Here is a 144179-nt window from a genome sequence, read left to right as displayed (position 1 = left end):
TAATGAGTGTAAAAATCCACCTACGAAACATCATGTCTCAAAATCATTCCGTTCAAAAGTTACAGCAATTTGATTTAGGGGGACTTACTTTTTTGTTGTGTATATATCTCAATTAATTATGATATCAAATTATTTGGGATAAGATTAGGTAGGCCTATCCAGCCATAATGATTATGCATTCTCCTTTGGCGACTTGCTGTTTTGAAATTGACTGCGGTATGGTTTCGAAGTGGGAGGGGGGGGGGGGAATCGGGTTAGGTAAGTTCGAAATGTTTGTGTGTGTTTGTGGGGGGGGGGGCGTTAATATTGTACTGGTTTATTGAAAAGGACGACAAGGAGAGGGATTGAGCCTCTCATGGTCCCGGTTTCCTGGGCCAGTCAGAATATCACGGAAAAGTAATATTACATTTCAAGATATTGAAGGTCAAGTCGCAAGAAAAATGTTGACTTAACGTTAAAAATTTCTTATAGATTTATTTATTTAATCATTTATTAAAACATCTTTATACAGGATAAAATGTTCAAATAAAACACTGTTTTTCAACACGGTCCTGTTACATCAAGAATATGAAATAACAATAGAAATGCATACAAACTTAATTAAGTTAAAATACTGAATATGCTTAATTTAAAATAAAAGTTGCCAAAAAATAGAGAGAGCAGGAAGAGAAATAGTGTGGTTAAGTATATGGCAGAAGTAGAGAGAGAGAGAGGGGAAAGAAAGGAGTACAACAGCATAATACAGGATTAACTAGACAGTTAAGTATACAATAACATATGGATAAAAGGTCAGTCTACTGTTAATTTAAAAATACTTGTTTTTGTACGACCTCTTGAAATGTAAGAGGTTAGAAATATTCTGGAGTTCATTTGACAAGGAGTTCCATGTCTTTATTGCACTAAATTTAAAGGATTGCTTGAAACTTTCAATATTTGGCTTATAGGTAATACAGCATTCATTGAATCAGCATTACGTGTATCCATGTCTATCAGTAAATAGTTCAATATCATTACAGAGTCTAATAGGGGCAAGTCCATATATACATTGGTAGAAGCTAAAATACATAAAAAATCCCTCATTGTATCAAAAGATTGTCATAATTTCAGTTAAATCTGTACAACTAATAGAAAATCATATTCTTTCATTACAATACGTGCCGCTCGCCTTTGCAGTCTATTAAGTTCCCTGTTTTTCAATGAACAATTACCCCAAACGGAACGAGCATGATCTATACATGACTGATTATTTTTTTCAATAAAGTATTATATAAGTCTGGTTTAAGAGTTTTACTTAAATGTCGTAAAGCATTTAACTTATTGATCTACATAGATGTTTGACATGAAAATTTCATATGAGATTATTATTAACTTCAACACCTAAATATCTTACAGAATTAACTTGTTTGAGTTGCCATTAAGCTTTATATAGAATTTCCTTTGTTTTTTGAATAACGAGTTGAAATAAGCATAATACTTATTCTAGTAACATTGATCTTTAAACAATTGTTTATATACCACTTATCAATTTCATGTAAACATACCTGTAAATCGCACTGAATTGTTATGTAGTATTTTATGTAGTATGTATTTAAGTTCCTGTTATCCTTTTAGTCATTCACATTCACTTGTTTACAAACTCCCCAATGTCATCTAAGAATCCAAAAACCCCAATGCCATTTAAATCCTAAACCTTGACCATTAATGACCAACCTCCAGTGATGTCAGCTAACTTCAAGGAAGAAGTAGGACTCACACTTCCAGCCCGAGTCACTTGCACAGAGCATCACCACACCCTTATACCACAGAAAGTTTGATAGACAGTTACCTATAGACCAATCAGAACGAGTTAACATCCCCCACCTTAAATTGTTACACCCCAAAACTAATGATATAAATAAGACTGCTTGATTATTGAAGAATAGAATACAGAAGAATACTAGACCCACGCTCATCCAGATAGAGAATCGGAAATGTACACAATTACATAATCAGCAAAAATATTACAAACATGCAGCAGCACTGGCGTAAATCCCGGGGGATGGGGATATACCCCCCCCCCCCCCATTCAAGGAGGGGAGATGGCCCGAACAAACACCCCCCCCACACACACACACACATACACACACTTTTTACGAAAGAAATGAAAAAAGAATCACAAGAGATAATTGTTCTATTGGTGAAAATTCTTCCTAAAATACCGCTAAACAAATAAAACATTATTTAATCATAAAATGCAGATAAAGAGCCAGTTCACCATTTCCAAACGAAATACTTATGTCATTGAAGAGAAACCCCGGTTTCTTCAAATTCATCAATGTTGGGTCTTTGGGAAGGGATTAAGATGGAATGTCAAAAAAATTGAAACATATAATAAATCCATTAAACCATCATCATGATGGGATAAAAAATGATAATATTGGAGGGGGTTGCCGTATGGACACACAGTGGCGTAACCAAGGGGGGCATGGGGGGCACGCCCCCCCCCCCTCCAATCGGCTGAACAAAAAAACAAACGGGGAAAATGAGAAAAGAGGGAGAATGGAAGAGAAACGTAGTGGGGAAGAGGAAAATATTATTCATTATAATGTTATATTATATGATAATTGTTACATTACATAAGAAACATTGCAATCATACCTTTATGAAACATAATTTGCCCAGGGAATACGTCTTCATTGTTCCTGGTGCTCGCATTGTCTGTTTCACGAGATATATAATCCTGTTGTACTAAAACATCCCGTTTTCAAGTCAATATAAACCAAATATGTTTCCTAGCACTTGAGTTATCACTGTTTTATTTAGTGACATAGCTTCTTTTTTAAGATTAAAAAAGTGATTGCCCCATGTTAAGGTCTTCGTATATATGAAACATTTCCTTCCATGATTACGTTCGCTTTAGTGGATTGGTGAGATATGACAGCTCTTCATGAATTTCTAAAATCTGTCTTTCAAGTATCCCTTCTTCTAATCTGAATATCAAAAAATTTCAGCTCTCGCTCGCATGATTTGGTTAATGAAATACGTATATGGTCCTAGTTGATTCCTACAAAGAAACCTTAGAATGCCCCACTTCAGGTCTATATTATTTAAATTTTCAGCTCGCGCTTCGCGCTCGCAATATTTGTCAGATGCGTATGATAATCATAATTGCAATGACTGCAAAAAGTGTTTCATGTGTTCAGATGTAATTCTAATAAAATCAGCAAGCGCTTAGCACTTGCATAAGATGACTATGGTGAGATATGCATACTCTAAGTGGATTCCTAAAATATATTTCTTAAAATCTCGCTGTTTGTGGTCTAATTGTGGTCAGTATAACCATGATAACTGTATCACTATAAGAAAAAGCAAAAAGAGACATTTTGTGGGTATTTTATAATCCATCAAAGGGAAAGTTGTTCACATGTGACATCACACATCCCTGTCGCATTGTCAATAGGAGGATCTCAATTAGCATTTGTGATTGCAATATTCAAATACTCATATTAAACCTTTTCATTATTTCTATGGTTTTTCTCAAATTTTCTTTGTTCTTATTCTTTGATTTTAAAACCTTCTTGTTCCTAAGGTTTCATTTACCTTTAAAAAACTAGAGTGCTAGTTAGAGAGAAAAAAATATTGATATATTACCTAGAAGTAGTGTAGTGTGGCCGGGTGTTCTAACATGTCTTCCTCGCAGTCATAAGCAAGCCAACTCAAAAAATAAGGATGTTGACCAAATGCAGTGTAGTAGTGTTCTAATTTATTGGTCTGCAATGCAGACCTCACTAGGCTTTGCCTTCACAAATAATACATTCAAATATATTAAAAAATAATGTCACATGATAAATTCAACCAATAGAGAAACAGAGAATGGAAGAACCCAGAAAAGTGGAAGAACCAAGGGTGAAAGGTGAACCAATGAGGATGAGATAGGATGATATGAATGAAGAAGAATGTTCTGAATGTAAATGAGAAAATAACAATAGAAACATGTGAAGCTGTATGGAGTTGGAATGGCAATGGAATGATGTGATGAGAGACTAAGGAATGAGAGAAACAGGTGTGTGACAATGGTATAGAAATAGTAGTGAAGTATGGAAAGCAAAGTGATAAATACTCATTTATATCAAATAAGGCAAAATTCAACTCTTACAGTAGTGTCACTGTGAATGGCTTCTGTGATGAAATCCAGAAACATCAAACCAGTTGATGTTGCTAATTATATCTGGATTTCATTGAAAATTACCATAGGATTGCAGTGGTACATGTACATTATTTAAAAAAAAGAAAATCCTCCTCCAATATTCAATATTTTCTCCAAAACTATTGTGTTTGCCATGTTTGCTGCCGTTTACTAAAAAATCCTTCAGCCCATCACAAGCTGAACTGAGCTGCTTTACAAGGGAGTGTGTTAAACTGGAACTTTATAGGGGGGGGGGGGGAGAGCAAATCAACAAAGACTATGGATGGTCTGTGTGTCAGTAATAGGTAGAGTCTTATAAAACTTTTGAGATAAATGTTAATGATGCATGAAATAAATTTGCCCATAAAATTTCTGATGAGTAATTGCAGAGGATAATTGTTAATTGTACTTGGTTATAATTTGTTGTATTAATGTAGAGTGAATCGGTGTGTTAATCAAATTTATCACAACAAGATTACAACATTCATAATATTGCATTATACACCTGGCCAGATGTAGTAGTATAGTTCAGGACTTGAGGTGGGGATATTAAGGCTACTGCTTTTTATGCCCTCATATGAACATTCATCATCTAATGTGCTTCATGAATTATGTCATGTTGCAGGGGTCAAACAAAGATTACCATTAAATATTTTGCTATGTGATCTACTGTACATACAGTGTTTTTTTCTTCCATACTCTTATTTCTTTCTGAATTTGTCATTTGCATTTTTGAATAGAAATTGTAAAATGAAGCATTATCAACTGGGGTTGAAAGGGATGCAGGTGTCATGGACAGAAGGCTGGGGCAATAAGGGACAAGGCATATCCAGGATTTTAGAAGGGGAGGCAAAATAAAAAGGATAAAGCTTCACCAACGAGTAGGGAACTCCCGGGGGGGGCACTCGAACAAAAAAGTGGTAGGGGTGTGCCGCAGCCCAGAAGGAAAAAAACAGGAAGACCAGTAATTGTTTTTACTGGGCCAGTTGATTTTTAACTGGTCCAGTAAAAATCAACTGGAGACCAGTTCCAACAACTGCTTTCCAGTTGAAGCAATTAGTAAAGGTCAGTTAAATTGTTTTTTCATCAAACTGATCCTCCTGGTCCAATAAATGGTTTCCAGAAGATTTTTACTGGTTTCCAGTATATGTTTACTGGTTTCCAGTATATATTTACTGGACCAGTTGATTTCTAACTGGACCAGTAAAAATCAACTGGACTCCAGTTCAATCAAAGTAGTAATACCAGTTAAATTGTTTTCATCAAACTGGTGTTGTACTGGTCCAATAAACAATGACTTTATGTCAAGTCAGATCATATGACGAATTATGTAAAATGAATCTTGCGATTATTACCGCTATCATTTATCATTGTTATCATTCTTTTTATGATTATCCTAATTATTATGATTATTATGATCATTGTTGTTATCATTCGTATAACTGTTATCATTGTTATTGATATTGTAATTAAAATTTATCAATATTATAATCATCAATTATTAACATTATCATTAAAATAATTATTTCCTTTTTTAGATGATTAAGATCAAAGCAAGATATATTCCTCTGATATAGTTAACTGGTCTAAAGTAATTCAATGTTTGAAATTAAACTGGTCAAGACCAGTAATACCAGTAATTCTGATGCTTATCACGTGGTTTACCTCATTTGCATATTTCCTGTTTTTTAAAGAAAAATCAGGATTTATAATGGAATATCCTTGCAATAGCACTCATTGTTCTTTAAAAACCTTCCAAATAAGTATGTGAACTAATTCACAATGAAAATGTTTAATTTCATACATCACATTCAAAATAACAGCAGAAAGATTAATTTACTAACCATCTTTTCCATCACATTTCACTGTCCATGATATAAAACATACCAAATGCATGTAATAAACTGATCCAGTAAGACCAGTATGAGGACCAGTTCGACCAGTTAGACCAGTATGAAGTCCAGTGAGACCAGTAACAACCATGAGAATCAAGACCAGCATACTTCAAGACCAGTTTAATTTTTAACTGGACTAGTAAAATTTAAACTGGAACAGTATGACCAGTTAGACCAGTAAACTGATGTTCCAATTTCCAGAGTTACCAGTTAAAATTATACTGGTCTAACTGGTCCAGTAGAACTGGTTTTTCCTTATGGGGGGCGAGACAAAAACGGGGGCCTTGGAGCGGGCTTATTGTAAAAAGGAGGGTCCTCAGAACGGGCTTCGGAACTACAAATGTTTGTGAAAACGGGGGTCCTTGGAACGGATCTCCAGCGTGTGAGTGCGTATGCATCCCTATGGAACGAGTATGCGTGTATGATGCAGCTAGCCGGGTGCGCTCGCGCAGACAATGGTTAGACAGTGCTCTGCGGCCGCTTTTCACCAAAATTGCAGCTCAGTGTAACAGATCAATGCGATCGGAACGGCGTAACGAAAAATATGCGATGCTTTGTGGATGCGGATTTCTTTCTTCTTTTTTCTTGATATTATAAAGAGGAAAATGCCTTGGAGCGACTTTCTTTGTTCTTTTTCTCACTAAGACAAAAATGCTATGCCTTGGAATGGAAATTTGAGTGTAAAAATGGGGGTCGATCCCCTCCACGGCACATACCCACTATGCATTATATACTGAGTGCCCCCCCCCCCCGGAAGGGAATTTAACCTCACTGAAAATACAAAAAACCCCTCCTTTAAAAGGGAGAATGATTTGCTGCTTTTGCTATCTTTTGCATTTCAGTACTTGCATTTTGCTGCAATATATCGGATTCGGTACTAAAAGTTTGAAAACAATGACTGGGCCCAATCATTGTTTTCAGACTTTTAGGTATACCTGTAGTAAGACTTCCAAGTCAGCATTCAGCAATGACTTCTGCATTAGATCCCCCTTTCTCTCTTTATTTCTCATGTACTTGGTCTGTATCTTTTAACACTAATTGCTTTCTGGTTATCTTTCCAACATCACTCTCTTTTCTCTTGGGCTTCACAATATCTGTAGTTTCCTCTCTCTATTTTCTAAGACTTACTTTGACAAGGAATTGATTCATGAAAATTGTTTTTATTGTTAAGTACCAAATTCTTCGTAATCAATGTAATTTATGAACTAAGTAGCACATATATATATATACAGTGTGTATCCAAAAAAGTTTACTCTTTGAAAAAGCCATGGGAGTTCAAAAATATACAACAGGTGGGTATTTTTCAAATATTATCTTAGGCAGGGTGACCACAAAATGAAATACGGGCCAATTGACAAAGATGAAGGATACACAGTGTTGTGAAAAAAATATAAAGAATTGGAAGGGAGGGTGAAAAGACAAAAGAAAAGAAATGAATTAAGAAAAAAAAATGAAGGGGAAAAAATAAAAGAAAGTTAGAATAAAAGAGGGATGAAAGAAAGAATGAGAGAGGAAAAAAGGTTTCCATCATTCTTTGAAATGAATATAGAAAGAAAGAAAGAAAGAAAGAAAGAAAAAAAAAGAAAGAAAGAAAGGAAGGGAAGATGAATAAAGTTGTGAAAGATAAAATAAAGGAGAGAAGGAGAAAAAAGAAAGAAAAAGTGAGGAGTAAAGAAAGAATGAAGGAAATGATTCTAAGAAAGAAAGAAAGAAACAGAAAGAATAAGAACAGGAAGGAATGGTGAAGAAAGGAAGGAAGGGAACAAAAGAATCTAAAGAAAGAATAAGGGAAAATAATTAAAAGAAAAAATAAATAAAGGATGAAAGAATTAAAGGAAAAAAGAGAGGGAGGAAAGATGAAGGGAGGAGAGACTGAAAACAGAAAATAATGGAAGGAGAGAAAGAACAAAAATTTAAAAAAAAGAGAGGAATTTAGGGAGAAGGAAGCAAAGAAAAGATTAAGGAAAGAAAGAATGAAAGATAATTTTATTAAAAAGAAATTTAATAAAGAAGTCAGAGAAAGAGGAAATAAAGAAAAATGAACACAGATAAAGAGAAAGGTTCAGGAAAGATAGATAGGAAATAAAGATAGATGGAACAAAAAAGGGCAAGCATGAAGGATAGAAGGATGAAAAAAAGGATAGAAAGAAAGAGGAGAAAAAATTCAAGCTTCAAAAAAAAAACTGTGATTTTGGCGGCCATTTTGGATTTTGGCCAGGCACACTTTTTTCTCGGACCCCGAGAAAAAATATTGTCACTTCATGTTGAGATACATTACAAGGAATTAAAAAAACTGTTGACATTTTGAAATTACCAAAAAAGTATTTGTGACCCATGTATAGCCCACTTCTATTTACATTGGATCTTGATGAAATTGTCACTGTTTCTGTGTTAATTGCTAAATGATTCAAAAGAATTTTTTTTTAATTGGATGGACCCCCTTATAATCGCGATTTCTTTTTGATAAATGTAAACTTATGATCGAGCAGTGGTTTATTAAATATTTAACATTTTTTTTTCCCAATTAGGTTTCCATAGGCGATGGAATGCACAGATAGGAAGAGCTCATCCATCCCTCTGGGCAGTAATTCGTCGCATGAAGAAGGAAGGAAAGCGGACTGAGTCATCCTTGGCCAAGGCCCTTCGTGGGGATCGCCCTCCCAGGATCAAAAGAAAATGGAGGAGGTTGGAGAGACGTATCGACATACTTAATGCAAGTCTCCGAGATGGCGGCCATACTTTGGCAGAGTACTGGGCAGCTGTTGTTTATGTAACACATGAGTTTCATTAAGCATGGATAGTTTTTGTCTCGCCCACCAGAGGTGAAGGCGAGACTTATAGGGATCCAAATGTCGTCGATCCGTCACAAACCTCTAATGACACATAACTCCACAACCATAAGTCGCTTTTCAACCATGCAAGCTTGGATGGTGGATGGACTGGGGGGACCTGCATGTTATGCTGCAGTCTGAGGTCACATGGTAAGGTCAAAGGTCATTTTCAGGTCAACATTAAAGTTTACGTGCAAGGCTCTTATGACAAGTGTTATTCCATCCCAGTCATTTCACAATGAAGTTTCGATAAAATCCTCGTGCGTGCCCTCACAAATCATGATATTTCTGGTTATTTTCATAAGTGGGCGAGACGCAAAATTGCTTTTGCCTTGTTTGTTTAGCTGTGTAAATGGCCATTTATGTCGGCACTTTTCACCTCAGGGACTCAACAGTTACCGTTATTGGTTTGATTTGAATCCTGTACTAGCTAGTAGCTATTATAACAGTAAATTTTGCTGGGTTTATTTTTGTCTCGCCCACCAGAGGTGAAGGCGAGACTTAGGGATCCAAATGTCGTCCGTCCGTCGTCCGTCACAAACCTGTAATGACACATAATTCCGCAACCATACCTTTCTTTTCAACCATCAATCTTGGATGGTAGATGGACTTGGGGGACCTGCATTATATGCTGCAGTTGGAGGTCACATGGTTAGGTCAAAGGTCATTTTCAGGTCAATGTTAAAGTTTACATGCAAGACTCTTATGGCAACTAACTTCTCAACCGTAAGTCACTTTTCAGCAAAACTTGGATAGTAAGTACTTAGGCGACCGCAATGATATGCTGCAGTCAAGGACAAAAGTCATTTTCATGTCAACGTATGTCACTTTTCAACAAAACTTGGATAGTAGATTAGGCGACCCACATGTTATGCTGCAGTCGGAGATCACATGGTAAGGTCAAGGGTTATTTTCAGGTCAGCATTAAAGTTTACGTGCAAGGCTCCTATGACAAGTGTTATTCCATCCCAGTCATTTCAAAATGAAGTTTCGATACAGCTGTTGCGTGCCCTCGCAAATCCAGATATTTCTGGTTATTTTCATAAGTGGGCAAGACACAAAATTGCTTTTGTTTTGTGTTAAATGAAACATGATGAATAAAATAATTTTCCTATAAAAAGAGATGTGACATGAGGTGTCTGATGATCTATTCCTGCTCAATTTAAAAACTTTCATTTTTGGCGGAAAAAGTGCAATGACACAGCATAATGTATGTGCTGCATGTCTGACATCACAAAAAATTGAAATATACACATTTCTTTATATTTATAAAAACTGTCTTAGTGTCAGGATGATGAACTTCCCCTTCATTGCACTAATGCGAACTATAGCAGCCCTGTGTAACACCATATTAAGTCCTGAACTATGACCTTGTCAGCGTGTGATAATCTGGATACAGTGTGTGTCTGTGTACATCTAAGTTTGTTTAATCCCAAGTCATATTTTATGGATTCTGAATCAACTTCACGGACAGATCTAGTAATCCGGGGGGGGGGGCAAATTTTCAGAGGAAATATTTAAAAAGCCACCCCCCCAAAAAAAAGGTTTTCAACCAAAACAAATTGACAAGCAAAATAAGTTCCCCACTTTTAAGTCTCTTTGTCCTCTCTAAACCATTCAACGGATCTAGAAATGCCTTCATAGGAGTGTCAACGATTTTAAATAACATACCATAGTAGTATTGGCCCTAATAAGCTAATCAGCTTTTTATAACATTAGCACTGTTTATTTTAAATACCCAGAAAACACAAGAAAATGCAAAGTTTTAAAGGATGCTGTGGTGGATCTGTCATATTTCCCATGTGAGATGTGTGAGGTTTTCTAGTCCAGAGGTTTTAATAAGATGAAAAGCATAGCAAACTTATTACCATTTGTTTCCAACATGGCTTTCATTTCGTATAAATGGCTACCATAAATTTGATATACAAGACTAAATCAGGATGACAGATATTGTCCTTTTATTTTGTTAAATAAGATTTTACATGGTTTAGCATAAGCTGTTAATAAGCATTTGTTTAATATGTTGATTCATGGTTTTCACCATTTTATATTCTTAAACCTGACAATAAGTCATGAATTATTTGTATAGAATATTTCCCCACAACAAAGCCTTGATTTTAGACACTAGTTTAAAAAGTTTTGATAATCATGATAGTCTTAATTCATCACAGTGCAATTAACCAAGTGAACACATTTTGTAAGAATGTGTGCAATATTAATTTATTAAATTATCATCCTTTAGATTAACATCGATAATCATGGAAATTTAAGACATTAAAACCTTAACATATGGGATGTTCATGACACCCAATATTGAAATAGTTATGCTTTAATTCATCATATAAAATCACTTGTTTCTTACAACATTTTGTTTGACATGTCCATATGATTTTTTTATACAGTATATGCAGGGGCCGGGGTGTAATGTATATATTAGAAAATGCAATTGGTTATGTCTTGGGGAAAAGGTGTAGATTGTGCATAATTCCAATATCAAGGAAATCTACTTTGAATATATGCAAAGTTTGGATAGTTTGGACCTAAACCTGTACCACAGTATTTTCTAAAAGCCTTCTTTTTCATTAAAGATTTTTTAAAGAGAAAAATGTCTTTACTCTATATGTACTTTTTTTAGTTAATCTTTAATATGATATAAGACGAAATTATCAGCATGAGAGCTGTGATTGAGGATGGGGTGTGTGTATGTGATCGAGGGAGAAGATATTTGTGTAGGAGTTAGGGGGGCTTTATTCAAAATTTTTGGTGGGGAAAGTTTAACAAGCTTATCCGCGGTAAAATTTTGCGCTGATTCCAAAAATATCACTCTTATTGACCGTACTCGCGCCATTTTGGCCAAATTTTGACCAAAACTTACCATTTTAACCACTCTGGCGAACCCCTTCTACTATTATGACTGGCGACCCTCATCCATTATTATGAATAGCAACCCTCATCCATTATTATGACTGGCGAACCCCTTCTACTATTATGACTGGCGACCCTCATCCAGTATTATGAATAGCAACCCTCATCCATTATTATGACTGGCGAACCCCTTCTACTATTATGACTGGCGACCCTCATCCATAATTATGACTAGCGATCCCCATCCATTATTATGAATAGCGACCCGCATCCACTATTATGACTGGCGAACCCCTTCTACTATTATGACTGGCGAACCCCTTCTACTATTATGACTGGCGATCCCCATCCATTATTATGAATAGCGACCCTCATCCATTATTATGAATAGCGACCCTCATCCACTATTATGACTGGCGACCCTCATCCATTATTATGACTGGCGACCCTCATCCACTGTTATGACTGGCGAACCCCTTCTACTTTTATGACTGGCGACCCTCATCCATTATTATGAATAGCGACCCTCATCCATTATTATGAATAGCGACCCTCATCCACTATTATGACTGGCGACCCTCATCCATTATTATGACTGGCGACCCTCATCCACTATTATGACTGGCGAACCCCTTCTACTTTTATGACTGGCGACCCTCATCCATTATTATGACTGGCGAACCCCTTCTACTATTATGACTGGCGACCCTCATCCATTATTATGACTGGCGAACCCCTTCTACTATTATGACTGGCGACCCTCATCCATTATTATGACTGGCGAACCCCTTCTAATATTATGACTGGCGAACCTCATCCATTATTATGACTGGCGAACCCCTTCTACTATTATGACTGGCGACCCTCATCCACTATTATGACTAGCGATCCCCATCCATTATTATGAATAGCGACCCTCATCCATTATTATGAATAGCGACCCTCATCCACTATTATGACTGGCGACCCTCATCCACCATTATGACTGGCGAACCCCTTCTACTTTTATGACTGGCGACCCTCATCCATTATTATGACTGGCGAACCCCTTCTACTATTATGACTGGCGACCCTCATCCATTATTATGACTGGCGAACCCCTTCTACTATTATGACTGGCGACCCTCATCCATTATTATGACTGGCGAACCCCTTCTAATATTATGACTGGCGAACCTCATCCATTATTATGACTGGCGAACCCCTTCTACTTTTATGACTGGCGACCCTCATCCACTATTATGACTAGCGATCCCCATCCAGTATTATGAATAGCGACCCTCATCCATTATTATGACTGGCGACCCTCATCCACTATTATGACTGGCGAACCCCTTCTACTATTATGACTGGCGAACCTCATCCATTATTATGACTGGCGAACCCCTTCTACTATTATGACTGGCGACCCTCATCCATTATTATGACTGGCGAACCCCTTCTACTATTATGACTGGCGACCCTCATCCATTATTATGACTGGCGAACCCCTTCTACTATTATGACTGGCGACCCTCATCCATTATTATGACTGGCGAACCCCTTCTACTATTATGACTGGCGAACCCCTTCTACTATTATGACTGGCGACCCTCATCCATTATTATGAATAGCAACCCTCATCCATTATTATGACTGGCGAACCCCTTCTACTATTATGACTGGCGACCCTCATCCATAATTATGACTAGCGATCCCCATCCATTATTATGAATAGCGACCCTCATCCACTATTATGACTGGCGAACCCCTTCTACTATTATGACTGGCGAACCCCTTCTACTATTATGACTGGCGATCCCCATCCATTATTATGAATAGCGACCCTCATCCATTATTATGAATAGCGACCCTCATCCACTATTATGACTGGCGACCCTCATCCATTATTATGACTGGCGACCCTCATCCACTATTATGACTGGCGAACCCCTTCTACTTTTATGACTGGCGACCCTCATCCATTATTATGAATAGCAACCCTCATCCATTATTATGACTGGCGAACCCCTTCTACTATTATGACTGGCGACCCTCATCCATAATTATGACTAGCGATCCCCATCCATTATTATGAATAGCGACCCTCATCCACTATTATGACTGGCGAACCCCTTCTACTATTATGACTGGCGAACCCCTTCTACTATTATGACTGGCGATCCCCATCCATTATTATGAATAGCGACCCTCATCCATTATTATGAATAGCGACCCTCATCCACTATTATGACTGGCGACCCTCATCCATTATTATGACTGGCGACCCTCATCCACTATTATGACTGGCGAACCCCTTCTACTTTTATGACTGGCGACCCTCATCCATTATTATGACTGGCGAACCCCTTCTACTATTATGACTGGCGACCCTCATCCATTATTATGACTGGCGAACCCCTTCTACTATTATGACTGGCGACCCTCATCCATTATTATGACTGGCGAACCCCTTCTAATATTATGACTGGCGAACCTCATCCATTATTATGACTGGCGAACCCCTTCTACTATTATGACTGGCGACCCTCATCCACTATTATGACTAGCGATCCCCATCCAGTATTATGAATAGCGACCCTCATCCATTATTATGACTGGCGACCCTCATCCACTATTATGACTGGCGAACCCCTTCTACTATTATGACTGGCGAACCTCATCCATTATTATGACTGGCGAACCCCTTCTACTATTATGACTGGCGACCCTCATCCATTATTATGACTGGCGAACCCCTTCTACTATTATGACTGGCGACCCTCATCCATTATTATGACTGGCGAACCCCTTCTACTATTATGACTGGCGACCCTCATCCATTATTATGACTGGCGAACCCCTTCTACTATTATGACTGGCGAACCCCTTCTACTATTATGACTGGCGACCCTCATCCATTATTATGAATAGCAACCCTCATCCATTATTATGACTGGCGAACCCCTTCTACTATTATGACTGGCGACCCTCATCCATAATTATGACTGGCGATCCCCATCCATTATTATGACTGGCGACCCTCATCCACTATTATGACTGGCGAACCCCTTCTACTTTTATGACTGGCGACCCTCATCCATTATTATGACTGGCGAACCCCTTCTACTATTATGACTGGCGAACCCCTTCTACTATTATGACTGGCGATCCCCATCCATTATTATGAATAGCGACCCTCATCCATTATTATGAATAGCGACCCTCATCCACTATTATGACTGGCGACCCTCATCCATTATTATGACTGGCGACCCTCATCCACTATTATGACTGGCGAACCCCTTCTACTATTATGACTGGCGATCCCCATCCATTATTATGAATAGCGACCCTCATCCATTATTATGAATAGCGACCCTCATCCACTATTATGACTGGCGACCCTCATCCACTATTATGACTGGCGAACCCCTTCTACTTTTATGACTGGCGACCCTCATCCATTATTATGACTGGCGAACCCCTTCTACTATTATGACTGGCGACCCTCATCCACTATTATGACTAGCGATCCCCATCCATTATTATGAATAGCGACCCTCATCCATTATTATGACTGGCGAACCCCTTCTACTTTTATGACTGGCGACCCTCATCCATTATTATGACTGGCGAACCCCTTCTACTATTATGACTGGCGACCCTCATCCATTATTATGACTGGCGAACCCCTTCTACTATTATGACTGGCGACCCTCATCCACTATTATGACTAGCGATCCCCATCCATTATTATGAATAGCGACCCTCATCCATTATTATGACTGGCGACCCTCATCCATTATTATGACTGGCGAACCCCTTCTAATATTATGACTGGCGAACCTCATCCATTATTATGACTGGCGAACCCCTTCTACTTTTATGACTGGCGACCCTCATCCACTATTATGACTAGCGATCCCCATCCATTATTATGAATAGCGACCCTCATCCATTATTATGACTGGCGAACCCCTTCTACTTTTATGACTGGCGACCCTCATCCATTATTATGACTGGCGAACCCCTTCTACTATTATGACTGGCGACCCTCATCCATAATTATGACTAGCGATCCCCATCCATTATTATGAATAGCGACCCTCATCCACTATTATGACTGGCGAACCCCTTCTACTATTATGACTGGCGAACCCCTTCTACTATTATGACTGGCGATCCCCATCCATTATTATGAATAGCGACCCTCATCCATTATTATGAATAGCGACCCTCATCCACTATTATGACTGGCGACCCTCATCCATTATTATGACTGGCGACCCTCATCCACTATTATGACTGGCGAACCCCTTCTACTTTTATGACTGGCGACCCTCATCCATTATTATGAATAGCAACCCTCATCCATTATTATGACTGGCGAACCCCTTCTACTATTATGACTGGCGACCCTCATCCATAATTATGACTAGCGATCCCCATCCATTATTATGAATAGCGACCCTCATCCACTATTATGACTGGCGAACCCCTTCTACTATTATGACTGGCGAACCCCTTCTACTATTATGACTGGCGATCCCCATCCATTATTATGAATAGCGACCCTCATCCATTATTATGAATAGCGACCCTCATCCACTATTATGACTGGCGACCCTCATCCATTATTATGACTGGCGACCCTCATCCACTATTATGACTGGCGAACCCCTTCTACTTTTATGACTGGCGACCCTCATCCATTATTATGACTGGCGAACCCCTTCTACTATTATGACTGGCGACCCTCATCCATTATTATGACTGGCGAACCCCTTCTACTATTATGACTGGCGACCCTCATCCATTATTATGACTGGCGAACCCCTTCTAATATTATGACTGGCGAACCTCATCCATTATTATGACTGGCGAACCCCTTCTACTATTATGACTGGCGACCCTCATCCACTATTATGACTAGCGATCCCCATCCAGTATTATGAATAGCGACCCTCATCCATTATTATGACTGGCGACCCTCATCCACTATTATGACTGGCGAACCCCTTCTACTATTATGACTGGCGAACCTCATCCATTATTATGACTGGCGAACCCCTTCTACTATTATGACTGGCGACCCTCATCCATTATTATGACTGGCGAACCCCTTCTACTATTATGACTGGCGACCCTCATCCATTATTATGACTGGCGAACCCCTTCTACTATTATGACTGGCGACCCTCATCCATTATTATGACTGGCGAACCCTTCTACTATTATGACTGGCGAACCCCTTCTACTATTATGACTGGCGACCCTCATCCATTATTATGAATAGCAACCCTCATCCATTATTATGACTGGCGAACCCCTTCTACTATTATGACTGGCGACCCTCATCCATAATTATGACTGGCGATCCCCATCCATTATTATGACTGGCGACCCTCATCCACTATTATGACTGGCGAACCCCTTCTACTTTTATGACTGGCGACCCTCATCCATTATTATGACTGGCGAACCCCTTCTACTATTATGACTGGCGAACCCCTTCTACTATTATGACTGGCGATCCCCATCCATTATTATGAATAGCGACCCTCATCCATTATTATGAATAGCGACCCTCATCCACTATTATGACTGGCGACCCTCATCCATTATTATGACTGGCGACCCTCATCCACTATTATGACTGGCGAACCCCTTCTACTATTATGACTGGCGATCCCCATCCATTATTATGAATAGCGACCCTCATCCATTATTATGAATAGCGACCCTCATCCACTATTATGACTGGCGACCCTCATCCACTATTATGACTGGCGAACCCCTTCTACTTTTATGACTGGCGACCCTCATCCATTATTATGACTGGCGAACCCCTTCTACTATTATGACTGGCGACCCTCATCCACTATTATGACTAGCGATCCCCATCCATTATTATGAATAGCGACCCTCATCCATTATTATGACTGGCGAACCCCTTCTACTTTTATGACTGGCGACCCTCATCCATTATTATGACTGGCGAACCCCTTCTACTATTATGACTGGCGACCCTCATCCATTATTATGACTGGCGAACCCCTTCTACTATTATGACTGGCGACCCTCATCCACTATTATGACTAGCGATCCCCATCCATTATTATGAATAGCGACCCTCATCCATTATTATGACTGGCGACCCTCATCCATTATTATGACTGGCGAACCCCTTCTAATATTATGACTGGCGAACCTCATCCATTATTATGACTGGCGAACCCCTTCTACTTTTATGACTGGCGACCCTCATCCACTATTATGACTAGCGATCCCCATCCATTATTATGAATAGCGACCCTCATCCATTATTATGACTGGCGAACCCCTTCTACTTTTATGACTGGCGACCCTCATCCATTATTATGACTGGCGAACCCCTTCTACTATTATGACTGGCGACCCTCATCCATTATTATGACTGGCGAACCCCTTCTACTATTATGACTGGCGACCCTCATCCACTATTATGACTAGCGATCCCCATCCATTATTATGAATAGCGACCCTCATCCATTATTATGACTGGCGAACCCCTTCTACTTTTATGACTGGCGACCCTCATCCATTATTATGACTGGCGAACCCCTTCTACTATTATGACTGGCGACCCTCATCCATTATTATGACTGGCGAACCCCTTCTACTATTATGACTGGCGACCCTCATCCACTATTATGACTGGCGAACCCCTTCTACTTTTATGACTGGCGACCCTCATCCATTATTATGACTGGCGAACCCCTTCTACTATTATGACTGGCGACCCTCATCCATTATTATGACTGGCGAACCCCTTCTACTATTATGACTGGCGACCCTCATCCCCTATTATGAATGGCGACCCTTATGATCAACGAACCTTTTTCCTCCTTATGACTGGCGACCCTCTTCCTTTATTATGACTAGCGACCCTCATGTTTGATTATGAATGGCGACCCCCATCGTTGATTATGACTAGCGACCTCTATGAACAAAGCCCCTTATAAATAGCGACCCTTATGACTATTATGACTAGCGGTCCTTATAACTAGCGGGTATTATGACCAGTGGTCCTTATGACTGGCGGGTGGACCCCGAAATAAAGACCAAATGTGATAATTTGGTACTTTGACTCCCTTTCTTTGGTAAACCAATGAGAAAAACCCCAAGTCATTATAATCAATTGTGTATACATGAACATTTTAATCATTTTTTTATTCATTTCGTTGTTTGATAAGGCTTTGGTGACAATATTTTAACCATTTAGAACTTCCATTATTATTTCAAACAAAAAAATGTAAGTTTTAACAATGACAAACTAGGAATAAATGACTTCGATATCAATAATTATGGAAATTAATATCTTTATTAATAAAATATCACATGCTCTATGAATTAATTCCATATCAGCTACTTCAATAAACATGAACAGCAGCAGGAGCAACATCAGCTTCAGCAGCCGAAACCACAACTGCAGTAAGAGATGCAACTACCACACCGACAACATTAAGAGCAACAGCAAAAATAACAATTGCAGCAGAAATGCAACAACCACATTGGCAACATCAGCAGGAGCTCCAACAACCATGCAGGGAACATCAGGTGCAACATAAATAACTTCATTAAGAGATGCAACAACCACAGTGGTAAACATCAACAGTAGTAGCAACAACGACAGTAGAAACAAAGCCAACGGCAAGGATTAAGCAATCACTTGATACAGGCAATAACACAAGCGGCAACATCAACAAATGCATCCGAAGATGCAACAGCCACACTCGTAAACAGCAGAAGTAGCAGCGATGACAACAGCAACCACACAGGCAACACCTTGAGCAACATTGGTTGCAACAATAACTTAACTGCACCAGGAGATTAAACGATCACACCCACAACACCAAGAGCAGCAGCAAAAACAGCAGAAATTCCAGCAACCACGATGACAACAGCAGCAGCAACACCAACGACACTAATGAATATTAAAAAACTTGTAAGAAAGTCAATGACACCACAGTTTTAAGACATTATCGGACAATATTGATTAAAAAATGCACAATGATTTATTCGGGTTAAAGAAAATTATGTTTGAAAAAAATGTGTACATTTGAAGATGTTTCCTATGTATCGATTATTATTTATGAAAATATAGTTTTAGAGATAAAAATATGATTCTTGAAATGTCTACTATTTACTTGTCATTGACTAAAAAATACATTTTCTTTGAATTTTCTTAATGAAATGAAAAATAAGCAATTTATCAAAATGTTATATAAAAAAATCAACTGAAATTGATTGATTTTAGCTGCGGAGGCCCTCAAAAGGCTGATTAGTCACTGAAAATGAGTTTTGTCGGTAGGCGAAGGCCACCGACAAAATTAGTCGGTGTTTTCCAATAATTTGTCGGAGAAAATCAGTTTATATCTACTGACTAGCTTTCATTATTTAATATTTTGTTTAATGTCGTTCTTTTCAGTTGTTAATGATGTTTATAATACAATCTGATCTATTTAATTATGTCCTGGACCCCTAGGCAGAACAGAGTGATAATAATTACCACTCTAAATGGACAATACAGCCATTCATATGGATTTATTTTGTAATTATATCTGATCTATTTTGTTTGTAGTTTGCATGTTTTTATAAATGGAAAATCAGTTCAGTTCAGTTCGTATTTATTTTATCTCTAAAAACAATGAGTACATATTTGCATCAAATATACACATCAAGTATACAGATTAATAATAGAACGAATAAATCATACAAAAATAACTTACAATACAATGATACAATGATATAATTTGGCCTGTATGGTCATAGAAGAAATGAAATAGGAAGACTTAAAATAAAGCCAGCAATGGCCTTGTGAGATAAAGTCTCCTTAACTATCAAATGCTTATGTGGAGGCTATACTTTGCATATTATAATAAAAACAAATATATATACATAAAAAACAAAGGTGACATAAAGGTTGAAGGATACATGTATATACAAAAAATGATAAGTAACACGTGTTTGAGAAAATCCATAGTGTGGATATAAAATTGTAGCAAAGCTGCTAAATTAGACATATTTTGAAGTAAAGTATTGTTTTAATCTTCTTTTAAAGAGGGATAGAGATTTGCATGACCGAACAAAATTAGGTACAGAGTTCCAGATTAAGGGGAAATTAAAACGTATAGCTTTTTGTACAAAGGTTTTTCCTACTTTCCATAAATGAAATAAACTACTCATACGTGTGTTGTGATAGTGTACAGTATTATTAATACAAAACATTTTACTAATCTTGTTTGGCAACTTTTTTGTGAAGTAGAAAAACCCTAATATTGCTACTTGATATTGATAAAGATGAAAAATATTCAAAGTATTCATTTTATGAAATAAAGGTGCAGAGGGTGAAAGATAATGACTGCTGGTACATATACGAATTGCTCTTTCTTGTAATTTATAGAGTTTATCTAACTTGGTCTTACTACAGTTACCCCCAAACAGCAATACAATATATAATATGTGATAATATCAAAGAATTATAAATATAGAATAAGGCAGATTTAGGAAGGTAACTTCTTAACTTGTACATAATTCCAGTACATTTTGATACTTTCTTATTTATGTAGTTTACATGTGAATCCCAATTCATATTTTCATCGACCTGAACCCCTAAAAAGCAAACAACTTGAGATTTAGATAGCTGATTGGAATCAATACTTAGAGCGAGATCATTACATATATTACTAGCATTAAATTTGTTATGAAAACAGATGAATGAGGATTTATTTATGTTTACCACCAGTTTGTTTGCTTTAAACCATCGGGATACATATTTTAATTCAGAATTTATGTTTTCATTTATATTTTCAAAATCAGGTTGAGTGTAAAAAAGTGTTGTATCATCTGCATACATAATGAACTTGAGTTTACTGGATGACATTACAATATCATTAGAATAAATAAGAAAAAGTAATGGACCGAGTATTGAACCTTGTGGAACTCCATGTTTAACTAAGCTATAAGTAGATGATGTATTCTGAAAATGTGTAAATTGGTAACGATTGTATAAGTAATCTTTAAACCATAAATATGGAAGCCCACGTACACCATAATATTGTAATTTGGATAATAAAATATTGTGATTTACTATATCGAATGCCTTAGAAAGGTCAATGAATATTCCTACTCCAAACTTATTAGTGTTCAATGCTGATACTACTTTATCCTGAAGATATATTAAAGCATGACATGTGGAATGGTTACTTCTAAATCCGTACTGGCTTTCAGTTAGTATGTTATTAAGCATTATGAATGAGTATAAACGATTATATATACATTTTTCTAGAATTTTTGAGAAGCTTGGTAAAATTGAAATCGGTCTATAGTTTTTGCAAAAATGGGGGTCTTCTTTCTTATAAACAGGGACGATCTTCGCAATTTTCAATTTATCTGGAACATTACCTGATGATATAGACATATTAAATATATAGCACAGAGGTTTTACAATGGAATATATGACTCTTTTTACAATGTTTATATTAATACTGTCGAATCCACATGAATAACCCTTTTTTAGTGATTTGGTTATTTCTACAATCTCCGATTCAGTAATAGGTTTTAAAAATAGTGAGTTATTAAATGAGTTATTTAAGTATACATTATAATCATTAGTTTCAGCAATATTCTCAGACGATCTTATAATATTGGTACAACAATTTACAAAATAACAATTGAATTCATTGGCGATATGCTGTGGATTATCAATTTTGTTATTATTACATGTAATATATTTTGGTAGACTATGTTTGCGCTTACAGAGTAATTTGTTTATTATAGACCATGTACCCTTGATATTGTTTTTATTTTTTGACAATTTATCACAGAAATACTTTTTTTTTAGCATGACGCAATATATCATTAGTCATATTTTTATGTTTTTTGTACTTTGTTTCATTAAAAAATGATCGATTGTTAAGGAATTTTTTATATAATGCATTTTTCTGTTTGATATGTTTTAATAATGCAGGAGTAATCCATGGTTTACGTATCAAAGTATTTTTATTCTTTTTCAAATTCATGGGAAGATGTTTATTATACAAACTACAAAAGTTACTTAAGAATATGTCATATGCACCATTAACTTCATTGCAATTATATAACGATGACCAATCAATATTATATAGTTCTCTTTGTAAGTTTTTCACACCATCATCAGTAATTTTACGTTTAAAGGTATTAGCCCTCTGTTGATTCTTTGATAGCAAATCAGTTTCATTTAATATAAAAAATACAGGTAAATGGTCGGATATGTCTATAGAGAAAATACCACTTTCCAAATTTATTGCAAAGGCATTTAAGAAAATATTATCAATGAGAGATGCTGTATTTAAAGTGATGCGGGTGGGTTGATTAATGACAGGATGTAGACCGAAAGAAGAATTTATATTTAAAAAGGACATTGTGTTTTCGTCACTTTCTTTCAGCATATCAATATTAAAATCACCTGTCATAATTATTTCTCTTTTATCATTACCAAGTTTGTTAAGAGCCTGAGAATAAAAATCAATGAATGATGCGACATCAGTACTGGGCTTTCTATAAAAAAACTCCTATTGTCAGATTGTCCTTTTCATGTCTAAATAAATCAATAAATAAATATTCACATATTGTTTCTGCATCTGCAGACAGAGAAATATCAATTCTTACAAAAAAAATTATATCGTTTTTAATGAAAAAACAAACACCGCCACCTCTGCCTGTTACTCTATCGAAGTTTACAAACTCATAACCATGTAAGTGAAATGGAATTACAGGTGTGCCGGATATCCATGTTTCTGATAAAGCTATCACTGAAAAACTATTATTTAAAGTAGATAAGAAATCTGAGATACTATCAAAGTTCTTATGAAGACTACGTGCATTAAGATGTATCAGGCTGAAATCATTATTTTGAAAATGTGCATTGAACTCTGACGGTGTATAATAATTAGAAGTATATGCATTTGATAAACAGTTTACATTAAGTTCTGGGTCAAGATCAATTAGAGGATTACTCATAAAAGTATAAAAGTGTGTTTACCTTGAAGTTATAAAACACTCCGAAAACTGTACAATACTTAAGAAAAATGTAAAAAAGAGAGATACAGCTTTGCATGATGTACAAATTAAGCTGATGTAAGGATACATCAGAATAACTACTGTATATATAAGTAAAGATAAATAGTGACATTTTGTTTAAATGTCCTTTCATCACAACTAAGTCACACAAGTGTAAAGGTTGACACATTAGAAAAAAGTACAACTACAAAAATATGAAATGAACTGGCTAAATACCAATAAGGAAAAATGTTTAAATCAATTAACAGTCAGATAAGGAATATGAATACAATACAATACAATTGGATCCTTTAGTATCGCCTTCATCAACCCTAGGGCGAATTCTCTTTACGTCATACATAAACGATTTCAATACACATGTAAAATATTGTAAACTGCATCTGTATCCAGACGACACTGTTATTCATTTTTCTGGAAAAAAAATATCAGTGAGATAGAATACTACATAAATATTGATCTACATAACATATAAGATCGGCTGTGCCACAACAAACTAAGCCTTAATGGTAATAAAACGAATTCTATGCTTTTTGGAACTAATATTATGTTATCAAAATGTGCAAATATAAATGTTAAAATATCTTATAAAACTATCAAGCAATCTAACTCTGTTATATATTCAGGCATGTATCTCGATCCAAAATTGAAGTGGGATACTCATATTGAAGAACTGTGTAAGAAAACTAATAGGCTTGTCAAATATTTAGCACGTCTATAACATTTCGTAACTGAAAGTAATCTAAATGCAGAGCTGTTACTTAATTTGAGGCTCTGCATTTCATCTTGCACTTTTGCTCCCTTTAAGCTATTGTAATGATATTTTTGACTTTTTTCTTTTTTTGTTTTTTGTTTATTCTTGGCAATGATTGTTTTTTTTCTTTTTTCTCTTTTTGGTGACCAAACTGATTTTTATGTAAATGTGAACTCATGTATAATCTTATTAGACTTCACTTGTTCTCTGCATAGTTTTCTTAGTCTAATTTGCAAGCATCTATTCAATCAAAGTTTAGAACAAAACCTAATATGTTGATCAAACTTAGCTCCTTTAATTGTCGGGGAATGCAGGATTATACAAAACGAAAGAAAATTTTCCACTACATGAGAAACCTTAACAATGATATTATATTTTTACAAGAAACACATTCTAACAAAGAGGATGAAGTTTTTTGGAAATCCCAATGGGGTGAATCTACATGGTTTACTAGTTTTTCCTCTAATAGTAGAGGTGTGGCCATTCTTATAAGGACATAAACTGTTTGAAGAACTTATTTTAGATTTTGATATTCCTGTGTCTGATAGGAGAAAATACAATTTTTTAATGAAAAATATTCCAATGGAGTGGTTTAATAGAACAGTTTTGACTAATGTACACGTTCATGATATTTTGATTACTAAACTGATTACTGCGAAAAAAGTACCATGTTATGCCTATAAAACCTTGAATGTGCAATATCGTCCAGATAGACGGTACAACTACTGGAATGAATGCCTATCAATCCCTGTACCCACTTTGTGGGAAAAGGTACATAAAGCCAATTTCTTTTGTACTATCGATACTAAACTCCGTTCCTTTTACTTTAAGATTTTTCATAACACTATAGCTCTAAATGCATTTCTGTATAAAATCAAAAGGAAAGATTTACCAAACTGTACATTTTGTGATAATGAAGAGGAATCAATAATTCATCTGTTCTGTGACTGTGATAAGGTTACCCCAATTTGGAATCTTCTATTGACTACGATAAAAAAACATATTTCAGATTTCAATCTCACTAATTTTCAAAAATTGTTTGGTGTATCAACGGATAGATTTGTTACTTACCTTTTACTATTGGCCAAATATTATATTTATATTTGTAAATTCAAGAACACCTTACCAAATGTGGATTGCTTTAAAAGTTTTGTGAAGAAACAAAAGGAAATTGAGCATCACCTAGCCAAGAAAAGAAACAAACTCACTGTACACTTTAAGAAGTGGCGATTTGATATATGATTTTTATTTTAGATACAGTAGTTCCCCCTTTTCCATTCTATTTGTTTTTGTATCTTAAATTGAGACTTGTACAATGCACAGAGTAATATGCTACAATTGATTATACATGTAAATTTATCTCGATGTGTATTCCCTTTAGAGTAACCTGTATCGTCCAATGTTTTATTTTGATTTATGTCACCCTTTTTATTTTTTTTTCCATTTATTTTTTTATTTCATCTTTGTTTTGTGATTTTACTGCTTTTGAACAGTTTCAAATCATTCCAATTACCTGTAAATATTGTGATTATATGTGATTTTGAATACCAATAAAACACATAATTAAAAAAAAAATATTGTATAGTTCAGTTATACTTCCCTTATTTGATTATGCTGATATTGGATGTTGTTAATGATGTTTATAATACAATCTGATCTATTTAATTATGTTCTGGACCCCTAGGCAGAACAGAGTGGTAATAATTACCACTCTAAATGGACAATACAGCCATTCATATGGATTTATTGTGTGACCTGCGAAGCAGAGTGAGACTATAGGCGCCGCTTTTCCGACGGCGGCGGCGGCGTCAACATCAAATCTTAACCTGAGGTTAAGTTTTTGAAATGACATCATAACTTAGAAAGTATATGGTTCTAGTTCATGAAACTTGGCCATAAGGTTAATCAAGTATTACTGAACATCCTATTAAAGTTTCATGTCACATGACCAAGGTCAAAGGTCATTTAGGGTCAATGAACTTAGACCATGTTGGAGGAATCAACATCGAAATTTTAACCTGAGGTTAAGTTTTTGAAATGTCATCATAACTTAGAAAGTATATGGACCTAGTTCATGAAACTTGGACATAAGGTTAATCAAGTATCACTGAACATCCTGCATGAGTTTCACGTCACGTGACCAAGGTCAAAGGTCATTTAGGGTCAATGAACTTTGGCCGAATTGGGGATATCTGTTGAATTCCCATCATAACTTTGAAAGTTTATGGATCTGATTCATGAAACTTGGACATAATAGTAATCAAGCATCACTGAATATTTTGTGCAAGTTTCAGGTCTCATGATTAAGGTCAAAGGTCATTTAGGGTCAATGAACTTTGGCTGAATCGGGGTATCTGTTGAATTACCATCATAACTTTGAAAGTTTATTAGTCTAGTTTATTAAACTTGGACATATGAGTAATCAAATATCACTGAACATCCTGTGCGCGTTTCAGGTCACATGACCAAGGTCAAAGGTCAATGAACTTTGGCCGAATTGGGTGTATCTGTTGAATTACCATCAAAACTTTGAAAGTTTATGGATCTGATTCATGAAACTTGTACATAAGAGTAATCAAGTATCACTGAACATCCTGTTCGAGTTTCAGGTCACATGATCAAGGTCAAAGGTCATGTAAGGTCAATGAACTTTGGCCATGTTGGGGTTTTTTGTTGAATAACCATCATATCTCTGTAAGTTTATTGGTCTCGTTCATAAAAAGTGGACATAAGAGTAACCATGTATCACTGAACATCTTGTGCGAGTTAGAGTAGTATTCAAAGTCAGCACTGCTGCTATATTGAACCGCGTGATGCAGGTGAGACGGCCAGAGGCATTCCACTTGTTTTGTAATTATATCTGATCTATTTTGTTTGTATTTTGCATGTTTTTAAGAACGGAAAATGAATACAATACAATACAATTGGATCCTTTAGTATCGCCTTCATCTCTGGTGGGCAAGACAGAAACGAATTAAACAATATTTTTCTCCTCTTTAGTGAAAATACTCTAAGAACATAGTTTCATAACATTTTAAGAACGTTTGATGGTATTGCTATAATATCATAACAACATTTAACAAATATTTTTAGATCCCATGTACAAATTCATAGGGATGATAGTAAAGCTAAAAGAATGTTAAAATTGTATTATATAAAGACACTAAAATAACGATGTAACAAATACATTTTAACATATTATTGGCAAATATAAAAAAATTTCAACAATTTGTTGTCTTGTTGATCTATTATAAAAACCCATTTTCATTGCGTTTCAATATTTTGTTGATGTTATAATAATATTCTAACAACATTTTTAAAATGTCAATTCTTCATCATATATATATATATAATATATATATATATATATATATATATACACACACACACATACCATTATAATGTAAGTAAGTTATTATTAAGTTTCTGAAAAAAAAATGTAAAAATCATATAAAAACATTGGAAAATGTTTTAATCAACTTTCAGTAATGTTTTCTTTTTAATATTAGGAAAACATTCTTCAAAAACGTTTAGTTAAGATATTATATAAACATAGTATTATAACATTTCAAGAACGCTTGATGTTATTGTCAGAACATTTCTAACAGCGTTTTAGAATGATATTTTCACGTTCTATGTATAACAGTATAAAGATGTTACTAAAAAAAAATTTTCTTTAAAAATTTTAATATTACATCACAAAAACGTTAAAATAAGAATGTTTCTAGTATTTTGGGAAAATATTTGGAAACATTTTAAAAACTTATTTGAAAAATGTTTTGTTAAAATATTATCAGACCATAGTTTCATATAATTTCAAGAACGATTATTATTACTGTCATAATATTGTAACAATGTTTTCAAAATGCTATTAAAGATGTAACTAAAATATCATCGCGTTTCTCTGAAATCTTAGAAAGATATCACAAAAACGTCCAAATTATTATTTTTCTAATACATTTTTGAAACATTTTGAGAAGCCATCAGAAAAATAAAAAAAATTTTAAACATTTTTAAAACATATTTTTCGGACTTTTCGTAACATCAGATTTTATTGCAGTAATATCTTCAGAACGTGTTAAAAATGTTACTTTTTAATCAATTATGTATCATAAGAACGTTAAAAAATACTATTTTGTTTCGTTAAGAATGCTTTTTTATGTCATTTTAACATCAGGTTTGGCCATTTTTTTTTACATTTTTGATGTCTTTAAAAAAAATTGTCAGGCCATGAAAACATTATATGCTTCATATCATAATAACCTTTATTTCAATGCAATATAATACAATTATTCTACGCTTGCAATATGTTTATTGAGATACACGGCTTGATTAATTACAGATGCAGAAACTGAGTTTGCTTTATTGTAGAAACATGTAAAACTGTTTAGTTTTTAAGTCAAATTATTCTTTTTAAATAGAGTCGCGCTTCGCGCTCGCGTTACGTTCATTGAGATACACAGCTTGTTCAATTACAAACACCCCTGACAAAATTAATGCTGAAACTGGGTTTGTTTTAATGTAGAAACATGTAAAAAATATGCAGTTTTTAACTGAAAATATAAAAAAATTAGCTCGCGCTTCGCGCTCGCATTTTGTTTATTGAGATACACAGCTTGCTCAAAACGATGTAGAAACTGACTTTATTTAGTGTTAAAACAGGTAAAATGCTTAGTTTTCAAATGAAAATATCCAGCAAAAAAATCAGCTCGCGCTCCCATCATTCAGTGATACCCTTATTTTAGTTTGGATTGATACTCATCATGTTCATGATTGCAAAAAGTGTTGAAAATTTCAAATTTTCAGGTAGTAAAATAATATATACAAAAATCAGTTCGCGCTCGTGACATTTGCTTAGTTCTATGCCAACATTCTTCATGGTTACGTTGCTTCGAATGTTCTGTTTTTATTTCTAAATCTGAAATTTACTTCAGCTCGCGCTTCGCGATTGTTTACTGTGTTCTTTCTTAAAAATGTGTTTAACCAGTCCAGTTTTCAGGTCCAATATCTAAAAAAATCAGCTCGCGCTTTGCGCTCTTTCTATATATGATTAGTGAGAAATATATAATAGTCATAAGTCACTGCAAACAGATGATAAGCATGTCTTTTTTCAGGAACGTTATTTAAATGTATCAGCTTGCGCTCACATGAATTGCTATGTATATGTGCAGATTATTCATGGAAATTACTTATAATGTCCAGTTTCTGGTCGGAAATCAAAATTTGAACTCGCGCTTCGCGCTCGTATTAGTGTTTGATTGATCGGTCCACCCTCTTCATGGTTACGATCAAGTTTTCAGGTCGGAATATGAATTCTCGTTCAGCTTGCGCTTTGCACAGGCTTTATTGGATTAGTAAGAAATTTATTCTATCAAGGGCTAACTGCAAACAGTTAATTAACATGTCCTTTTTCAGGACAGTTGATTAAATTTCAGCTCGCGCTAACATGAATTGCTTGGTTACACATGCATATTATCCATACAAAAAGTGTTTAATTAATGTCGGAAATCGCGCTTACATCAAACATTATTGGGTTAATATATCCATCCTCTTCATGATTACCATCGAGTTTTTAGGTTGAAACTTGAAATAATTAAGAACTTCGCGCTCGCAATTCTTCATGGATGACTGCGAACAGTTTTTGATAGGTCTTTTGCTGGCCAACAGGGGCGTCGATCCATTTTTCAGATTGGGGGGGCAAAATCATTAATGTTCCAAAGGCGCTGGATCGTACAAGACACCCACATATACACCCTCACACGTACACACACACACACACACATATATATATATTTATATATGACTCATGAGACACAGACACTTATTTCACCAACAAATTAATGCGAGCGCGGAGCGCGACCTGATTTTTTTTTTTTAGTATACTGGCAGGAAAAGCGTGCCTGTTTAAAACTGTTTGTAGTAACTCATGAGGAGGATACATATCTCATTACACAGATAGTACGAGTGCCGAGAGTGAGCTAAAATTTCTTTATATTCTGACCTGAAAGCTTGATATTCTAAGCATTTTTGGTACCAATGATTAAAATTGGTATCTAAAAGAAGAATAGATGCGAGCGCGAAGCGCAAGCTGAAAATTTTGATTTTTTGATCTGAAAAAATGACAGTTTAATGGACGTTTTTTTATAAAGAACAAGATATATATCCAAGAAAAGATGAATGCAAATCGAAGCAGTTCTTTTGAGGCTTTAAAGTGAAAACGGGACATTTGCATTCACCTATTTAATCATGAGAAGTATGGGTTTTTGCTACAGAAATGATGCGAGCGTGAAGCGCGAGCTGAAATTTGTTATATTCCAATAAAAAAAATCAGGCATTTTGAGCACGATTTTAAATTAAGAACAAGTTGTGTATCTCATTCTCGCTTGCTGAACATTACAATCTTGTTTTTTTTTTTGCCATATCCGGAATTATTGGGGGGGGGGGCAAAAAGATATGTTTGCCCCCCCCCCCAATATTTTCATTGGTGGGGCGATCGCCCCCCCCCCCCAGGATCGACGCCTCTGCTGGCCAATATATTAAAAATTTCTGCTCGCGCTTTGCGCTCGCATGGATCGTTTAGATAGACCCCCCTGATGATGATGATTACAAAAGCTGCTCACAAAATTCAATTATCAGGGCTAAATATATGAAATATCCAAAGACGAAAATGTGACTAAGGAGAATGTAGAACACTTCCAAAATTCATTATTGGCAGACGTCGATAATCGCTACAGATATTTGTCGATAATCAGGGCCTCCACACCCCTTTCTGGAGAAAGCCTAGCGACACCCCTGCTGCTGCTGTTACTACTACTACTGCTACTATACTACTGCTGCTGCTACTACTACTACTCACTACTGCTACTATACTACTACTACTACTACTACTACTATACTACTACTACTACCACCACCACTACTACTTCTTATCCACCACTACTACTTCTTATAACAATGATAATGCGAATAATAGTACTAATAATGACAATAGTAATAATAACAAAAGTAGTGATAATGATGATAATAATACCAATGATAAGGACATAATGATAATAAAAAAACATTACCTTGTGCTGTGACTGCTTGAACACCAACCGTTACCATCAGAAATGCTTGTACTAGGTTAATTAAAGACCCCATGCTTAAGGTTCGCCTTTCTCAACAGCCTCAACTGGATGTAATTCCTCCGACTCCTAAAAAAACCGCAAATGAAATCTGACTTACAATCAGTCTAATAATATTTACAACCATGTCTTAGCTTTGTTTTGAAAAGATCGGTCCTCACACATCGCTCTCATCATCAGGCACCAGTGCCGCAATAACCCCCGCCCCCCCAAAAAAAAAACATATATATATATATATATAACTCACCTTCACCCGACAAAGGAATATATAATTGGTATAGTGTCGAAAATCTGTCTATCTGACGGTCAATCGGATCGGGCTCGCCCTAGCTACTAACCGTCTCTGTGGTCTAGTGGTTAAGGCACCGGCGTTCAAAGCTGGGGGCCCGGGTTCGATTCCCGGCAGAGACATTTTTTCGGCATCATCAATTTTTCCAAAGGGTAGATAGCTCTGGGGAACCTTGATTTAAGCTACGCCTACCATTGTTCTCTTCATCCATTTCTTTATAATATTTAAATAAAAAAGAGTTGCCAAAAACTGTTGTACATGTATAACTTTACACATTTATATACATATATATATATATATATATATTGAGGGTCTATTGTGTATCGCGTAAAATTGATAAAAATTTGCAAGCGAGCGGGCAAAGACTTCGACATTTTTATTACGCATACAAATCCAATTCTGTGATAGATTTTGACAAAATATTCAGAAAATTATATCATATTTTACTATTCTCTTTTTCTTTTTTTTTGTCTTGGTCGTAAAAATGCAAGCGTCTCACTATTCTCTTTTTCCTTTTTTTTTGTCTTGGTCGTGAAAATGCAAGCGTCGTAAGGAAACTGTGCATTGTAATGTTCTGCTCAGGAAAGGGTTTTTCGCATTAGCAACGGGGACGTAATAGTAAATATATTTTTAATGCCCGTCAAAGTGGGACCAGGGCCCCGTCTTAAAAAGAGTTACCATTGATCCAATCAATAATTATGAATGGCACATCTAGAAGAAAATTTTTATGACAAACACTTAGATGACCTCAACTTTCTTTTGCATAAGAAACACGTTTATGGGTCTCGTGTCCGCGCATAACACTTGCATGCGTTTTCCTTTTTTTTAATCAAAAAATTATTAGAGAACATAACCACACGCAATGTGTATATTATGGAAGCTTAAAAGTGCCACCGAGATGTTGAGATAATTATCTTGGGAAGTCGATATCTTGATAGCAAAAGATCAGATGACGAGATCCTGGATCTCATCATGTCGACATCTTTTAGAAGAGATGATGAGATGACAAGATCCCGGATCTCATCATGTCAACATCTTTTAGAAGAGATGATCAGATGACAAGATCCCGGTTCTCCTCATGTCGACATCTTTTAGTAGAGATGATGAGATGACAAGATCTCGGATCTCGTCATGTCGACATCTTTTAGAAGAAATGGTCAGATGACAAGATCTTCGATCCATGATCATGTCATCTAATCATCTCTTCTTAAAGATGTAGACATGATGAGATCTGGGATCTCGTCATCTTATCTTTTGCTATCAAGATGTCGACTTCCCGAGATAATTTATATCTCAACATCTCGGTGGCACTTTTAAGCTTCCATAGTATATAATCCTAACTCTGTTAGTATGCCTTTTGAGATGCGACCGCATAGAGAATGTCGAAGAAGCAGATGTCGTGTCGGCCGGGGTTATCAATCAAGGCGTTAGCGCACGCTGCGGCCTGACTGTTCTTCTGCATGTAAGGCCAGACCGCATCTTACGATTGTTTTGCAATCGGATTTTTGGAATATTATAGGCCTACGGAGTAAAATGTGATGCGAAAATTGAGACATGAAGTATTTTGCTGTGTAAATTTCTCAATCATCGTACGAAAACATTATGTTCAAATCTATGAATATGTTCGATCCTTCTTCGTGTTAGAATAAGAGCGAATTGATCATGTAGTCGTAGTGACGGACGTCATAGCAATCGTCCGATTGGCTACGGTTTAAAACTGATTTGACTATATACTCGATTCAATTCGACTCAATTCAATTTTTTTTCTCAGCATAAAACAACAAAAACAAACATAACATACCAAAACAGTAACATAGATGAATCATTAAACTGAGAGGGTATAGCAGCAAAAAGAAATGAACTCATTCTACGGTCGACCCAGCTGTTGTAAAGCCGAAACTTGAAATGTAGAATTAAAATAAACAAATTACTAACGTTATGTCTGAGAAAGGACAAAGTCTCTAGAATTTCGAGTAAACAGGTGCGCGTGGATTATATTTGCCTATTAAAATCAGGCAATATTTTTCAGAAACATAATTTTCCGGCGCAGAGATGATCATTATCTTGCGCATTGAACTCCTAATTATTTCCTTATACGAGTAAATAATTGTAACTCACAAAATTTAGGAATGAAATGGAAGTCCTCCTCCCCTTGAACACAACTTAATGCCAAGACAACATTTGGCGTTTTGGTACAACAGCGCGACAATCCCTTGTTTTCATGCACCCACTGAGAAAAACTCAATAAATACCGCCCAGAAACAAAATTGTATTTAACGATGTTGTTATGTGAAAATAAAAATGTTTTATACTCCATGGGCCCCCCAGATGAATAGCAAATATGACAAACGCTTGTGATTGGTTACTGGTCAGTATATTTAGCCGAATGCGCACGTAACAATGATCTTGATTGGTCAGTTCATTTAGCGATTGATCGCTTATCTTTGTGTTACGCTCCCCAGGTCTATTCATGTTATGAATAACTGAAATTCTAAAGAAGCATACAGTGAGGTAAAATACCTCTTTCAATGTATTGAAAATGATATTTCCCAGGGATTATTCTGATGTGGTACCCATCCGTGTCTGGCCAACGATCACTTCAGTAAGTAATACTAACAAACAAAACCACAATTTGATACCCCAAACAATCGCATCGCCATGCAACACCAGCTAATTTCAACTACCATTCAGCCACCTAAAACCACCCACACCACACATTTTATTTTTTTTTTATTTGCCAATCTCTTAACTATGACGGCGCCAAAGGATGGAACAAGTAAACTACCCACTCATTTCCAAAATGCTTAATCCTGAATCTGTATTCAAGTTTCTGTACAAAATGTAATCATCATCCCACCCTGAAATTGTATTACAGTTTGAATTGACATTACAATATTTGTGGGTCTGTCTACCCATTGGCGTACCTAGGATTTTTCACAGGCAGGCGCGTAGCCAGGGGGGCGGTCGTCCCCCCCCTAAAAAAAAAAAAAAACGTCCCCAAAGAGAAAAAAAAAGAAGGGAAAAAAGAGAGGATAAAAGGAAAAGCGAAGGGAGGAAAGGGAAGAAAGGTAGCTTTGTGGGTGTTTCTTTTTATTTTAATTTTCTTTTTCTAAAAAGAAAAACTTATTCACTCTTGCTCTCAATTTATATATATGAATTTTACTTCCGCGCTGCGCGCGGATAAATTACAATATTGCAGTTCTCCTTTGTTTCCCTCATGCTTTCTCTAACCCTGTTTTCCACCTCAGCTATACGTGTTTCTTTCCAGTTAAAGTTCAAATGTATACATGAGGGTATGGAATTATAGAGTAAGGTTAGGCCGAAGAGTATGAAGTTTTTTTTTTTCTTTTCAAATTGATCTCGCAATTTCTGGTCGGGTCGGCTGGTCAAATTTTTATATTAGTTTTTGCCGTCACCTCCATATAGGCAACTTTTCCTGCTTTTCAGCCCATTACTAACTTAAAACAACCATAATTTGAGGGCAAACAGGTTTCTAATTTAAAAGAGGAAGATATAAAATTTGTGTCGGTACAATATTTTTTATCAAATTCTATCAAATTTCATGTCATTTTTCTGCACATTAATTTCCTGTCCTATCTTGCGCCCTCAGTTTGAAATTTTGAATTACAGTTAAGCTTCTTTATCATTCAAAATGAACCGCTTCAGGATTAATAAAAAAAAATCATATATTATCCTTTTTTCATATAATTTCAATAAATCACAGAAGTTTCAACTTCTTGAGAGGCATTTTCCTTGTAATGAAGTTCAATAATCTTAGAAAATCAATTGAGGTATTAGAGATATCTGCATTTGATGAAACGTCCGCCCTTCGAAATTTCAGGGTTTCGAATTGCTCTGCGCAGAGAGGAATATCTTCCTCCCGGCATACACCCTTCTTCTCCTCTGTTGTGCGAGTTAGATATGCACTGTGGCTAAATTGTTTGTAATCAAAATCAAACCAAAGGGAAGCATTCAATATGACTTAGAGAAGGGCCTCTTCCCGGGATTCTTTTCTTTGCAAAAAAAATGATGAAACGCTTTAGCTTCCACGCTTCGTGCGGAGTAATTATTATTATTATTTCCTCCATTTTATCCCTTTTTTGTGCGTTCACATGCTTTTTTTTTAAAAGAAGGTTCAAAATCACAATATAGTCCAAGGGCGCCGGAAGCGGGGGGGGGGGGGAGGGGAGGCACTTGCCCCCCAAATAAAATTTTTTGGGGGCAAAACGAGATTTTGCCCCCCGACCCATGTGCCCCCTGAAAGTAGAAAAAAATTATAAACTATTTAATGACAAAAGCAAACGAAGGCACCTGTCTGCCTGAAAATTGTCATTTCCATTGTCAAAAATGTACAAATTTTGCCCCTGACGGGGCCAATACATTATCATAGTAAGCCTCGCGTCTTTCGACGAACAGTTCCTCTGTGAAACATACCTTTGATAAGCCCCTTTTCCATCTTATTACAGTGTGATAATGTTTAACCTTTTAATGAATACATTTCAGACTAAAAGCAAATGGCAAATTGATAGTGGTCCACCAATAATTAGGTTAATAACTCTATGATGCTGCAGCTGGCTGTGTCGTCTAACAAACGCGCGGTCGCCCAGAAACGCTCAGACCGGACCCGATATCACTAACGCGCGTGAACACTTGTTACTCGAGCAACATATGGAATCTATGTCATAGCTGTCAAGCCCAGAAACCATAACATCTCGAGAAACTTGTTTCAATTATTTCATTTTCAACTAAATATAAATTGAGTTACTACAGTGCTAACAAGTCAGTGACCTAAAGAAAAATACCAGGGTCATTTCAACTCAATATAGACATGTTATCAGAAAATTACACGCAGAATAATCATGTGTAGAGGATTATAATTTAAAATTAAAAAAATGGTGCATCCCACTCGAAAGCAACTTGAGATAATGTTTAGACATTAAAAAAATAAAATCATCTGTGAAAGTGTCTTCTTGACCGGACTCTATTATCCGAGATATGAATAAAAATGTAAATAAAAATATAAAATAAAAAAATAAGCGTTACAGTACTGCTCTACTATAAACAAAATCTTAAGATATTTTCACAGCCCCGTATTTTCCTCTATTCCTTTTCATTGGCATGATTGGAAGGCGTTTTGTCTGATACTATTTCAGCTCATATGATATAGCACTTATGTATTTTAGATTCCGAAACTTCTTCCCATTACCCGTTACTAATCAGATCGAGATGGCAGATATGTTCTCTGGTTCATCCCAGCTTTTGTTATTCACGGACATTTGCAGAAAAAAAAATCGGAGTGGGTGGGGCTGCAAGACCTAAATATCCGATGAAACTTAAGAGCGAGAGAATTTGTGATGGGGAGCTTAAAAATTTTCTAGAATAAAATTGAAGTATTTCGTGCACACTTTTGGTGAATTTTGTGAATTTTGCCCTCTCGATCGGCGGCCCCGGCTGCGTACGGTCATGTTTGTCATCTTAAAGTCTTTAAAAGGCCTATGTTACATTGGTTTGAAACAATTTCGTTTGCAATAAGGCTCGTAATTTGCTGGAACTGCAACCCTGATCATGGAGAAACACCAGTCTGGGTCAGAAGGGAGGAAACAGAAGGAGCAAAAAGTACTCCAAGACTGCTTAATTCTCAAGAATGCTCTTAGAAACGCAACTTTTATACTCCATTTTTACACAAAGTCCTTACCGTAGGGGGGGTCCCACAGCCTCTCTCGCTCGATCGCTTCGGTATCTCACACTGTCAAAAATATTGTGCCCCCTTCTGGATTTTGCCCCCCCCCCAAAAAAAAAAAAAAAAAAAAAAAAAAACTGAAAGTGTTCCGGCGCGCCTGATATAGTCAACTGAATTTGAGCTGAGATAGGTACTTAATTTATGAATAAACGAAAGCTTCGCGCGGGAGGGGGAAACTTCCCCTCCCTGCACCCACCCCCTAGGGAGCGCGCTTCGTGCGCTCTGTAAGTGTTGGCACGCTTCGCGTGCATTTACCGCCCCCTCCAAAATGAAATCCTGGCTACGCGGTTGTTCACAGGGGGGGGGGGGGCAAATTCGTCCGCCAAAAAATTTGACAAGCAAAAAAAAATGGTCTTCAACCACAAAAAAGGTCTTTAACCCTAATATAGGATTTTGTACCAACAAAATAAGTTGACAAGCACTAAAAAAAAATGGTCGTCAAGCTCGACAGGTGGGGGGGGGGCAGGGATACGTCCCTTGCATGGGTTGTGACTCGTCAGGGGGGCAGACTGCCCCCCCCCCGTAGGTACGCTAGTGTGTCTACCATTATACACAACTTCCAAGCATTAAAAGAAAAATCGAAAGAGCAAAGGAATTTCAGCCCAAAATAACTAGGCCTATTGATGATATTCTTTCTTTCTTCCTTTTTTCCTTCCTTCCTTCCTTCCTTCCTTCTTTCTTTCTTTCTTTTTTCTTTCTTTTTCTCTCTTTCTCCCTTTTCGTTTTTTCCTCGTTTTTTTATTTTCCCGGTGAAATCCGCCAGCGGATGGGGAGGGGGGGGCAGCTTGCCACCCCACTGCCTGTTACGTCACTGTCATCGGGGTGAGTTATAACAGTAATTTTTTCTTGAACTTTAAAATTTTTCCTGGGATTGCTGTAAGATTACTGTTATTACTAAAGTTTGCAATGTTATGCAATCAAGTCATTCAACATTACCCTTATCACCCTGTTATAACTAGGTCGGTTTCATCAGGGTGATAACATGTAGATAGCAACAAGAATTATAATTTTGGTAATAGCATTTTCGAGAATATTAACTGGGTGTTACTAAAATTTCCGGGTGATAGTACCGGTAATATCTGGTAAAATTGGTAATGCGCCCCAGTGGGCATATATTTATCGACTTTTACGGACATGCCCGTACGCACAAATTTATTATAATTCAACAAAAGTATGCAGGTAATCCTTAAATCTCACTTTACAAAATGCAAATAAAGATTTTATATTTTTTTGATTAACTGTTTCCAATTCTTCGCCCCTCAGTTTAAATAGTTTAACTCGTCTTCCTTTTTTTATGTTTCGTCTTCTATTTTTCTCCTCTTTTACCTTCTTTTCCTTTTTTTTCTTTCCCCGCTTCTTTCTTTTTTGCTCCACCGATTGGGGGAGGGGGCGGGCCGAGCCCTTGGCCCCTAGATCCACTTATGAAATTAAGAAATGAATGAATATTGGAATATGCCCCTATTGACAACAAAAAAGCATCTGCTAGCGGATTTAGCGCTCTCTCAATTTCATAAATGGGACACAAAGCTTAACAATAAATAGCAAATATGAAAAAAACTATTTTGATTGGTTTCAAGTCGGCAGTTTGAACCAAATGCGCATAAAATATTGATGTTGATTGGTCTATCTATAGCAGTTGATGCCGTAACTAATCTTTGTGTAACGATCCCTAGTCCAGGAGATAGGGGCTTTATTCAGAATTTTTGGTGGGGAAGGTTTGACAGCCTTATCCGGGGTAAAATTGTGTGCTGATTCCAAAAAAGTCTTATTGACCGTACTCACGACATTTTGGCCAATTTTTGACCAAAAATGACCATTTTGACCACTCTTTGGAAAATGGTCTCTTAACAGAATGCCTTTGTACCCACATCCAATTAAAAGGGATTATTCTAAGTAGAAATTCACCCAGATTCCGGATAAAGTGGTTTCATTCGCCAAATCACAATAGAAGTGGTCATTTTGGCCACGTTTTGACCAAAAATGACCATTTTATGAATTTTTTGTCCAAAATGTGTTATAAATATTGATCAGAACTACGATTGGATGTCTTTAGAAATCCACATTTATTTTTAAAATGTGCGCTAGATCATAATAATCAACTTCATGTAATTTATTCCGTCAGTTTTGACCTATGAGTGTCATTTTGGGAACTTTAGACATAACTGACCATTCGCTCAGTTTTGCATAATAAACTGTGCAAATCGGCAGGAATTTGAGGTCTTCAGCTTGTTTTATATTCTTCCCTTATAAAATGGGAATGCATTTAAAGGTCTATCTTGTGTAGAATTTTATGCTGATTCCAAATATATCAGTCTTAATGACCCTATCCAAGAGCTTATGTCATTTTGGCCACTTATGGCCCTCAAAATGACCAATAACAGTTCAAGTTATCTAAGAAAAATATTTCAACACTACCGAGCTTTCGATTATCTGCAACTGCAGCGTAGTTCCAGTTGACCGGAAGTGGCGACACCGCTCGTTCAGTATCGCGTTCGTACATTGATGAAAACAGTTTCGATTTAAGTCGACGTGCTCGTATCAGGTCACAGTATATACCAGCGTAAAAGCGAGCGGGCCGTGGGTCCATGCTCAGCCGGAGAATCAGGCGTAGGATCACACTACGAAGCAGTGGGGCGACTGTGGGTGCAACATTTGCACTCTTTCGCAAAAGCCGAAAACACAGTTGTTTGGAAATAGAACATCAATTGCCTACCGGATGTATAATGTCTGAAAACAGGACATACGGAATGTAATGGAAAAGCTCGTAACAAGCAGTAATTTGCCGTTTACCAGCCCTGCTGAATCAATCAAGCTTGAATGTTGATGCGGCTTCATTCATTTTTGCTAAGCTTGGATGACGTCATCATGTAAGAACTGGCGCTCGTTCGAGCACTATGACACCGGACGTCAAAACCCTTAAATACGAGTCACAGATTTGGACAGTGAACGAGAATGCTCGTCACAGATTACTATGCGCATGCGCAGCGCTCCCAAAAATCCTTAATTTCGTACGTCCACATGGCTCGTTACAGAAAACGAAAGGTCTCTATTACCAGGATCGTTTCAAGGGTGATGTGCTTTGACACCGAACATTGGTGTATTAATCCTTTAAATTGAACATCTCAAAAGTATTTGCACCTCATTTTACTTATTCCATCAGTTTTGACCTATGGAGCCCATTTTGCGCACTTTAGACATTACGGACCAGTCGCGCAGTTTAACCAAGGAGATATCACATATCTTCTTGGTTATACATAATAAACTGTGCAAATAGGTAGGAATTTGAGGTCTTCAGCGTGTTTTATATTCTTCCCTTATAATGGGAATCACTCAAAGGTCCATCTTGAGTAGGATTTTATGCTGATTCTAAAAATATCACTGTAAATGACCATATTTAACAGCTTAAAGTCATTTTGGCCACTTATGGCCCTCAAAATGACCAATAACATAAGTTCAATTAATCAAAATATACTTTGAATGTTACCAGAATCGTTATAAGGGTGTGCTGTGACACCAAATATTGGTGTATTAATTTTTTAAATTGAACATCTCAAAAATATTTTGACCTCATCCATCAGTTTTGACATTTGAGTACATTTTGGGTACTTAAGACATTACTGACCATTCGCGCAGTTTTTTATACCCCTTTCATAAACCCCATTAAAATGAATTAGGCGGCTAATAGCAGCATAATTTGGTCGTAAAATTGGAGGAGGACAAGAGTTATCCGCATTACTCTGATGCTGCTATTATCCGCATAATAGCAGCATCGGGACAAGATTTTGAGTTTATGAACGCATTTCCAAATTATGCGGATAATTGCCATGGTGCGGTCACAAGGTCACCCTTTTCCAACACAACCGCATCGGAGGGGGCGTGTCCAGTTGTCATGGCGATTATCCCCCTTTTTCAGGACGGGCGCTCGTAAAAATAATGCGGCTTATTTTCGGAGTTTATGAACGCAATTTTATTGAATTATCCGCATTACTCTTAGGCGGCTAATTGGAGGATAGGTTTATGAAAAGGGTAATAGAAACTGTTCAAATAGGCAGGAATTTGAGGTCTTCGGCGTGTATTATATTCTTCTCTTATAAGATGGGAATGCATTTAAGGTTCTAACCTTTGTAAAATTTTATGCTGATTCCAAATATGTCAATACTAATTACCCTATTCAACAGCTTATGGTCATTTTGGCCACTTATTGCCCTCAAAATGACCTATGACATTAGTTAATTTTATCAAAAAATGCTTCGACTGTTACCAGAATCGTAACAAGGGTGTGCTGTAGGACCTAATATTTGTGTAAGAAACCTTGAAATTGAACATCCCCAACGTATTTTGACTACCTTGGTCATTTTGGCCACCTTAACCCCTGGGCTTGACCCCTGTCCAATGTGAATTTCAATTCAGCCTGTAGCGAGCATGGTTAGGAGACAATCAGGACTGCGTTAATATTAGCATCAATTATTGTTAAATGGGGAAAGTTTTAAAGCTTTTAGGTGAAAATCAGTACAATGATTCCACATAGTCCAGTGTTATTGGCCTAACTATTGGACCCTGTCGTCATTTTGACCACTTTATCCTCACCAGAGACCACTCATGCTTTGATGATTCAAAAAGGGCTCAAATGTTGGTCAGTATCATTATCAGCAAGAACTACCAATAATCAGTGAAGAGTGTTGATAAATGTGATAAAATCCGTTACATCGAGCATATAAGGTTTTTGACTATGCACTGTGGTCATTTTCATGATTTTAGCCACCTTGACCATATAGTAAATGTAAGTAGAAACTTCAGTCACATATATGGGACACAGCAAATTCAGGAATGAGACATTTTAGCGTCCTTCAGTGTTAGGACATAACCCTAAGCTTTCTGAAGTAGATTAATTTAATGATTCCATATATATATATGTCAGTCTTTATGACCATTTATGAGCTAGTGGTCATTTTGGTCCCGACAATAACCAATGACATCTAAATGTATCAGAAAAGATTCAAATGTTGTTGTTGCTCTGTGTTGTTAATAAGATGTTTTATATCAATTATAAAAACTGACAAAATACTTATTGATTTCAATATAATGTTACTAACAGTACGTAATCAAAATGTTGTGACCATTTTGGGCCACTTTGACCATTTATATAATGTACACTGCAAAAACTCCGGTGTTGATTTAACACCAGCCTGTAATTTATATAACTCCACACCAGATAAGTGTTAAACAGCACCAGTTACGTTTTGGTCTAACACCAGAAAGGTGTTTATACAACACCAATTAGTATTAAAACAGCATCGGCTTGATTCCAAACTGGTGTTGTTTCAATACTTCTCTGGTGTGGACATATATAAATTCTGGGCTGGTGATAAATCAACACCAGAGTTTTTGCAGTGTATCACTTTAGCAGTAAATAAACATGACTGTGGAGCAATTATGCAAATGCGTTCAATCCCTTTCGATTAGAAATATTACAAGCTCACCTTGAGTAATTTTTTTTTCCCAAATACCTATCTACGGTCTATTGTGGCCCAATTGTTCACTGCCTGGTCCTTCAACAGCCAGAACATCATTCCATATGTTCTGGATGAAGGCACTAATCCTCAATTCAAAGGTGCGTCATTACAAAGCAATTGGTCTAAGTGAATTTCATGAATATAGATTTAACTATCATGCATTCATGTATAATGCATATCATGTATAATGTTTCACAAACCTCACATTGGCATGATTGGTGAAGTTGAAAGTGGAAAACTTGCCCTAAATTGTTAGAGTGGCCAAAAATCGGCACAGAGAATAATTTTATATAGAATGTGTTTTATTACCAAGCATTTCTTCAAAAGAATTCAGGGTAAATATGAGGTTTTGAAGCGTTGTACAAAAAACCCAAGATGGTCAAAATGAAAGATGGTCAAAACTCTTAATGAAGTCCACTGTCAATATTGCTTTGTAAAGATTCTCAGCATAATTTGACTTTAAAGAAGGTTAATATAGCTGGCTACTTAGGACCATACAGTGACCAAAGGGCCACGATAGACAGTCGAAAGATATTTGGTACAATTCTTACTCAAGGTGAGCCTTTCATATTTCCAATTAAAATGGATTGAACGCACTTTCATAGACCTATAATTGCTGCTCAATCATGTTTATTTCAAAATTCACACATTGGATAAATGGTCAAAGTAGCCAAACTGACCAAAATTGTCAAATTTTGATTATGTACTAAATACCATATTGATTTGTCACTGATTAAAAAATACACAACAAAATTTGATTTATTATTCATGCTATTGTAATTGGTAATTGTAGGGACCAAAAGCGACCAAAATGACCACTAGTTTGTAAATAGTCGTTAAGACTGATATATTTGGAATCATTGTATTAATCTACTTCAGAAAGGTTGGTAATATGTCCTATCTAGCATTAAGAGATGTAAAAATATCTCATTCCTGAATTTGCTACCCTCTATAATTGAAGTTTCCATTAATATTTACGAAGAGGTCAGTGAGCCTAAAATCATGAAAATGACCAAAGTGCATTGTCAAACAACTTTATGTATAGGTACTCGATGTGAAGGTTTTATCACATTTTTCAACACTTTTGATTATTGGTGTCGTAGCTCACGCTGATAATGATATTAAGCAACATTTGAGCCCTTTTCAAACAAAAGAATGTGTGGTTACTAGTCATATTGAGGAAAAAATGATCAAAATGACCACAGGGTCCAATAGTAATAGGCCAATAACACTGGCTTATGTGGAATCATTGCATTGATTTACACCCCATAACTTTCAAACTTTTCCCATTTAACAATAATTGATGCTAATTTTAACGCAATCCTGGATGTCTTGATCCTCGCCATGTTCGATATAGGCTTTATTATAGTATACACATTGGGTAGTGGTCAATGTGGCCAAAATGACCGAGGTGGTAAAAATACTTTTTGGATGCTCAATTTAAAGGATTCATAAACACCAGTGATAGGTGTCACGGCACTTCCTTCTAACGATTGTAGTAACATTCAATGTTTTTTTTTTTTGGGGGGGGGGATAAATTTCAGTATTGAACTGATGGAATTGGTCATTTTGGGGGACAAAACGTGGCCAAAATGACCATAAGCTGTATAGGACTGATATATTTGGAGTCAGCATAACATTATACACAAGATTGACCTTTAAAGGCATTTCCATAGAAGAAAAGATACGCTGAAGGCCTCAAATCCCCACCTATTTGCACAGTTTACATGTATATCCAAAACTGCGCGAATGGTCAGATACATATATGCCTATAGTATCCAAAATGACCCTCACTTACATGAGGTCAAAATACTTTTGAGATGTTCAATTCAAAGGATTAACACACCAATGTTAGGTGCCACAGCACACACTTTGTTACGATTCTGGTAACTTTAGAAGTATTTTTGGATAAACTGAACTGATGTCATTGGTCATTTTGAGGTCACGAAGTGGTCAAAATGACCACACGCTGTTGATTAGGGTCATAAGACTGATACATTTGGAATCAGCATAAAATTCTACACAAGAAGGACTTTTTAATGCATTTTCATTTTATAAGGGAAGAAGAAAAACATGCTAAAGACCTAACTTTCCTGCCTAATATTTGAACAGTTTATATTGCAAAACTGAGCGATTGGTCAGTAATGTCTAAAATACCCAAAATGACCCTCACAATTATGTAAAAACTGATGGAATAAGTTTCATGAGATCAAAATATTTTTTGAGATGTTCAATTTAAAGAATTAATACATCAATATTTGGTGTCACATCACACGCTTGTTACGATTCTGGTAACATTTAACATATTTTTGAATAAATTGAACTGATGTCCGATTGGTCATTTTGAGGGCCATAAGTGGCCAAAATGACACAAACTCTTGGATAGGGTCATTAAGACTGAAATATTTGGAATCAGCCTAAAATTCTACACAAGATAGATTTTTAAATGCATTCCCATTTTATAAGGGAAGAATATAAAACAAGCCGAAGACCTCAAATTCATTCCGATTTGCACAGTTTATTATGCAAAACTGAGCGAATGGTCAGTTATGTCTACATTACCCAAAATGACCCTCATATGTCAAACGGAATAAATTACACGAGGTTGATTGTTATGATCTAGCGCACATTCTAAAAATATTGTGGATTTTTAAAGACATCTAATCGTAGTTCTGATTAATATTTGTAACACATTTCGGACAAAAAGTTCCTGAAAATGGTCATTTTTGGTTAAACGTGGCCAAAATGAATTCTATTGTGATTTGGTAAATGAAACCACTTCATCTGAAATCTGGGTGCATTTTTACTTAGGATAGACCCTTTTAATTGGATGTGGGTACATAAGCATTCTGTTAAGGGACCATTTTCCAAAGAGTGGTCAACATATGGTCATTTTTGGTCAAAAATTGGCCAAAATGGCCAAAATGTCGTGAGTACGGTCAATAAAACTGACATTTTTGGAAACATCAAAATATAGTTTAATATTTTTCTTTTAAATCTTAGATAATTAAACTTACTATTTGACAAATTCTATGCATAAATTAGAGATAGAATTTATCAAAATGTTAATAGGGGTCTGAAAACGACAAATACGAGTCCATTTATGGATGGCCTGATCACGTTCATGGTAGAATATTTATGAAATGAATTATTTTACTATTTCAAAATGAATGGTTTTGTGGAGTATTACCAACAGTTTTTGTAGATTCTTTGTATTACAATGATCATAGAATGCATTATCCAACTTGTTTTTTGATGTAAATTGTAATTTCAACATCTTTGATTGATTACGTAAGATTATAACTTTCACATTTCTAGGCACTTTTGCATGTCATAGTCTATCCACGTGAAACCACTACGTCATTAAGAAAGAAGTTGTTACAGGTCCGGAGGTGTCATAAATATTTAGTGAGGTTGTTGTACCCGATCTTGGTAAAGAGGGCTTCGTGAAACGGTTAGCGGACAACAAGTAGCTCACTATCTCCGATTTAGTCAAGAAGTTAGATTGTCGACGGTGTTGAAAAACGGGCCCCAGAATGCCAGATTGTAACTCGAATTGTTAATGTATTCGACTGTTTCGGGCTCGAGTTGACATCGAATTTTTATAGAGACGTCGGGGAATCATTTTTCAAGAGAAGCTAATTTTGGCCCAATTTGGAACCTTATGTGGTAAGGAAATAATAAGGATTTGTTGCTGAATGATTTCCAGGTTTTTTAATTACCTGAATGTCCAGAAAGAGTATTTTCATATGATATTCCAGCCACACGTCGGACTTCTTCCTCGTCACGTCTACGAATGCACAGCCTGCGTGCGATTTCTTATGCACAGGAGGCCATAGGTAAAATCATGACCCGCTGGTGGGGGTGCTTGAATAACACATGAGCGAAATCACCGTTTAGTCTAAATCGAAATTCTTGCAATGGCCAATGTGTCTGTTAAAATCCTAAATTAAGGACTGTCCCAAGTCTAAATCCCAATCGGCTCTCCTAAGAGTCCTAGCTCCTCCCAATCTCAGAAAGGGGTAATCCTCTGTTTTAGGGGTCCAAATTATTTTAGGTTGCTAACTTCAGGCAAAAGTCACAAATGCACTTACAATGAGAATAAGCCGTCCGCAAGCTACAAGGCCGTGAACGTACGAGCGCGCTCGATCGCCTATCGGCCTGACTGGTCAATTGACTGCTCTCCCAGGGAGTCAAGGCGAAAGGTGGGGGGTCCAATAGATACATATATATTGCTATATATCACCTCCTCTGTTTGAGGGGATTTTATTAATTGTGGCTTTGGGGGGTACATTTTAGGGCATAATGATGACATTGGTAGCAAGAAGGGGTGGTGGCAAGAGGGGATGAACTGCCATTATTAAGGGGCACAGGCACAAGGGGGGGGGGTGCAATAGATACATATATATTGCTATATATTGCTATAATTAATAAAATCCCCTCAAACAGAGGAGGTGTTATATAGCAATATATATGTATCGGACCCCCCCCCCACCTTTCGCCTTGACTCCCCGGGAGAGCAGTCAATTGACCAGCCAGGCCGATAGGCGATCGAGCGCGCTCATTCGTTCACGGCCTTGTAGCTTGCGGACGACTTATTCTCATTGTAAGTGCATTTGTGACTTTTGCCTGAAGTTAGCAACCTAAAATAATCTGGACCCCTAAAACAGAGGATTACCCAGAAAGGGGTAATCCAGCCTGGCCAAGCCTTGAAATAAGCACCTGTGAGCCGGGGGCAATTTTTTAAAAAAATTGCCCCCGGGCTTTTTACAGGAACCGGGGGCAATTTTCTGGAACCGGGGGCAATTTAAGAAAATATATACCGGTATATAACGGTGAACCACACCGCAAATTTGTTTATAGTAAGCGCAGCTCCTGCAATTGTTTAATTAGCTTGTAAATGAATAGCATATATGCTAAGTATTACTATTAGGCTTATTCAAACATTTAAGAAATCGGATTTAAATGTTTAAGTGTTTTGACACCCTCACTCCACATCCCATTTACAACCACACACACATGGGCTTATTTATTTTTCGTCTTTAATGAACCATGATCAATGAACCCCCCCAAAAAAAAAAAATCTAAATAAATTAATAAAATAAAAATTAAAAAAAAGAGAGAGAGATGGAGAAAGAGAATTCAGATCAAATAGTAAATTTTGAAAAAAAAATATTTTTTAAGGTTTTTTTTTATGGTTTGAATCATGGGAGTGGGTGAGTGTTTGTGTGTGATTGTGGCTGTGAGGTGCACTTGGATTGCATATACGAAATCAAAAAATAACTCAGTCTAGACTAGAGCATGATCGGTTAAGGGTTCGCATTGAGGTGAAAATTTTCTTTTTAAGGTACTTCTATCAAATTTGCTTTTAAAATGATCTTTGATATCTCAATTTTCAAAAAACTTAGTTTCATGAAGATTTATGATTCCGAAAGTACCGGAATAGTCCATTTTATTCATGGCAGGAATGATTAAACTTAAAGTTATTGATTCCAACAATGCAGAAAAAGTACATTAAAAGTAAACAACAAAAACAGTCATGACAATGGTACTCACATTTACCTGAAGAAAAACTCTTTTAAAGTTCTTATATTTTCATACCCATTGCTGACACATTAACTCAACTACGACTTCGATGAAATCCTAGCATAATCTCCCCATTCATACGTAAGATCAGCTGATTCCCATCCTGATATGGTAAAAAGGTCTATCTTGAAAAACACTGTTCGGGGAAAAACAGAGAAAAATGGGTTTGAAGTTCAAACTTGTGAGCTTTTTTTATTTGAGGGATAAATTGTGTGATACTTTGTATAGCAATAAAGTGTATCAAAACTGATAATTTAATTTTTAAAACCCCTATTTCATCTATTTATTTCAAAATTAATACCACATTTACGTAGTTAGACGGTTTTACCGTACGAGGCTATTGACATGCAAAAGGGAGTTAATACGGCAAAACGGTCTATCTTTGAGATAGACCGTTTTACTGTATTAATCAAATGCTACATGACGGGTAAAATGGTCTCTCTTTATTGGTCTTAGCGAGTTAAAAATGGCAAAAAGGTCTGTCTTTGAAATAGACCATTCTACCGTATTTATCAAATGCTAGATGACTCGGTAAAAATAAAATGTGGAAATGCATGATATTTTACCAAATGAACCTCCACAAGCTGGATAATCCAGCAAAACAGTTCTTCTAATCTGTTGCCATCCTTGATTTATGAAAGTTCATAACATTTATTGGTGTACTGGGAAAAAAAGGATTTGCTATATTGCTTTTATATTGATATTTGACACCAGCTGGTCAGTTCTGTATGGCAGGCTAAGGCCTAGTCCCTACTGCAGCGGCGGCTGGCGCGCGAAGTGTACGTCAGCCGTTGATACAGTAGATCTAAATGATCTAGCAGCTGCCTTGGTCTCGGAATTTAGGGTGATGGAAAATAGAGATTTGTTTGTTTGGGTAGAGAAGTTCGTTCGCCTTCTTCCATTGTTTACATTCCTTAAAGGTGTTGATTTCGTTTGCTAGTTTTTCTGGGTCTCACAGGCCTAATTCATTCCCCATAGACTCATGTGTTAAATTGGCACTTTAAAAAATTCATAAAAAATAAGGATGAAATTCGGGGGTCGAATGTTTACTACCAGTGGATAGGATTTATATCTGGCAATCCATATCTGACCAGAAAAGGGTCCCTCGACCGGCTCATTTTGAAAATAAATTGGCGTGTTTAAAGACACCGTCGGGGGGAGCAGATTCATCAACTCAAACAGCAAAATAGCCCTAATCCTTCCGCCAGTCACAATATAGTCCAAACTTGGTGATATTTCTTCCCAATTAGGGAAAAGGAAGTTCAGTAATTACCAAAAATAGAATCAGTGTTAGATGGACAATCATATGCATACACTTTGTCAATCAGCCATATCAAAATAAAAAAAATAGCAATGGGTTGGCTCGAATGAATATCTATGGCCTACCACTAGTAATTAGGCCCGTGAGACCTGTATTGTATGGCACATGAAGGTTTCTTTTTAATTTACCTTCCTGGCTTTTCTTCAACATCTGTACACTCACTTTATCACAAAGAAATGCATGAAATATACAGATGTGTTATGTAATGACCATTTCTAATGTTACTCCTAATGTCTAGTGCCCTATGGATTTACACACATCCTACATGCCTATATGTAGCTCAACAATGGATGCAATGTAGGGCCCAAATCCTATAATGCAAATTGTAGATATGAATAGTGTGCATATCTGGATTCAAGATCTGCCCAAATTATAAATACCAGATTCACATTAGTTTAATTAGATAACAATAAAAAGAAATGAGAATCAACATACAAGCATACTATACATTCACATCTTCCTATGACAAGGGCCCAAGCCAGGGTGTAAGAGAAAGAGACAGGGGGTTAGATGGCTTGTATTCTAAATGGATGGGGGCTAGTCTGGCTAGAAGTAAGTAAAAGTTGAACAAGATAGCAGTAGAACTCATTCTCAGCCCCCCCCCCCATACTAACTATCCTTTTCTCTACCCCCCCCCCCCCTCCCTCTTGAATCCACCACTCTTCAGCCAAATTCTAAAGTTTTCTCTTCTCATTCCCTTCCCCATGAACCAATTTCACAAGCGCAACTGATGCAAGGCCTATCTAACGTGTACTTTATCTCGTGATAGGTGCAATACACGTTTTACAGCAGCGCTCGTCGGTATAACGAAAACACACGACAACATGCAAGCAAGTCCCAGTGACAAACACATGCACAGCCTACACAGCCTAGCTAGCCTAGGTACACAAACACAGAGTTAGTTATACTAATAACAGCTTGTTACCTGTAGTACCCCCTATGTTGCCTTGTACATCCATGAAGTTCAGTTTTTTGACCTCTTGATGATTGAAACATGTCTACTAGTAAAAACAATCTGCTACTGAAGAGTTGGGCAGGTATTTCATCCACTAAGGAATTCCCCATGTAATAGGCTATGGTCAAGGTTATATGTATTGTATGGCACATGAAGGTTTCTTTTTAATTTACCTTCCTGGCTTTTCTTCAACATCTGTACACTCACTTTATCACAAAGAAATGCATGAAATATACAGATGTGTTATGTAATGACCATTTCTAATGTTACTCCTAATGTCTAGTGCCCTATGGATTTACACACATCCTACATGCCTATATGTAGCTCAACAATGGATGCAATGTAGGGCCCAAATCCTATAATGCAAATTGTAGATATGAATAGTGTGCATATCTGGATTCAAGATCTGCCCAAATTATAAATACCAGATTCACATTAGTTTAATTAGATAACAATAAAAAGAAATGAGAATCAACATACAAGCATACTATACATTCACATCTTCCTATGACAAGGGCCCAAGCCAGGGTGTAAGAGAAAGAGACAGGGGGTTAGATGGCTTGTATTCTAAATGGATGGGGCTAGTCTGGCTAGAAGTAAGTAAAAGTTGAACAAGATAGCAGTAGAACTCATTCTCAGCCCCCCCCCCCCATACTAACTATCCTTTTCTCTACCCCCCCCCCCCCTCCCTCTTGAATCCACCACTCTTCAGCCAAATTCTAAAGTTTTCTCTTCTCATTCCCTTCCCCATGAACCAATTTCACAAGCGCAATTGATGCAAGGCCTATCTAACGTGTACTTTATCTCGTGATAGGTGCAATACACGTTTTACAGCAGCGCTCGTCGGTATACGAAAACACACGACAACATGCAAGCAAGTCCCAGTGACAAACACATGCACAGCCTACACAGCCTAGCTAGCCTAGGTACACAAACACAGAGTTAGTTATACTAATAACAACTTGTTACCTGTAGTACCCCCTATGTAGCCTTGTACATCCATGAAGTTCAGTTTTTGGACCTCTTGATGATTGAAACATGTCTACTAGTAAAAACATTCTGCTACTGAAGAGTTGGGCAGGTATTTCATCCACTAAGGAATTCCCCATGTATAGGCTATGGTCAAGGTTATATATAGGTCTCACAGGCCTAATTCATTCCCATAGACTCATGTGTTAAATTGGCACTTTAAAAAATTCATAAAAAATAAGGATGAAATTCGGGGGTCGAATGTTTACTACCAGTGGATAGGATTTATATCTGGCAATCCATATCTGACCAGAAAAGGGTCCCTCGACCGGCTCATTTTGAAAATAAATTGGCGTGTTTGAAGACACCGTCGGGGGAGCAGATTCATCAACTCAAACAGCAAAATAGCCCTAATCCTTCCGCCAGTCACAATATAGTCCAAACTTGGTGATATTTCTTCCCAATTAGGGAAAAGGAAGTTCAGTAATTACCAAAAATAGAATCAGTGTTAGATGGACAATCATATGCATACACTTTGTCAATCAGCCATATCAAAATAAAAAAAATAGCAATGGGTTGGCTCGAATGAATATCTATGGCCTACCACTAGTAATTAGGCCCGTGAGACCTGTAGGTCTCACAGGCCTAATTCATTCCCCATAGACTCATGTGTTAAATTGGCACTTTAAAAAATTCATAAAAAATAAGGATGAAATTCGGGGGTCGAATGTTTACTACCAGTGGATAGGATTTATATCTGGCAATCCATATCTGACCAGAAAAGGGTCCCTCGACCGGCTCATTTTGAAAATAAATTGGCGTGTTTGAAGACACCGTCGGGGGGAGCAGATTCATCAACTCAAACAGCAAAATAGCCCTAATCCTTCCGCCAGTCACAATATAGTCCAAACTTGGTGATATTTCTTCCCAATTAGGGAAAAGGAAGTTCAGTAATTACCAAAAATAGAATCAGTGTTAGATGGACAATCATATGCATACACTTTGTCAATCAGCCATATCAAAATAAAAAAAATAGCAATGGGTTGGCTCGAATGAATATCTATGGCCTACCACTAGTAATTAGGCCCGTGAGACCTGTATTGTATGGCACATGAAGGTTTCTTTTTAATTTACCTTCCTGGCTTTTCTTCAACATCTGTACACTCACTTTATCACAAAGAAATGCATGAAATATACAGATGTGTTATGTAATGACCATTTCTAATGTTACTCCTAATGTCTAGTGCCCTATGGATTTACACACATCCTACATGCCTATATGTAGCTCAACAATGGATGCAATGTAGGGCCCAAATCCTATAATGCAAATTGTAGATATGAATAGTGTGCATATCTGGATTCAAGATCTGCCCAAATTATAAATACCAGATTCACATTAGTTTAATTAGATAACAATAAAAAGAAATGAGAATCAACATACAAGCATACTATACATTCACATCTTCCTATGACAAGGGCCCAAGCCAGGGTGTAAGAGAAAGAGACAGGGGGTTAGATGGCTTGTATTCTAAATGGATGGGGGCTAGTCTGGCTAGAAGTAAGTAAAAGTTGAACAAGATAGCAGTAGAACTCATTCTCAGCCCCCCCCCCCATACTAACTATGCTTTTCTCTACCCCCCCCCGCTCCCTCTTGAATCCACCACTCTTCAGCCAAATTCTAAAGTTTTCTCTTCTCATTCCCTTCCCCATGAACCAATTTCACAAGCGCAATTGATGCAAGGCCTATCTAACGTGTACTTTATCTCGTGATAGGTGCAATACACGTTTTACAGCAGCGCTCGTCGGTATACGAAAACACACGACAACATGCAAGCAAGTCCCAGTGACAAACACATGCACAGCCTACACAGCCTAGCTAGCCTAGGTACACAAACACAGAGTTAGTTATACTAATAACAACTTGTTACCTGTAGTACCCCCTATGTAGCCTTGTACATCCATGAAGTTCAGTTTTTGGACCTCTTGATGATTGAAACATGTCTACTAGTAAAAACAATCTGCTACTGAAGAGTTGGGCAGGGATTTCATCCACTAAGGAATTCCCCTTCTAAATAGGCTATGGTCAAGGTTATATGTATTGTATGGCACATGAAGGTTTCTTTTTAATTTACCTTCCTGGCTTTTCTTCAACATCTGTACACTCACTTTATCACAAAGAAATGCATGAAATATACAGATGTGTTATGTAATGACCATTTCTAATGTTACTCCTAATGTCTAGTGCCCTATGGATTTACACACATCCTACATGCCTATATGTAGCTCAACAATGGATGCAATGTAGGGCCCAAATCCTATAATGCAAATTGTAGATATGAATAGTGTGCATATCTGGATTCAAGATCTGCCCAAATTATAAATACCAGATTCACATTAGTTTAATTAGATAACAATAAAAAGAAATGAGAATCAACATACAAGCATACTATACATTCACATCTTCCTATGACAAGGGCCCAAGCCAGGGTGTAAGAGAAAGAGACAGGGGGTTAGATGGCTTGTATTCTAAATGGATGGGGGCTAGTCTGGCTAGAAGTAAGTAAAAGTTGAACAAGATAGCAGTAGAACTCATTCTCAGCCCCCCCCCCCATACTAACTATCCTTTTCTCTACCCCCCCCCCCCCCTCCCTCTTGAATCCACCACTCTTCAGCCAAATTCTAAAGTTTTCTCTTCTCATTCCCTTCCCCATGAACCAATTTCACAAGCGCAACTGATGCAAGGCCTATCTAACGTGTACTTTATCTCGTGATAGGTGCAATACACGTTTTACAGCAGCGCTCGTCGGTATACGAAAACACACGACAACATGCAAGCAAGTCCCAGTGACAAACACATGCACAGCCTACACAGCCTAGCTAGCCTAGGTACACAAACACAGAGTTAGTTATACTAATAACAACTTGTTACCTGTAGTACCCCCTATGTAGCCTTGTACATCCATGAAGTTCAGTTTTTGGACCTCTTGATGATTGAAACATGTCTACTAGTAAAAACATTCTGCTACTGAAGAGTTGGGCAGGTATTTCATCCACTAAGGAATTCCCCATGTATAGGCTATGGTCAAGGTTATATATAGGTCTCACAGGCCTAATTCATTCCCCATAGACTCATGTGTTAAATTGGCACTTTAAAAAATTCATAAAAAATAAGGATGAAATTCGGGGGTCGAATGTTTACTACCAGTGGATAGGATTTATATCTGGCAATCCATATCTGACCAGAAAAGGGTCCCTCGACCGGCTCATTTTGAAAATAAATTGGCGTGTTTGAAGACACCGTCGGGGGGAGCAGATTCATCAACTCAAACAGCAAAATAGCCCTAATCCTTCCGCCAGTCACAATATAGTCCAAACTTGGTGATATTTCTTCCCAATTAGGGAAAAGGAAGTTCAGTAATTACCAAAAATAGAATCAGTGTTAGATGGACAATCATATGCATACACTTTGTCAATCAGCCATATCAAAATAAAAAAAATAGCAATGGGTTGGCTCGAATGAATATCTATGGCCTACCACTAGTAATTAGGCCCGTGAGACCTGTATTGTATGGCACATGAAGGTTTCTTTTTAATTTACCTTCCTGGCTTTTCTTCAACATCTGTACACTCACTTTATCACAAAGAAATGCATGAAATATACAGATGTGTTATGTAATGACCATTTCTAATGTTACTCCTAATGTCTAGTGCCCTATGGATTTACACACATCCTACATGCCTATATGTAGCTCAACAATGGATGCAATGTAGGGCCCAAATCCTATAATGCAAATTGTAGATATGAATAGTGTGCATATCTGGATTCAAGATCTGCCCAAATTATAAATACCAGATTCACATTAGTTTAATTAGATAACAATAAAAAGAAATGAGAATCAACATACAAGCATACTATACATTCACATCTTCCTATGACAAGGGCCCAAGCCAGGGTGTAAGAGAAAGAGACAGGGGGTTAGATGGCTTGTATTCTAAATGGATGGGGGCTAGTCTGGCTAGAAGTAAGTAAAAGTTGAACAAGATAGCAGTAGAACTCATTCTCAGCCCCCCCCCCCCATACTAACTATCCTTTTCTCTACCCCCCGCCCCCCTCCCTCTTGAATCCACCACTCTTCAGCCAAATTCTAAAGTTTTCTCTTCTCATTCCCTTCCCCATGAACCAATTTCACAAGCGCAATTGATGCAAGGCCTATCTAACGTGTACTTTATCTCGTGATAGGTGCAATACACGTTTTACAGCAGCGCTCGTCGGTATACGAAAACACACGACAACATGCAAGCAAGTCCCAGTGACAAACACATGCACAGCCTACACAGCCTAGCTAGCCTAGGTACACAAACACAGAGTTAGTTATACTAATAACAACTTGTTACCTGTAGTACCCCCTATGTAGCCTTGTACATCCATGAAGTTCAGTTTTTGGACCTCTTGATGATTGAAACATGTCTACTAGTAAAAACATTCTGCTACTGAAGAGTTGGGCAGGTATTTCATCCACTAAGGAATTCCCCATGTATAGGCTATGGTCAAGGTTATATATAGGTCTCACAGGCCTAATTCATTCCCCATAGACTCATGTGTTAAATTGGCACTTTAAAAAATTCATAAAAAATAAGGATGAAATTCGGGGGTCGAATGTTTACTACCAGTGGATAGGATTTATATCTGGCAATCCATATCTGACCAGAAAAGGGTCCCTCGACCGGCTCATTTTGAAAATAAATTGGCGTGTTTGAAGACACCGTCGGGGGGAGCAGATTCATCAACTCAAACAGCAAAATAGCCCTAATCCTTCCGCCAGTCACAATATAGTTCAAACTTGGTGATATTTCTTCCCAATTAGGGAAAAGGAAGTTCAGTAATTACCAAAAATAGAATCAGTGTTAGATGGACAATCATATGCATACACTTTGTCAATCAGCCATATCAAAATAAAAAAAATAGCAATGGGTTGGCTCGAATGAATATCTATGGCCTACCACTAGTAATTAGGCCCGTGAGACCTCTGGGCCAGGCTAGCGATTGGAATGTGGAAGTGAAAGAGGGCAAACTGACTGGGTTGCTAGGCGTTCAGGACTAATAGAAGTCCATTGGAACTTCAGTTATTTACTACTTTGCTTCTTATTCATGTCCTTCGGCTCGCTTGCATTCTTCAGTGATTAGAGAGAGAGAGAGAGAATGTGAACAGGTGTGGAAGCAAGGAGTGCTGGTAATTCCTTGGTGGAAGTGAGCTGTGAGTGGGAGTGGCTGAAGTGAGTCGCAAAAGAGGATTAATTGACTGAGAGAGCAGTTGGGGGAGTGGTCAAGAGAGTTACGTAAGTTGGAAGAATAATGGAAAGCCGAAGAACTTGAATTTGGAATCGGAGTACACAATAATTAAGTTCCGTTTTATATACTTACATTATAGGCGGATTAATTTCGCGCATTACACCAAAAGTGATAGGGTCGACTTGGGAAAGGCTTTTTCGCCACGCGGTGTTTGACCAAAAAGGGGATAAAAAGGGAGTGTTTAGTTGACAAGGGGCAGTTTTTCGTTCCCGATTTGTTTTGCCGCCGTAGGCCATGTCGGTTTAATTTTTGTCTGTCGTCGGTCGTCCAGCCCAGAGATGCGACATATATTATTATCCAGCATGTAATTTGACTTTGATTTAGAATAAAACCTGATACACAACTTAACTTCATCGAACTTGTCATTCTTTGACTCCCGTCTTTTTTTTTGTACGTGGGCAGCGCAAGACGGTGGGCGGCCACCGGCCGTCTTGCAAAGCTGTGCCGCTACAAAATTGGTAGTACGGATGGGGTCGACCGTCATCTTCAGCATGTTCGGGGAACGTTTTAGTCCTTCAGTCTGGTTTTACGCATAAACACAATGTTTATCGGACATTGATATAAATTCAACAAGGAGAGCTTCACTTCATGTCACCGGTTCCGGCTTATTTTTTGTTCGAGGATGTGAATTGATATTATTTTAACTTTAACGTTGGAGAGAGAAATTCAGCTGCAGGGGTTGGATTGAGCCCCACATCGCCCGGGTTTTCGACGTTGGGACCTTACATGTGCCGTTGAGCTCAGGAGAAAGAACCCTTCGTCCTGGGACTCACGCGTGGCTGCATTGTAGCGAGGAGTCGAGGGACCTGTGAAAACCACTGCAAATAGACCTGACGGGGTAGCATAGCTGGTTTCCACTAAAACCCTCCGGATTAGTTGGTACCGACGAAGTCTGGTGATTTCACATTACACTGCGGTGAGAGGAGTCGTTTAACTGCGCGAGAATCGTCTTGGAAGGGGCTGTAAAGGAACTCAGCAGGGCGATTGCTTTTCCTTTGGTCGTCTCATGAGGATGGATTGAGGTTAGGTACTGGAGGCCGCAGGCGCTAGTCCGGCTCGGGGAGTTGGACGCTATCGAGGAGCTCCGAGACATCGTTCTTCCAACCAACGCTTCGACACGGCCCTTCATCTTCGTCATCGACGTGGTGTGGTAGACCCTGTCTTCGATATCTTCGACGGTGGAAGCTGGCACTGTCGTTTGGAAGCCGATAGCCTTGGCGAGTGAAGCAGCAGGAGTCGCTGGTATGTAATGAAGCCCTTGTTAAGATTTTTCCAGAACAGTCATTCACATTTAATGTAGACTCTCATATTACAAACTATAAGATATGCTTGAAATGTATCTGAAAAGATATGAACTCGTTATCTTCTCAACATGACGATGTGTTAAGATATGTGTGTAGCTATGCAGTTTGTTATTAAGTCTGTTTTGCATTAGTGTGCATTGGGATCTGAAGGAGATAGCACAAATAAATTCTGCAAATACACCACTAGATAGAATAATAATAGTAAAAATCTAAATTCTGTTAGTGTTCTTTGGCAACACATGAAAATACATCTTCAGAAAATCTATATAGAATTTGCAGTCTTTTGTGCTTACCTTTATATCAGACCCCCAATGTTTATTGTGGTCTGGACTTACACATGTCACAATTTTAACTAAATGTCTTTTTTCCTAGGTTCTGCGTCTGGTTCGATTGGTTACCTTTCTCTCCCAGAGTTAGATAGTAGACTAATAAGTGTGTTATAACTGAAGGTTTATCGTAGTTGAGGTTGCATCTCCTTTCAGTAGTATTCACATATACATAGTAAAATTATGGCTGAAAAGTTAGTGGAAGATTTAGTAACCGGTTTAACCGGAGCATTACAAGGGTGTAGGTTTACCCCTAGTGGTAGAAGTACCAGACTTGAGAGATTTTCTGGACAAGGTGGCATTTCCCTTACCGAATGGTTAGAAGAGATAGATCTTTATTGTGAACAATATCAAATCTCTGAAACTCAAAAGTGCGGCATAATCAGAGCAAATTTGGAAGGTGCAGCACGTAAAAAAGTTGTTTTTCGGGGACATTAGATACTAAAAGTATTATTGAACTACTTCAAAAATATTTTGGAAAGAAACAAACTGTGCAATCTTTGCAGCAAGCCTTTTATGAAATCCAATCGAAGTCTGGTGTTTCTGACCAAGAAAATTTGTTAGGTCCCACTTTTTCTAATTTGTTTCCTTCCTTTTCACCTGAACAACTCATTCAAATGCAGAAAATGGACCCAGAACTGAGATTTGTGTGGGAACGGTGGAGTGCACACTGGAAACCGGGGGATGAATTTCCCGCACGTTTTTCAGAACCGGATAGTTTGAAACAATGGTTATATCAATGGTCTAATTTTTCTGTTAAAGATAGAATATTAGGAAGGAAGCTTCTTGATCCTTTATTTGGTGATATATTTCAAATTTTACCACAGTGTTTGCGTAAGAGTATTTTAGTTGGATGTCATGATGAATGGGGACATCAAGGTAGAAATAAAACTGAACAATTAGCTAGGTCAAGAGTTTATTGGCCTGGCATGGCTCGTGATATAAAATTTTATGTTAAAAGATGTATTAAATGTGCTAAGGCAAAGGAGATGCAGCCTCGGGTAAGAACCCCAATGAGACATCTAATGGCATTTAGTCCATTGGAAATTATTGCTATTGATTTTGTTAAGTTAGATCCTGGTAAGGGAGGATTTGAGGATGTACTTGTTATTACAGATGTATATACGAAATTAGCTCAGGCAATCCCTTGTAGAAATCAACACGCCTCAACAGTAGCTAAAGCTCTACAAGAGCACTGGTTCACAAAGTATGGAATTCCAAATAGAATTCATAGTGATCAGGGACGTAATTTTGAGGGTCAGGTGATAAAAGAATTATGTAGGCTTTATGGTATACGTAAGACTCGTACAACACCATATCATCCTGAGGGTAATGCTCAGGCTGAAAGATTCAATAGGACTTTATTTGGCCTAATCAAATCGCTGGATCAGCGTGATAGACGTAGATGGCCTGAATTATTGCCTCATCTTGTCTACATGTACAATACCACCCCCCACGAAACTACGAGGGTCAGCCCTTTTGCTCTTATGTTTGGTAGGAAAGAGCGTATTCCTTTAGATCATTTGTTGGGTGTGTCTGATGTAGAATGGGGACAAGACTTTGTTAAAGAACAAGCCGAGTTGGTTGAGAGGGCTCAAAAGGTTGTCAGAGAAAGGACTGACAAGGTAGCAGCCCGGAATAAGGCCCGAGCTGATGCAAATATCTCTGCAAGTTCCCCTCCCCTGGGCATAGGATCTCTTGTTTACTTAAAGAAGTGTGCTTTTAGTAAAAGACACAAGTTGGAGAATGTTTATTTTGATGAATTATATGTTGTTGATTGGATAAATCCTACTGAGGATATTTATCGTATCCGACCTATTAATGGAGGTAATCCAAAGATAGTGAATCGTAGGCTAATAAGGAAAGTACCTTCTGAATCAGATGTGGTTTACCAAAATAAGGAGGATTTTGGGTTAAATTCTGATGAGAGAAGGAAAACCATTGTTAGCTACAAGGATTCTAGACAAGATTTTGAGGATGAATATGTTCTAGTACCAGAAAGAGTAACTACAGAAACAGTAGGGGAGAGTACTGGTCGAACCAGAGGCGGAACAAGTGGAGGTGTCGTCCAGAGGAGATCTTAAAGACAAAATAAAGGCATTCATTCTAATCCATACAACTTACCTAGGTCTGTATTGAGATAGAATTTGTTCAATTAAGGAAAAGAAATAAAGTAATAAGTAAAAAAAAAATTAAAATAAAAAGTACCTTGGATCTCTGGGCTGGACTCCGCCTTCAATTATTTATGACGATGACAATTTTATTATTTGGACATAGCTTTGTGAAGCGATTAGTAGGGAGTGGGGTAAGGAGCATGTATTTGGAAGTAGGTGGTAAATAACTAATATTGAGAAGTTTTGGAGAAGGGGACTCAACTTTGAAAGAATGCTACATAATACAAATACATAGGGATATGTTCTGGGTTTGGAGCACCGTTTCCTCCCGGATGCACCCCATGACAGAGAGGGGGAAGGAGCTATACCTACGTAGAATAGTAAGTTTTTGTCAGACACATTTTTGGATTTAATTATTTTTTTATTATTGTGGGATGAATGATGTACATCAGTGATTATGGGTTATATGTATGATTGCTTGGCTTTATTGATTGACTGGCCCAGTTTGGTTTGCCGACATGGATCATTTAATATATTTTGTGATATTAATTAATCTGTAAATATGTAATTATATTTGTCCTTATAGGAAACTACATATCAGACGGCAGGATGGTGTCAAACGGAACTGGAGGAGGCATGGGATATCCACCTCTGATGGTAGTGTTGACATCATCCCAAAGTCTTGGTAAATGGTAGAAAACAAGTAATCTTTGGGTTATTTTTTTGTCCATGTAAAAGGACTTCTAAAATCTGTATGAAAGAAAGGATTTTATAAAAAAACAATTGTTTATCTTTTTAATGTGGATGTTTACCCTAGAGGTGCACTATGTCATCTGTTTGTAAGCAAAGGATGAATTGTACATAAAAAAAAAAAAAAAAAAAAACAAACACTGAAGTAATGATAGTAATAGTAACTTTCAGAATAAGCGTCATTATTTGTAACCATAGCAGAGCGAGGTCTAACATGTGCATGCATGCTGTCCAATATCAAAATATTTACTGTTTACTGTCTATGATACATGTTCATGGTTGATATGTAATGCCTGAAGTTGATTGTTCATGGTTTACAATTACAACCCATCCATTGATTAATGTTCAATTGATTAATAAACACTTTTACTAGGGCATTATACAAGTATGCTGATGCAAAAGATTTTTTTAGTATCATTTTGGACATGAAACATGCACTTGTTAACTAAGGTTATTTATAGTATTTTTTTTATATATATAAGATGACCAGATTTACTGCTGTTGGTTTTCATTTTGTAAGGTGGATACAGATACGGATATGGATAATTTTACTTTTCACATGTATCATTGCTATTATTACTACTGTACATGTAAGTTTATGTACCTGTAGTATTTTTGACATAACTAGTTGTGCATAAGAGGTATAATGAAGGTTTAATAGATGTTTAGAGGTTGAATTTGTAACTAAACCTTTCAATTCATTTTTTTAGGGGTCTGGAAAGTTCATCTTTGAAGGGGTGATGTCATCGATGAAGCAGCAGGAAGCTTGGGTCATCCACTTCCCAATGCCTATACGTTGACATTCCCCTGATGGAAGCTCTCCAAATCCTATTTTTAATTGAAGAAGGTACAGGTATAATGTATATACATGCAATCTATTTACCAAAAAAGGGGAAGATTTTGAAATAACGATATTTGGCATAAATATAGAACGATGTTGAAATGTTTATATTGTTTATGACAAATTGTAAGTGTCATGGATGGACGACCGTCAGTATCAACAAATCTTTTTTTTTCTTATTTTTTGCGATCTTATGGAACAGATCGATTCAGTAGGGGAGAGTTATAGCGGGATGGAAAATAGAGATTTGTTTGTTTGGGTAGAGAAGTTCGTTCGCCTTCTTCCATTGTTTACATTCCTTAAAGGTGTTGATTTCGTTTGCTAGTTTTTCTGGGCCAGGCTAGCGATTGGAATGTGGAAGTGAAAGAGGGCAAACTGACTGGGTTGCTAGGCGTTCAGGACTAATAGAAGTCCATTGGAACTTCAGTTATTTACTACTTTGCTTCTTATTCATGTCCTTCGGCTCGCTTGCATTCTTCAGTGATTAGAGAGAGAGAGAGAGAATGTGAACAGGTGTGGAAGCAAGGAGTGCTGGTAATTCCTTGGTGGAAGTGAGCTGTGAGTGGGAGTGGCTGAAGTGAGTCGCAAAAGAGGATTAATTGACTGAGAGAGCAGTTGGGGGAGTGGTCAAGAGAGTTACGTAAGTTGGAAGAATAATGGAAAGCCGAAGAACTTGAATTTGGAATCGGAGTACACAATAATTAAGTTCCGTTTTATATACTTACATTATAGGCGGATTAATTTCGCGCATTACACCAAAAGTGATAGGGTCGACTTGGGAAAGGCTTTTTCGCCACGCGGTGTTTGACCAAAAAGGGGATAAAAAGGGAGTGTTTAGTTGACAAGGGGCAGTTTTTCGTTCCCGATTTGTTTTGCCGCCGTAGGCCATGTCGGTTTAATTTTTTGTCTGTCGTCGGTCGTCCAGCCCAGAGAAGCGACATATATTATTATCCAGCATGTAATTTGACTTTGATTTAGAATAAAACCTGATACACAGCTTAACTTCACCGAACTTGTCATTCTTTGACTCCCGTCTTTTTTTTTGTACGTGGGCAGCGCAAGACGGTGGGCGGCCACCGGCCGTCTTGCAAAGCTGTGCCGCTACAAAAATTAGGATGAATTAATTAGTGTCACTGTATTCTGCCTTCTTTTTTCCTTACCTGTGAGTTTTTTTTTCTAACGACAACCCCAGCAATATCCTCCCTCTAGAAGGAGGGAGGCAGCTCAGCCTCCCAACTTTCTTATGATCCATTTTTATTCTCCAGGCTGGCTCGGCCGGATGGCCTGAATATGCGCTGCGCGTTCGTGCTATGCGGCGACGTACTGTCTAAGAAAAAAAGTTAATGAGTTGCCATCATCGGGCAGTTAATATGGTAAAACGATCTATCTTTTACATAGCAAAGAGTGGAGGGTTCATTTTTTTTTTCGGAAAAACAGTCTAACTTGAAGTTAACCGTTTTGCCGTTGAAATAAGGAAAGGTTAACAGTACAATTTGCATGGTAAAGCAGTCTAAGTCAGAGATAGACCAGTTTTTCGTGGAAGCCTTCGGTTACAAGTCGGCTATGTGCGAGATAGACGGTTTTACCATGAAAATTGGACCAAAATTTAAGAAATTAACCTAGATAGCTGATGCTATCTCGAAAGCTACGCATTTTTGCGACAAACCGATCCCACCAGTGAAAAGAGCGCCTTAAAATTTCCAAGAATTAAAATTTTGATTTGACAAAATTTCAAGATAAATCCTTTTGCCATATCAGAGCCGCATTGATCAATATTTCTTGAAAACAAGACAGCGACGTGACCAAGCCCAAATGACAAGCTTGGTCGCTTCGCTTTTTCAAGATATTTTTTAGAAAGTTTACGCGCGTCCTGACCCCACCTGGAAAAAAATCTGCGTAAGGCCATGATGATAATGAGATAAAAATAATGAAAGTGTATATAAATCAATGTGCCAGGCTATTTTGAACATTGCCGTACACATAACTTCTTTCGGAAGGGGGGGGGAGCAGACGCGTAAACGTTCTCAAGTTGAAAGTGATACTGCGAAGCGACCAAGCTTGTCATTTTGGCACTTTTTGGAGTTTTAAAAGTGAAATATGAAGGCTTTCGTGCACACTTTTGGTGAATTTGTGATAATTTTCAATGGAAAAATAAGTTTTCAAAAATTTAGGGGTCATCATGCCCCCGTTTTGTTGTTGCAAGCATTTTGGGGCCGGTGTGAAATGGCCCCCAAACGCCTCAAACAGACACTTCAAAATGTAGTCCCACCTATTTCATTTGACGTATTGTGCATTATTAGAACTGAAACTTATCTCTACACCAAAGTAGAAGAGCCTGATGCACGTACACAGATATTTCACTCTCTCAGCTCATATGCACTTGATCCACTTCCATCGAGGATTCAGGCTAAATTCCGCCCGCCAGTTCCGGGGACCAACCAACGTAGTATTTCGATGAAGAGCACTCGGTCGATTCACCGGTTGTCCCTACGATGGAAAAGGTGAAATACACGCGCTTTCGGGGATTGTGAACTGTAGGAAAAATCGTATAAAATTACACTTTTTGATATTTCTACGAAGACGAAGTTACATAGAAAATGAAGAATATTACAATCAGACCATATCCCTTGAAAATTGCTTGTGTGAAGAAAAATCACGAAAAAGGAAATCGCATCATGAATATTCATATCATGGGCAGTCCCACATTTCCATGTTATAGTCGAGTTTTCCATTATTTATAAATACTGGAAAACTCGAACATTAAATAATGATTATTTATAAATAAAGAGAATGATAACGCTCTCGAAAGAATTATTTATAAATAATGAAGTAGACGTTTCCATTATTGTCTCGCCCACCAGAGGCGAAGGCGAGACTTAGGGATCCAAATGTCGTCCGTCCGTCACAAAGTTAATGACACATAACTCCACAACCGTAAGTCGCTTTTCAACCAAACTTGGATGGTGGATGGACTTAGGGGACCTGCATGTTATGCTGCAGTCGGAGGTCACGTGGTAAGGTCAAAGGTCATTTTTAGGTCAACGTTAAAGTTTACATGCAAGACTCTCCTATGACACCTAACTTTGCAACCGTAAGTCACTTTTCAACCAAACTTGGATGGTAGATGGACTTGGGAGACATGCATGTTATGCTGCAGTCTGAGGTCACATGGTAAGGTTAAAGGTCATTTTCAGGCCAATGTTAAAGTTTACATGTAAGACTGTCTTTTGACACCTAACTCCGCAACCGTATGTACCTTTTCAACCAAACTTGGATGGTAGATAGACTTTGGGAACCTGCATGTTATGCTGTAGTCAGAGGTCACATGCTAAGGTCAAATGTCATTTACAGGTCAACGTAAAAGTTTACATCAGGACTCTCTTATGACACCAAACTCCGCAACCGTATGTCAATTTTCAAACAAACTTGGATGGTAGATGGACTTGGGGAATGTGCATTTTATGCTGCAGTCTGAGGTCACATGGTAAGGTCAAAGGTCATTTTCAGGTCAACATTAAAGTTTACGTGCAAGGCTCTTATGACAAGTGTCATTCCATCCCAGTCATTTCACAATGAAGTTTCGATACGATTCTGTTGCATGCCTCGCAAATCACGATATTTCTGGTCATTTTCATAAGTGGGCGAGACACAAAATTGCTTTTGCCTTGTTTTCAGTTTGTCACATCAGTTGGCACACAGAAGCAATATTAGAAGGTGAAGCAAAGATGCCTATCATTTATGGTGGGGGTCTTAGGGTTAGGTTTACAAAATAAATCCAGATTACTCTATAATTGTATTCCCCAACAGGCAGGGTGGGCACGTTTAAAACGGTGTGTTTTAAAACATGTTTTAAAACGCGTTTTAAAACACCCGTTTATTTTACAAAAAAAATGTGTTTTAAATCACCGCATAGACTTGTATGTTGTAAATTTGCATGGATGTGATTTTAGTTACATGTAAATGTTTTTTTTCATACTTTTTCTTCTGAAGTGGTGTACTATTTTATTCTTACTAATTAAATATCTTTCTCAACACCACTCTTTTTCTCCTCTTTCTCTTCCCCCCTTTCTTCTCCCTTTCTCCATTGCTTTGTCATGTTCCTTTTCTACCTGTTCAATTATGTACATCAATCCATATTAAGAATATTCTCATTTCAACAAAAATATGTGAGTGTTGTGTTCACTTTTTGAACAGGGAAAAACACTATTTAATAAGCTTAAATGCAAAGTAGTACTTGAATGAAATGGAAGTCTTGCACAGGCATAATAATATTTTAGAAACCGCCGCCTTCCTGCATTAGGGTTGTTAGTGCGACTGCGCATCGCCTTCCCGCACAAAGGCCGTTAGCGTGCACTGTTAACTGCACGCTCACAGCCTTTCTGCAGGAAGGCGACATGCAGTGTGCGCAAACGGCCTTTGTGTGGGAAGGCGACGTGCTAAGGCGACGATTGGTAGACTGTAAAACTGTCATCGTACTCTTGAGGTACACACGAAAGCAGGTGAAACTTTGCACGTTGTAAAGATGAAGAAATATACTTTAAACAGCGTAAGATAATCAGCTAGCAAACCTTAACCATAACAATCTCAGGGGACTTTAATGGCCCCCTCAAAAATTTATATGATAAAAGTATGAACATGACAGAGTCACGCCATATCATTCGAGACTATTTTTGGATGCATGCATGGGTATGTGGTTATAATATTACACAACAAGTGCACGTCAGACCGCGAATTGCTCAATAACAGGATTCATGTATAAAGCCAATTGTAAATTCTTGCCAAAATCTGTATCATTATTTGTACTCTTTTTTTAAATTAAAATTATTGCTCATAATTTCTATAACAAAAAGTAAAAAACTTTTTATACTGTTTTTTATATGCATTTGATCTAAATTCCTCAATTGAAAAAAATAAGGGCTTTATTTATAGATTTAATTAAAATTGGCATAATTGATTCATATGAAATAAAAGCATTTCTTGATTTAATGAAATTAAGCTTTGAAACCCCATAGATTACAGTATGCCATTTTCATCCACTGCAAATTCTTCTCGCCCCCCTTCTCCCCTAGATTGACAAGGCTCAAAATACCCTGGGACTACAGTATATGTACATGTATGAGGAATAAACTTATAAAATGTCAACTTTAGTGGGGGGTTTTTATTGGGATTCAGTTTTCATGATCTAGTAATTTTTTGGGGGAAATATTAATTTTTCTGTTGTAAATTCAGTAACAAAAATTGTACTATTTTCTTTTACTTACTCCAAAGATGTATTTAAAACATCAAGCGATTAAATCAGACTGTATAGTTTAATTGATTTACGGAAAATTGCATCATTCGTTGGAAGAAAAAAAACATTTAAAAACGATTTAAAACTTTTTAAAACAATAAAAAACGTTTTCTTTGTTTTTTTGATAAAAAAACGTTTTCTTTGTTTTTTTGATAAAAAAACGTTTTTTATTACAACCCTGCCAAAAGGTGCTACTGGACAATACTTTAATCATCAAATTCGGTACCCACAGGCAAAATGTGGATAGGGTCATTGTCGCCATGATAATTGTATTTGTCAAATTTATGTGTGAGCTGTCTGAGCTCTATATATCGCAATGACGGATGACGCGGTGGGTTGGGGGATACATGTGCTCGGCCGCACGACCCGCCGAGCATCTCTAGTTAATTATTAGATTGCTGTCATAGTTTTCAAAGTTTATAAATATAGTTTATAAAATGTGGATTTAGGGGTAATCAAGTATCACTGACATGTCTTATGTCACATGATCAAGGTCAAATGTCATTTATTGTCAATAAATGTAGTATTGTATCATCATATGCATGGTGTTTTTTGTGATGATTATTTTCAAAGTCAGCACTGCTGCTATTGAATCGCGTGATGCAGGTGAGACTGCCAGAGGCGCTCCACCTGTTATTGTTTTTTTTATATCCCCCTATAAAATCCCACCTTTGTCAGGTTTCGGGTAGGTTAGTCTGCTGTGCAAACCCTTCATTCGAGTTAACATGTAAGGGTCTGAATGTGCAGCCTACTCATGCCTTGTGTACTGAAGGCCCTAGTCTTTGTGTGGAGACACACTTGCTGATCAAAGTTTCAATCAGGGTCTGTGCGTGCAGACTAACGTAGTGTAGTAGTGAAGTGGAGCCTACATGTACACGAACATTACTTGAGGTAGGGGAGGGCTAGAAATAAAGTGACTGAAAGCTTCCTTTTTATATACTTTCCAAATTATTCCCCTCCCCTCGTTTTATTCACCATGTCCCCTCTTCCATCCCCCCCCCCCCCCGCTTTAAGCCCAGAGGTGGGGGCAGTCAAATGGCTGTACACTTGCATGACCAAAAAGGGGTGTTTTTTCCAGTTTTGGACACGGGCCAGGCGTGCACTTGTCAAGGGTATCAAAAACACAGATTTTAAAGATAAAAGGGTGGTTTTGAAAGACTGGTCAATCGCGGGGTCAGACCTCCTTAGGGTATGTTTTTTTTTTCAAAAGTTTTTTTTTTTGTTAAAGACTAGCCAAACTGTTCAGGGTATGTTTTTTCCCCAAGCTTTTTCTCTGGGGTCATATTCTGGCAACAACTTGTTTAAGGCCATAATGTATGAATATAAAGCCCGCGAAAAACTTGTTTAGGGGTTTATTTTGCACACACAGAAAAAAAAACTTCTTTAGGGGATGTTTGGAGATAATTTGGTCACGCAGTACATTTGATCCCCCCTTCCCCCCGGACTTGTTAGGGGATGAATAGGCTCCAGTCCCCAGTCCGCCAGGGTGCTCACAGATTGAGTTAAACTTTTGCCAAGTTCGCTAGCAGGTCAACTGAAATGTTTGCTATCTTTGGATACAAGTTTATTAGGTACTGTTCAGACATGCACATAACAATCAATCAATGGTTGAACGATAATAGATTTTTTTATGTGCATACATGTATCTGAACAATACCTAACTTGAGGAAAATATGCATTGTTTGATTTCAATAATACAGTCATGCGCCAACAGAATGCAATCAAATTTCATCGATGCATGGCACAGACACGAACAGTTCACTGATCGTGGTTTCACAAACAAATAAACAAATTTTAACATTACAGTGGATTAAACGGTCTAGTACGCGGTGGTCGCCTATTGTAAGTTGGGCAAAATTTCATACCACCAAAAATTCTGTGATATTGTTAATATTCATTGCAATGCCTGACTCAGTTTTAATAACTGATTTCTCATTTTACATCAAATTTCATACTCATTCTTCAAGTTTCAGTATATGATGAAGTATGGTTGAGGGAGTGGTTGGGGGTGGCTAGTCTACAGATGTAGACCCACATCTGCAGTGTGTGTACCTCAGCTGATGCAACGAGTCTGCATAGCAGACTAGGTCTACTGAGGCTGCAGAAACGGTCTACAAATGTAGACCCACATCTGCAGTGTGTGTACCTCAGCTGATTCAATGAGTCTGCATAGCAGACTACATGTAGGTCTACTGAGGCTGCAGAAGTGGTCTACAATTGTAGACCCACATGCAGTGTGTGTAACTCAGCTGATTCAATGATTGTGCATAGCAGACTAGGTCTACTGAGGCTGCAGAAGTGGTCTACAGATGGAGACCCACATCTGCAGTGTGTGTACCTCAGCTAGTAATTCAATGAGTCTGCATAGCAGACTAGGTCTACCGAGGCTGTAGAAATGGCTCGCTTCGCTCGCCCTTTCAGGCTGGTTTGCTAAACCAGCAGATCCACCTCACGAGCCATTCAGAGTCTGCATAGCAGACTAAGGGGTGGCCGAATGGGTTGATGCGGGGTTTACTGACGTTTGATCTAATATATCACTTGGTCTAATCTTCTATTGTACATTCGGGCTAAACCCACTTAGTCTAATTATCATTTTGCCTAATGACCTGACTTGGTCTAATTGCCAATAATAGTCTAATGACCACTTGGTCTAATAGCCATTTGGTCTTAGTACCACTTGGTCTCATTTTCATTTGATCTAATTGCCATTTCGTCTAAGTACTGTATTTCATTGTAACAAGGTCTAAGGTCTATTTGCATTTGGTGTAATACTACATGTAGTTTGTAGTTTATCTAATTGTCAGTTAGTCTAATACTAAATGGTCCAATAATCATCTCTTGGTCTATCATTCATTTGTCTAGATATTACAGTTGGTCTAATTTCCATTTTGACGAATTTCCGCTTCATCTAACTTCCAGATAGTCTAAAAACATTCATTTTGTCTCTCTCATCCATTTTTTCCCACTGGCTGCCTGTCTCTCTCTCATTCATTTTCCCCGGCGTGTGGGTCTCTTTCATGTCCTCTCTCATTTTCTCCATTGTCTGCCTCTCATTTTCCTTACTGTCTTAATGTAAGTCCTCATTTTATCCCCCCCCCCCTTCTCTCACTCTCACTTCTTTTCGACTTCCCGCTGTACTTATAGAGCAACCTTTAATTTAAAAAGTACAAATAACTGATGTCTATTAATGTACATTGTAATTAGGTATGCACTGTACTTTCATATATTTATTTCTGACCCAATACATGTACATGTAATGATAACATTTCTACCTGTACATGTATATCACAATAATTGCCTCTTGACTTGACTGCTTACTGAATACACCGTGTTGTAATATATTTTTCCATTTTATAGTTAGATTTGGCTTTCATGTTGTAGTTATTCCTCCAGTTTAACCCAAGATGCTTAACTTTATATTGAAAGAGACATCTGCTATTTCATCAATAAACTGCTTGGCTTTCAGTGTGAATAGGCAGTCTAGCTGTACATGTACATGTAACAATGTCACCCCCCAACACCCACACACCTTGGTAAAGAAAAATGAATCCTACCCCATGCAGTGCTGCTATGGGTAATTGCTGCTAGTCAAAATAGTCCATGTAAAACTTACTTTGTTTTTACATCCAGTTTATAAATTTTTATGAAATTTAACCATCCCCATTCGTTTAACACATGGAATTATTTGCAAGACATCGTTCATAATATTCATATTGGTTAAGTATTCGCTATATGTTTGTTTCATTGAAAACTGTTATAGAAATATTATATATGAATCATGATAATCCAAGTAAAACATAATAATTTGGTTTACATCAATAAATTTTGATGAAATTTCAATTTCCCCATTCATACATATGGACAAATGTCCTGTACATGTACATCACAGCGCGGACATTTATATTTTGAGCTATTGCATAACAACAATAAGTTCTATCAAAATGGCTAATAAAACTTGATATTTGCAAGACAAAAGCATGATATTGAGAGAATTCCAGTTTGTTCCAATTAACTGAATTTCAATGACAAAATCTTTTTGAAAAAAAAAAATCGTTTTTTGTCTGGTCCCGTACGTCACAGAGCATAATAATTCAAATATTATTACATCATTAATGGAATAGTAGATAACTATTTTCTTTATAGAATAAAGAAGTCACAAGTAGCCTTCCAAAATCCATAAAAGATTCTATGTTGTGCTTTTATTTCTTATGTTATACAATTATAAAGTCTCTAAATATCCCATACGTCACAAGTCAAATAGCTTCGACCTTGACCTTGAGTGTTAATTTTCTCTTGTAAATAAGTATTCAATAGTTGTTTTCAAAGTCAGCATTGTTGCTATATTGAATAGGGTAATGTACCCGTGACTGCCAGAGGCGTTCCAATTGTTTTTTTTTTATTTTAAGTAGTTTATTTATGGTTGATGTTTGTCAGCAACTCTAAAAGAACGCTTCATGACAGTCATAGCATAATCTCGTAATCAAACCCACCCTTGCAGAACAGGCAATATTTCAATGAACAAAAATGTGAGTGGGTTATGCCGAAAAGAGTGTTGTTTATGGCCATGAACCAGGGGCGTGGTTAGGAACGGAGGAAACTCAAGCGAAATACATTCGAAAATCTATAGGAATACAAAAACATCCCAATCATTGACAATGCATTCCACAGGGGTTTTGATATTCCATGATACCGAACCGTGCCGATTAACCCTTCATAACCCACTGGCTTCTGCATTTAAAGAGAAATGCCAGTAGTTGCAGTAGACACTGATTTCATGAGAAAGTCTGTAAAACCAGGCTTAATTGTCAGTATATCATCGAGGATCTAGATCTGGTAAAGTTACATAAACTGAACTTTGTGAAATCTTGAAATCTACGCTGAAAAATGTTCACACTGAAGATCACCAACACAGATAGGCACACGTGGGACAGTGTATTATTATTGCTGGAATAAAGACCCGACGGAAGTGACCAAATCCGCGCTTATTTTGCTTATTTCTCAGCAATTACACAATTTCTTCCAGAATCCTTTGGCACATATTTTTTATTCATACAAACAGACACTTAGGTGGTCATTATATTAGATTCTGTAAAAAGTCATTTTGAGATCGTTACCAATACTGGAATTTATCTTTAAGCGAAATGTACAGTTGTTGTACATCTAGACGCATTGTTTTGGATCAATTCCTATTACAAATTTTTAATAAGCTACATGTATATGGACAACTTAAAGTGTAATTCAGCCTTGGTCATAAAATGTTTTGTTGGAAAGGAGAAAAAAGAAAAGAAAGAGAATACTGAAAGTTTGAAAGAAATCTGACAAGCAATATTATGATATGGCTGCTTTAAAATTGAGATCCCTATGACTGTAGATTTCAAATTGGCAACTGAGTATGTAACAAAGGGCAAAGAGAACTTTCCCATAGGCCATGTACTTAATTATCAGGGATTTGTACCCATTCCCCTGCGGAAGTGTTTTACATGTAGTATATTGTTTTACCTGTATGTCCTCAAAGAAATTTTTTGAAGCAAAACTTGAAAAAATGACATTTTAGCCATTTTGTTTATTGGAGTACATGGAAGAGTAGTCCTTGCCTTTCATCGCTTTATATGAGATCACGTATGTAGCCAATTTTTAGCCTCTATGGGTTATATTACCAATACTTACAACTTTTAAAAATTCTTAACTTTCTTATTGTTTGTCCGATATTTTTAAAACTTTCACCTATCAGCTTGTCTGATTTGTCTTGTTCCTCTAAAAACAAGTTTTTATTGGGTTGGATTCCCTTAAAGGAAAGCCTTTGTGACTCTTGCATGCCAATATACATGTATAATGTAAAATAATCGTGGAAAAAAGAGAAATAACAAGTTTTACCATGTTAACTAATTTCAGCATTGCCCGACAGTACAATAGACATTATTTATTAGTTTGGTTGTTTGTCAATAACTCTAAAATAAACTCTTCTTGACATTCATTGCATAATCTCGTGATCAAACCCACCCTTGCAGAACTGGCTATATTTCAATGAACAAAAATGTAAGTGGGTTAAAAAGAGTGTTTATGGCCATGAACCAGGGGCGTGGATAGTAAGGGAGGACACTCAAGCGCAATACATTCAAAAATCTATAGGAATACAAAAGCAACCCAATCATTGACAATTGACAAAGCAATCCATGGGGCTTTGATATTCCATGATACCGAATTGATTAACCCTTCAAAACCGACTGGCTTCTGCATTAAAGGGAAATATAAGTATTTAGTATGATCTGGGAACATTGTTTTGGATCAATTCCTATTGTAAATAAGTTATGGACAACTTTAATAAGGGAAGCTCTTGTGATGTTTGCATGCCAAGATACATGTAAGGTAAAATGATCTGTAAAACAATAGAAATAACAATTTTACAATGTAGTTACAAAGTTTAACTAATTCAATTCAGCATTTTCCGACAATTTGCGCTATTTTCATGTTCACTCATTTTGAAAGATTTCGAATAATGAACATTTTTCTCTAACAACTCATTCCTGTTCTTGTGTGAATCGGCTCAACACTTGGGCTTGGCTGCGGAGTTGAAACATTACATAAGAGGAATTAAATTGGTCATGCAGGGTGGATATAAACCAGGTTTTTTGTTAGTGGGGGATAAAACAGCAGTTCAGGGCCTGAACTGCGATCGTCTTCCCAACGACGGTTTTACTTTATGTTCCGACATTGCCCTGGGAAGGATATTGACAGGGGGTACTGAAGTAAATTTGATAAGCAAAAAATGGGTTTCACTACAGAAGAAAGGTGATTTTGGTTCCGAAGAAATTTGACAGGCAATAAAAGAAGGGTTTTCCTACGAATTGCGTTCATTTCGGTTTCTGCCATTTACCATATACATGTACTTACAACATTTCCAGGAGGTGCTGCCTATGAGGAAAAAAAAACACCCCAGCACCTCCACTTCCCAGGGACATGCCTTCCGAACCCTATAACAGCTCTCTACAATGCACAATTCCTTTGAAAATGCAAGTCAAATCACAAGGAGAGCTGAGAGGCTTTTGTTGAAGTTGGTGGACCGGGACAGCAGCGTGGGACTCTGGACAATGACATATTTGCCATTGTTCATCCGGTGCAAATCATTTGATGATCTGCTGTCCAGGTCCACCAACTCTCTACAAAAGCCTCTCAGCTTTCCATTTGACTTTCATTGTCAAAAGAATTGGTACGTTGTAGAGAGCAGCCCCATATAATGAATTTTTAAAAGTTTCTAATGGCACAGCTTGTGTAAAACGTAATCTTCCAAAAATATTTGCCAAAGAAAATACATAATAACTCCCATTCAAAGACTAACAAAAAAGCCAACTCTTCATGAGTTGCATCGCTCTATTATTTACAAACTCACTTCATTTGCTTAAATCAACAAGTGTCTCTGTCTCGTTTATTCAAATAATTTTTTTTTTCAGATCAGGATTTATATCACCATGCACTGATTGAAACTTCCTATTATCAGTCATCATTGATTGCTGCTTGCAATGACATCATCAATCAAATGACTAAAACTCAAATAAATTTTTTACTTCTTTGTGGATTCTTTTGCAAACCTTCGGCAATATTTATTACTTTTTCTGTTATTTTTACAATCAACCTTTTGGTTAGGGTGAATTTTCCCTTTAAATACACTAAAGGGCCTTGCCCTCGGATTGGAGTATGGGCCTTGCTTATCCCAACTGTTGATCTAAATGTTAGATATATTTTCTATTCTTTTTGCCCAATAGATCTGCACCATTTAATCAAAGCCAGTGATCTGTAACTTCAGCCCCATCCCATCATCATGAATCCAGAGTCGTATGCCGTTTGCGAGAAGCTGATCCCGCCCACCTACGTGCAGCAAGGCAGAGAATCTCGCAGGGTTCGAGAGAACAAAGTTAGGCATCTTCTGGAGCAGAGGAAATGGCCGGAGGACAGCTGGGACGAGGAAACCATCGAGCTTCTCCTTCGAGAGCTCTCTGTAATGGACAGCAATAACTTCCAAGGGAACTGCGGAGTGGGAGAGAGGGAAGGCCGTGTTGCTTCGGCAGCAGTCGGGAGAAGGCATTATGGGTAAGGAGGATGAGGGTCTGATGTCAGACACTTGAAGATAAAGACATGTTTATCTCACAATTCATGCATCAAATATTTTTGTGAATGCAAGCAACAATCTTGAATTGTCACCTTGTCCGGATAAACAACTCGTTAGATCATCCAACAACTGGGTAGGCCCAGGCCTATATATTTCTTTTGAATCAAAATGAATTGAATGGAAAAGAGAAAAATAGACTTTAGGTTTCATATGAGCAGAACATTGATTTTCCAAAACCGGAAGGTAAGCACTTTATTGGTCATGATTGAATGTTTCCCTTTCATCTAGTTTAGCTCATGGCATTGGGCGATCCGGAGACATCACAGCCATCCAACCGAAGGCTGCTGGTTCAAGTATCCTGTCAAAACTCACCAACTCTATGGCTCTTGATGTTCTACACATGGCAGGTACAACTTCAAGTTTCATTCATATATCCTCAAGAGATTGACAAATGAAAAAATACATAAAAACAAGCAATGGATGATGAATTTAATGGCCAAAAAAAAAGAAATCCTTCTGAAGCCAATCCGTAAAAAGAAAGACAAAGTACTTGTACAATATACCCAAAAATAATTTTACACCTTTCCCAGAAATGAAAAAGAGGAGTAATTGAGTTTTAAAAATCTACCATTAATCTCAACCTAAACTGGATTAAGGGGGGGGGGTTGAGAGGCTGATATAAATCTAGGATCTCCCCCCCCCCCCCCTGCTTTGTTTATTCTTCAAAGGTGCATGCGAACCCTGTGTTGTATAGAATAGGAGGAGTTTTGGCAGTATTTCTGCATCCTGGGCTCCGTAACACAAAGATGAGTGATCAATCGCTATCAATGTTACAGGCACATTAGGTTTGAAATATTGACCAAGGACCAATCAGTGCGGTTCTTTCATATTTGCGATTCATCGCAAACCTTTGTGTTACGAGGCCCAGGTGGCTGGCTGCGTAAGCTGTTCTAAATCATCAAACATGTACTGTAACCCTTTCTTTTGGATTAACACTACGTATTAAACTGATTTAGCACCTGTGAACACATATCCAGTCATGCATAAAGTTGTGGGTAAAGTCGGTTGTAACTTTGTGAACAGCTGGGCCATGTCTTACAAAGAGTTGCGATTGATCCAATCAATCGCAACTATGGAAAGCCAGCAAAGTCAAAATACATGTTTGTTTAGAAAAATAATGAGAAAGTTATGATCATTTGAATATTGCAATCACTAATGGTATGGAGATGCTCCCATTGGCAATGCGACAAGGATGTGTGATGTCACATGTGAACAACTTTTCCTTTGATGGACTATAAAATACCCCCAAAATGTCTCTTTTTAGCTTTTATGGTGATACAAACTTTTTATCCATTATGTATTCTTGAAAAATCTGTATTACATGCCCTCCTATAAAAAGAACACATGATCTACTGATAGATGTGATAAAACAGGCAGTTTAAGTGAAATATGTACTAAAGTAATGGGGAGAGTTGTTCACAAGTTTCATTCATTTCTATAAAATTATTTCAGGAGTTAGGAGTGCAGCTTCATGCTTTGTAGTTCCGATGGCGACAGGTATGAGCCTCGTCCTTTGTTTCCTGACACTAAAGCAGCAAAGACCTAGAGGACGATTCATCATCTGGCCTCGCATCGACCAAAAATCCTGCTTCAAGGCTATTGCAACGGCAGGGTTTGAATCCATTGTCATTGAGAACAAGCTTGAAGGAGATGAACTTAGGACGGACATCGAAGCTGTGTCTGCAAAGATCAAAGAGCTTGGAACTGATGAAGTCCTTGCAGTGTTCTCTACAACAAGTTGCTTTGCTCCGCGGGTTCCGGACAGACTTGAAGAACTCGCAATGCTCTGCAAGGAGAAGGATATCCCTCATGTCGTCAACAACGCCTATGGTGTCCAGTCGTCAAAGTGCATGCACTTGATACAGGAAGCATCGCGGGTAGGCAGAGTGGACGCCTTTGTGCAAAGCACCGATAAAAACTTCATGGTACCAGTTGGTGGTTCCATCATTGCAGGGTTCAATCGAGAGTTTATTGACAAGGTCGGGCAAACGTATCCAGGTCGAGCCTCGGCGTCACCATCTACTGATCTCTTCATCACTTTACTTTCACTTGGATCCAAGGGTTACAAGAATCTCCTCAAGGTACAGACCAGTGTCCAGCAGTGTTCTAACTAGTCTTTTTATTAGTGGCCAGAATTTCAAGGCAATGTTTTCTTTTAGGCTAAGTTAAAGGAGAATGAAACCATTGGAACAAGATAGCTTGTGTGAAAACAGAAAAATCAAAGAAACAGATCAACAAAAGTTTGAGAAAAATCGGACAAATAATGAGAAAGTTATGAGCATTTGAATATTGCGATCACTATTGCTATGGAGATAGCAAATTGGCAATGCGACAAAGATGTCTGATGTCACTTGTGAACAACTCTCCCCATTACTTCTGAGTATACATTTCACTTGAATGCCTCTTTTATCACATGTTCATCAGTGACATCACACATCCTTGTCGCATTGCCAATGGGAGGATCTCCATAGCATTAGTGATTGCAATATTCAAATGCTCATAACTTTCTCATTATTTGTCCGATTTTTCCCAAACTTTCTTTATTCTTATTCTTTGATTTTTCTGTTTCAACACAAGCCTATTTGTTCCAAAGGTTTCATTCCCCTTTAATTGTCTTATTAAGCGGAAAGTGTGTTATCATGTAATAAGTATCTGACTTGCCAAGTGTTTGAAAATACATTGTAAAAAAAAACGCTCAAATTCATGCTCGTTATAGTCTTTATAGATTTTGCGAATTGAAAAAAAATTAAGACAGCAATCAACACAAGTACTTCTTCATTGCAAGGAGTTATGTTTGAAACACTGTTTATTTGAAATTAGAGTTGTTCAGAAGAGTGATTACCATGATGCTTGGCCGGCAGAATTCTTTTTTGCCAAACTATTTTGAAAAAAATTGACAGCGTGGGAGTGAAGCAACCAAGTTTGTCGTTTAGGCACTTCTGCTTCTTGTAAAGCAAATTTGAAGGATTTCGTGCATACTTTTGGTGAATTTTGAGGAAAAAAAATGAAAGTTTTTAAAATTTCGCGGGCGACGATTTTTACATCTGCAAAGCACCACAATGTACAAATGAAGCTGTTCTTTACATGAATTCTGAACTCGGGGTTTAAATTAAACCCTGGTTTAAAGTTGTGGTTTAACTACGGAGAGCCAATTGGAGCACAAATTCCTAACTGTAAACATTCAATTTATTATGACACCCAAATTGTTTATAATTTTATGGGAATGAACCTGAAGTAATTTTCTTAAATTATGAAAGCAAAAGGAAACAAATATTAAACATACATTGTAAGAAATCTACAATATAAAAGAATTTTTGAACTTTTGGCTCCCCATAATTTGAGCACAGAATTAGACCGTGGTCTGAGTTAAATCTGACTTAAGAATACGGGCCAGAAAGGCAATCTAAAATGTGCTTCCAACCATAACATCCTGAAATTGAATACATACCTGTATTCATAAAGTAAACAATAAAACTACCAATACCCTTTTTTTTATGTATTACGACATACATGTATAATACTTGTCATTTGATCTCGCCTTTTTAAATCTATCGTCATTTCTTTGTTTCCCTTTTATTTTCAGGAAAGGAAGGAATTGTTCACATTTCTGCATGAGGAACTGGCGAAAGTGGCAGTGAAGTACGGGGAGCGATTACTGCATACACCACACAACCCAATCTCCATGGCAATGACAGTAAACAAACATGATGTTGATGACGGTAAAGCTTTGACAGAGCTTGGCTCAATGCTGTTTACTAGATGTGTATCTGGTGCTAGGTCAGTGCCTCTCAGGAAATATTGTAAAAGTTGAAATTTCAATATGTTTACTTTGGACTTCTGCTGTTAAAGTATGCTTACATGTAGTTGGGACTCAATTGCTCAGTTTGAATTTCCCCAGATGGGATAGTCTTGTTATTATTTATTCATAGGCATAGCTGTGCCATGTGCAGTTTTAAAGGTGTTGGGGGGGGGGGGCGGTGTCAATTCTGCGACTCGTGCAATCGGTAAATCCAAAGGCATATGCTCTGAAGTGCAGTTTAACTTAGGCCATATCCTAATTTTGTGCCATAATTATAGGAAGCTGAAAATGGCAAAATTTTGTAAATATATATACTTGTATGTAGATACTACAGCTTTGATGGTGATCATAGCTACCTGAGTTGTTATTCCCAACAATAATTTATGAATGAGCTGAGCACAACTCGTGCTAAAAATTTGAACTATGTTGTGTTAAATTAGTGTCACAATTGGCTTTCCATAGTTAAACTACAGCTTTAATATATCGGAACCCTGTTGCATGTAAAATGCTATTGTGTTAACTTTGCCATCCAATGGTAAATAGTATCGCAACAATGCTCAATAGCCAGTCAGAAATCAAGGATTCCATTGAAAATGCCATTGGATAGCAGAGTTACTATATTAGTATACAAATAGCGAATAGGCATGAGTGCGATGGTGCGAGACTTCGCCTGAGGTAATCAGAGGGTCGTGTGTTTGAATCCCACCATGGCCTAGCGTCCTTTGGCAAGGTGTTAATCCACACTTTGCCACTAGAAGCGAAAGCCTATGTAGTATGCCTAGCAATTAAGTCATGGAACTCTTGTTGGAATGCTCCTCAGGGAGTGGAGAAGGTGCATACACTGTATGCGGGCATGCAAGTATCCGATGACCGGGGTAATAATACATGTGTGTAAAGTGCTTAGAGACGTCGTTCCCATGTTTTAAGTGCTATATAAATGGGGAATATTATTTTTATTATTATTTCCATAACCCGCAGGGTCGTCCCACAAGGTGTCTCAAAGGAGATTAACGGTCATCTTTTCCAAGGTTTTGGCTCTCATTCAAACGCCTACCCGTCTGCGTACATGACAGCCGCTGCAGCCATCGGCATGACAAGAGAGGATGTGAATCTCTTCATCAAGCGGTTGGACAAGACATTATCGAAATGGAAAGGCAGTAAGGTTGTAAACAATGGACATTGATGAAAATGAAAGTAAAGACAATGAAAGTGATTATTGTGGAGCGGTTTGGTATAGTGGTCCGGACGCTCACCTTAGGAACAAGGGATCATCAGTCGGAATCCCAGCAGTGGCGTAGTTTCCTTCAGCGAAAAATCAATCTACATCAAGGGATTGGTACCCGGTAGGAATAATTCCTTGAATGTTCCAACTGCCTTTATCAGCTGGAGCTAAAGCCAGTGTAATATTGTTTGCCAGTACTGAATAAGCAACAAGGTAATCAGAGCCCTATGAATGCTATATATTATTAAAACGATTTGTTGTGATTGGTCTCATTGGTGAATTGCCACGTGGCCCAAATCAACTTTAATCTACTCCCTGTTTGGTCTCATCCAACACGGTCTAATCCTAGTTCCGCCATAGGGTCTAATTTCTAGTTTGGCCCTACCCATATTGTCTATTATCACCCGTATCAGACATCTGAGCTGGTCATTTACAAAACCGTATTGCCCTACATTTTCTGAATATCGGGAAGGGTAGGTATATTGTTTGTATTTTCCTCGGTCTCAATGCGCGTATTTACTTTGCATGCAAACACGAAGCAAAATATACCTTTGTATTTTCCCTGGTCTCACATCCGGGCATTTGTGGATGCGTATAAAGAGATAAACTTCATAAGGATCCGCCCACCAACAATATACGTCATAATAAAGACAACGCTGAATCCGAGCGCTTGCAAGTACGTCATAATGGTTAAGTGCAGAGCCTAGACCGATATTAATATGACACAATAGAACTCTATTTTTCGAAGAAATATCCCCATTATGATTTTTGCTCTAGATATCTGATTTTGATGATAATAAAAATATTGACTGGCTCTTCTTTCGGGGAACATCAAATATATTGCCCTTAAATGACCCATATTGCCCTCGTCTAAAGACTCGGGCCAATATGATTCATTTGCTGGCAATATATTTGATGTTCCCCTCAAGGCCAGTCAATATTATATAATTATATCTACTTGATATTTGTGGTTAACAATCATTGCAAAATACATGTCTCCTCAGAGTACTTGTAGAATTGATTAGGTATGTGCAGATGGACAATGTACACCAGGGTTCCCCCCCCCCTATACTCTCATGTGAATAGTGCAGTGGGTTCCTAACATGCAAAGGGGGGCAACTTTCCTCTATACAGGACCTTTCTTTTTACATCCTATCCAAGGGATAAAACAATCGTGTTAATGAGAGGAAAGATGATAAAGGAAGATGGTAATTTATCATGAAGGAAGCTTGAAACTTGATCATGAAATTAATCAAAGCAGAAAGGCAAGATCTTTTGAATGGAAAGAAAGGTGAAGGAGTCAGGAACATTCATGAAATTGATTTTTCATGATGTCTTAATCAGACGTCAAACTCAAAAGGCAATAATAATCTAAAGATCATATTAATTGAGAAAAGATCATATCACTTCAGAAAAGATGACGGTTATTTTTTTACACGCCCGTATCGACAGAGGGCGTATTATGGTATCATGCTCGGTGTCCGTGAACTTTTCCTTGGAAACGTGATAACTTCAGTTTAACTTTTCTAGGCTCATATAATTTGGTGTGTTTTATACTATCATGGATCCCAGGAAGCCTATTTATTTTGAGGTCAAAGGTCACAGCGACATTGTCATCGTACCCTTCTGCAGTCCTTGTAAACGCGATAACTTTTGTTTAAATTAACCTAGGCTCATATAATTTGGTGTTTATGATTCTAGCATGGATCCAAGGAAGCCTATTGATTTTGAGGTGAAAATGTTTATTGCTTGACCAATAAATAACTTCATTTTCCGTGTTACAGACAGGCGTATTACACGTACGTGCTTGTCTTAGCGACACTCTTGTTCTATATTGGTAGCTGAAGACCTCATGCTTGGCTGTTATAACAATATGATGAGAAGACTCGCCACGGAATAAAAATATCAAGATAGAAGATACATGTAGAGGGATAAAGAAAGAGAGTGACAGACAAAAGAAATGTGACCACAAAAAGTCGCACTGTGTGATTTTCGATTGGAGCCAGTTAAGAGTATTTTGGTCAGAAAAAGAATACATGTTTATGCAGTAGCTGTTTAAGAAAAACAATCATGTTACTTCTAATTCTCTATATTATGTTCAAAATATCAGTACTATAACTTTTATGTTATACATCAGCCTAAGATTTGCCAGGAAATAAATTTACAGGAGCCATCTCCTGACATTCTAAACATTTACTGCTTTGTGTAATAATTGAAATGAAATATGAATACAATTAGTGTGTATGGACGGTTAAGTGCCAACTCGTCCACTCTCCACGTGGCCTACCTTCATTTTAATAGTCTAATGCAATTCTGTTCATCGACATTTCGTCTAACAACCATTTGGTCAAATTATCACTTCGTCTAATCACCATTTCGCCTACGACCATTTCATCTCGTAACCACTTGGTCTAATTTCCATTTCATTTTCATCCATTTTGCACAGGTAACACTTAGTCCAATTAGACCAATTGGTGCATGAAGTAAATGGCTATTGGACCAATGGCAATTAGACGAAATGGCAATTAGACCATGTGGATATTGGATGGGCCGATGGTAAACCAAATGATAATAGACGAGTTGGCAATTGGACTAAATGGCATTAGACAAATTGGAAATAAATCGTATGGATATGGGAATATTCCTGGTATATTTTTTTTTGCAGAGCTGGGGGTGTTTCATGAAAGTTGTCAGCACTAGGCTACATTGTCTGTGCTGCCTATTTCAGTGAAATCTTAATCCTTTGATTTAATTGACCGAGAGGCACTTGCCTCTGAATGTTACTATAACTGTCAGAGAAAGTCGACTTGTCAGTGCGGACAACTTCATGGAACACCCACAGCTCTGCAAAAAATATACCAGTAATGAATATTCCCATACTTGTTAAGGGGGGTATTTTGCACACAGAGAAAAACTTGTTTAGGGGGTGTTTGGAAATAATTTGGCCACGTGTGTGTACAATATATTTGACTGCTACCCATAACATCCATAACCCAAATTTGGATAGAATTGGTTGATTGCGAAGCAAGTTGTGGCCGTACTTAGCCCAATTGAAGTCAACATGAATTGCCCAGGTCCTGAACAAGTACAGTATGACCCAGGTCAATTTATAATGATTTATTTGGGGACCTGCCTTGCCTAAGACATGCTAAGTCTCACGCATTATTGTTTGAGACTCTCGCAGTAGGGACTTGATCTTGCCTATCTCCTGAAATCTTTTTTGCATGCATGTATCACAGCCAATCCCATATACATTATACATGTACACAATGCCTTTGATCTCACACCAACTCATAGCAGGGCCTTGTTTAACAAAGAGTTGTGATTGATCCAATCAATCACAACTATGGAAAGCCAACAACATCTACAATACATGTTCCTTCAATACATCCACTGTTTTCTTGACACTTAAGAGTATGCTACTCTTTGTTTTTAAAGGACATTGTGCCAATCTCCTAAAGAAAAAACATGACACTGATGGATTTTCATACAGTTGCGATCGATTCGATCAATCGCAACTCTTTGTAAGACGGGCCTTGGTCTTTGAACTTGGAATCTCTGACATCATTTGGTGTGGAGTTTTTTTTTTACCCTTAAAAAAAGTTCATGGAAATGCTGAAATGCTCAAAAGAAACTTTGGGTACTCTATTGCATTTGTAATAATTCATTTATTAGTCATAAATAATGCACACACAAATATTCCCAGTCTGTTTCATTCACAACAGAAAATTTAATTTCTTGGAATTTTCACTTGTGAGAATTGCTCTCGAAGGAAAATCTTATTAAGCCAAATAAAAGTCCTTGCACATAAAGCTACATGATCGTGAGCGACAGGGATGAAAAACTTGCTTCTCTTTTCTTTTTATAAAGTACATCGTACTTAAAGGACAAATACACCCCAACAAAAACTTGATTTAAATACAAAGAGAAAAATTCAACAATCATAACACCAAAAATTTCATCAAAATCTCATTAAAAATTTTAAAGTTTCGCTTATTTTTAACAAAACAGTTATATGAACGAGCCAGTTACATCCAAATGAGAGAGTCGATGATGTCACTCACTCACTATTTCTTTTGTTTTTTATTGTTTGATATATGAAACATTCTGATTTTCTCGTCATTGTCATGTGAAATGAAGTTTCATTCCCCCCTGAACACACGGAATTCCATTATTCTAACATTTTGTGCTTCAGGCAAGGAGGTCCTAATCATGAAATTCGTAAAAATTGAAATATTGTATAATACAAACAATAAAACACAAAAGAAATAGTGAGTGAGTGACATCATCGACTCTCTCATTTGGATGTAACTGGCTCGTTCATATAACTCTTTTGTTAAAAATAAGCGAAACTTTGAAATGTCATAACTTTCTTATTTTACATACGATTTTAATGAAATCTTCAGCATTGTGCTTGTCTGATTTTTCTCTATTGATTCAAATCAACATTTTTTTGAGGTGGACTTGACCTTTAAAACACAGTAATTATCACCAAACAGAATCAGTGAGAATACAATATGTTAGAAACATGTTATCATATGGCAAATGAATGAAAATTGAATACAATATCTTTTTATAAGACAGGATTTCCACAACCAAGTCAATACAATGGGTGATTTCAAGTCCGGTGTTGGCATTGGTGTTGGAATTTGGATTGCTTCCCCTAGCTCAAAAATCTAATCTGAGTAACATCTCAAAAAATAGTTGAGTGACTTTTCAGGACCATCTTCATTTTAAGTGTGGTGTTATAATCATGTAAAAATTGACCTAAGACCACCACCAGTAGGTCAACAGTGTACTTGAAATCACCCATTGTAGATGTTCAAAAAAGACTTTTTCAGGAAATGATCTAAACCATTCCTAGATGTTGAAAGTATACATCTGAAATCACTTATACTAGTAGGCATCCGAACCCCACATACAGAATTTACACTTTACAATACATGTAATATGTTCATAACAGAAAATAAATACATACAGTTGAGGCAGAAAGGTTACATACACCCATGGAATTAAGTAAAATTTGTTTGCCAACCAAACATAAAATTGACTATATCTCCAGAAATATGAATACTAGCATGACAAATGTGAAAGAGCAAATAAAGCTCTTTCACATGATTGGAATGCCGCTTGGATTAAAGTAAAGTTCAGGTGGAATTTTCTTTAAGAAAAAAAGTAATATTCGTGCAAAATGTATTCTATTGTTTATATTTTCAACATTGTTTCATAGAAATATATTAATTTTAAATCTATGATTTATATTACTTTTTCTATCATGATATGTCACCAGTGAAGAAAAAGTGCAATCTTAAATGTTTGTATTGAGAAGTACCTAGCACAAATATGAAGATTTGGGGGAAAAACGACACCTAAACATTTTTCAGCCTCGACGACAAAGCAATGTGATGAAGGGGCATGATACTCATTTGTTTGATATCAAAAATTTTATGAGATACAGTAAATTTTATGATGCTTCGCAAGTGTCAACTTTTCTTTGAATTTCCTGGCCTCTCTGTACATCTATTGCTATTAGATTAGAACACACATTTCATAATTCATTAACAACCTCTGCAAAACATGTAGACCTTTTCAAGGGTGGGGGTATTGTGATATCCTTTACTTATTCACACACATATTACTTTCAAAATCTCTTACAATTATTGATATATAAAGGCAATTTCATTAAAAAAGCTAAAAAATCTTAATATAGCACACAAGCTTTGTAATTAGTAATTTGATAATAGACAACTTACATTTGAATGTACAAAATTATTGCAATTATATCCTGTAGGTTATATATTAAAAACATGATATACAATGTGCATGTACATACATGTATAACAACAAAACAGGAATGAAACAAAAAATACCTGAGATTCCAAACTGTACATAAATTTGTGTATATAAACATAGTATATAACTCTTGTTGGAATGCTCCCCAGGGAGTGGAGAAGGTGCATACATTGTATGCAGGCATGCAAGGATCCGATGACCGGGGTAATAATATGTCTGTAAAGCGCTTAGAGACGTCGTTCCGATGTATTAAGCGCTATATAAATGCGGAATATATTATTATAAGCAACAAGATATATTCTGGAAGATCTCGATGATAATGATGATAATGATAAGGATGATGGTGAAGATGATGGTTGTGATGATGATGATGAAGATAGCGATGATGAATTTGACAAAACTGATGTGTGTACTTATGACTATAATGATGCTTATGATGATGATGAATGATTACGACAATACTTTTGATTATAATGATCTTGATTTTAATAATCATGAGTCGATGACAATCAAATAGCAATGCATATTAAAGAGTGGGCATCTCAAGAAACAAAGCCTGCACCTTGGGTAAATTATTGCATTCACATATCTGCTCATAAATGCTACCTAGAATCCATAGTCACAAACATTCAGACACCAATGTTATTTTGCACACAAAACTTAGTTTCTAATCTACATGAAGATACAAATTTACGTCCTCCAAGTTAAATTTCCTATATTGTGAGGACTAATGTTACTCATAATAAAGGTTCACCAGTCTTTTCAAAAGTCACTCTTAATTTAAAAACAGCTTTATGAAATACCCAAGAGCAGCACATGCTGAATGGGTCAATTTACAAAAATTCATGAAAATAGTATAACAGAACAAATGAAAAAAAAGTAATAACATCATGATATGAAGACATTTAAACCAAAATTTTTCCTGTTCGTAAGTTAAGAGCGACTTTAAGAACGACTGGTGATCGTTTCTTGTGGTAAATGGTATATTCATTGGCAATGGTTTAGCGGATAAGAAAGGTTCACCAGTCGTTCTTAAAGTTTCTCTTATCTTACGAACAGCTTTATGAAACGGCCCCCTGGTATATGTCGCTATAAGCATGGGCAGACAAGCAAAGTTTCTTGCATCACATACATGTAGTGCATACTTCCAAGATTGGTAGACCGGGTAGAGCAAAATGAGCCTACATATATTCGTACAGCAATACAGTCATGTGGTCACTATCGCCATGTACATGTAACCACACCCTCCAAATGGCAGACAAACACCAACTCCGCGATCACCAAAAACTTGCTACATACAGTGTAAAAGTAGTCTGCCGACCAATTCTGTTCACCTGGGCTCATATCAAGGTTCTCCTCCATACAAGAAACTTTACTTATCTGCACATGGTAAAAGTGGTAAAAATGACCTTTGGTCAAAGTTGTTATCTTTCAATTCGCCAACACTTTACTTAACGGTTGTTCGGTTAATCATCAATGCTGTGGTCACATTTCCCTTATGGCCGCCAAACGGCAAGTCGAAAACGGCTGTTTTATTCAGTTTTATTCAAACCTTGTATATAGCTGGAACAAAAAATGTTACAACGGCTGTTTTCTACTTGCCCTACGGTTACCATGGGAGAAATGTGACTGTGCCATAAAGCTTTTGCTTTATTTTTGGTCAATTCACTTGTAATGTAATGCTCAAGATTGTATTTATACTTTTTGTCTATATTTATGTAATCATTTTATACTTCTTGGGAATGAGTTATGTTTTATATTTTGATTGATTTGTGGAAAATAAATGAAATGAAATTATTCTGGCACTTTCCTGGGGCCTGTTTCATAAAGGACTTACAAATGTTGTAACTTTGCCATAATGGCAGCTACCATGGTTACAGGGCTCAGCAGCCAATCAGAATCAAGGTTGCTATGGTAGTTGCCATAATGGCAAAGTTACAACAGTTGTAACTCTTTATGAAATGGGCCCATGGACAGTACCTTGGCATGACCTTTGTATAGAAAAAAATCAGTAAGGTTGGACAGAAAAAAGTAGGAGGGAGGGGCTTCATGATGAGAAAGTCAGTAACCGTTTACAAGAGGAAGATGTTGACTAAATGATGATGATAAAAATGACTTCAGCATGATATTAATTGCAATGTGTCTATTAGGTTCATATATGTACATTAAAATAGATTCCAATCTTCAAAGTATAACATATATGTCTACACTGAAAGATACAATACCCTGTTAGTGAGCAAAGGATACAAACATACATACATTACCTGTATCAGCTTTAAATGAAAGCATTACCTTAAACATTGTGAATTAAATACTTGGAGGGCTTTAAGAAAATTCCTGCTAAAGTATTTATTTTCAGTAGCCCATTGATGTTTTTATAATGTACTGTACCTCTTGATTAATATTTTTTTTTTCATTTTTTGTAATTTTTTTCAAACACAAGTGCACATAATTATAGTTAGAAAGAATGCATATAGCATTTTCATTTACCTGAATACAGGATAAAAGAGCACTTTGGATTTAAATGTCTTGCTCACATGCAGAGGTGCTGTGGCTTGGGATTGAACCCCAGACTTGCAATACTAGTAGTCCAGTCAGGCGCCTTAGACCACTCGACCAAGGCACCTCTCCATGCTGAATACATGATTATACAAGATAAGAACGAGAATAAATCCATTATTCCAATATTACTCCTCATGAATGTGCAGCGTTAGTATACAAATAGCGAATAGGCATGAGTGCGATGGTGCAAGATTTCGCACGAGGTGAAAGAAAAATGCTCACAAGGCGTTAGCCGAGTTGAATAGAGCGTGCTTCTTTCACCGAATGAGGTGAAAGAAAGATGCTCTATTCAACGAGGCATTAGCAAAGTTGAGTAGAGCGTCTCTTTCTTTCACCAAATACAAAATCTCGCACCATTGCACGAATAAGAATATTTGTTATTTGTGTTATACAATGCCTCGGAATTTAGCAAAAATATGAAGAAAAAAAAGGGAACAAAAATATTGAAAATGAAAAGCGAAATCCCACAAGCACACATGACCTTGGGCAGCATTGTGCATTTAGCCAGCAGGCTTCTACGCGTATTGCACCTTTATTTTGACTGAGCGCAATGAATTAAATTGTATTGCGACGACACCTCCTAAAGCTGTGCAACGGTACATTTTGGATGGTATGTCTTGTGTGCAGCGGTACGAATGTTTGACATTCAGCCTCCCATTTGCTCGCGTACAACAAGCTAAGTAGACGTTGTACAATATGCAATGTCTCATTTCATTTGCTACAATCATCATACACCTTTTTTTGGTGGCATCATAAGTGTCTATAATTTTTATGTACTTACAGCCACTGTGCATTTATTACACAGAATAATGTTCAGCCTTGTGACAACTTTTTGAACATTTCAACATTTTAAAAAAGTGATATATATTCTTTTTTTTCCAAAAAAAAATATTATATTCTTTTTTTTCCCAAAAAAAATATTATATTGCAAATCCATTAAAGACACATTGTGACCTTGCCAAATAAGACACGATACTGGGTGCTTTCAAGCTTGGTGTTAGTGCACGTTTTGGTGTTTGATGAACAAGTTAGATTGCCTAACATAGCAGCAGCAATGGCTTCATAGTACACTACTAATTCTAACAGTTTTTTCTTTCTGGCTTGTTTCCCATTTATGACACCATGTTTCTTGTGTTTCCTCTAAATTCTCATTGTTTAGCTGCATTACCGACTCATGATTAATAGATTCTGTCCGGCGTATACATGGTAAAAGAGCTGCTTTATTCTATAATAAAACCATAACAACAGTCGGCACTTGAAACAAACAACAGGACTTGTCCCATATCTAGTCTATTTATTCTTACTTTGGGGCTGAGTTGATATAAGAACAGGCCTAACAAAGACCACAAAAGGTTAGCATCAAACTTGAAATCACCCGATTTACACATCCACACAATAAATATATCTCCTATGTATTGAAACTATAATGTGTATTGACATTCATGGCTGTCTCTGTTCCGACTAGGACACTTATAACGCTTGCATAGACGTTTTATTGAGGCAGATATCACACACACTTCATCAAGGTGAGTCATCTGAGGCCAAGTGTCTTATTCGGTTGGTCAGCTCGCGGCATCCCGTATCATACTGGATAGAAGTCGATATTTTCGCAGCATCTCAGGGTCGCTGTCGTGAGCACTAAGGAAGACAGTCATGGCATCTGCGACTTTGTCGGACCAAAAATATTGCCCTGAAAGGATCAAAACAAAAAAGAAAGGTATGAAAATAATACACAACATCATGGGCATTAGTAATGCACCTTTTATACCAGACGAAGTTCCTGATACCTCAGAAAAAATTGTCTAGGACGTAGCGCCAATTCCTTTGTTTTAAGAAGAATGTCCCTTGCATGCTGCATGTATGTCCGCCCGAAGCCCTTGTTAGTAGCTGTTAGAAGGTTCTTACTGGATTATTGCTTGAGGCTCATAAATCACAGTTTACCCACCTTTCATATGATCAGCAAACATCTGAACCTCATCTACATGCATCCATCCAGGCGGTGCCTCTACAACGATACCCTCTATTGTTGCTTGGTAGACATGCACAGTGACTTTGATGGCTCCTCTTCTCTCTGATATACTGAATCGAGGGGTCTTGCCGTAGACCCAGTCCCAACTCTAAAATGGAGAAAAAAGGCTTGTGTGAATTTAACATCCAACTCTAGTTTTGAGAATATCATCTTTACTCAAGTATAAAAACAAAGTTGAACACTGAACAAAGAAGTTTACAAGAAACCCAGGCCCATTCAATGTCGCATAGAACAAGATTCATTAATATCAGAAAATATATTGCCTCTAGATATCATTTTATGGTAAAGTCATTATTTCACTCTCCCTGGCCTGAGAGTTACTGTACTCAACTATTGACAGTATAGATTTGCATTATTTTACATTATTACAGTCATAGAGTTATTGTGGCTCAGTGAACAAGTCTCCAGACTTTGAACCACAAGGTCTGGGGTTCAAATCCCATCGTAGCACTTGCATCTTTCTGTAAGGCGTTTATCTGCAATTGCCACTCTCCACCCAGGTGCAGTAAATGGGGACCTGGTAGGAAGGATTTCCTTGAATGTTCGAGTGTCCTATAGGGGTACTAGTATGCAGCTCTTAGAAACATTTGTACTATCCCTTATCTACTTGGGGGGGGGGTGTCACTACGCCGTTGCACAAATTTGGTTTACCGCACCGCTTGTTGATTTTTTACTTTCAAACCTCGGTCATGTGACATGAAACTCAGGCAGGATGTTTAGTAATACTTGATTAATCTTATGGCCAAGTTGCATGAACTTGGTCCATATACTTTTGAAGTTACAGTATGCTGTCATTTCGAAAACTTAACCTTCGGAAAAGATTTGGTGTTGCTGCCGCAGTCGGAAAAAACGGCGCCTATAGTTTCACTCTGCTATGCAGGTGAGACAAAAACAAATATGTAAGAAATTTATTATATTTTGACAATTTTTAGATTGATGTTTGTAAGAAATGGAAAAAGTGATACTTTCATCAAAAATTAGTATATCCTGGTCTGAAATTGCCCAGTTAAAATAGTATTAAGTGCTGTACAGTGAGTATCAAAAAATAGTTTACACTTTGAAAAAGCCCTGGAAATTAAAAAATGTACAACATGTGGGTAATTTTTTCACATATAATCTTGGGTTTGGGTCTCATCTATCCAATGAAAGTAAAAGTTTTGACAGAATGTTACACTTGAGTAAGCACTGTCCATTTTTGTAAAGCTCGCAGAAATGCTCCTTTTCACACTGTGTCAAGGGGAAAGGGCGAAATCAAACTTACCGTGCGAAACATTTCTCATACATTTCCCTTGCTCTTTTAGTCAAATGAAATAAAACGGATACATTCAAGCATTTTGTAACAATTTTGCCACCCAAATTGAAATTTCAACACTTAGTAAGCACAACCTTTACCCTCATTATGTGCCAGCTGGATCTGAGGACATAACTGAATCCGAGCAAAAATTCATATCAGACATCTCGGCATTTTTTCACGAAGTTTTATCATTTAAAGTTGGTTTACATTTCAATTTTCATTTAATACTTGTTTCTCGACACTTTTTGCAAGCTTGACAATGATTAACAAAATGGAAATCAAGCCTAAGCCATGCCATGAAAATCACAGCTCAGTGTAAAGTAAATATCGTCATGATGGCCTCGGTGTGTGGGGGAGTGGGGTTGGGCGCAATGCACTCGTCAAAGTGTTTTGGGCAAGGAAACAAGTTAAAAATGGTAAAAGATATCTTCAAATCAATTTTACTAGCTAAATTCCATGCGTTCTTCATGATTGGATGTCTACTTTTATTCGCATAACTATTCCAAAGTTCTGCGCAAATCACTTTTCACTAGCTTTTCAAAAGTAAGTCGTGCTCACTCAAGCGGAAATATTTTTCGACAGTTATATCGTCATTTGATTAAATGTTAAAATGTAGAAAATCTTCAGGATATTACAAATGTATAATTTGGCAGGATTTTTTCAAAGTGTTAACTTTTTTTTGATACGCACTGTATAACTGTTGCATATTATTATCAACATTATTATTATTTAGAAAAAACGTTTTGTTAGAACCAGCTAGGCATCAGGAAGGATCTCTCAAATAGAAAGAAATAACACTTACCCTTAACTCATTGCACAAGGCAGGTATCCCTTTCCATATGTCCTCATCTGTAGGGTTGACTTCATAGAGCTGCATGAGAAAATTAAAACAAATCAAATTACCATTTAAAAACACAGAAAAGGGTCAGTTTCCATATGGAGACAGCAATACACTTACTGCTTCTCAGGAATATTAAAGCCCCCTTATTTCCAAACCCACAAGGGGGGGGTTCAATAAATATTCCTGTGCCAATCTGAGGATGGGGGCCCATGATGCAATGATTTTCCAAAATTGGGCACTTTTCAAAGTGCTCCCCGAAAACAATTTCCTTTTCAATCTAAATTTATAAAATCATGTTCTATGCAGCTGATTACTAAAACACATGATTCAGTTAACAATGGTTTTAAGTGTCCACAGATTCCCATGATAAAAAGAGTTTATTAAAGGGCCATTCTGGTCACATGTGTGACCAAAATCATGACAAAACTTGACTTTAATTAGTTACAAATCTAGAAATTTTAGAGATTTATAACTAAATGTAATGATGATTTTGAAAGTTTATTTTTCACAGGTATTTCAAAATGAAATTAAACCTTCAAAATCAGACTTCTGTGGAGCGTTTCATCAACATTTCTGTCCGACAAGTTGTCAGACCTCACAACTTTCCTTGATTTTGATTGGCTGAGAAGCATTGTTACTATGGTAACTGTCGGATAAAACGTCTGACAAGTCCTTGAATCATGAAACGCTCCCCTGAAATCACACGTGTGACCTATTTCTCACGACCTCTGACCTTCAACCTGCAAAAAAATATTTCCAAATTATAGCATTTTGTTAATGCTACATGTACATGTATATAATGTTTGAATTGCTAAATATCTACAATGCTATACAATAACTAATTAAAGTCAAGATTTGTCATAATTTCGGTCACACACGTGACTGAGAATGGCAAATGAATGCAAATGAAAAATATTGCATTTTATCTCTAGAGATAAATGTTGTAGGGAATATAAATGTATTAGTAGAGATCCTTTTTAAACCATTGGGATTAATAGCAACATATCACCTCATATTTCTGCTACATGTAATTATGCCCCATTAACAATCGCAAAACAGATTGCAATGTACTGTATATTTGAGCGTTGTAGTCAATAGGGCCGTCTGCACCATCCTGAGTTTTAAATTAGCGTGCTATTTCTGATCTGGCAAATTATCCCGATCTTAACAATCTTGAGATTATTTGTAATGGAGACGCAATTATCGCGCTAGTTCGTAAGATTAATCTCCACATCGCAATTCCAAGTCAACTTGGGATTATTCGCGCTATTTTACAAATTCTCACGCTAATTCGCAGATGCACTCAGGATTATTTATTCACGGCGTCAGACCATAATGCACCGATGCCTCGCTCAAGCTCTTCTTGCGATGGTGGCGACGGGGTTTCTTGAATCTCAAGATTAATCGCGAAGAGGGCCGATCGGGCTACAATCTCAAGATTGAGCAAACTCGGGATGGTGCAGCACTGCCTAATGTGTGAATTCAAAAGGCCAATAAAAGGCTAAGGCCTCAAAGGCAACGGCGAACACCAAGACATGAAAACCACATGACCAAGGTCACAGTGTAAAATCCCCAAGGCCCCAGACCATTGCAAGTTCATCTGTAGCGCGAAAAAGATTGCACTGCGACATTCTGTCTCAGTGTCTCCTTAAAGTCTCGTGCAACTGTTAAGACCAAAATTACGATGCAGGGGTACGTGGCTCAGAGCCCCATTTTACAAATAGTTGTGATAGATCCAATCCATCGCAACTATGGATAGCCAGCAAAGTCAACATATAAAATGCATGATTGCTCAAATTTTTTCCATATGAATGTACATCATAAATTCATTGATTTCTTGGCAATTTGGTGTGTTCTCCTTCGTTTCCAAAGGACATTTTGCAAATTTCCTGTAGAAAAAATTATGACACTGATGGAGTTCCATAGAGTTACGATTGATTGGATCAATCGTAACTCTTTGTAAGACAGGGCCCTGAAGTTACACAACACTTCAAAAGTGCATGTCAGATCAAAAATTGCTCAAAAACATTATTTACAATGTACAAATCCACAGCATTTCTGGAAGAAGCTAAAAAGTGCAAAGTGCATCAAGATACTACAAGATACTCTTACTGGTTTAAAAGCATTGAATGGCCAAGCCCCTAGTTCTTTTTCAGAATTGCTTTCCGTGAAAATGCCATCAACCTCATACAACTGTGCAGGATAGATTCCTTTCCTCTAAAACCCAGGCTTCTCTTGGAGACTGCATCTAGCTACGCAGCTCTGTAATTATGGAACCAACTTCCCCTTAGTGTTAGAATGACCCAGTCTGTTCCTTCTTTCAAAGCATTATTGAAGACACCTCTGTTTAAAGGGGAAGTTCACCCTGACAAAAACTTTATTGTAAAAATAGCAGAAAAAATCATGAAAAATATTGCAGAAGGTTTGAGAAAAATTCATCAAATAATTAAAAAGTTATTAGAATTTCAATTATTTGATTGGTGACATCATATGCGAGCAACATTCCTACATAGCGAATGGTAAAAAATCAATGAAATGTAATTTTCTAAGAAAATTGAAAATGGTTTTCACTGTACCTTTTGTATATCAATAGACAAATCATTTCACACCCGATCATGAATAGAAACAAAATTAAGTCATCAGGAACCATGCAAAATTTGAAATTCATGCATTTTATATTACATGGGGCAGCTGCTCGTTTATGACGTCACAAATCCAAAACTTTGAACTCTAATAACTTTCTTACTCTTTAACGGATTTTCCTCAAACCTTCACCAATATTTTTTACTATTTTTTCTGCTATTTTTGCAACAAAGTTTTCTTCAGGGTGAACTTCCCCTTTAAGGAAGCTTTTAAGTGGATCATCAGTGTTAGTAAGTATATGAAGTAGGAGGAACCAAAGCACAGTATTGTATATTTACATGTATATAGTGGCTGCGCTATACAAATTTATCATATTACTATTAATATTTGACTGAAAGGATAAGGTGCTAAGTATATCAAACTACCTTTGGATTGGGTTTGATTGGAAAATTAAAGGAGAATGAAACCATTGGAACAAGATAACTTGTGTGAAAACAGAAAAATCAAAGAAACAAATCAACGAAAGTTTGAGAAAAATCGGACAAATAATGAGAAAGTTAAGAACATTTGAATATTGCGATCACTAATGCTATGGAGATAGCAAATTGGCAATGCGACAAAGATCTGTGATGTCACTTGTGAACAACTCTCCCAATTACTCTAGTATATATTTCACTAGAATTGCCTCTTTTATCACATCTATCCATAAATCATGTGTTTTGTCTACATGAGGGCATGTAATGCATATTTTTTAAGAATACATCATGGATAAAGAGTTTGTATCATCATAAGAAAAAGCAAAAAGAGACATTTTGAGGGTATTTCATAGTCCACCAAAGGGAAAGTTGTTCATCAGTGACATCACACATCCTTGTCGCATTGCCAATGTGAGGATCTCCATAGCATCAGTGATTGCAATATTCAAATGCTCATAACTTTCTCATTATTTGTCCGATTTTTCTCAAACTTTCTTTATTCTTATTCTTTGATTTTTTCTGTTTCTACTCAAGCCTATTTGTTCCAAAGGTTTCATTCCCCTTTAAAAATTCATGAATGTATTATTTTTACTTTCACTGATTGAAAGCATCTGAGGAGCGATAGCTCAGGAGGAGGCGTGATAGCTCATTTGGTAGAGCAGTGGATTCGTATTCTGGTGACCCGGGTTTGACTATCACTTGGTGCACTAGTGCCCTTTGGTAAGGCATTAATCCTCAGTACCAGGTCCTTCGGAGAGGAACTTAAGCTGTCGGTCCTCTGGTTGCTTGCTTACAAGCATTCATACTTTCTTAGCAATCAGGTAAAAAATCACCACCACCATGTTATTTAGGATTGAGATAGTGTGGCTGATGATTGCATGTGCCAATTTTTGTTGCGATCGCTTCATCAACAACCGAAATCAAGGGGGGTGGGGTACATGTATATAGGGTTAAGCCGAAGCACGAAGTCCAATGCTCAGGCATGCTAACGGCCAAGGAATAAAATTCCAAGGCCAAGCATATAGATGCTGCAACGTTTTTTTTTTGTATTTTTGACTTACATATTCCAAGACAAGAACTGACAAATTTCCATACAGAATTAGTAAAACAAAGTTAATTGGTTGTAAATGATTGAATCCACATCACCAAATAAACTTACTTTATTTTGCTCCTCAGCATCACTCTTCAATCGAAACATATTAGCACCGAGATTTGCATTCTGACAGACATCAAAATAAATTTTAAAATCACTATGCCTATTTTTTGTCATACATGTACTTGGTACTTCTCAGTTTTAGCACCTCTAAATATTCATTATTGATTATTATCATTTTCATTATAATAATCATTACTACACCCAGTAAGTCAGAAAAGACTTTCCATCTTTAAAAATTGCCAATTTACTGAAAAAAAAAATGAACACTTGATTATCATATACATCCTGAAAGAATATCCTGCCTAATATAATCAGAGTCACGTAACACAAAGGATAGAAATTGATCATACGCTTGATTTTCATGATTGATTGTACATTGTAGTCAATGGAATCAATTGTAGAAAAATGTTCTACAATCATTGATAAGTTTTGTGTTACAGGCTTAAGATGTATTTTTAGATGGCACACACTTGGACAATCAGACGTCGTTGTGTCGGTGCAAGAACGCTCTTAGCAAAACATTTTTGCACTCCCCATCGGTGCAAAAACACCCTTATGCAATGCCCTTATGTGTGTTGCTGAGGGAATTTCTGCACGGATGCAATGCATGAAAATGTGGCATTAAGGGCCTCCTTGCACTGACACAAGGTACATGAATTCTTTGATGTGATGAACAATTTTGTTCAGAACGAAAGGCATCAATGCGATGAACCAATCCAGATCTTATGAAGTCATCCCACATGAGGTGCAGTAAATTTCATTGCAAAATACATGAGAACTTACTCGTGACTCTTTGTAAGGACTGTACTGTCTGTAAAACTCATTGCTGATGCATTTCACGAGGCTGTCATGACATATCGCCGGTTCAATATCAGCCAGGTTCTTCACTTTGCTGCGGATACTTGGTGTAGCTTTACTATTTAGGCCATCCTAATTCAATGAGATATCAAAGTGATTTATGTACATAAACATATCTATTCAATGCATAAAAGAACAACTTTGAATTAATGGTCCAATATAAATATCTTGATTACTTTATTCTTACCTTACACTATTTCTTCTTTAAGCACATAGAGACATGCTGTGTGTGATGCGCTTTACAAGAATTGAGCATTATTATTATTATTATTAAATCAATATTCAATGGTGCTCATAAGTTAGGAAACCCTAGCAGAAAATTAACACATTTCAAGTGTTCAAATTCTAAAAAGTTTTAGGTATTTAATTGTCAAGTTGGGGGATGATAATTATAATAATCCGCTTTTATACAGCGCTTTACATCTAAAGCACTTTATAATCCCGGTCATCGGATTCAATCAGTCATTCCCGCACACAATGTGTGCATATCCTTCACTCCCAGGGGAGTATTCCAGTCAGTCGCCGGTGAGGGGCACACAGGACAAGCTACAATGACTTTCACATCCTACAGGGTACCCATTCAGCACCTGGGTCGAGAGTGGCAAACTGTGGATTAACGCCTTGCCAAAGGATGCCAGACCGTGGTGGGATTCGAACACATGACCCTCCGTTTACAAGGCGAGAGTCAGAACCATTACATCACCGCTCCTCTAAACACCATGGCTCCTCTATAAAATAATTACATTGTTTGTTTCTCTCGGCTCGCCGAACATTGTAGTGTTGTTGTCTACATTCAACACTCGGCATGAAGGAGTGTATTTTGTGGTGGGTTATATTATAAACTTTTGAGCACAACTGTAATAGTTATTTTACTGTCTACTTTAAAACTATGGTAATGACAGAATTCATGAGTAACTGCTGAATATTACCTTGCTAACATGAAGCATCTCTTTCAGTCTTGTTTTGTCGACACTATGAAGGAGAGTGCAATGGTGATAGGCTATTTTACGACCAAGTTTAGAAGATGTTCCCGAGATGTAAACATCATTGTTAAGGAGCCCTAAAGATTGTTTAAAGTAATACATTAGTGCATATATAACATGATTTCCTATTACTCTACTGTATTACTTCAAACTACTAATTACATGTAGGCCTACATGTACATGCAGTACACATCATCATCACTGTCAACACTATCACAACTTTTGATCAGTACCAAAGTACCAACATTGGTATCATCACTATCATTAACATCATCACCACCACCACCAACACCACCATCATCATCATCATCATTACCACCACCAAAATCATCACCATCATCATCATCACCATCACCACCACCATCATCATCATCATCTCCATTTTCATAATTACCACCATATCATTATCATCGCCATCATCATCATCATCTTTACTACCACCAACACAATCATCACCACCCTCCTCCCCTCTTATCACCATCATCAAGTTCAAAAGGATATTTTGAAGAAGTTATCTACGATGAGGTCATCTCTTTCTGACACTGACACAGAAAGATGCGGCCAAGTCCTCTTTAAGGCTCTTGAGATCAGATCCAAGTTCTTAGATCTGTTGTAACGCTCTCGAGTTGAGAAGAAAGTGATGTTCAGGTTTCCCAGATCCTGCAAATTATATAGAAAATTAAATCAAATCAATGCGTGATCAATACAACCCACTAGGAAATAAGATCATTTTTAACCCTAAAAAGACTGGGGGGGCTGATTCAGCCCCCCCTCGACATTTTTCGCGATAAATCCGCCGCGCAAAATTTTTTGACCGCGTCGCTCTCTGACTTTTTACTTTCAAGTCTCACGCAACTTTTGAGACCAAAATTGTGACCCCCGGGTACGCGGTTCCAAAATTACGCAACATTTTGTACATTGTAAGTGCATGCAGACCCAAAATTACTCAAAAACGTGAATTTGTGTACAAATCCAATGCAAATAGTGTTCTTAGCCAAAATTCATAAATGTATCATTATTTTTCCTTTTACTGCTTAAAATCAATTAATTTTATCTTTTTTATGATCAAAATGAAGTCCCCGACAATTTCCATTGAAAAAAATAATAAAAAACAAAAAGTCGAAAAACAATGAAATACATAAGAAATTTAGAAAACAATAGAATACATAAGAAAATAAATGTGATTTTGAAATTTTTTTATAATCAATTTGATCAGATGCCTATCTAGAGTATGTGAAACAAAATTTAGCATTTCAGGAGCATCATCTTATTAATTAGAGCAAACTTATGATTTTACGCATAAATTAGCATAATTAATGAGACATGAGATTTTTTGCAGAATTTGATGTTATAGTTTTGTAGATAATGCCATGGGTAACGCGTGTGCCAATTTTCGTCGCGATCGACGGCCGAGATCATAAGAGGGGCTGAATCAGCCCCCCCACCCCCCCGTCTTCTTAGGCGTCGAAATAGCCCAGTCTATTTAGGGTTAAGTTAGACCTTGTTCCAAATGACCTCTCATGTCCACAGATAATTTGAAATATAGAAAGATCTACATCATGTCCTTAAGCATGGCCAACACCTTTGCATTTTGAGTATGCATCCGGCTGTGAATTGCCTGAAAGCAGACAAACGCAGTCAAACACAACACCATGCAATGAAACAAGCTAATACGAAGGTTCAGTCAATATGCAGACTATACAAGAGGCCTTGCATTCTGCCTTGGTAGTTTGAAATTTTTTTTTTAACATCTGCAGCTGAATGCAACCAAAATTAATACGAGCAAAGACGAGCAATAGCAAACTGGATACGCAGGCATCGTTAGCACTCAATTTTATGACCTTGCTTTTATGGAACTTGTGCAAGCTACGTTGAGCTCATAGGCAACAATGTCATTGCAACTGCTTATTTTCTGTGTAGTATGCTGCATTAGGCTGTGTATTGCTCTTCTTTTTTTGTGGGGGGGGCGGGTAGGGGGGGGGGGGCTAATGCAGCTATATGCAGTTTGAAACCCAAAGGTGTGAGCCAGGCTTTAGATCAGGCACTTATCAAACAATACTGGTGCTTCATGACTTGCTTTTTATTTTCTTTTGAAAAATAAACATCACCAGGAAACATCATGCACCATTTGCAATTTTATCAAAATAAGCCTCAGTTGAGTTCAATAGTGAATTGCGCAAAAAAAAATTGATAGTCCTCATGTAACTTACATGATACACCGTTCCTCCCCCACTCCTTCTTCTGGCCAGTTTGACATTTGAATTCCAGAGCAGACGTAGGTTGACCTCCGCCCAGGGATTCTGGTGTCGTCCAATCACGACACAGGGATCGTTCCGCCAGAGTATCATCAGCGTTGTATCAGACAAGTCTGTGTTATTGTAAATCCTTTAACAGAGTGTAGAAAAATTCAATGTTACAAGTGTTCCTGCCAGGACACACATGCATACAACAAACATGAAAGAGTATACACTTAAAACCCATAAAGCCAACTTAAAAAGAATGGTAATAATAATAATAATTGGCATTTATATAGTGCTTTATCAATCTACGACCGTTCAAAGCGCTTCACAATTATTATTACCCGGTCACTGGATTCATAGCATTCCAAGCAGCCTGTTAGGCGCAACTTGCTAAACCAACCACAATGACGGTTGTTTCCTACCGGTACCCAATTAGCACCTGGGTGAGAGTGGCAAAGTGTGGATTGACGCATTGCCAAAGGGCGCTAGGCCATGGTGGGATTCGAACACACGACCCTCTGATTACAAGGCGAGAGTCAGAACCGCTACATCACGGCGCTTCCACCAGGCTGGAATATTTATATCTCAAAATAGAGTAGAATTCACAGAGCAATATGCTGAAAATTTGATCAAAATTGGATCACAAATAACAAAGTTAATGAATTTGAAAGATTTGATTTATTCCGGTGAAACAGTTCTAGGCAAGTCCTTATGAATATGGGTTGATGATGTCATATACCCACTTGTTCTTTTGTATTTTATTATATTAAATTAGGTTTATTCAAAAATTTTCTACCAAGATCTAAAACAATTGGATTGACAACTGATAAAGTGCATTGGTTATTTATTGCCGCTACTTGTTTCACCATAAGGCGAGACACATCATTTACACATATGAAAAAATGAAACCTTTTGTTTCATGTAATAACTTCAAAAAAGGAAAATGGGGTTGTGACATCATTAGCCTATCTAATGAATATTCATGACGATGTTCATATAACTGCTTTCACAAAATATTGTTAAACTTTAAAATTCAACAATTTTGTTATCCGATTCCAATGAAATTTTCAGCATTTTGCTCTGTGAATAATAATCTATATATAATTAAGATATTAATATATTCAGCCCGTACCATCCCTTCAACACTCAAACTAGTCGCACCCACAGGCACAGAGCCTTGGTTTTCGCAATTCACATAACGTCTACTTACCAGTCTTCTAGTGAGAGGTTTGTATGAATGTCTGTTGATGTTGACACATACACAAGACCCTGTATAATATAAAAAAAAATCAGTATTAAAAGTCAAAATATAACTAAACTCCCTTGCCAACAGACTCCTTTTTAAATTGAAATACACATAGAAATAAACATTTTGATTGAATTAGAACTGTTAGAATGTAGCATACACTGTCAGGGTTCCAAGTTTTTCAAGAAAACAAAATTCCCTGATATTTCCCTGATGTTTAAAAATTTCCTGATAATTATTTAAACCCACTCCCAGTTTCGCATATTTTTTAAGTTGTTGCAGTCAATTGCATGTCCTTTCAGTATAAAAACAATAATGTAAAACTAATTAGTACCACCATAACCAGTCATTCAATGGATGTTGTTATGATATGCAACAAAACATAACAGAGTCTGACTGACTACCGTGCTTTTGATTTTTGGGCTGATCAAAATTCCCTGATTTTTCCCTCATTTCAGGCATTTTTTCCTGATTTGAGGTATTTTTAAAATCAAATTTCCTGATTTTTTCCTGCCTGGAAAAAGGTCAAATGATTTTCCCTGATTTCCCTGATGGGCTGGAAACCTTGACTGTACAAGCAGAGTTTGATAACATGCAATGATAAACAATGTCTGATAAACGGAAAAAAGTATCTGACCTTGACTTTATCTGGGTCAATTTTCTTGCTGGCTTGTTTCTGTATTGTTCTCTTCATGTAGGCGAAGGTCAAAGGTCGGTTCTTGAGCAGTGCATTCCCGATGCTTGGGGTGAAGTACCTGTAGAGTCTCAGCGCAGGGAGGGCCATCTTGTGACTGCTACATACAACTTTGACTGTTGGAGAAATAAATTATTCATCACATGTTAATTGGCATTCATTCTACCAGTATTCATCCTACAGACATCCTCAGAAGCCTCCAGGCTAGGAATGAGTCATGCTGACGACACAAGTCGTGACTGACAATGATTGATGACCTGTTGATCAGCCCTTTTAAGTCTTATTTCCTTCCTAAATCAATGTCAACATGGCATGGTCAATGATGAATTAAGTGCAAGCTCAAATCAAGTATGCATGTGATCCAGGTTTAAATTCAATTTATAAACAATACATGAACATTTGTTTGGGGCTGGATACGAACATCACCAGTCCAGGGGCAGGGCCAGTGCAACGCTGATCCAGTGCAATGGGAGCGAGGATCTATATCGACGCAGCTCCGTTTTGCACGCCGAAAGTATCGGGTAAAACTTCAGCTCTGCTTGGCTAGATTGTAAATGGGTGGGGCGACGACGACGCGTCGACACAGTCAGCAATCCGAATAGCTGAACGTTGTAGTTGAAAATATATTTTGAGGATAAGGATCGTGTTCAAAATTTGCCTGGAACTCGAGTTGAATTTCTTTCTATGACTTAATATCGCCCATACAGTATAAAACTCTGAAAAACTCACCTTTTCGCGGACTAACGATTGATCGATCGCGTGGCGTTGACCGTCGGCACTCAAAAAATCTATGAAAAGCCGTTTGGTAGGTAAATGCACTATGCAAATATGGTACGCCTCTATTTTATTTGCTTTATTTAGCTTCATTTTCAGTTCGTTTTATTCCCGGGTGGGGGGTGGTCACTCTCCACATGGGCTGCTACGCACCCCCGTCCAGAAAAAGCCTCGAAAAGGGTCCCGTTTAGGCACTCAGGCATTGTCGGCGCCTTTGGCAAAACGGTTGCATTTCAGCAGAGGCACAATTCGCTAGTGAATCGCCCATTATTTAATATAGGGTAATTTTACATCCAGTTTCTGTGCGCGAGTGACTAAATCAAACGTTCTGAAAGAGGTGGGGTTTTAATTGAACTTTGAATGTCGATGGAAGTATTCCAGGTGCAGGTGCAGCTTTCTGGAAAGCCCGATCCCCATATGATTTGGTCTTGACAGTAACTTCAGAGAGAAGATCGATTTGTGACTGAGAGCCAGAACGGAGATTACGCTTAGGTTTATGAATCTGGACAAGTTCTTGAAGATAAGCAGGGGCAATACCATGAATACATTTGAATGTTAATATGAGAAGTTTATATATGATCCTTCATCGAGTGGGTAGCCAATGAAGGTCAGATAAGATAGGGGAGATGTGTTCAAATTTTCCTTTTCGAGTTATAAGTCTTGCAGCAGAATTTTGGATATGTTGTAATTTATCGAGAAGCGATTCCTGTATTCCGAATAGTAAACTATTATTATTATCTAAGTGACTTAAGATGAAGGCATGTAGGCTACTAATTTTTCTGTTGTTTTCCTATCAAGATATTTTCTAATTTTCCCAATTTTGTGTAACCCAATGGCAGCAGTCCTACAAATATTGTTTACATGGGACTTCATTCCTAATTCATTCTCGACAATTACCCCTAGATCCCTTTCCTTGTAGACTGGCTGAATAATAGAACCAGCAACATTTACAGTTGAGACATTATCTGAGTTTCTGTGACGCGATGTTATGTGCAAGATTTCAGTTTTCTCAGAATTCAACTTCAAACTATTCATAATTGACCATTTCATAATTTCATCTAAACACGACTCTATCCTAGGGATAACTGAACTACGGTCCTTATCTGAGAACATCGTATATAACTGGGTATCATCTGCATATATCAATTCTGCCCATTTCTCTCTCTCCACGCCATTAAGGGTTGCTAATTTTGTCATGAAGATTACGCCATTTATATAGGGGTAAAAATTTAAGGGTTGAAAATTTAGGCAAATTTGAGGAGATATCAAACGAAATCCTCAATAAATTATGTTACAAAAGAGATCAGAAAACTGAACATTGTTCTAGTTCATCGTCAACGTTTAAACTTTTATTGTATATATTAAATTTAAAAAAAGCGCTGCCGATCGTCTGGTTCAGCTCCTATTCACACAAACATCTATAAATGGAGCAAACCGATTCACCAGAACTACAAATGTATTTACTTTCAAAAGTGCAATATAAAGTAATAATCTCACTTCGAATACAGAAACGACTTTGATTGCAGATTTGCCTGTCATCAAAATTCAATGTCCCTTTGCAAATGAATTAATGTAGTAAAATAAACCGTTCTAGTACTTTTGACTTAATACCATCATATCAAAATGAAACTTTTATTAACTTAATAGTCACATGATTCCTCACGGATAATTTTACAAACTAATCATGCTAATTGTGTCCAAATCCGAAATAGTGTAACGCGTTCTTTCATGGAAAGAAGCTTATTTTGCATTGATTGGTAATTAAATTTTTATAAATCCATAAACACCATTGCACATATGCCAATTGTTGGTAATCCCCGAGGCCACCATACTTACATGATAATTCAAATTATCACACCACCCTTTTGGAATTAATTTGAGTTTGATCAATATTTGTATATCCATCTTCCTACCAAATGATACTGATCACTAAGATCACACGCGATCAAGAGGACCATAATGGAGTACAGTTAAGTGATCACCAAGATGAATAATTAGTCAAGCTGACCGTCCTACCACACATATCCCATATTCATGATATTAACAGCAATAATAAATTACCCAGATCAATTATAGTTCAATATTTATTGTAGCCTACTTCCTTTCATCTCTGTCCAAAATGAATTTCCCTCTTCTATGGTCATCGAAATCATCATGTTCGGTATTGCTGTTCTGTCCAACCTTTCCCGCTTCTTACGACGACCGACATAACGTTACTGACAATCGGCTCTCACCCCGACAAGGAAGCTCAATAGGACAAGTGAGTTACGTCCTCACTGGATGAAAATGTCCTGACCCCATTCGGGGGGGGGGGGCGGGGCTGGAGGGCTTCAGCCTCCCCCCCCCCACTTTTTCCAAAACCGTGTACAAAAACGCAAAAATGACCATACGATTGTGATTTTTAGCATGGTCAGCCCCCCGGCCCCTCCCCCCCACTTTTGGCTCAGCCCCCAACTTTGAAAACCGTTCCGCGGCCCCTGCCATTGAAGGATTCGCCTACCCACACAATAAGAGGTCAAAATCTTGTTAACCGTGGCCAAATCAATTATATGAATGGAAGTAAATAGGTTCATGCACTAATGACAAGCTCTCATGGGTAGAAGCAACTCTTGAACTTTCGTGTGACTCACTCCCTGCATCTATACTCTTGCTCAACCCATTTCCCCTATACCCTTCCACAAGCCCCATCCCCCCACCCGGGGGGGGGGTGGGTACTTGCGTAGCCATGGGTCCGTTTTTCAACTGAAAATCCTTAGACATGGGTCATAAACAGGGGCGGATCCAGGATTTTCAAAAGGGGGGCACAGGTTCCCGAGGAAAAAATTCATATAATTGATTTGGAGGCTGCACTCTACAAGCTCCGCTTTTTAGAAGCCTCCTCCATTTCAAACCTGATTTGTAATAATCTTGAATATAATTTTCTGTACAGGAATATTTGAAATATGTTTTGTTATTTATATTTGTCAATATGTAGGAGAAACCGTAATTGTTGAAAATGGAAATAAACGAATGAAATGAAACGAAATAAGCAAAAAAAAAGTAACAAACAAAAAAGGTCTTCACTTTCAAGGGGGGGGGGGTGGCACACTTCTGTTTTAACGGCATTTTTACATCACAAATTTTAATTGTGCTTCTCAAAGAGAGGGGGGGGCACTGGCCGGCTGAGAAACCCCACCCCCCCCCCCCCCCCGGATCCGCCAGTGCTTATAAGAATCCCCAGGAAAAGTCCCCGGAAATGTTAGTCCAGGCCCAGAGTACGAGTAGTCGGGAACCCGGGACAAGTAGATTCTATCTGTGGTATTTCCACATCTTAGTACGATAGCAATGGGCACCGGGATACCTCACTCTGCATAATATTATCTGGCACGCTCGGCCGACCGTATACAGTACCGTATATACGTAGTGCATGCATCCAGCACATCATGCGCATGTGTTTTTTTTTTTTTGCATTGCACATTGGGTTGCATGGATATCATACCAATGCAGCCGTGGAGCCGGGATATACCCCGGGATTTACCCGGAGAATTTACGGCCTGATTAAGTTCGGTAAACAAAGATTCTGCTTGGGATTCTGCACTTCCTAATCTCAAAAATTTGTCTATATATTTGTTACGATACTGCAACAAATAACAAAGAAGATTTTATTTAACTTTCCTTTTTTTATTACAGGAAATAAATCATGTACTTAATCAAAATAAAACCAAATAATCTTACATTAATCTCTTGAAGTGTCTGATGTACAATCCAGGGTTATAGTTCACTGTTATGGTAGTCCAATATATATTCCAGGTAGGCTGGGAAGATTCCTTATTAATGATGGCGATGATGAAACTGATGTTGAAGGACGATGAATAATAAGAGTCACTGTAACGAGTTGAAATGTCCGTGAAGACGATGTTGACGATGATTAACAGTCGATTTCAGCAATCCATGGGTTGAAGCGTGTTCATTGAACAGGTTGATGATGTTGATGATCTCGATGAGAACTGAAAATTCCTCTCTCAAAATAACTGCAAACAGTTCATTGATGGTGGGCAAATATTCCAGGTGGAAATGAACTGCTCTGATCTGATCTGGTGAAGTGATCTCATATGATGTGATGATGATCTCATATGATGTGATGATGTCTTTAAAGAAACTGCCACCTTATATATACCCAATTACAACTGTCTAGATCATTCTAAAATTCAGTCACCATTATGGAAGGTTCTAGCATTGTCTTCCAAAAGAACATTCTTCCTCTTTCAGGAGCCTTCTTCATTTCTAAAACATTCTTGAATGACCTCATTGAAATCAACAGTGTCAATAAAATAGCTAAGCCTATTGTTCATAATCTCTATTCACAAATAACAATAAAACTCCTTGGCCTTTAAATAGGCCAATTAGACATGGAGTCTACATGGAAACCTGTTCACGATAGACCCATATAAATGGGTAAGGGTTTCAATGCCAGAGCCTCACACCACGTCCAATCGATTGATTGATTTTATTTGGCAAGTCACCATAACATAATACAGTAGCATTAAAACAACAGGCTTGCACAGGATGACCCAAGAAAGCTCGAAAGCTTATTTCCAGTGGGGTCCTCAATAATACAGAATTAAGATAATAAAATGGTAAAATTATACTATTTACATATTAAAAATGAAGAAACAAAATCAGAATTTACTATTACCAATAAATAAGATATATAGACAATAAATAAGATATATACAAGAATAACGAAGAAGAAGAAGAAAAGAAGGAGAAGGAAGAGGAGGAACAATCATAATCCAAGTACCCCCCCCCCCCCGGCAACAATTTAGCGCCTTCCTCCTTCACTGGAAATCCATCAAGCAAACTCATACCAACCATATTAACATGACAGAAGTATCAGCTAGGGTAGTGCTCTAAATGCAACTGCTGTATCTGTCATTAAAATAGCTTCAAATTCTGGTTGCCCTGTAGATGACCCCGAAAATGCCTTAGATTTCTTTTATGCAACGTACAGGCCCTTGATGATGATGATGATGATGATCATGATGAAAATTATGATGATGATTGGTTCTTGTATATAGCGCCTGTTTCCGCATCGGCTGGCCGCTCATGCTTGCTCATATAACATGTATAAAGGAAATATTTCACAAATTTCAATGTCTTCAAACAGTGCTTGATTAGAATAATAATTTTAGTTCAAATTGTGTCCTAGTAATGCTAACAATGAGTTATTCTTGCACTAATTGGGAACAGAAAGGTCTTCGGGTAAGTCTCAGAAGTTGATTGTGTCTCAGTCTGGTCTCCTGATAAATTGGGAATGCTAATCCACAGCTTTGGTTCAGAGATGTAGAAGGCTCACCCCAATTTGTGTGGCTGAGAGATTCAGCATGGTCAGCAATGCTTGATCTGCTGATCTGAGACTGCGTGTTGGTCTATGCTGAGATAAGAGCTCTGATATAGGGTGGATATTTAGGCGATTCTCTGGTATATAGCATAGGAAGGCAATGTAGGTCACGCAGACCTACTGTGTGATTCTCCTTATGTGAGAAACAGCACATTTTTTTTTGTCAATTTTTTCCCACTCTCTTTCGAATACAGTAGAAACATCTTCGCATACGCGAATATCAGAGTCATATTTTTGTTTGTATCTAAAACAGGAGCAGAACAATTAGCGTAATTGTCGAAAAAGAATAAAACGTTTAACGTAAAAAAACCAAGAAATGTATGATATTTTATTAGTTTCACAAAGTGGTTGATTTGTCAAAAGTTGATGTTGTTGCGTACATTGTAAAGCCAAGGGTTTGCGATAACATACACTTAAGTTTGCAAGGAAAGAAAGATAAGTATCTAGAATATTTAACCTTAAATTATACAGACATACACATTGTATCAACTCAGGGTAATCTAAATAGAACAAAATCAAGTTTCCAAAAGGAACATCATGAATTGAGATTATAGTCGGCAAATCCTTGCAATAAATCAATTCAAATAGTGTAGGAACTTCTCCTCACCTATACCAGCATTTATGCGAACTGTAATTATCTATTATAAATCAAGGTAGCTTAACTGAATGATTTTTGTGCTGCCAATTAAAACTACATAAAACAAGACAGGAGAGATATTCATACAAAGGTAATGTCTTGATCGAACCTCACTGTATTGATTTCAGCTGACAGCACCTGTGAACCTTCTAAAAGTGTAACTAATGAATATTAACATTCGTCGAACAAAGTCTAAATTTAAATGATGACCATGATGGCCATCTGGCAAGCCATTGCAACTACTTGTGCATGCATATTTATTCGTTATCATGTTCATGACGCCATGCAATCTGACGGGTTCCTAACGTTATTAATTGCATTTTTAACTTAGCAGACTCGCGCTTTGATAATATATATGTACTTTTCTTTTTCAAGCTAAGATCGTAATATCGGTGCTGAAATATTCAGAATTTCTGTATCAACACAAACGGAGAAGGCATTTTGGAAGTCTGTTTTTGGTTAATGCTGATGAGGCCCGTCAGGGCAATGGTCGTGGTAGGAATCCCGGCCTTCACTAAAGTGGCGTATGCCTCAGACTACGCTACCACGGTACCTAAACCATGTTAAATGCTAGGACTGTTTTCGTATAGAATGATTGTAGATTGTTGTCTCCAATTCTGCCTTCTATAACAACAACAACAAAAACAGCATGATAGATTAAAATAGAATACAAGCTATCGAAGTTCTCATTTGCAAGGCAACATTGACTAGCAACCCCCTTAAAAAGCTTGATGATGAATATAATCTATAATTTAGATCAGTCCAAATAAAAAAGTAATGTTAAAGAAATGCATCACTATTGGGTTGACTGCAATAGGAACGCAGGCGGGTTATTTCTTGTTTTCCCTTGATTTCCAAACAGACCGACGATGTGTCCAGCTGGGGTCCGTTGCAGAAAGAGTTGCGTTTAAACGCAAGTCAAAAAATCAATCGCAAGTCCCAAATGCGCGCTGTTGATTGGTTGAAAATCATGTTGCGCATGATTTTTAGAGTTGCGATTGATTGCAACTCTTTCTGCAACGGGCCCCTGACGTAATTTGCATAAACGACCGCGAATCTTATTCTGTGTGACGTAATTTATAACACACACTTTAATTCCTGAGTAACATGAGCGGTGGTAAATTTCCAACCAATGGGAGTCTGATGTTGTTTTCTCATGAGGGACGTGGACTCTTCGATCGTGGGGCCACGCCCCTATTTCAGCTGATAAACAGATGATTTAATTGGAGGTGTTGGGGGACTTGGTTGGACCAGAAACCATTCAATCGTCTGACTGGTACCTTCGTCTACAGGGTGAAGTGGGGTCCTTCTACCCCTGCAGCAGTAAACTGCATAGAACTAAGTAAAAGGTAGGCCTAAGTAGATTTATTTTATGTTTTCCATAATCCCAATAGGTCATCACACGCATGTCCTTTATTACATAAAGTAGCCAGTTTAGGAATGCAAAATGAAACCATTATATAGTGCGCTTTAAAATAGGAAACAATTAGATAATCGGTACCTCATAAATCTTATATAATTATTATTATTATTTTCATGTTTATTCAATTCATTTGATTTATTTAATTCATAGCATATATCAACCTTCGAGCAATTATAAAAGGATGGTCGTCTCTTAAATTCTCTTAACAATATAATAAATAGTTTTGAGATATTGTTTCCTGTTCATGCGCTCACGTTTTTAATCGATGTTTACGATCATAATGCTCCGGTGAATAATTCCCAAAATAAAGTGAAGTGTATTCTTGACACTTAGAATCCGCATCACAGCAGGCCTATATGTAATTACAATTTCTAAGCACCTGAAAAAAATTGCAAATTAAATCAGGTGTATTAAATTCAGTTAATACCTCGGCAGGCGATGAAAACAAAATCCTTGAATACTATTTAGCAATTTCTCAACCTTTTTTCACTCGAGGCTCTGTTTTTTCGAGGCCCAAGAACATATATATTAACATTTTAAGAAAACGTCCATTTTGGTGAAAATATGTTTCGCGAAATTTGAACACAATGCTCTTATATAAGCACATTTGAAACAAACAGTTTGCATCCGGAAAGGTCCGAGTAAATGGGCAGTATAAACTACATTCACAATATGCACGCACATGAGGTTCACATCAAAGATAGATCCAAACCATCACAGTGTATATGTGCATGCTTTGGAACATGCTAACTTTAGCTTGTTTTAGCTTTCTTTGACCCACGTAGAACGATCGGACATAACATGTTCAGAGGGGGTCTGTGCAATGTGGCATAGGCGGATCCAGGGAGCGAGCCCCCCACCTATTGACGGAGCAAAAAAGAAAAAGAAAGGAGAAAGAAAGAAAGAAAAAAGAGATAAAGGAGTAAGTAAAGAGAGGAGTAAAAAAAGAAGCGGAAAATAATAGGAGGAAGATGAGTGAATAAAATAGGATGAGGGGAAGACTTGAAAAATAATTCAAAAAAATAATGATGATTCATGTCACTATACAATGCGTCCCACAAAAAACGAAACTGAGATTTATCGATGATTTATCATAACTTAATCACAAATACAATAGACAAATGACCTACCATTGTAAAGCTTCGAATCTCCTCTTTCATCCAAAATTACTTAGATTATTTCTAATTCACGCATGAGTGAGCAAAAACAATTTAAAAATGGGATACCAAAAAGTCACTTGGCGGGCATTATCTGGGTTTTAAAAAGAAAAACACATTTTTAAAAAGTTCAATATCTGCTCTTTAATTTTATACCTCAATTACAGAAAATGGTCAAGAAATAAAAAAGTTCTGGTTATTTGAAATAAGGCTTGAATTTCAACAATTTCATAAAATGAAGAGGTTTTACAGGCTAGCGTTCAAACTCACTCGACACTTCGTTTTGTTGACGATTAGCCTTTTGTTAAGCGTGCGATAGCTTCTTTGGGTTACCGGTGAAAACACGTTTATTTAATGAAATTATGGAAATACAAGCATTGATTCGAGGGATCATAACTCTTTTACTTCTTGACCATTTTCTGTGATTAAGGTATCAAAGAAACGAGCAGATATTGAACTTTTTAGTCATGTGATTTTCATTTTGAAATTCAGATACCCCCGCCAAATGAGTTTTTGGCATCCTTTCTTCAAATTGTTTTTGCTCACTCATGAATGAACGAAGAATAATCTAAGTATGAGATGAAAGAAGAGATTCTAAGCTTTACATTAGGTCATTTGTCCATTTTATTTATGATTAAGTTATGACAAATCATCGCTGAAGGTCAACATTGTATTTATCGCTATAAAAATGTTGAATATTATTATTTGGGTCATAGTTTATTGTTTATGATTTCAACAGATGAAAAAAAAATCAGATTGTATTCTTTTATATTCTTTCCACCCTTCTTTTTCTTTTCTCTCCATCATACAATTGCTAAATTTTCTCTCAATGTTCTTTTCTTCTATGTCTTCTTTTGTTAGGCCTTCTTCCTTTTCTCATTCCATTTCCCCTCTATCCCCCTTTCTTTGTTTACTATCGTTTTTCCTTTAGCGCTTTTTTTGTCGTAGTTTTTATTCTTCCATTTCTACTTAACTCTTTGTTTTCTCTCTTTCTTACTGGTTGTCTTCATTTTCCCTTTGGTGATTGCTCAACAATGGTCTTATTTCCAGACTATTTTCAACAATAAAACAATACAGGTGCAACTTCTGTTTAAATTACCTACACTTCAAATTCTCCATTATATATACAAATACCGGTACTGTATAATCATCCTATAATTTAAGTTTTTGATTGAAAATTATGAGCAATGTTTATTAATATGACTCTTATTTATTTCATTTTTATTTATTTTGTTTTATTTATTTTATACTGCAGGGTAGGCCTTATCTGGGTTTTTTTAAGATTAGATATTAAGTGTCATGACTTCAAATCGACTTGGTATATACGGACGAAATAAATACAATTTGGTATGTGTGGTCGCCTTCAGATCAAGGGGGTGATCATGGTTATTGACGTGCACAAATTGATGCCCACCGCATATTTTAGTGGAGAAAACTAGTCTAACGTGCTCGGATTTTTTTGCCAAACAAAAAGGCCAACAATTGCAATATTTTCGACATTTTTGAATAAAAAGATGAAAGGAACGTAACTCTGTGGGGATAACCATCTCTGTGACTTAATGATATCCAGTTGGAAAAAAATGTTCTCTTAAAAAAAAGCAAACAAACAATAAAACAGCAAGAATTATGACTGATAAAAGAACCCTAGAAACAAATCTTGAACCACGACCACATACTTAACTATTCTTCATGCAGGACACGATATTGTTCTAATTGGTTTTACGTCTAAAACATAATTTCCATTTTCGGAAATTTCTTAATATTATCGTAATCACTACACCGTCATCGGTTATTTTCTTATCTTACAGATGTTAAAGATGGATTCCGAAGTGATGATCATCTTGATTTTAGCATGTACTGTCACTTTCGCCGCCGGTCTCCCTGAACTTGGAGAAATTCGTTACAAAGACGGACCAGAACCACCAATGCCACCAGAAATCAACTACAAAGACGGACTAAAGCCAACAATGCCACTAAAAATTAGTTTCTCAGACGGACTAATGCCGCCAATGCCACCAGATAACGGTTTCCAAGATGGACCAATGAAACAAATGCCACCAGAAATCGGTTTCCAAGACGGACCATTGCCACCAAATGCAACCAGAAATCAGTTATCAAGACGGACCAAAGCCACCAGAAATCAGTTTCCAAGACAGACCAATGCCACCAATGCAACCAGAAATCGGTTTCCAAGACGGACCAATGCCACCAATGCAACCAGAAATCAGTTTCCAAGACGGACCAATGCCACCAGAAGTCGGTTTCCAAGACGGACCAATGCCACCAGAAATCGGTTTCCAAGACGGACCAATGCCACCAGAAATCGCTTTCGAAGACGGACTCATGTCACCAATGCCACCAGAAATTGATTTCCAAGACGGACCATTGCCACCAATGCCACCAGAAATCAGTTTTAAAGACGGATTATTGCCACCAATGCCACCAGAAATCGGTTTCCAATACGGACCATTGCCACCAGAAATCAGTTTCCAAGACGGACCAGTGCCGCCAATGCCACCAGAAATCATATTCCAAGACGGACAAATGCCGCCAATGCCACCAGAAATCAGTTTTAAAGACGGATTACTGTCGCCAATGCCACCAGAAATCGGTTTCCAAGGCGGACCAATGCCACCAATGCCACCAGAAATCAGTTTCCAAGACGGACCAATGCCACCAGAAATCAGTATCCAAGACGGATTATTGCCGCCAATGCCACCAGAAATCGGTTTCCAAGACGGACCAATGCCTCTAGAAATCAGTTTCCAAGACGGACCAATGCCTCTAGAAATCAGTTTCCAAGACGGACCAATACCATTGATGCCACCAGAAATCGGTTTCCAAGACGGACCAATGCCACCAGAGATCAGTTTTCGAGACGGACCACTGCCACTAGAAATTGGTTTCCATGACGGACAAAAGCCACCTGAAAGCAACTATCAGTTTCCAAGTCGCACTCGCACCAATGCCACCACCATAAACCAGAATCGAAGACGGACCAATGCAACCATAAATCAGCTTTCAAGACACTCAAATGCCACTAGAAATCAGTTTCCAAGACGGAATAATGCCACCAGAAATCAGTTTCCAAGATGGAACAAGGCCTCCAGAAATCAGTTTACAAGACGGACCAATGCCACCGATGCCACCAGAAATCAGTTTTCAAGATTGACCAATGCCACTAGAAATCAGTTTCCAAGACAGACCAATGCCACAATAAATCAGTTACCAAGACGGACCAATGCCACCGATGCCACCAGAAATCAGCTTTCAAGATTGACCAATGCCACTAGAAATCAGTTTCCAAGACAGACCAATGCCACCAAAAGTCAGTTACCAAGACGGAGCAATGCCACCGATGCCACCAGAAATCTGTTTCCAAGATTGACGAATGCCACCAGAAATCGGTTTCCAGCAAGACGAAGCAATGCCACCAAAAGTCAGTTACCAAGACGGACCGATGCCACCAGAAATCAGTTACCAAGACAGACCAATGCCACTAGAAATCGGTTTCCAAGACGGACCAAAACCACCAGAAATTGGTTGCCAAGACGGACCAATGCCACCGGAAATCAGTTACCAAGACGGACCAAAACCCCTGTAATGCCTCAGATGCCCTGAGAAATTAGTCACGGAGATAGACTTTTGCTACGAATCCCACCAAAAATCAGTTACCATGACAGACCAATGCCACCAGAAATCGGTTTCGAAGATGGACCAATACCACCGATGCGACCAAAAATCAGTTACCAAGACGGACCAAAACCACTGCAATGCCTCAGATGCCCCGAAAAATCTGTTACGGAGATGGAATAATACCAACTTAAACCAGTTACGGAGACGGACTAATGCCACCAGAAATCAGTTACCATGACGGACCAAAGCCACCAGAAATCAGATACCAGGACTATCAATGCAACCAGAATTGAGTTATCATGACGGACCAAAGCCTCCACTGCCACCATAAAACAGTTAAAGGAGAATAGAACGTTTGGAACAAGTTGACTTTTGTGGAAACAGAAAAATCAAAGAATAAGAACAACGCAAGTTTGTGAAAAATCAGAAAAATAATTATTTTTAAAAGATGTTTTATTGTTTTTCTCTCAAATCGAATTTCATACAACGCAGTTTACAAACTAAGTAACAATTGTAAATAATAATCCCAACAAATTTCCTAAACTCGTATACATTATGCTCATCATGAAATCATATTGTAAGACACTACATCGTACCACTACCAAATGAGTTTAACAAACAAATATCAGAGAAAAAACTTTTAGAAGTATATTCGTTGTACCTGCCTCCTCCTTACCCACCCCTCCTCCTTCCGCAAACCCCCACACTTCACACCCTTAAACACTCACACACTCCACACGCCCTTGCATACGGTGCCCGCGAATAATGAGAAAGTTATGAGCATTTGAATATTGCGATCACTAATGTTATGTAGACCTTTCGTTGGCAATGCGACAAATATTTGTGATGTCCACATGTGAACAAATTTCCCTTTGGTGGACTATAAAATACCCCGAAAATATATATTTTTTGCTCTTTCTTCGGGTGATTTCATTTCATTTATTTATTTCACCACGGTTAAAAGCCCATTCAGCATAGCTGTTTTTAAAAGGGGCCGTGATACAATATACAATATTCAATACACAAAATTGATCATAGTATTTAAGCAAACAAAGTAATTAATTAAAAAAACAATATTACACGGATACAAACAACTAAAGTAGATACATTAACATTACAGAGTGAAAGTTGGATACAAATTATTAAAATTCAGATATCTTGCACTTAGGTATACAACTAAAACTATTAAAATCGTTATTCTTTATTCCCCATTGCGTTTCCCCGCCCTTCCCAAGTGAAATCATTATATAAATCTCAATATGTCTTATTAAAGGTTCAATCAAAGCACATTCGTAATGGTAGCTTCATTTAAATGGAGTCTTAGTTGCGATCTGAAGCTGAAGGTGGACCTTATTCCTTTCAAGTCATTTGTAAGATTATTCCAGGCAATTGCACCTCTATATTCTAATCGCCCTTTCCCATAATTTTTTTTTACTCTGGGGATGCAAAGACTATAATCCGATTTGCGGGTTTTATAGTAATATATCTGATAATTAAATCGTCTACTTATATAGTCTGGAACAGCTCCATACAAAATTTTGTAAATTAGCATTAGCTTTCTCATTCTAAGTCTCTCAGTGACTTTGTCAAGTTTTGATTGACGATAGAGGTCTTCTGTTGGAAACCTGGATACCATCAATACTAATTTAAGTGTTCGTTTTTTGTAACAAAGGGTGATACAAACTCTTTATCCATAATATATTCTTTGAAAATCTGTATTACATGCCCTCCTAAAGAAAGCATACATGATCTACTGATAGAAGAGATAAAAAAAGCATTTTAAGTGAAATTATTATAAAGATAAGTAATGGAAAAGTTATTCACATGTTACATCGCACATCTTTGTTGCATTGCCAATAGGAGGAAATTACAATAATGATCTAAACTTCACAAGCTGATTACTTTCTTATTATTCATTCATTTTTTCTCAGACTTTCGTTTATCTGTTTCTTTGATTTTTCTGTTTTTGCACACGTTATCCTGTTTCAATGTTTTTATTTCCTTTAATGTTTAAACGGTTGAAGATGTTTCGAAGGTATGGTATATAATCTAATTTACGGCGGGAGAATAGTAACAGTTACCTAATTGGCAAGTTATTTTATTTTGTCTAACTAATCAGTCGTTAAATTTTGGTATGTGTTTTTTTTTTCTTTTTAAGTACTTACGTCTTGATACTGCTCATTTCATTAAAATTGTTGCAATCAACGATTACGAAACCGATAAAAGTAGTTTTCGCACAGTAACGAAGAAGGATTCCCAGAACATAACGAAATTCGTAATTAGCCCGTGCAAATGGACATTTTCTAGCACTACTTTTAACTGTTCTAACTTAGTCATGCGTGCATTATGAACATTGAGATGGGCTTCAAACGTAAGAGGGGAACTGGTTCGTTCTATTGATGCACATTTCATAAAGCAAATGCACATTTATGATGGCAAAAAATACACCGAATTCCGATTTTCTTTTTTTCTGGGAGACCCTGTAAAATGAAGATAAAACTAAGAATAGAGCATTCTCGATTTTGTAAGGCTACTTTCACATTTTTTTTTCTCAATTGAATAAAGGTTGAGGAAAAGGAGACATCCAATGAAAAGCAGGGCTTGTTGAGAGTGGGCCCCTCAAAGAATTGGTAAACAGGTATATGTATAAAAACAAGAATGGTGAAAAAAATAAAGATGATGTAACGGTTGATAGAAAAAAATAACGCCAGAATGGAAGAATTTTACCAAAGGATAGGGTTGTGCACATGTGGGGTTGAAAAAGGGAAAAGAGGAGAGAGAAAGGAAAATAAAGGTAATAGTGAAGAATGCAAGACCTATGAAAGGGAATGAGTAGATAAGAGCAAGGTAGAAAGACGGATAAAGAGAGAGAGAGAGAATAGAGAGGGTTCAGGAAAGGTCGGGTGCCGTCCGCTTCGTATAATTCGAGACCGATAATATACAAAGAATGTACGTAAGGGCGTAGACAAGACCAATATTGGGAGAATTTGAATTCAAGGAGCATTTTAGGTAAAAGTTAGTAACCGGTCTATTTCACCTAATTTGAATATGCTAAATCTGATAAGACTAGTTTCCAAGCCAATTTTCTATGTCTTGATCACCTTATTTGCATAAACAAAATGGCTGCCAAATTGACCATTTAAATCTTATTTCTACAATATTCTTTTATAATACTCGCTTTCATCGACATGGATACTGCAAAATCCTGCATACAAAACATGTACCATTTATGAAAATTTTTTATTTCTGTTTTCGGCTAATTAATTATGCATATTTTGCAATATTATGCTATATTTTGATAATTACACCTAAAAAGTTTATTCTTTGGGGTAAAAATAGCATTTGTATCATTATGATAATTGTTTGGCCCTTAAATATAATATTTAAGTCAATTTTACTATGTATTTTATCATTCTTTGATATTTCTTTATGTTACTGTATTTTCTGCCATTTGCTTTGGATTTGTTTGATATGTGATCTTTAAAAAACTAATATCAATGGCAGACAAATATGAAGCTTCAATGATTGAATCATTTGATAAACTTCTTTTGCCACAAATGTTAATAGTACTCAGGAAGAAATACACACACATGCTCCCACACACACAACTGAATATTACTTGGCTCATTCTGACCCATTGTTTCATAAACTCAAAACTTTAAAAATATTTGATATCAATACAATTCAAGTAGCCATCTTTATGTTCAAATACTTTAATAATCAACTTCCTCCATCCTTTAATAATATGTTTAGGTTTAACAGGTCTGTTCATTCCTACCCAACCCGCTCATCAGGAAACCTTCATCTCACCAACCCTAAGTTATTAATAACTCATAAATCAATTCGACATTATGGTCCTGATATTTGGAACAACTTTCCAGACAATATTAAGTCATGTTCAATAATATACTCACTCAAAGCCACTATTAAAAGAAAAACCATTGAATCATATGCATCCCCCTCTTCAAGTTAATTATTCAACTGCCCTTTACTGCACCCGCACCTGCACCTGCATTGCACCCACTTGATCAATGAAGAAATAAATTTATGTACCATTTTACGAGGCCGCCATCATTTTCAAGCTTAACCGCTCACGATGGCGGTCTCCTGCATTCATTTAAACTGTTATTTTCTTTCGATTGAATATTGCTTCTTGTCGATATTTATTTTTCATTGCTTTATTATGACTATTGCTTTATTACTTTGTGAAACTGAATTTTGTGACCTTATTGTTATGTTGCATATATTATCTTGAATGCAGAAATAAATAAAATCAAATCAAATATAGAAAGTAATATACTTGCAAGGTAGTAGACATGCCCAATTTAAAAACACTTTGATGCCTATCCTATAATCATGCAAATTACCAAATTCAATGAAACCGTACGAAAATAACAGTTTAGGAGTTCGAAAACCTGTAATCATGCTGAAATTAAATTTCTTGAAAAAGAAATATCATAATGTTTTATAACAGATCTAATAATCAAATAAATGTATGTAGTTTATCAATCTGATATAAGTATCGGTACATCGTTAACATCCTTGTATAGCAAAATTATATCATTTGATTCAGCTCCATCAGAACTACAATCATGGCAGTTAACCAAAGAACAATTTGTGATAAATGCAAAGGGTCTGTATTACTGGATCACTTACTAATTTCTTGGTCATTACCGATTTATTCATTTATTTTGCAACGGTACATTTTCCACAAGTCATCCATCAAAGTGATAATTGAAAACCACAGCATTTATCCAATCCTTGCCTTGGAAGATTCTTTGGCAAACGATACTGAATACGAAAGAGGAAATGATGAAAACATGGGGCTAAACACAGATTAGCTCCATGGTAAAAACATGGGCGAAACGAGGAGGCTTCCAGCCCAGTCACTGCCCAATGCAGAACAAATTTTCACACTGTGTCCTATGGTTAAAAAGTGCTAGGGATGCCTGATGAAGGTAAACCACGGGGTAAACCAGCATGTAGACAGTTGCAGAAGTCCAGTCTAGATGTTATCCGGTCATGGATGATATTTTCTGCACCATCTCATGTAAGACAATGTCTGATCTCAGCAATATTGTGGAGCTGGTAATATGCAGATTGGCAGATATCTGATGTGCATTTCTTCATGTTCATTGTTCTATCAAAGACTATGCCAAGAGATCTAGCCTTGCATTATGGAGATATATAGCTTCCTCAACTATTAAGACTGGAGTTGTAGTCATAATTACGCATAAGTAGTATAAGGTTGTCTCCAGCGTCATGACGTAATGTTACGTAACCCTCATGAATATTAATGAGGGTCATGAATATTAATGAGGGTCTTGAATACATAATGAGGGTGTCTTGGGCGTCATGACGTCACACGAGCCCTAGGCTCAACCCTAGCCGTAACCCTAACCGTAAGAGTACCAGCAACTGTAACCCTACCCGAAACCCTAACCCTAAATGTACCAGCAACCCTAACCCTACCCCAAACCCTAATCGTTCGATGTCCCTGACGTCAGTCAGTGACATCGGAACACGATGGAAGATGATGGTACTGACGTCAGTCAGTACCATCATCGATGACATCGATAATGACATCGTTGGATTGCAACAGGGAAATGCAATGGTAGGGGTACGAACACGATGTGACATGAAATGGGTGGGGGTATAACAGTAGGATAAAAAAACCAAGGGGATTTCTATGACATCATACTCGATATAGTTAACCATGACATCATTGGATTGCGACAGGGGAGTGTAGAACGTGATGGGACATGAAGGAAGGGGTAAAACAATAAGTTAAAAAACATGGAAACCTCTATAAAAGGTGTGGAAAAACCATCATCCGTCATTATTGCGACGAAGAAGAAGTAACACTCAGAAACTGGGACCGTCTACATTCAACATGTGTAATAATACAATCGCAAACGTAGACGATACCGACTGGTGTGAAGAATTTCAGAAACAAGTGGAAAAGGCGGACTTGCTCATGGTTATCGAATATCTGGCCATTATCGAGATTTTCAAAGACATGAACAAATATCCCACGACATGGGTGGAAGAATTGATCAAAGACAATCCTCAGATGAAAGTACGGCAATCGGTGGAGTGCTTGGACCCTCAGAAGGTGGCCAAATTTTACCCCCACGTAGCGAGAGTGATGTGGCTGAGACCAGAGCTGATGGACCCGTACCTCGTCACAGAGTATCTCAAATATATTTTGAAGGGCGACACGGAAGAGGAGCTGAAAGAAAGGAGGGAGAAAATGGCGTTACATGTCGAAGGGGTGGATGCCGCTACTCGGACGGTGTACAGAGCCATGGAAGAAGAGACGGGGTTACCGGAGCCAGGCTGCATATAGGGGAGGGACCTGGATGGCGGTTGCTTTCTACGATCATCCAAGGTTCGAGCGCAACGTCCTGTTCGGAAACCGATCTTTCAAATCTACGGACCACGTGCCAATATATTATGACGATGGAAGAATTTCAACGTTTAGAAAAGATCGAACTATGCCGTGACGATGATTTGAACGATTTTGTTCAAACGTTACTTTTAAATTGTATCGGAGATAAATCTCATCCTAAAATCAGGCAACGAGCCACAGTGGCTTTATGTTATTTTATCAACATCTACTTTTCAGTAGAGGAGGAAGAGATTAAGAAAGAATTATTGCCCGCATTTATCAAAGAACTGCGTGAATATAATGTACAATGGACCGTTAAACCGTATAAATACAACTCGTTATTGTACATAGTGTTGTATATAGCTTACTACATAATGACGGTTGATATCCATGTGTTTAATAGGTTTTGAATGATTATATTGTGTCATATATTTGATAATACACTATCCTGTCGGTCATGTTTGTCATATTGTAATTAAATATAAAGGAAGCACCATGTTGAATACTACAATCGATCTCCATTTATCTGTTGTTGTTGTTTTTTGTTAATTCTTTCAAATAAAGAGTAAGGAACGATGTAACTTCATTGCATGAGGTGACATGAGAGAGAGAAGACGGAGAATGGAAGCGTTAGAGGATACATTACAGCGACTTTATTACGACCCCTCCAATGAAGCGAGTTTAGGTGGTAGTGTGAGATTATGGAGATCTTTGAAAAAGAACGGATTCGAGAAAGTACCTTATGAAACCGTGAAGAAATGGTTGGAAAAGCAAGACAGTTACACCTTGCATGCCCCTGTGAGAAAAAGGTTTGTGCGCAATAGAGTGGTGGTGAGAGGCATGGATGATGTTTGGGAAGCCGATCTCTTAGATGTCCAAAATCTAAAGGATTATAATGAAGGGTACCGTTACTTGTTAATGTGTATCGATGTGCTGTCGAAGTATGCATGGGCTATTCCAATTAAGAATAAAACGGGAAAGACTATAACGGAAGCGTTTAAACAAATAACGGTCGATGAACGGTTTCCCGTTATGTTACATACGGACAAGGGAAGCGAATTTATAAACAATGAATTTCAAAAGTACCTTAAATCCAAAAGTATCTCTTTCTTCACGACAGAAAACGAAGTGAAAGGTTCGGTTGTAGAAAGATTGAACAGGACGATAAGGGAAAGGCTTTGGCGTTATTTTACCCATACAAACTCTTACAGATATATTGATGTGATACAGAAAGTTATGAAAGGGTACAACGATACATACCATACAAGTATCCGCATGAAACCGAACCAGGTAAACATTGAAAATCAAAAACAAGCCTTAGATGCTTTATATGGAAAGCAGCTATACAAGAAAGCTAGGTCGCGTAAAAAATTCAAATTCGAGGTAGGTGACAAGGTGCGTATCAGCAAAAGTAAGTTGCGTTTTGAAAAGGGTTACAAAGCAAATTGGTCGGAAGAAATATTTACCATTAAGGCAAGAATAGCAAGACCTATTGTCGTGTATAGGATAAAGGACTTTAATGGGCATGTCATAAAAGGTACCTTCTATGAACGCGAACTGCAAAGAGTCTCAAAATCGCAGGAGGAACTCTATACAGTGGAGAAAGTATTGAAAACGCGGATGAAAAGGGGGAGAAAGGAATATCTGGTTCGTTGGAAAGGGTATGGCAGTGAGTTTGATAGCTGGGTACAGAGAATCGAAAACCGTTAAAAGTAGATTATCTACAGCCGAACAATCATTTTGGGGTGTGAGAAGGATAGGAATAGGATATACAAAATGGGTTCACAGTTTTATGTCACATTACCAAGTAACAGTTCCATGAGTTACTTTCCGGAAAACAAAACATGTCACTTCACCACTAAATTACACAGACCACTTTCACTGAGCGACGATTTCGAAGTCGGGCTTGCGGAAATCCAATTTCAAAATACATGGGGGAATTTGAAAGACGGGCAAAACTGGATAAAGCTGTATACCTCAAATGGAGACCCCGACAACGCTCTAGCTTTAACGCATATGTTAAAGGTTCCCACCGGATACTACAGTTCAGGAGACGACCTATGCGAAGCCATCAACTCCATCCTTCCAGATGCGATCCGCTCAAAGCTCGGTTTCTATTTCAAGAGAAGATCCCGACGATGCCACATAGACATGAGGGAACGGCTTGAAATTGTCATATCTTGCTATTTAGCCCGACTGTTGGGATTTGATGGGGAATGCCGTATTAGAGAATCGACTGAGAGCCCTCTACCGGTAGACGTCCATATGCAGTTTCATACATTTTACATCTATTCCGATATTGTACAATCTCAGCATGTGGGGGATGCAGCTGTCCCATTACTAAGAACGGTTGCCGTGGTACCAAACAAACGACATGAGAATATCGTCATGTATTATACATCTCCACACTACGTTCCTCTCAAGATTCATCATTTTGAAACCATCGAGATTATATTAACCACTGAAACGGGGGAAGTGGTACCATTTGAACGTGGGAAAGTCATTGTGAAACTACATTTTCGAGAGCGCTCTTCTAATTTGCCGTGAGGGTAGAACGATCCAAAATGACCCGTATGAACAACTTTAACCGAATTATACACAAAACCCCACTCTATGTAAAGCAACATGGGATGGGAATCCCTGTGTTTAGGGGCTCCGTGATGCAACGGGGGCATGGCCTTGGAAGTCTTGTAAGAGGATTATTTCGAACAGCCACCCCTCTGCTAAAAAAGGGGGCAATGTCATTGGGAAAAGAAGTTTTGAACACAGGACTGAACATCGTACAGGACACATTAAGCGGACAACCCTTGAAAGCCGCAGCAAAAAGAAATGTTTCACAGGCTGGAAAAAGGATGGCCAGGAAAGCTTTGAATGGTGCGAGAAAGAAAACACAGGGCGGAGGTGGACGTGTGATTATAGTTAAAAGGAAACAGCGAGGGAAGAAACGTGTCATTCGAGCGCAGAAGTCCCATGTGAAAAGACGTCGATTGGATATTTTCGATTAAATTCTACAAATTCTACACGGGTTTATCCATAAATCATGGCCCTTCTTCATGAAAAAAGTGACATCTGTTGCAAGTCTGAATTGGACTTATTTACGGTACCGTATACGCAGATGAGTATAGTAAAAGGACCATGGATAGAATACCATCCAGTTAGCAATATAACCGATTCTGGCCCTATCGAATTCAACCTGTCCGGAACCGCCGAAGAATACATGGACCTATCCCAAACCATGCTTCATGTATTAGTGAAAGTCGTCAACCCAGACAACACCGATCTTGCTGAGGATGCCCCGGTTGGACCCATTAATCTTCTCTTACCTTCACTTTTTAGTCAGATAGATGTCAAACTGAATGAGACCCTCGTGTCACAGCCATCCAATACAAACGCTTACAGAGCGTTCATAGATGTGTTAACCCACTATGGGAACGATTCAATGTCATCCCAGTTGACCCAGCAGTTATTTTACAAGGATAAAGCGGGAAAATTGGATGTGGTGAACCCCCTACTCCCCCACCCTGAAGTGAACGATGGATTGAAAAAAAGACACGATTTCACGAGTGAAAGCAAGACTGTATCCTTACTGGGGCCTTTGTACGGGGACATCTTTTTTCAAGAGAGACTCATGCTCCCAGGCGTGGACGTAAAAATCAAGCTCAATCGAAATAAAGATGCATTCTGCCTCTTGACGTCTCATGCTACGATGAAATACAAGATCGTTATTGAGAAGGCTGCCCTCTACGTTAGAAAAGTGAAAATCAACCCATCCGTGATGTTATCGCACGCGAAAGGATTGGAAAACACCCCAGCCAAGTACCCCATCAATAAAGTGGACGTACGTTCCTTTACTATTCCCTCTGGAAATATGTCGATCAATAAAGATAATCTTTTTCTTGGACAGATTCCTAACCGAATTATTATAGGGTTTGTGGATAACGACGCTTTCAACGGGAATTATGGAAAAAACCCGTATAACTTTAAACATTACAATCTGAATTATATTTCCATCACAGTAGATGGAGAGCCCCTACCAATGAGACCGCTGCGCCCCTGTTTCGAAGAAGGGAAGAATCAGAACTATGTAGAAGCCTACAATACACTGTTCATGGGAACAAGTCGATTATTTTCAGACCGTGGGATGGCTATAAATAGGGAGGAGTATGCACAAGGGTACACACTTTATGCCTTCGACCTCACCCCCGATCTAAGCGATGGGTGTCATTTGAATCTTGTAAAGGAGGGAAACGTGCGTCTGGAAGCGGGATTTGATGTTGCTCTACCCAATACCCTGAATTGTATCGTGTACTCTGAATCACAAGGACTCCTTCAGATTGACAGAAGTAGGAATGTCATCTACGATTTCAAAGGTTGAGAGAGAAAAAACGACGACCCCTTGGATCTGAAGATAATTAATTAGCCATGGATACGTTTCAGATAGATTACGTGCTCAAGACCCAGCCCACTACCAAGGATCAATTTAAAGGGGTTTTTGCACTGGATGAGATACCCCGCCTTTCGACCCAAAACAGATACTGTTATGTTTTTAATACAGACACCCGCGACAAACCCGGTTCCCATTGGCTCGCCTTTTACTACGACGGAAGTCGCGGAGAATTTTTCGACTCTTATGGAAATGACCCTAAATTTTACAGCCCCGACTTTGAGGATTTTTTAAACAAGGACATCAAAGAATGGGATTCGAATAAAAGGAGACTTCAGGGAACCTTTTCGACAGTATGCGGACAATATTGTATCTACTATTTGACAAAACGAATGGAAGGAAAGAAATTGAGGGATATTGTGAACGTATTTGGTACTGAATTAAATGAAAATGATAGAAGGGTTAACGAATGGTTTAATCGAAAATATAATTCATCGTTCCCCACGCATGATCTCACATTCACTCTCTCTCAAATTGCTCGCAGTTTTGAAGCTCGAGAAACGAACCCTTCATAATAAGATATTTACTAAAAATTATATGTATTTAGCCTTTAAACTTGGGTAATGATAATATTAACAAGTCGCCTCGGTATACCTTTTTTTTAATAGATGAAGCGGTATAAAGGGCTGTTATTATTATCACATCCTTGAAATCTTTCACACTGTTTAAATTCTCGATAACCACCTTCAGTATACCCGTCAACGCCAACCCCCTCTTAATCTCTTCCACCCCCCTCCCATTTATATGTTTACTAAAGAAATATACACATTCACACCCACACATGCACATCTTTCTCTCTTTTCTCATTTCAGACTCCTTCTTTCATGGATTCTCATGTACCCCTTCCCTCTCTTTCTCTACCTCCCCACGCCCCCTCTCGTTCTCCCTACCTCTCCCTCTCTGATTATTCACCAAGGAATGCGTTTTGACATAAAACAATGAAATGTAATAATTTGCAATGTAAATGTATGTTTAATGAACAATAAACAGTTATATCCAAACTATATACGTGTCAAAGACTTTCTTTTTTTACAGTCCGTTCTTTTGTATTCGTTACATAATGTATATACTATAATATTCTAGTCAATAAATAAGATGTACATTATTCTTTTTTCAGCGATATATATCATTATTTATATATATTATATTCTAATCTCCTTCACTAATTAAGAAACCTACAGCTCTTTTAAAAAACGTATGTCATAACACATCTTTTAAAACTATTCATCATGAATCTGTTTCCTTCAACTGCGCACATCAGATCCCATTTCTATAGAGTTTTAAATGTACAGTAAAATAAGATATGTTTGTGAATCTGATCTTAAAAATAAAAGCATCACATTTCTATATAGATTTAGGGACAAATTAGATTAATGTACTTATTACAAAATTGAAACAAATCATGATCCTATTTGCTATGTAACCGTGCTGAATTTAAAATTTCATTCATATTTCTGAACGGTGTATACACCGTATACGAATCTATTTACATGGTTTAATGCTCTACAATATATATACAACCAATACTACCCTTGCGTAACAACATGTAAACAACTATAAAATTACCCATAACCATATTTACAAGGCAAGTTGGTCGTTAGGCCATTTGCCAATTTCCTCATTTACTCATTCGGTCAAATTAAACAAATCATTATCCTATTTGCTGTGTAACCTATGTGGTGGTAACCCGAGCTGAATTCAAAAATTCATCCATATTTCTAAACGGTGGAAACACCGTATACGAATCTATTTACATGGTTTAATGCTCTACAATATATATACAACCAATACTACCCTTGAGTAACAACATGTAAAACAAATACAGAGTTAAAACCATAAACATATTTACAAGGCAACTTGGTCGTTATGCCATTTGCCAATTTACTCATTTACTCATTCGGTCAATCATAGACAATCCACTATCATTGATTCTGCACATTAGAATATCTATCAAGATTCACATCCATTTAAGGCATTCAAACGTAATCCTAAAATATCAAAACGTCATAATGATAACAACATTGTTACATGATTGACATGAAATTAAAAAAAAAAATAGATTGATTACCAAAGAGTAATCGGGGCCCCTGTATAACACGGGTGACTGAAACCGTTACTTTTCATTAGAAATGTATCCACTTTTTTGATTTAGGAGCTACATTGATTTTCTTCTCACGTTCAGGCTTAGTTACATGTACAGACGCCCCCGTTCGCTTGGTTACCTTTTCATCTTGATTTACCAACCATTCCCCATCTCCCTCTTCCTTGTCGACCCCGTCCTGTCGCTTCCACCGCTGAAGATCCTGCCTTCTCTTAGGGTTGGAAACGAAAGTTTCAGGAATGTTCATTTGCGCTAGAAGGCGTATAAACTGTTCACTCCCGCTTGGCACGTAGTCTTTGCGTTCGCGAAAAATGTCATACATTAAATCACAAAGATTGGATCCCCGGATCGGTCTGCCATGGATGACAACTTGACCTGTCGATGTCCATCCGAAACTTGGGTTCGTCTTTAATTTTTGAACAAGTTGGTGCGCACGATTTGCATAGGATTTAGGGATGTGTTGCTTGATGTCGAGCTCGATAGGATCGGGCAGCTCCTCACCTTTCATCACACTGGATAAGTTGGATGTTTCGTCTCCGCTGCCTTTGGGCTGAGGTTGAACATCATGGACTTCGATGGGAATGGGTTTCTTAGCATTGTCCGATGTGTTTAGAAATGTTCGCAGATATTGTGAGTACATCTGTGCTTTATCGTGCACATTCAAATCCTTTCTTTCTAAGATACCTCGCATTTTCTCGTCGAGATCATCGAGTGTGTGCTGGGTAGGTGTAGCCGGGCTCCCTTGCATGGATTGCAGTACACCCGGGGGTACAAGAACCATTTTACGAATATGTTCAGTGCTCATTGTCCTTTATTTTTTACCGGAGAAGGCGCTTGCAATGGCTCCCACAGCAGGTACAACGAGTCTCAGAAGGGGTAAAAGAAAGCCACCGCGTTGATTGAGAAGTTGTTTTCTCACCTTGAAGGAGGTCCTGCGATCAGACAGTTTTCTCAGTTTATTTTTGTGTTTAGCGAGTGAACGCTTGTGATGGGGAGAAAGTTTTATATTACCATTGATGACGTTGACGATGCATTCGCATATGGCATCTACGAGACCCTTGTCTGCAGCTTTTAGCAATGCCTTTCGCTGACTGCTGGTACAATGAGCAAGGGTCTTGAGAAGAACTGCGTGGGTGTTGATGCGGCGGGACATCTTTCAAGAATAAACGTTGCTCCGAGGCGAAGTGTTCATTTATACTCTTGGGAGGTAGCTGTACTGCGTCTCTCCTGGAAAGATGTTGGTTCTCAGACGAAAGGAATCGGGAGTGTCGGGTTTTAAATCGATGAAAAGGTAACCATACTTTTCTTTGGTGGCATCGGCGTAGGCCTCTTGAAAGTACTTTACACGGCCTGGGTACATTTGTCTTGCTAAACAATTAATTTGCATTTTATCTCTACAATTCTTGAATAGAGAATAATATTGAGTGTTGAGCGATATAACTCTCGACTCTTTTCCCTTATGAAACAAATTCTGACTAATATAAATAACACTTGCATTTCTGTGATGGCAGCCCTTGGTAAACAGAGCCGCCACCTTTTTGTTATCACCCGCAGCGTCCATCAAGTCATCGATGATAAATAGAGATGGTTTTGTGTTGTCGGTATATTCGTAAAAATCTTCCGGCAGATTTTCATGAAACTCAATATTTGGGATGGTTTTCATCATGGTGACATACTCGTTTTGAAATTCACCATAAAACCAAACAATTTTTTCAGGCGTACGATCGAACATAGCCGGAAGGTTTTTCAATACTCTTTTAACAAACATAGTTTTACCCGAAAAGGTTGGACCGACAACACACATGGTAAAAGGATGCCTCAGTCTAACATCCATTATCTTCCAGTAATGTTATTACTATTGTTAATATATATATATTTATACATATATGGTGCAACAAAACAGGAAAGTGAATGCAACGTTATTCGAGCGTAAGAGATGTGGGTAGAGTAATACAGTAATTATTACAAAATAATTAGATATACAACATAACTACATTACATTCAAACTATAAATACACAATAGCCAGACAGCCGAAAAGGGGCAACCTTTCATTCTCCCGAAAATGAGCTACTGAAGCTTTCATCCATAAGGGTATCGTTTAAATACGAATAAGTAAAGTTACTATTGCTATCGTTTTGACTCATCAACAATATGTCGAGAGTAAATCGTAATATAAAAATAACTACAAGCAGGATGCCTAGGATAATATTCATTGTAAAAGTATTTCGAGGTAATGATTCGATAAAACATGCGCGTAAACGCACAAACGTATTGAAATCCATGTTGAATGTACGATCTTTAAAAAAAAAAATACTACCTTCTCGTTACGTCGTTATCGACTAAATGGTATAAAATAGAACATCATGAGGTATAAATAGACTTTCAAGGGGGGTAGTCTCAACGCTATATTTAAAACCATCCTGTAGAGTAGGATTTAAGATCCCATTTTGATAAAATATGAAGTCTGTAATATAACGAATACTTATTTATTCATTGACGTTCCAATTGAAATTATACATTGATATCAAGTAAGCACAAATGTCATATGTTTATGCTGACTACTTACGGGATTTCTACATGGCCATAGGGTAAGGTCTCGGTACCATCCCCCACTCGAACCCTTTTAGTAAAAACGACGCGATAATCCTTCTTTCGCTCTACGGTGTGAATGGTCCTTGTTTCCGTGTCGCGCACGATCTTTGTTTCGTGGATCGTGCGCTTTTCTTCACACCGAGATTGAATGAGCTCTTGGAGAGTCTCATGATTGATTATTAAGGCGTTTGCGTTGTTGAGGGTAAACCCTCTCACTTTGCAGACGGTATTGTTCTTATTAGTTCTGTAACTATAATTTTTAGGTCCTGCACAGAGCCACGTTTCTATGTATTCATCATTCGTGGTGTCTATTTCATTAGTCAATTCTCCCAAATAATCGCCCGTTTTAGGATCGGAGGGTTCGAGGGAGGGATCCGTCCTAAATACCACACTATCTGTGTCATGATACAAGACTCTATCTCCTAGCATCTCTAGAACACTGTACAACTTCAATCTAGCCATGGCTGTGGTGAAACTTGCCACTATTATGTTGGTATTTACATTCTGGTCGACAAACCCTTCACTGGAGGTATAATTTACTTGCATCATTTCATTCATGACGATTAAGTCTTGCACAATTACCGAATCATCGTTAAACAATTTTAGTAATTCTTCGGACGTAGTGATATATTTTGATTGCCTTAAATTGCTGCGTTCGGCAAATTTTCCCCAGAGTACGTTGATAATTTGTTTCGAGATTGCTCGAAGACCTGGGTTCTTTTCTATTTTCTTAGGGTCAAGCGAAATCCCTTCGTGTTCATAGTACTTTTGGACATAGCTTCTTTGTTCTTCAGGAGTCTTTGCATTGGCAGGATACCCCGAGGCTTCCTGCTTTAATTTCATGAATGCATTTATATAGTCTGAAAAAAGACCTCCTGATTGCGTCGCTTCATCGTATTGACTGGATCGTTCGAAATGCCATACCTCAAACATGCGCAGACCGTAGTATCCCATGTCCAGAGCCTTTTTTAGTTCTTCCGAAACCCACACCCCTTTCAATTTACGTTCGCTATCTGAATGGGTACATTTGCTCTGATTGAGGGATTCTGCACACGCCGCACAGAGAGGAAAGGTGAGCTTGCCAGAGGAGCGATAGGGAAGCACAGGGTGGAAGAGATTGTTAGGTGGTGTTATTTCACACTGGATCAGACCAAAAATTTCAGCAATAGGTGGAAAATTGGAATGGAAGATGCGAGGATGACCCAGAGGGTACCTTCCAAATTTGTTGATATAAGGATAAAGACTGGTGAAATCGTAATACTGTATCCTTTCACCAGGCTTCACCTTGTAGAAAAGATTGCACCCATCGGTGCGACCACCGAAAAATGAATCACGGGGATTGAGGGGATCTTTGAAATTTTCACCCAAATTTTGTATGTGACGGGACACCTCCGGTCTGACCCTCTCCATATCCCAATCATGTTCCCACATAACTTCAACGATATATCCGGCTTTCTCCAAAAGTTCGATCCGGTGTACAGTTTCATTGTACAACACTCCCATTCTTTTGCTGCATCGTTTGTTTACAGTGTTGGGTTGATAACAAACGTTACACCCATGAAAGAAACATCCTAAAAATTCATAGACGAATTTGCTATCCCCATCTTCTCTGTACCCATCCACATAGCGCCCGTGAATTTTTCTTTCACCGCCATTAAAAGCGTGTCGAATGTCAATTCCTAATGCTTGTGCCTGATAATGTAACCACTCCCCCGCCTTCAGAGAATGAGCTTTGGGGTTGGTGTATCCATCATGAGGAATTAGCGCGATGGTGTCTGGCTTCAGGTAATTCGTTCGAAACAATAAATTGCACGCGCCGGGGAGCGTCAGGTTGTATAGAAACGGGTCGATCCCATCTGGATTTGTTTTGGTTTGTGTGATCTTCTTGAAATTACCCCTGAACAACTTGCAACTTTCATGAAGTATTTTCACATCGCTTTTACAGTATTCCAAAATTTCTTTCTGGAAATCAAAGACAAAGTCTTCGGGGACACTATCGTACCACTCATTGAATTCGTCAAGAGTTTTCTTCATCATAGAAGATGTACCGTAGTACTTTTTATCTGGAAGGGGTCCTACGTAGTTTTCATTCGCTTCTACGTTAAATAAGTGTGGGAAAAAACCCTTTTTCAGTTCCTCTATCCCAAATGTTTTCGGCAGTTTCGCCAAGCCCATCTGGAAAAAGTTCAGGCTGTCCTTTACCACAATTTTAGGATCTTTTGTACGCAAACTCATTATTTTCCCACCATTCATTACTATTTCAGGAACGATTCCTTTCGAAACGAGGTGATTGAGGAGAAAATAGGAATCATAAGCCTTGCTATTGTGAGCGATAGCTATCGCATCCTCATTATCCGAAGAAAACAACCAGTCACAAAATTCTTCTAACGTATCCCGCCCCTGAAAAGTTATCTCCCTGTCATATTTAGACTCGCAATGCAAGCAACCTTCTTCTTCGTCTTCGGGAGGGATCCCATCCATGCAATTTGTGCATTCCCATGATGCATGTACCAGATTCGGAACATGGGACCCCGTATTTTGAGTGCACTCGAAATCGAAATAGATATACTTCTGAGGTGTGGGCAAGTCTTCTTTTTCTTTCTCATTTTCATTCTCCCTCCCTCCCACTTTCGATTTATTACCTTTCTTTTTCTTTGATTTGTTCTTTTTTCTTTTTTTGAAAATTTCATTCATTTGTTTCTCCTTTTCAGTCGGTACATAATGAGGACTTTTTTTGGTGACCTTCATAAAACATTGATGGGTCGCCCCGTTTACATACTCTTTGCATACTGTACAAAATACCTGAGAGCAGTCGTGGTCTCGCCTTTTACCTGGAAGAACACCGACATCGAACACGCGCTCGCATTTTGGACACTTTGTTTTGGTGGCACAAGCAGTAGCATCTTTAAACAACGTCACGCTGTGTAGACGATAACACTGGTCTGTGAGAAACACCATGTTACAATCTGCGCATGTGTGAGGTGAACGTTTGGCGGGATCATTACGATCGCAATCCTTTGAATAACAGTCAGGACATATTTCACAGCATTCGTGTTTCCGCGCATCATTGTATACTTCAAGACACTTTTTGCAAACATTTTTCACGCATAAGAATGCCGCCATGTTCTTTATTACGTTATAGTGGCCCGATTCCGTCAGATACAAGTATATGTTTTTATCGGCAGGAGGACCCGCGTAAATCCTAGAGTGACGTTTGCGACCTCTGTAAATAACCAACCTATAATCTGGCTGTAACACTGTTTGAAATTTACTATAATGGCTCGAATCTACCTCTCCTAATCGTACCCCTGCCAGCTCATGGAGTTCTGAAGCCTCTCGTTTGAGCCCATCAGTAGGTTTACGATCTGTGCGCGACCAAAGCTTAAATTTACGGTCATCGTTCACAAAGTACCTTGCAATGACCACTGCATAGGCAAAACATGTTCTCTCTTCCTTGGAAGAAGGGACGGTGATGATGGATGATTTTCGATAGCATGCCTCGTCATCGCGCACCCCGTCCATTTTTCTCACGTAACCACCTGCAGGGTTGATGACATGATGGAAACGGATGGTAAAACCCGGGTTTAATACAAAGTCTTGGTTGCTATTCAAAACTCGCTCAATGCGGTCCAGAATCGCGCTTATATCAAAATCCCTAACGGTGGACCAAGGGAATGCAATGGGTATGTTCAGTTGATCGGAGACCAACACGAGTCTAACGTAATCTCTTTGAGAGGTTCCCTCAAGTAACATGTGCTTTAGCTCCTCGAGAGAGGACGCTATGTAATTCAGTACATCCCTTACCGATGTATGATTTCTAATGTTCCCCTCAAAATCATACCACGACTCTCTTACGCCAAACCGTTTGGACATCCGTGAATCAACAAATTTCCACTTCGGTGTTTCTGAATCCGATTGGGCATTAAGAGAGTCATCATTTTGGGGGGAATCCATCGGTTCTATATTATTTTTCTTTTGTTTACGTTTTCCCCCTTTTTTTGAATTTGGATTAGTAGACTCATCACTGGTGGAGTCATCAACAGGTTCGACATTATTTTTCTTTTCTTTCTGTTTGCCCCCTTTTTTGGAATTTGAATTTATTTGACCTCCACCTTTTTGCGGTGTCGTCAAAGTCCTGTTGGGAAGTTGAATACTGTCCTCATCGTCGGAGGATAAAATGTTGACGTGGGGAGGTGGGGGTTGTTTCGATGCGTATTGAGTTCCGGGGCCATTGTGATGAGACGGGGCGGGAATATCAGAATTGATTGGAATAGTGACAGGCTCTGGGTTTGTCGTATAAGAACTTGGATTATCGGGTTGTTTTGCCTTTTTTCTTCTCTTAAGTTTATTTCTACGCTCCATTTTTGATTTGGGGGATTCGGGTTTGGGGGGAAGTTGAATAGCGTCCTCATCGTCGGAGGAGAAAAAAATGTTGACGTGAGGAGGTGGGGGTTCTTTCGATACGTATTGAGTTCCCGCACCTTTGTGATGAGAAGGGGCTGGGATGTCCGAATTGATAATAGGCTTGGGGACTGAGACGTTGGAACAAAATTTACCCTTGCCCTTAATACGTTTCCCCCCTTTTTTTGAATACGGATTTGATTTCTTTTTTATGGGTCTCGGTATTGCTTTCTTCTTTTTTGGAATTTGAACCTCTTCTTCATCGCCCGAGGAAAAAAAGTTGACGTGGGGAGGTGGAGGGTGATTTGACGCGTATTGAACCCCCGAACCTTCGTGATGAGAAGGGGCGGGGATGTCCCCTTCGTTAGAGATGTTTGATATAAGCGCATGTCTGTTTGCCATACGTTTTTTAGCCTTTGATTTATCGCTTTTTGGCGCAAGATCGCGCTGCCTCTTTTTAGTAATATGCACAGAAGGCGGAGCCTCGATAAAATCATCATCATCACCATCAGACCAATTACCAATCTGATTTGCTATGCTGGAGGCTTCAGAAACACCATGGCTCGCAGGGTTATCCCTACGACCCACATCTCTTACAGAATTTGGTAAAGAAACGTTGCATTCACTTACCGTTGTTGCTTGACTTGATGGAGGCTGTATTTCAGCTGGATGCTGCTGAACAAGTTGCTGGACACCATTGATCGTTCTATGCACTAAAGGTTGTATTTGAGAAAGGGTCAGATCGTACAAATTAGAAAATATGTTTTGAAGATTTTCCCTAAGCCTTGTACTACGTGGAGAAGACGACGGGGATGGTATATTAATAGAACCCATTATGAAGTTATGAAAAGACTAGAACGGTTTCAGTCACCCGCGGGGCTAAATGTGTTTCGAACGGAGAGTGCTACTGTTTAAATAGGTTTCCCTAACCCTCCATCCTTGAATCCTCGGTACCTGCTAATTAGACAATTGTCAACATTTAAGGATCGTAAAGAACTAATATTTCATAATAGAAATGTTTAAAAGACCGGATGGTCATGTCGACGTTCGTACCCCTAGAGAAGCACCTGTTCCTACTTTTGCTGTTTAATCCATGTAAGAAGACTTTCTTATCCTCACATTGAGGGTAGATTCGGGGTAAATTAATCCACTTCGGAGGTGAGCTTTGGCTAATCCAACCCTCTCTTTTCACGCTAGTACGAGGGGGGACCTGGCTTCTTAATTTTGTATACTAATTTTCAATTTTAAGCCTGTCACCGTGTACGTAATTATGCGGGTAGAATTTATACACATCGAATATATACAATGACTCGTTACATCCTACATTTCTTCTGTAGAATATTCTGAATGGCTTGGCTCTCTTTACATAACGCCTTGAACTCTGCCGCCGTCAAAGTCACGCCCTTTTTGGTGGGTAAGAACTCGCTGTTTGGTTACGTAACATTACGTCATGACGCTGGAGACAACCTTATCATACTCGCATATATGGAGATGACAGAACAAGATACTTCGCTTTTTATCGTTAAGCTCCAGGAAGTTGACCTTCATCCAAAATCGAATCCTCAATGGCAGCACAAACAACTGCAGCTGCACGAACCTCTGTATCTTTAACTTTTGGATCAAAAGTGAGATATACAGCTGGATGACATCAACACAGAAGTGTATACCAAGACCATGAAGCCACATTATAGAGCCAAGAGGGGTGATGTACAGTTTGAAGAGTAAGGGACCAAGGACATACTCCCAATGAACTCCATAGCAAAGGGTAGTCACAGGATACTGCACGCCAGTGATGAATACAGCTTCATACAGCTCTGTTGGCAAGGTAAGAGGAAAGCCATTGGAGTGCAGAATCATCAATTTCAAAACAGACTGTCAGTCTTCCAAAAAGAGTGACATGTTCAGTAAGCAACTGTTTTCTCATCGAAAGAGATATCCTGGCTCTACAATCGAAGAAAATTCTCGACCTAGACTTTGATGGTGATATATCAGACTCGCATGCCTATCAGAGCTTTGTAAGCTATTGGATGCTGTTGAGTTTAATACCGATCAAAAGAAGTGGATTAATAATCACCTACAGTACAGGAACGCCAAACATGTCAGGTACCCACCATCCTCTGAAAGATATCTTCCTTATCAATTAGAAATAGTCTTATGAATGAAATGAAATCTTATGAAGATATGAAGATATGAAGATGTGTGAATATTAGAAGTTTGATGAATGACCAAAGGGGGCATTACACGATTCACAAAAGGTGCACTCCGAGCATTTTAACACCTGAAACAAGATCTGGTCAGACAGCAGATTCTCTCTCAAGACAAAAGTTTATGTTTCTCTATGGATCTGTGACATGAGAATCGGACATATCTCAAGAACACAAAAACGATGACTTCGATACGAACTGCCTCCGCAGAATACTTGTACTAAATTGGTTTGATTTCAACAATTAGAGATGACTTTTAATAATATGAGGCTTCCCTATCAATGAAATATGGAACAACAAATCGAGCTGACATTGATCATTCAACACCACGAAGGTAAAGGTGTATATCAAGCTGGGGGAAGCTGGATGCCCTAAGTTGGATGAAGCGACAAACCTTGAGAGGACAGGTGCAGTACTGCATTGGAAAATGTATATTATGGAGATGCACAAGTAATCTGTTAATGAAGTCCAATGATCAAAATCTGTTATTGAAAGGATATGCAGTGACTTATTCGTTGTGGAACTTTAGGACATTACAGTCTCGCTTTTAAAACATGGAAAACGGTCTAATTGATAGGTAAAATGAGATAATAGATGGTTTATATGCGGATTCAGTACTGAGATTTTTTTTCAAAATTGGGACTATTTGAAAAGCATAATAGAGAAACACACAAGACATCTCATTTCAGCAGACTGTTTTCATTTCATTTTGCTAAAGAAAAACACATTAAATATATATACATGTATGTGTGATCAGATTCTGTCGGTAGGGGAACATAGCTACTCCAAAGGATATTAAATGCAACTGATTGACTATTAGTAGTTGAGAATTACAGTATTGTTATGATACAAATTTAATAATTCATCATCTGAAATGGTAAATATGAATAAATTGATTGATATCATAATTCAAGATACCATTTTACAATAAAAAATTAAACAATTAATAGTGACACTCGCTTGAATACTGATCGGTTCGTGAAATTCGTTGGATCCCCACCAGTGTGCTTTAAACGGGAAGGCACTCCCTGAAGAAATTTACATTTGTATGTGGGTGTGGGAGTGGGTGCATCTGTTTATGCCAATGGATATATACGAATAAAAAATGTTAAAAAGTGATTACATAATTAAATCACTGAAGCTGATTATTTTCTTCCAGTGATAATCAATACCTTAACAGATCCCATAACAAACATGTACAAAAAAAGGTACAAAATACAAAGAAATACATGAGAAATAAAAAAAAAATAGAATAAATTATTATTCACTGTGATATTATATTCTAAGGGTCGTACAATTATTTGTAATGATGCAAATGCTATTTGTTCCAAAAATATAAAAATTTGAGCTGAAATTATCAAATTATAGCATAATGATCCAAAATATGCATAAATTTGCATAATTAATTAGCCACAAGCAAAAATAACAAATTTTCCAGAAAGGTACACGTATGTATGCAGGATTTTGCAGTATTTATGTCTGTGAAAGCAAATATAATTAAAGAACATTGTCGAAATAATATTCTGAATTGTCAATTTGGCATCCATTTTGTTTATGCAAATTAGGTGGTCAAAACATGAGAAATTAGCTTGGGAACCGATCGTATCAGATTCAGCATATTTGAATTGTGTGAAATAGTCCGGTTTCCAACTTTTAACCCAAAATGCTTCTTAAAGTTTATCTAGGCCTCTTTTCCCAGAATTGGTCTAGTCTAGTGTGCATGCAGGGCCAAATAATGAACGATGTGCGGTCCCCAGCACCGAGTGCGGTATCCTTTTGGCGAGTCGAGCACAGAGTTCATTATTTAGGTCCTCTGTACACAAGAATGCGTGCATTGTTGTTTGTTATATACAAACCCATCCTTCCCCACGTTATTCAGTTGCCCCGAATGCTATTTTTGATCTATACTCTAGATCACAGCACAGACCTCGCACTATGGCGTCAGAGTGCGGGATAGTGCATTTGGTATGACGCGTCGTCAGAGTGCAGGATTGTGCATTTTAGATGCTATAGTGCAATTCGCTGAATATCATGTGATCCGATTTGGACCAATCAGATAACGGGACATTCTTGGGAGCTGTATAGTATTTTTTGCACCGCAAGGAAAGACAATTCCCAGAACATCGCAAATGCCTTGAAAATCAAAGTCAAATCATCATGAGGGTCAGTGATGAACGGCAGCTTCGTCCGACGTTTTCAGAGCTTACGACAAATGGCAAATGCAGTTTGTCCAGAGGAGTGAATCTGCTGTTTCGATTCATTGACCCTTGAGAATTAGACTTCACTGTGATTACACTTGCATTTTCAATGCATTTGATGCGTTTTATACGATTTATACTGCGCCATCGTGAATGGGAAAAACAGTTTCGTTCTACGCTCCGGAGATGACCAAAAAATCGAAACTTCGGTTAAGAGTCGAGGGCGAAAATGCTGTTTCGATTCACCAAGCCTCGACAAAGACTACACTGCAAAAACTCCGGCGTTGATTTAACACCAGCCCGGAATCTATGTCCACACCACAGAATTTAGTGTTAAACATGAACACTAGTCTTGTTTTGGTCTAACACCAGATAGGTGTTTATACAACACCAACTGGTATTTAATCAGCATCATTTGATTCCAAACTGGTGTTGTTTCAATACTTCTCTTATGTGGATATATGAAGAGTTTAGTTGCAAAAGGGGTTACGTCCACTTTAATTTGGACCATTCCGAGAAAAACCATGTTTTTTTATTCTCACGTATTGCAATAGGCCTATTCTTATGAGAAACCGATTCGTCTTTAAGTGCTACCCTATCATCTGAACATAAAATTGAATATAAAAAATCCACCTGTCTTTAAATGTTTTTTCTATATATTTTCTTTAAAAAAAATCATCATTGTGGACTTTTGCAAGTCAACTAAAATGAATCCAATCTCTTTTGATTAAAAAAATGTCTTTTCTTTGCCACTTTCATTCACGTTTTCATTTGAATTTCAAATTCTCTTTGGTATCATCAGAGTGACTAAAACAATAGACAACCTCTCATGAAGAGCTCATTTTTCAAAAGGGGTTAGGTCCATTTTTCATAAATGTAATGTTTTCTGTTTCAAACCCTTTAGATTTTTGGTCACTCCGATGAAAACAAAGAAAATTTGAAATTTTCATGAAAACGTGAATAAAAGTGGCAAAGAAAAATCACTTTTTATCAAAATAGATTGAACTCATTTGAGTTTGCTTGCAAAAGGAGTCAGGTCCACAATGATAATTTTTAAAAGAATATATAGAAAAAATTAAAGACAGGTACAGTTTTACCCAATTTTATGTTCAAAGGATAGGGTAGTACATCATGACAATTTAGTTTCTCATATTGCAATAAGTGAGAATACAAAACATGTTTTTTCCCAGATTGGTCCAAAGTGGACCTAACCCCTTTTGCAACTAAACTCTTCAAATGCTGATATAATGCTTCCCAGCTCTTTGGTGCCAAATAAAGCAGATTTTCAATTATTTCGAACACCCCACTTCGTATAGTTTAAATCTGATTTATGTAGGGCGTAAATAAACTCCTCAAAAAAATTTGGAAATCTGATTTTGATCGATAATCCTCCTCGGTTTTAGTGAATATCAATGTGTAATTTATATCAATGAATTCTCTTTAAAATGATACCCTACATGATATGATTATGGTTCACATGGAGGTGCAGTGCCCTGAAATGTGGCGCAAGTGAAAGTCACTGTTCTTTTTTCCGTAGTGATGAGTGAGTTTCTCAGCGGTTTCTTTTAATTGTTTTCATGCACCTTAACATTAACATGGAATCAAACACTTCTCTACACAAGCAAACACATAACAAACATGCATGGGTATTTCAAACCACGACACAAACCATGTTATCTCACAGAATCATCACTGCATAAACCACAACAAAACATAAAAAATGAAGAAGCAGGGGCTTGATTTAAATGTATTTTCATTTATACTAACACAGAAAAAGATTCATGTTCTGTATTGACCCTATTGGCTATTTCTGCTCGTTTTGCAGCTTTTTAATCCTGCTCTTTTCGTGATGGCATTGCTTATAACAAGCATGGTATCATTTTAAAGAAAATTAAATGATCTTTTGAATGATGTTAAATATGTATTGTGTAAAAAATTGGGAGTTGGGAGAAATTAATGGCCGAACTGATATTTCCAAACCATTTTTTTTGCTTGTTATGCAGCTTTTCCTTTCAGACATCATCCAACAATTTTGAATTCTACTCTTTCCGTGATGGCATGATCATAACAAGCATGGTATTATTCTAAAGAAAGTTAAATGATCTTTCGAATGATGTCAAATATGCATATTATTGAATTGGGAGTTGGGAAAAATTAATGACCAAACTCAGATTTCCAAACTTTGTTTTTAGGTTATATATATATATATATATGTACATATATATAATCATCATTAAGCTGATTTTATTGTCTGTCAAAATTTAATTATGGTTTTATGGTGGTATTCAGCCCAACTGTGCAGCAGTCACTTTGTTGAAACGAGGATAGTAGGCGGGGTAACAAAATAAATGACAACTGTTATAAGCTACTTAATTCCTTGCATCTGATTGGCTAAGAACAAACTAGACGATGGAAATCACTGAAAGGATGTTTTATGAAACACCGGGCCATCAATATATCACAATAGACTCAAAAAAATTAAGTTCCAAGACCAAAACATTTAATCGCTATGTGAACATGACATGATCGTTGACAACTGTCCAAATCCAGTTTGGTATAAAAATATTAACTTTGAACCATAACACTCTTGATTTTGAACATAAGTAGTTTGTACCAATGTTGACTCTGTTTTTCTTACGTAAGAATTAATTCAGTAAAATAAACTCTTTCAGATTTAATTTCATTTCCCATCATTTAGGTATATTCCAATTGTATGCGTGTATGTCCAATGGACCTTCATAAAAGCAATACTGCAAAGTGTTGCTGCCCTCTACGTTCGCTGGTAAATTCTTTGATAACACCCACAGAGATCAACATGATCAATGTGAGCAACAAAC

At 37.6% G+C, this 144179-nt stretch overlaps 3 protein-coding genes and 1 long non-coding RNA gene across 6 annotated transcripts; 2 read left to right on the top strand and 2 right to left on the bottom strand.

Annotated features, from left to right (window-relative positions):
• The first annotated feature begins 46701 nt into the window (after window positions 1–46701).
• Window positions 46702–81643, top strand: LOC121421019 (O-phosphoseryl-tRNA(Sec) selenium transferase-like). Of its 2 annotated transcripts, XM_041615604.1 has the most exons (6): window positions 46702–46926; window positions 75824–76148; window positions 76456–76574; window positions 77680–78308; window positions 79811–80004; window positions 81005–81643. In XM_041615604.1, the coding sequence occupies exons 2-6, from the start codon at window positions 75880–75882 to the stop codon at window positions 81207–81209; spliced, it is 1416 nt and encodes a 471-aa protein (XP_041471538.1). In that variant the 5' UTR covers window positions 46702–46926; window positions 75824–75879; the 3' UTR covers window positions 81210–81643. The 2 variants fall into 2 exon arrangements, with proteins under 2 accessions (XP_041471538.1, XP_041471539.1); XM_041615605.1 differs by lacking the exon at window positions 46702–46926 and having other exon boundaries at window positions 76062–76148; window positions 76461–76574.
• Window positions 46866–48037, bottom strand: LOC121421020. The gene is made up of 2 exons (XR_005970922.1): window positions 47917–48037; window positions 46866–47268 (listed from the first exon to the last, which is right to left on the bottom strand). It is a non-coding gene; the product is annotated as an uncharacterized LOC121421020 (long non-coding RNA).
• Window positions 81644–90618: 8975 nt separating the features above from the next.
• Window positions 90619–104841, bottom strand: LOC121421324 (lipoyltransferase 1, mitochondrial-like). 2 transcript variants are annotated; one of them, XM_041616009.1, is made up of 11 exons: window positions 104733–104841; window positions 103947–104119; window positions 103274–103332; window positions 102034–102208; window positions 100325–100483; window positions 99770–99877; window positions 98766–98912; window positions 97986–98045; window positions 93729–93797; window positions 91549–91720; window positions 90619–91293 (listed from the first exon to the last, which is right to left on the bottom strand). In XM_041616009.1, the coding sequence occupies exons 2-11, from the start codon at window positions 104091–104093 to the stop codon at window positions 91166–91168; spliced, it is 1224 nt and encodes a 407-aa protein (XP_041471943.1). In that variant the 5' UTR covers window positions 104094–104119; window positions 104733–104841; the 3' UTR covers window positions 90619–91165. The 2 variants fall into 2 exon arrangements, with proteins under 2 accessions (XP_041471943.1, XP_041471944.1); XM_041616010.1 differs by lacking the exon at window positions 97986–98045.
• Window positions 104842–126441: 21600 nt separating this feature from the next.
• LOC121421285 (uncharacterized protein F54H12.2-like) lies at window positions 126442–127776 on the top strand. Its single transcript, XM_041615954.1, has one exon. It carries the CDS (start codon window positions 126442–126444, stop codon window positions 127774–127776), a length of 1335 nt encoding a protein of 444 aa, XP_041471888.1.
• The last annotated feature ends 16403 nt before the right edge of the window (window positions 127777–144179 follow it).

This window comes from Lytechinus variegatus, chromosome 9, assembly GCF_018143015.1.
Source record: "Lytechinus variegatus isolate NC3 chromosome 9, Lvar_3.0, whole genome shotgun sequence".
In the NCBI taxonomy this organism is placed as follows: Eukaryota; Metazoa; Echinodermata; class Echinoidea; order Temnopleuroida; family Toxopneustidae; genus Lytechinus; species Lytechinus variegatus.
This window is presented reverse-complemented; position numbering and strand designations above follow the sequence as displayed.

What these genes read in the sequence shown, in the direction of transcription:
- LOC121421285 (XM_041615954.1), top strand. Translation starts at nt 126,442, where the DNA reads ATGGCCCTTCTTCATGAAAAAAGTGACATCTGTTGCAAGTCTGAATTG.
- LOC121421324 (XM_041616009.1), bottom strand. Translation starts at nt 104,093, where the DNA reads ATGGCCCTCCCTGCGCTGAGACTCTACAGGTACTTCACCCCAAGCATC. An exon ending in TTGACCCAGATAAAGTCAAG is followed by an intron (nt 103,333 to 103,946) that starts GTCAGATACTTT and finishes TATATTATACAG; the next exon opens with GGTCTTGTGTATGTGTCAAC. An exon ending in ATGCTGAGGAGCAAAATAAA is followed by an intron (nt 93,798 to 97,985) that starts GTAAGTTTATTT and finishes TTTCTCATGCAG; the next exon opens with CTCTATGAAGTCAACCCTAC.
- LOC121421019 (XM_041615604.1), top strand. Translation starts at nt 75,880, where the DNA reads ATGAATCCAGAGTCGTATGCCGTTTGCGAGAAGCTGATCCCGCCCACC. An exon ending in GTCGGGAGAAGGCATTATGG is followed by an intron (nt 76,149 to 76,455) that starts GTAAGGAGGATG and finishes CCTTTCATCTAG; the next exon opens with TTTAGCTCATGGCATTGGGC. An exon ending in GTTACAAGAATCTCCTCAAG is followed by an intron (nt 78,309 to 79,810) that starts GTACAGACCAGT and finishes TTTTATTTTCAG; the next exon opens with GAAAGGAAGGAATTGTTCAC.